The sequence below is a fragment of the Pseudorasbora parva genome, chromosome 1 (genome assembly GCF_024679245.1).
Source record: "Pseudorasbora parva isolate DD20220531a chromosome 1, ASM2467924v1, whole genome shotgun sequence".
NCBI classification, from domain to species: domain Eukaryota; kingdom Metazoa; phylum Chordata; class Actinopteri; order Cypriniformes; family Gobionidae; genus Pseudorasbora; species Pseudorasbora parva.
This window is the reverse complement of record NC_090172.1, coordinates 46,403,668-46,547,846: the sequence shown is the minus strand read 5'-3', so window position 1 is coordinate 46,547,846 and position 144,179 is coordinate 46,403,668. Positions and strand designations below refer to the sequence as shown.

Sequence of the window (144,179 nt, the reverse complement as noted above, 5' to 3'; positions counted from 1 at the left end):
ATGTGTTGTGTGTAATGACCCATATAATTTATTTGTGACTAACTCTGTCAGTCACCTGCATATATTTGAGACTTTGTATCTTTTGTGAAGTTACACCTTTTGACAAAACATGCCAAACAAACAGAAGCTGTCATTTGTTTCAATGCACTGGGTGTGCACTCCTTCATAACTCTTTGCAAATGACCACTCTCTATCTGCTTTTAAGACTTTCAAGGTTTGAAACGTATTTGATTACAATAATGCTGTAGAATCTGTCTGATATATCAGTTCACACCCAGTTTCAGATGAGACTGTATGAAATGTGAGCTGAAACAACCAAGCATGGCTTTATCAAACAATTGTCATTAATGGCTAATATTTTATATTTAGTCCGAGGGCGTATCTAAGTGTAGGCACACTATACTGTTCATGTCCAGAAAGGGAATAAAAGCATCATCAAGTAGTCCATATGTGACATCAGTTAGTTAATTAGAGTCTCTTGAAGCATCAAAAATACATTTTGGTCCAAAAATAACAAAAACTACGACTTTATTCAGCATTGTCTTCTCTTCCGTGTTTGTTTTCAAACCTCAAATAAAGATTAAAACGGTCATGAATCAGCTCATTGATTCATGATTTGGATCGTGTGTCAAACTGCAGAAATCACGTGACATTGGCGAGTCGGATCCGCTGAATATAAAATATCTTAAACTGTGTTCTAAAGATGAACGGAGGTCTTATGGGTGTGGAACGACATTAGGGTGAGTCATTAAATACATAAATTTAATTTTGGGGGGAACTAACCCTTTAAAGTTGCAACTTGATAAAGGTGCAGTGTGTGTAGTATTTATGATGATATGTTGATAGAAATGCAATATAATATAAATAACTATGTTTTCAGTGGTATAGCCTTTAAAGATCTTACATAATGTACCACACATAATGTTTTATTCCATTAGAATGACCCATTTCTATCTCCATACACCGCGCGTCCCCTTACAGTGAAATCGTCATTTTGCGTCATTATGTTTCTACAGTATCCCTAAACGGACAAACTTTACAGAGCGCTAGTCACTCCCTGCTCTCTCAGACGACAAAATGTTTGTCCTATGTCAGCCCCCGTAGCTTCTCTAGGGGTGAGTGGTGGGTTATTGCAATTCACAACCTCACTGCTAGATGCCGCTAAAATTTACACACTTCACCTTTAAATGATAATGAGTTGCGTGATGATCTCTTACTGTCATCTGAAGATCATTTTTCTCTTGTTATTCGGGGTGTGGATTTTGGGTGTAGTTTTCAAATCTTATTTTGACACACTCAGGTTACCTGCTCAGACAAGCCCCCATAGTTTTAGAGCAGTCTCTTCAATCATACTGGCTGATTATTCACTAAAGGTCATGTGTCTGTCTGAGTTAGTCTATGTTGTCATAGTTCTGTAAACATGAGTGCAAAAAAGAGTGCAGAGAGTTTCTAGTTGTCTCTTTGTATGCATGATGATAAGAGTCGGAGGTTCGCATACATGTGAAGGCAACGACAGTGCTTGGCAGGCCAAAATATTTTGGAGGTTTCATTCTATTCTACAGAATCTGCACATAACTTTAAAACAATGCTTTGTGTTTCTTGTGAATACAGTATGAAAGTGTTAGAGGGGATTTCCTTGCCAATACAAACTAGTTAGAATACTTTAGTGAGGTATCCAGTGGCAATTCATAGCATAATTGCTTTATGAGTTTAATTGTTTTGAACAGGTAAATGATTCTCTTTTATGCACACATGCCTGAAGTGGTTGGCCACATGCCTTTCTCCACATTGGCGTCTGCTGAAAAAAAGTGGTTTGTTTGGTTTTTTTGTTTGGTATCTTCTCTGCTTCCTTGATCAGATTGTTTTGTCCCGCCTGTTGCTATGGTTGTATCACTGTCATACATTGCAGTTTCAGATAAAGTTGCAAATCCAGATACTTTGCAGCATGAAAAACAAAACTTTTATTCAAATTGTAAATGGGTTATAAACAGAAAGCGAGCAAAAGCTTTGTTTTTTATGCTGTGTTGAGCGGATTCTTCCTAACTTAAACACCTCTGACTGGCCATTGCATTCACATGCTCAATAGATATATGTCTTGGCTACAATGATCAAGACTTCAAAAACACGGAATATTTGCTACACAGAACACTTAAACAGATACACATGAGAGCGGTCTAAAGCAATATGAAAAACTGTTTTAAAAAATCTATGCATATGCAAAAAAGTTTCTTTTAGTTTCTTGACATCTTAATGTCAACATTTACTAATAGATTATTCAAATCAATAGTTGTATCGGTTAATATTACTTAATTTACCTGAGGCTGAGCTAACATGAACTAACTAGCAGTTATATTTTTATTAAATATTGTTAACAAAGATTTATAAATATTGTAACAAATGCATTGCTGATTGATTATTAAAGTTAGATAATGCATTAACTTATGTTATGACCAGGACATTATTGTAAAGTGTTAACAAAAATATTTTTAAATGTATTTATTTATCTAGTTTATTTAGCTGGTAATCCATACAGCTGAATTACAGTTGAAAATGACCTCCAGCAGCTAAACTGGCAATTTTTCAGATATTATTTATGCGCTCCATCCCTGTAAATAAACCTGAATAAAGTAAAAAAGGATTAGAGCACTGTGCACTTTAAGACTTTCTCAACAAAGCTTTCTCTTGTTTTTTTGGCTCGCTCGAAAAACCCAACTGGCATCCATAGCAAGATATTTGAATATAGAACAGGTGTATAGAGCTAGTTTTTATGAAAATAAATACAAAACTGGAAAGTTCCAGCCAGAAAAAAAAATTAAAGATATAAATAAAGTATGTCTTTCAATCGATTCATCCTCTCCAATTTTTTAGGTTTGTTGTACTTCCTTTTTTTTGATCTCATTGCTCTGTTTGTCTCTCAGAGTTGCTGTGGGACAGTCTAATAATGATGGATCATGACACTCAGTGGCTGTACCACCTTCTCGCTGACGTGCAGCTAGAGAGATTCTACCTAAGGATGCGAGATGGACTCAATATAACACGACTTGAACACCTGAACTACGTTAAAGAAGCAGATCTTGAACAGATTGGAATTAGTAAACCAGGTTTGTCTTGTCAAGCAGTTTTTTATTTATTTGAAGAATCATGTTATCAGAATCAGAATCTGAAAGAGCTTTATTGCCAAGTGTGCTTTCACACACAAGGATTTGTTTTAGTTGCTGAGCTTTCAGTGCAAATAAACAATACAAATACAACACAGTAAAAAAAAAATCTAAGAAGAAAAATATGAAGAAAAATATAAACAGTATAAGGTCACGTTTAGTCAGAAGTACATAGATTATGAGCATTTACAGTATTTGGGTGGAAAGAATAAATTTAAATAATATAAGTAATCACCTGAGTTTAAGAGATTGGATTTCAGTTCTAAATGTATGCCAAATATATGTATGTATGTATGTGTGTATGCATGTATGCATGTATATGCGTGTATGTGTACTGTATACATATACATCTACACACGTGTGTTTGTGTGTTCGAGCATGCATGCGTGCATGTATGTGTGTATTTCTGATTAGTACCTTTACAGTTTGCTAAGATACTTGTCAAAATTGCTAAGATACATTTCTTAAAACCTTCACTATTTTTTCACAATATTAAATACAAAACTACAATCACAAAACACCTAATTCTTCTTGGCAAAATCACAAAATCGGCTATACCATTTAACCTGCACTCAAAATCAAACAAAGCTTTTAGATCATACACACATAAATCAACATATAAACACTACAGATCATTCATTAAACACTACATCAAAAATGGACAACACAGCATTCAGAACATGTAGTTACAGAAATGTTTTTTCTTCCATTTTAATAATAACAATTGTATTAAAATGTTCAGCCATTGCGTGTTAACGTTGACAACTGTGTTGTAGTGGTGTTTAGCTTTTGCCATTTGTGTTTACTGTTTTCCAAAACGTGCATTACAGTGTAAAATGTGTTTTAATGTGTTTTAATCTGTGAGAATGTGTTTAGAGTTCTGCAGAAAGAGTACATGGGAATTACATGGTGTCTAACTACATGGACATATTTAAGGTTTTGCCAAATAAATAAAATATTTGGAAAATATATGTAGGCCAATGATAATTTGGTTGGCTTTAGTGTTTTGGCAAAGTTAGTTTTGTATTTATTGCAGTTTTGTATTTTTTTTCTTTTGTCAAAAGGACAGCGACGATTATGGGAAGCCGTCAAACGTTTCAAAACCAACATTCGACCAAGGTCATGGATGATGAAGGTATAGTATTTCGCATCTTTGCATACCCTCTCTGTTTATTAATTTATTTAGCCTTCCTGTGATCACCACTGTCTGTTTTCTGCTAGCCCTTCAATGGTCGCATCCCTGAGGGAAATGAGCAGTATAATGGTGTTGGGTCAGCCCAGGGGCCAGACACAGGCCGTGTACTTAGCTCTCTTATCCAGGACAGTGAACTGGTCTTTGGCGACAGGCTGGGGTCAGGTTCATTTGGGGTAGTTAGGAAAGCAGAATGGCATACACCAACTGGAAGAGTGGTGAGTACGCTATACCAAATATGAGTTCTATGTACTGTTTTTTTCTATCAAGAAGCTAAAAGGGATAGTTCACCAAAAAATGGGAAAAAAAAAGCCTATAATTTACTCACCCCCAAGTCATCCTATGTGTATATGACATTCAGAGTTATATTAAAAAAGCCATGGCTCTTCCGAGCTTTATAATGACAGTGGACATTTTCGAAGTCCATAAAAGTGCATCTATCCATCATATAACTGCTCCACACGGCTCCAGGGGGTTAATAAAGGCCTTCTAAAGTGAAGTGCGTTTGTGTAAGAGAAATATCCATATTTAAAACTTTATAGACTGAAATTACTAGCTTCTGGCGATCAGCAGTACATAAGTCGACTTACGGAGAAAGAGTAACCCCTGAAGTGATGCATAGGAGCATTGCAAGCTTTGACACCTCTTCTGGATAGGGCCGGGCAACACACTCAAGACTTCTAATTCATGACTGGTGTTTTGTTGTGCTCTATCCTCTGCGGCTCTCTTTTCGTCCTTACTCATGTGTCAAGGGTTGCTCTTTCACCATAAGTTGACTTGATGACTCCTGGAAATTAGTTATTTTAGTCTATAAAGTTTTAAATATGGATATTTTTCTTACACAAACGTGCCACTTTACTTCAGAAGGATGTATTAACCACCCGGAGCCGTGTGGAGCAGTTATATGATGATAGATGCAATTTTATGTAATTATAAAGCCATTGCACTGCCATTATAAAACTTTTTTATATATATCTCAGTTTTTTAGTCTGAAAGAAGAATGTAATATACACCTAGGATGACTTGAAGGTGAGTAAATCATGGGCTAATTTTAATTTTTAAGTAAACTTTTAAAAAAAACCATAGGACTAAATGTCACCCTAACTGTCTTGCTTTCCCTTTTTTAAGTTGCCTGTAGCAGTGAAAACCTTGAGGAGTGGATCATCCAGACAGGATGACATGGTGACTGATTTCCTCCAGGAAGTTACGGTCATGCAGTCTCTTGACCACCCCAACATTGTACACCTCTATGGTGTTGTCCTTACTCGTCCTCTTAAAATGGTAAACATAACTTTTTGTCTAAAATCATAATCTTTACTAATATTTGATTGCTTGAATCCATATACATATCCTATACATTACTTATTCCCGTTTCATATTTGTTTTATTGTAATTTAAGATATATATCAGTCCTGCTGATATTCGTAGTAAAACGCGATTGTGAGTGTAATATTGGGTTTTATATAATTTTAATATTACATTTTATATTGAGTAATTTACAGTTTAGATACAATATTGCCATTTATTACTACTTTTAAATTAAAGATTCATTCCTCAATGAATCCGTGTATTTTGAGTGATACACAATTTGATATCTATTTCAAATAAATGCAGTTCTTTTGAAATTTATATTCATCAAAGAAACTGGAAAAATGTTAAGCATTGATAATCATAATGCTGGTGATGCTAAGAAGGGTGATTATATATATACCTTTTATTTTGTATCAGGTAACAGAGCTGGCTCCTCTCGGTTCTTTATACGACACTCTGCGTCTACGACAGGGAGAATATCCTCTTTTACGGCTATGGCTCTTCAGCACACAAATTGCTGCAGGTATGGAGTACCTAGAGTCCAGACGCTTCATCCACAGAGACCTTGCTGCCCGAAATGTGTTCTTGGCTGCTAGAGAGCAAGTGAAGATCGGAGACTTTGGACTAATGAGAGGCTTGGATCAGAACAAAGACCATTATATCATGGCGGCACACAGACGCATCCCCTTCGCATGGTGAGAAGCTGAATTTAGGCACCAAAAAAAGTTCCACTATTACCCAGTTAGGTCAAGGATAGTAATTCCAGACTCCTTTCTGTAGGTGTGCTCCTGAGAGTTTGCGTGTGGGTTCTTTCTCTCATGCTTCGGATGTCTGGATGTTTGGTGTCACATTGTGGGAAATGTTCACTTACTGTGAGGAGCCCTGGTTGGGACTGTCTGGCAGACAGGTATATAGTTGGTTTGATGCAGTTAAAATGTAAAAAAATATTGTGTTCTGTTTACGAAGTGCAGCTGTAAATACCACTATTTACATTGATGACTAATTGATGTGTGTTGTGTTATAGATTTTGTATCGTGTAGAGCGGGAAGGTGAACGGTTGGAGAGACCTACAGACTGTCCACAGGAGTTGTACTATGTAATGCGTAAATGTTGGGCCTGCAGTCCTGCTGACCGACCAACCTTCTCACAGCTCACCACAATGGTAGCAGATGTAGGTGTTAAAACTCTGCCTCTCATAAAACTTATGAAAAATTCATTAAAGGTGCTGTATGTATGTTTTTGACTGCACTAAGGCAGAAATGCAGATAAATCAACTCATCAACTTACAGTGTTTGAGTCTCCTCGACCCTCCTTTGTCAATTGACTGTTTGCAAAGACCTTCCCCCTTTAGTTACTGTTGCTATGTCCGACAAGCTGCACTCTCACACCACACACACTCACACAATGAACAACACATTACGGCGTAAAGAGGATACTGACATTGGAATGACAGGCAGGACCGAGGAGGCCCCCTTTGGCCCCACTTTATATTAGGTGGCCTAAATAAAAAGGTGACATCAAAAATAAGTACAATGTACTTACTGTGTTCAAATTGTACTGCAAAGCACTTTTGCTGATATTGAGGTGGGAAAGGGGTAGAGTTAGGGCCAGGTGTGGTGGTGTGGGTCAGTTTAAGGGTAGGGTTAGGTGTAAGGGAAGTGCCAACTGTGCAATTACAAATGTAACTACAGAAATTAATTACAGACGTAATTACATGCAGGCATTTATAAAAATGTAAGTACAATGTAAGTACACAATAAGTGCATTGTAGCAAATGATTAATTAAAATGTTAGTACATAGTAGTTAAGGCCATCTAATATAAAGTGGGTCTCTACTTTTAATATGAAACGATGTCTCAACCCTAATTTTTTTTTTTTCAAGAAATGTAAACCATAAATACCGTTTTGTGGCTCTTTAACATGTGGAGACAGATCTCTGTAGCGTTGTAGCTGTTTTGTGAACCAATCATCTCTGCGGATGGTGGATTGTGATTGGTCAATCAAACTGTCTGTGAAGGGTGAATTGCGCCCGTGTCTTCAAATTGGCAACTTGCGCGAGCATTTAGTCTGAGGAGGAGAGGAGGGTGGGGCGGGGCAGACGGGGCAAATATTATTTTGAATTTGGACTGCAGTACCCATTTCAACCACTAGCTACCATGCGTACATACTGCACCCTTTATATACACTACTGTTAAAAAGTTTGGGGTCAGTAAGCGTGTATGTTTTCATCTTATATTTAATCTTACCAACTCCAATATTTTGAACAGTACCGCTTGTGCTATTGATATTACAAAAGATGTATTTAAATTCAGGCTCCTCAGTAGCACTGTTTTCTCCTGGTTTTGGCACTGTGTTAAATGTGTACTATAAATAATAAATGGTACACACAAAATGTATTTTCTCTAATTTATCTTTTTAATGTATTTACAGGCACAGCCAATGGAGATTTGTGCAGTGAAGGATCTCATAGATCCCAGAAAACTCTGTCTACAAGCTAATGATGTAGTGACTGTAATAGACCATGGGTAAGAGCATGGGTATAATTTTAAATCATTTTTTTTCTCTTTTGCTTGATTTTTATTTTTATTTTAATTTAAATTTATTTTTTCTTTCTTTTATTTACCCTTTTCTTTTTGTTTATTTAAAAAAAACCTATTAATTTTCTATATTATCTATTTCCTTTACCTTATGCTCTTTGACAGTATTGTGAACAGTAATGCCAATAAATCTTATAGTTGACGGATGAAGGTTGTGAGTAATTATTAACCCTTCACCCCTCCCTTTGACTTTGAAGCATTCCATTCATAGTTGAACCCCTAATTTCAATCAACATGAGACAGACTGTCATGCAAACCACAAATGGACAGTATAAAAAATTCAATGGGGTGACAACAAATGAATCATTATAACTTTATAATTACACCTTTATACAGTTTACATATGTGTAATTTCATACTATTAATTAGCATGTGCAATATGCACTAACAGATAGATTTTACAATAAATTGAGATATCTGCAAATTAAGAACACAGATGTTAAAGCAGGCAAAGACTTGTCAGTTTCAAGGAAAGGTGCTGTGGATTATTCATCTAAATGCATTTGTAAAAGTAGTCTTAGATGCTATAAAACTGACTGACTGCACTTTGAATTGTGTATTTTCTGTGATCTTCTGTTTCGTCATAGGCTGGAAATGTCTGAGTGGAAGGGGCAAAACCAGAGAACTCTAAGTGTCGGCTTGTTCCCCCCTATGTTAGCTGCCCCTGCTCTCACAGCAGCTTCTCCTGTGCCTGATCTGCCACGCAGCTGGGGCACCCCAGAACGAACAGATGAGTGAGTGACATTTTAAATGATATTGCAAAGTGTTGAATTCACAAAACAGCTGAATGTCACTCTAATGAGACTGTTTATGTGACTTTTGCCATTCTATGTGAACTTTTCAGCACCAGACGTTGGAGGATTCCAATAGCAAGAGAGAAGCCAAGCTCAAACCTGAAGAAAATGTCAGGTTAGAACTTAAAATATACTATAACAAATGTCACACAGGCCACATTTACACTGCAGGTCTTGATGCATAATTCCGATTTGGTGACTATATCCGATTTTTTGGTCGACCCGCTTACATCATCTTTTAAAAGTGACCCATATCCAATATTTGCATTTACACTCTACACTGGTGAAACAGCCCAAGATGTTCTGACTCGGAAAAGAAAGTAAAACGGCGCGATAATGCAATGGACACAGACAAAATGATTATTATTCAATGTTTTGCTTTCCACACATCTCTAAATGTCATCAAAGCATTTCTCTCGTAAGGCGGAGAAAAAGAGGAGAGCCCTTAATCTCGCAGTTCGTGTTCACCTCAGTTGACGTCATTCGCCTCTGTCCCTTTTTCAATGACATACGACTTGCATTTACTGGGGAATATCCGTTTTGACTGCTTACATGGCAGATGCAAATGCACGTATCAGATTCAGATTTATTACCACATTTAAGTGTGGTCTGGATCTGATCTCAGGATATCGGAATCCATGCGTTTTTTTCCTGCAAACACGTTCACATGTCATATCCAAACTGTGCCACATGCGGTGAACCATGAACTATGCAGTGTAAATGGGGCCATATTAACATTTGACTATTGTTTAAGGCCTGAACTTACTACAAAAGAGATTATTGTCTTGTACACATACACTAGCATTGAAAAGGTATCGGTCGGCAAGATATTTTTTGGAAAAAAATTAATTCCTGTATTCTTAAAGGATTAATTTATTTGATCAAAAAGTGCCAATAAAGACTGTTACATTGTTACAAATAAATGCTGTTATTTGAACTTTCTATTTGTAAAATAATTCTGCAAAACATTTCAACCAAAATATTATGCAATATTTAAAAAAAAAAACTAAAAATGTAGCTTTGCCAAATAAATTCAGCTGTGCTGAGCCTAAGAGACAAAATCATTAAAAAATGTTTTACCAACCCTCAAATTTTGAATGATAGTGTATCTAATCCCATTCTGTGTCTTACTCTCAATCCTCAGGCCTATCGATAAGCCTGGAGTCCATCCTTGGTGTTTCACAGGACAAAGTTCATGGTGCTGGTGGGAATACAGCTCTAAGACCCGATCCACGCAGACTCATGCAGAGTAATTTGATGAAAGACCCCCGCAGGTTTAGTGATGCTGTTGTCATCCCACCTCCACGCCCACCACCCCCCAACATCAAATGCATCAGCCCACCTACCACCAGCTTTAAAACCCAGATGATGATCCATGATCGGAGAATAGTAAACTCAGCTCAAACTCATCCACAGCTACAGACACAGTTCCAATTCCATCCACAGCAGCAGTGTTTTGGAACTAACAACCTTGTCAGGATGGCACATCTGGCCAAGTCAAGCCCTCAGTTAGATGATGGCCTTGAGAAAGTGAAGGAGAGAGAAAAGGAGCAAGAGAAAGAAAGAGAGCGGGAGAAGGGAAGGGAGAGGTATCCACCGCAAGTTGACAAGGAAGCAGTCATAGCGCAAGTATGCCTATTTCTTCATGTTCAACAATTTTGCTTTGTTTTATAAATGTGATTTCAGTACTAATATAATTTTTAAATAAAGAACTGACAAATATATTTTTTATATATAACCAGTTTGTGGTCAGTAAGGTTTAAACAACTCCCCCACTCGTTGTTTTGTAGATTTAATCCCGTTATCTCGACAGTAGAACCAGCATACTATTCCACCCCCGTTCTCTACCTCCAAACTCAAGGTGTTCTTTGCCCTTCACCATATTGGTTCTGCCACCACTCATTTAGTTTTATCCATATCCACCACGATGCTAGCTTTAACTGTTCAAAATGTTCTACCAGGCGCCAATCACAAGCAGTACAAGGGTCCTCCACAGCACCGACCCTTTGAAAAACCCCTGCAGCCAACCTCCACCAACAGTTTCCTAGCCCCCTAACCTTTCTGTTGGAACTCGAGAATTGATGCCTCATCTTTTTTAAGATTACACTCATGCGGTTATTCCATCCTTTCTTCTCAGGGTATTGTCAGCTCAAATAAGAAATACCTGCTTCTTCTGGAAATTTGAGCTGCTTCTTAAAGGGTCATGAAACCCTAAAACACTTTTTTTGAGATGTAAACAGATATGAATAGGCTGCACATCATTGAAAACACTAAGGGTACTCATTAATGGTATTCATATGTGAAAAAAGTTATTTTTGCATTTTTCAGAGCGATTTCTGTCTTCCGGTTTGAAAAGTTTAGTCGGAGCAACGTCACAAATGCTGACGTCGGCGCGGCCTTTTCGGCCCCAGTATGGGCTGCTGGGCACATGCTGACGTTGACCGCTCTGAGCAATTCCCGATATATATTCATGACATGAAGCTCATTCAGTCCAATCCCTGCACTGTAGTATGCGTACAAGATAATTTAGTTAATATGCATGAGACAGTCACTTCTGTCAGGTGCCACTCGTATGCCATCTGTCACTCGTATGCCATCATTATTGTTGAGATATGCCACGTCCTCTCCGTTTTATTTGTGGTCACAGCCATGCACTAAACCGCATGTGTTCGGGCTCTTAGTGAAACAGTGTGCATATTTGGACAAATATAGATTTAGCTGCCGAGTGACCGCGCGGATCGTCACGGCAACCCAGCGCGCGTCGCTCTGTGCTTCAGATGCGCGGTCGAGACTAGCCTCAAACCCCTTCGCTTTTACCCCGATCTAGAATTACACATCTCTATCACATCGCATGTTGGGTGGTTCACGTTCTCTTATCACGTCGGCGCGTTGTTCATCTTGCCAAACAGCGTGCATATTTGGACAAATACAGTTTTATCACGTTTGCAAAATATTTCGTCATGCATAACATTTATTTTCATTTCTCACTGAATTATGCTGGTTTGAAAAGCTGAATGATTTGCGATCTCTGCTGCACGCCACTCATAGCTCTCTCATTCGCTGTACTCATCCCTCATTTAATCTCACTGCTGCTGTTGGTATCGCTAATCTTAATGCACCTACTGACACTCCCCTATTTATGCAAACCATTCCCTCTTTCCACACAATACCATCCCACCTTTTCACAGTCGACCACTCCCCTTTTAAGAAGCTTTTTCAAATTGAAGGTGTGAAAAAACACCGCTGCAGCAGGGGGGTTTCATGACCCTTTAAGGTCTGCCCGCATCTCCCAGTTGTTTGCCGTGGCCAGGACTCCTTAATCCTCATCTCTGTTGTTGCTCTCTCCCCAGCTGAATGAAATAAGGCCCCATAAGAAGTTGTTTTGGCTTTCTCCTTCCCTGGTCCATCCCAGCAGCCCACTGAGTTAAAATTTTGTCATGTCGGCAACAACATTTCCCATGCATCAAACTTGACCTGCACGAGGAGAGGACTTGCTCAATTTATAGTGTGCAGTTGTGACCCGTTCTGACATCAATGTCTGCCTGACTTTTGTGTTTTTACTGTCTTGCAGCACCATTGCCTGCCATGTTTTTGTTACCTTATACTCTTCTACCACTGATGTTACTGGCAGCTGCAGCTTCCTGCCTGTACTATACAGGTCTATGGAAGCTTTTTGGAACACCCAACCATCTCCTCAAATAGTTGTTCATCTTTCTATCTAACCTCTCCATAGTAGAGACCGGTATTTCATAAATAAGCAGTGGCCAGAGCACTAGTACTCCATGCTGGTATCCTCGGGTAAGCCACTCTTTTCCAGGGTTGTCTTCCAAGTTTCAACTTCCTTAAACATTTCCATCACATTCTGCTTTTTTTTTTTAAAATGGAGGTCTGCCTGTACCACTTCTCCAAGCTCTTCACTGTTTTTTCTTGAACTGTTTGAATGGTGTCCTGTTTGATCTTAAAGCTAAAAATGTCCTGGACATGACTCCTCCTCAACACCAAACTTCTTGAATTTGCAGGTTTAAATTCAGTACTTGCCAAATTGGCAAGCTCAACCAAGCATCCATCTAGCTTCAGGTACAGATCTTTCCGTAATAGTCAAGTCATCCATGAATGCTCTGATGGGCACCTGTTGGGTGCTATTTACCAGTCCTACATCCTGATGTTAGTAATCGGCTAACTTTCCAAGGAGTTTCCTTGCTGCTGAGAACAAAATGGCTGAGATTGTACACCTTATGACAATACCCACCTCTAGCCTCTGCCAGTCAGTGGTAAATTTCCCACTGGTGAAAAGCGCTGCAGGAGCTTCTGGAAGTGGACTGGGACATGGTTGGACTTCAGTGTTATATTTGGGGTATTGTTTCATATGTAGGTCAAGCCACAGAACTGTCAAGATACCATGGTTTCTATTTGCATCTTAAATGATTTTAGAGATTATGCTGGTGTGCTCTAGCCTGACAAGCCAGACCCACATCAAGATGTTTGGTCTGGAAACTCACCATAGACAGGGCTCAATCCGAGGGGCGGGATAAGCGGTTGTCTTTCCCACTCTCTCTGCACGCGATAGGATAGCGCTACACCAACCAGAGCAACGAAGGTGAAGCAGAGCTCGCTGACAGATTAAACATTCGCCATATCCGGTCGGCTAAACTCCGAACACATCTTCCCTTTTTAAGAATGACTTCAGTGCCGTTCTTTGTTCTTTTCTCAGAGAAAAGCTTAACTCCAAGTCTTCCAGAGTCGCGGTCAAAGCTGATTCAAAAGACCGCCGTTCACCAGTTTTTGTGTTTACTAGAAGCAGCAAACGCAACTCGGCCGTCGTCATTATGGCCCCGCCCGCCGACTCTATACACGACGTGATTGGCCCGTCCAGATTGTGAGGAATACAGCTCAGAAGGGTATTGAGAGTTCCTAGACGACACTTGCGGGCAGATTAAATTTGCTGCCGCTAGGGTGCGTCTAGATTTCTAGGCTAGGTTTGCTCAAGATAACCAGGAACCCCCCTTTTTGAACTAATGTTTCCAAATACTCAGTATCCAACAAATAAAAATCCACAAAAAGATCTTGCCCTCCCCATTGAGTGGTGATATCAGTGGAATTTTCATCCTTAGAGATAAAACATCAATTAGCAACAATGTAATTGGCAGCAAGGAAGATCTTCCACCACTTTCAGTAACCTCCAGAGGGCTACCTGCACCTTTCACATCGGTATACCGTTTGGTCCTGGGGCTGATCTTCATCTGGCTTTCTTAAGGAAGTTGTTTATTTCCTGCCAAGTTGGTTCCTTAAGTCCAAAAGAAACAACTGGTTCCACTGGTTTGATGCGCTTCTTCATCTCCTCCAAGCTCTCCAAGCTGTCACTATAAACTTGACTAAAATGTTACTCCACCTTTTCCTTTGTGCTTCCAAATCTCCTGATCTTTTGCCACCCAGAAGTTTTGACAGATACTTGAATGGATCTCTAATAAAAATCTTCCTTTCCTTCATCTGTTGCCTCCTGTCTCTAAAGCCTAGTTCAGACTGCATGATTTTCAAACTTGTCGGGTCACTGCTCTTTTCACACTAATTTACTACATTGTGTGTATTTACCACAGTATGCAAACAATACATTTCTATAATGAAGCGCAGATGTGAATTGAAAACAACATTCAAATGCACTGCAAACGGTGAGCATGCATCGCTCGTCACTTCAAGTGTTGTGTAATTATTCTTAACTCTGACATGCTCATCTTCCGAAAATATTGCCAACGATCTATCAGGTAATAATGGCATGCACACAATGTCAGTACAGCTAACTACGGCAGCTGGTTTAGTCCAAAAATGATTAGTACTTTTGCATTTGGTTCTGTTCGAGGTCAGATCACGTTCTCACCACAAACAAACCTGTTCCAGAGTTTGTTTGAAAGTGTACTGAGACCACCTCTTCAAGGAGGTCTCGGCACGCTTGTTTGGTCTGCTTTTGGTGCGCACCCGAGTGCAATTTGCTGCTTTCACACCTGACCAAACGAACCGCACTAAAGAGGGAAACGAACTCTAGTACGATTCAACCAAACTAAATGAGGCAGGTGTGAATGCACCCTAAATAGCACTAAGGTCCCCCCACCCACATCTCCTGCAATCAATGCTTCTAGCACCTGGTCATAATCAATCGTAATCAAACATATCCCAGTCCTTTGCTGCTGAGGTGGGTCAGTTCACTGGCTCTTTCCAGGCATCTCCTACACTAGTGTTCTGCAATGCTTGTGCGTCCTGAGTGTCTTCACTCTCCCTCTGGTGTCTTATCCCCGCAGATATTTCGACGATGCCGTTTCTGCCACCCACATCATCACATGCCTAGAGATTCTGGGGACTGTGGTTTTGTCTCCTGCCCTAGACTCCTGCCTCTATCCACATTGCCCCGAGCATTGCACACTAATGGTAGATTTATGAGCACTTCGTCTTTGACTGGAGTGTCTTCAGACATCTTTTTTCATTTCTTCTCACATCTGCAGACTCAGAATGCATTGCTTGGGTCTTCCCGAATGTAATCATTTACCATTTAAATTCTTGCACCCTGAAACTATACAAGTTGATACCATTATGACTAAAAGTTTGCCAAGTGGTATTTCCTACTAAAGCAAGATGGTTTTTGACTTTGGTAAGTTTATCTATAGTAGACTGGTGGGAAGAGGCCTTGGATGGCAACATGCCTATTGCCTAACAGTGTTGGGAAAGCTTTTAAAAGTAATGTATTACAATATTGCATTACTCCCTAAAAAGTAAGCAATCCCATTACTAAGTTACTTTTTATGGGAAGTAATTCATTACATTACTGTTGCTATACTTTTTCACCCCTGGGCTGGGCTTGCTTATTTGTTTTTTATTTTTTATTTAAAAAAAGTTATATCTTTGGTAAAGTAAAGGCCCTTAAGCCAGGGATACATCAAGCCCAACGATCAGGCAGTTTTTAAGTGTTGCCGTTTTTTATTTTTTGGCCAATCCAACATGTAGAATCGATGTTGGGCCACCAATGCGTTAAGCAAGTGCTGGATTGTTTATGGTTTGTATACCCACAATCTTTTGATTTTGCTTTTCCTTTTTGTACAACAAATATATCTGCTTAAATAGACAGTTATCTTCTTTACACGCAGGCACACAACGTGCGTGCTAGTTGACTGTCGCCTGTAGTCCTTTTGGTGTTTTCAGGTGCCGACTTTCACCTGCGCTAGTTCATTGGTGTCGGTTTGGTGTGTCCCTACCTTTTCACAGCAAAACCTAAGGCTGAAAAAAATGCTAATTCTCACCTGTACAGTAGAGGGTGCTGCCAGTTTCAATTCTAGAAGAAGAGGATGCAGGAGAAAATTCAACACTTTTCAGCAATAATATATTTGTTATTTAACTATTTAATTACTGCAGGTTTGCATAATATTAATTTCACTGTTTTTATTCATTTTGAGAAACACTCAATCTGTTATTGTGCAAGTGAGATGAGTAAATGCATACTCACATTTAGTCTAGAACTACAATAATCATCATTTTTACACAGCGCACACAACGCCTCTGCACTTCTGATTTCTGTCGGCATGGGGACGGGAGTGGTGTCAGTCAGTCAAAACAAAGTAATTTGGGTTGCTTTCATGAAAAAAATCATATTTTGTAAATGTATAATGTGTTACTAGATTTACTAGTTACTGGAAAAAGTAATTTGATGAATTAAACTTGCGTTACTCCAACACTAATGCCCAGTGCATTTTGGGTTTTCCATAACAGCCTTTTCCTGTTTTCTCTAGCCAGGTAGCAGTGATTTAAAAAATAAATAAAATAAAAATAAAATTCTGCTAAAAAATAAAAGTTTTATTGAAAACCCATTTTGCCAGTGGTAAAGTCCTTGAAGCACCAAATCATCATATTAAAATGGTTTGTGAAGGATCATGTGACACTGATGACTGAAGTGCATGATGCTGAAAATTCAGCTTTGCCATCACAGGAATAAATTATATTTTAAATAAATTAAAATGGGTTTACTTTTTTGTTTAATTATTATTATTATTTTGTTGTATAACGCCATTCTCTTTTATCATCAGGTTCAGGAGGCAGTACATGGAGTGACTATTGAGGAGGTTCAGAGAGCTCTGCATCGCAATGACTGGAATCCTGTGCGGGCGGAACAGCAGCTTAAGGTAATGGAGAATGAACTCTTGTTCATAGTAAATCATTTTAAACATTGAATACATTACTTTGATATTCAGTGTCATTCACTGTCATTCTTTTGGGTTTTCCATCATCAGACAGACCAGCTGTATCATATGAATCAGTGCTCTCGTGAGGAATGTCAAAAAATCCTTGCCCGCTACAACTGGGACCTGCACGTGGCAAGCCGTTACATCTTCCGACAGATTAAAGACAGAGAAAGAACTGCACCGGATAGACGAGGAGACAGAGCTTAACGCAAGACAATATTAACAGTTAAGATTGTTCATACTTTTTTTGTGATATCACTGAATTGCCAAGAGGTCATACAAAAACCCTGTTTTCCTACCCTGAATGCGTTTCCATTCACTTCCATTGTGAAACATTTAGTGACTGTATTATTTTTGATTGATAAATTGGTGATGTCAGTTGTTATTTTACATCTGTTTGGAAAGACAGCATAATTGTTGGTATTAAATGCAGAATGTTTTTAACAGATGCCATTACAGTTGCCATTGTGACTGCTTATTGTTAATTTACAATTGTTTGTATTCAAATAGTTTTGTTAAATTTTAAATGTGTAAAAATTCAGTGAAACTGTGTAAATGTATATGATGATATATGGAATGTTAGAAATATTTTTATCTGTTTAAGAAATTGCATTTCTTTATTTTCTGATGTTCATACAATTATTAGAAATTAAAACATGCATTGTTTTACAAATTGTTTGAACAAAAATTGTTTCTGCAATTGTAAAGCATGTTAAGCCTGTGCTTGTAACATATTGTGACATTAAAACAAGACCTCAAAGGGTACAAGAATATTCAATAACAAATAAATGTCCTATTAATTTACATAAGCACTTTTAATGGCAAGTGTAATATATGCGCTGAAGAGAACTGAAGAGTTGCTGTACCCAGAACAACCACAATGTGTCATAGTAACACAAATGTTTGAGAGAATAGTCTTTCAAAAGAGTTTTAAATAAAATAAATAATACAAAATATAATAATTATCAACAATAATCTGTAATTAATTTATGTAATTACATTTATAATTACACTGTTGACCCTTAAATCCATACCACCACACCTGTCTATAACCTTACCCTTAAAAATGCAGTTATATTTTAATTTCCATCCATTCACTTTCCTGTTACATGTACCAAAATGGCAAAATTCCAGTGGCTTGATTTACATTTTATTTAATTTATATTAACATTTATAAGTTTAGTTGGTAAAATTTTGTTTAGTAAAAATACAGTAAAACAGTATACTATTGTGAAATATAAAAATTTAAAATAACTATTTCCAATTCCATTATATTCTAAAAAGTAATTTATTCACGTGACATTAGGAATTTAGTACATTCCTTTATTCTTTAAAAAAAAAATGAACTGAAAGTTCAAAAGCGCAGCATAATAAAAATATATAATATAAATTATATATATATATATATATATATATATATATATATATATATATATATATATAAAAGATTAGTACCAACAGTCAGCCAGTTTATTTTCATTGCTATAGAAAATTAATAATCAAGAGAAACAGTATGGTGTTGAAGTACAGTGACTGTAAAGGATTCAATTTTTCCCCCCGTTAATATCATGTATTTCAAAACAGTAAAGAAACGACTAAACTTTGGTCAAATTATTAAGATAAAAAATATATTCAAATAAAATGTTGTCAACAAAAAGATAACAGGAAATAATATACAAGCTTCACAACTCATTTAGAGAAATAACACTGACAGCATATGCATTTAAAGACACCAAGCTTTAATTACTTGCATTACTGTCGCTCCAAGCAAGATGATGCATGGGAAACCTTTTTAATATAATATCAGGTCATTGCATATAGGGTAAATTAAGCTAAATGGGCCATCAGGTAAAGTGGGCTGTTTAAGTTTGATTGTATACTGTGCTCAATCGGTTTGCACTTTCAGAGCATAACAATGGTCTTTACTTAAGAGACACTATGAATTTAAATTATAAAATAGATTTGGTTGATGCAATATGAGATTTGGTGGTGGTAGCGTCAAAGGAAAACTCTCATGGATAAAGGTAGAAAACCTTCTGACATAAGATTTTAATTTCTTATAAGGTTGCTCAGTAAATGTAAACACATTATTGAGACAGTTCCAAGTTTTTGTTACTACAGTTAACAGATTAAAATGCAAAGAATAAATATTTTAAAATATGTGTTTAATATTGTTGGCCCACTTTGTCTGAATGTGTTAGATAAAGTGGGATACAGGTAAAGTGGGTGACCTTTAACCTTCATTAATTAGACTGAAATTATTTAAATAAATTGACATTCACTTGTTATTCTCCATTGCTGTTCTCTGTTGTATAACATTACACTAGTCTGACGTGCAAAACCGTTTTGCTTGCTACCTCTAAGGTCTAGTCGCATACAATAGTCCATAAACCGAATCATGTCCTCATAAAATGCGAGTAAAGACACACAAATGTGGAGAGGCCACTAAATACAGTACATACCACAGAGACTGACGTCCTGATGTTGCTGTTTTTCCTGTTCAATTTATTTCTGCCTCAGATTTGATTCTGGATCATAATCTGTATTAGCTGAGATAGATGGGTTTCTCCACGCTTGAGGACATCACAGCTTTGTTCGCGATCGTCATTCTTTAGCTCCGCCCACACTATACGCCTCCAGGCGCTCGTTTTTTTCCCGGAAAGACTCGGTACAGCCCATTTCTTTTATAAATATAATACAACTAAAGACTTTAGTTGTGAAGTCTTTAGTTGTATTATACGGAGATATGAAGGATGTAATACTACTCTATAGGTACTCAAGATTGACATGAGATTGACTGAAACTGAGACCCCCCCCCTTAAATTTATTGTCAGTTTTGTGCTCTCAGATCACGTGGTAGGGTACTTTTTACTGTGTTGTGTGGGTGTGTGGATGACCATGTCTTTTAGCCACCACTGAAGACCATTCCTGCGTCTCAATCAGCTCCCTAGTTCACTAGTCAGGGCACTGATCAGGACATAAGTCAATGGGCTGACTCCCTGATCAGTGCCCTGACTACTGAACTAGGGAGCTGATTGAGACGAGGCATGTGCCGATATCAATTTTTCATGTTGCGGTTAATTGAAGTTTTATCACAATATTTAAATAAATTGCAAAAAAAAAATGCACCAAAAATATATACAGCTCTGGAAAAAAAAGAGACCACTTAACACTTGCTCCAGGTGTGTTTTTAATTTAGAAATAAGATATTTTTTTATTAAATCAGGTATGGCACACTTAGACCAGCTGGACCACTTTACCTGCACACAATGTTTATTACACATAATATCAACTGTATTCAAATTGAAATATTATAGCTGGACTGTAAAGTTAACAAAGGTAATAAAGAAAAGAAACACAACACAGGTCTCTAAATTGTAAAGTGATGTCAAGTCCGTATGGAAACCCATACTCAGAATTTGTCCTCTGCATTTAACTCAAAGTAAGTGAACACACATTAGGAGCAGTGAGTAGTTAACACACACAAACTGCAAACTGTGGACACACACCTGTAGCCGTGGGCAGCCATTCACTGTGGTGCCAGGGACCAACTAGGGGTTAGGTGCCTAAGTCATTTCCTGTTAACAAAAAGTGGCCCACTTTACCTGCATTCACCCAACTGAAATATTTAATGTATATACAATTTCAATTCTGCTAATAATCCGAGATATATATTCATGCTTATTATTTCCTGAATATAAAGAAATCTACCTTGCGTTAGTTCAGTAACCTATCAAGTCAAGTCAACTTTATTTATATAGCGTGTTTTACAATGACAATTGTTTCAAAGCATCTCCACAGTGTTAAACAGGAAAATATTGCAACAAAATTTGATTCAGCAGTACGGTCGTGCTGGAGAAAACGGTGATGTTATCGGCTTATTTCAAGTTATCATATAGTGACATTGTGGGCAGATCGGTGATATAGCTGATACAGTTAATTTAGTACTTAATTTTATTTGGATATTTAGTTGAAAACTTAGATCTAATTCTTAGTGTCCCCAACTGAGCAAGCCAAAAGGTGACAGTGGCAAGGAACTAAAACTCCATCAGGGCATGATGGAGAAAAATAAACCTTGTGAGAAAGCAGACTCAGTCGGGGTGCCAGTTCTCCTCTGGCCTATTAACAAAGAGGGTATGATTATTATTCTGGCAACCTTACAAGTCAGAAATCATAAAAAAAAGTTCTATATCACGCAAGAGACTGGTTTATTGAGGATGACGCGTCGATTTCACAAAAATATGAATACTTGAAGGATCAGGGTCATCTCGCCGGAGAAGGGTTTATTTAGGATGACGTTGAGTAAACAATTATTAAATATAAATGTTCGATAAATCTAAGTCATCACACCAGAGAATGGCTTATGGCATGACATGTCGGAAAAAACAAAATTATTGAATAGGAATATTTCGAAAGATCGGAGTTGTCAAGCCGGAGACGTGTTTATTGAGGATGACGTGTCGTGGGCAAATTCAGAGGAGACATTAATTGACACTAATCTGCAGACACTCCAGGGATGTGCTGGTCATATCTGTGTCGGCAGTGTGCAGTAGACACCCATCTTTACGATTTCTATATAGCGCTTATTCTGCCTATATGCCATAAACATTACAGATAACATTTTAAGTATCAATTAATGTACATACATATAACTACTCATGTGCGACTGAAACGCTACAAATCAGGTGATTTTAGGTCAACGGTTTGGCTGTAAGTCAATGATGCTCTCTGTCGGTATGGAATAGCATGGCCGCTTGGCTTGAACACTTCCGTGGCTTCCCCGGCTGATGATAGTTTAGAACACAACGAGCAATCCAATCATTATACAGATCTGTGTTTCAAACACAAAATTTTAAAAATGCCTGCGCTTGTTTTTCTGGCGCATAAGGTCTATGGCCCACAAAATGTAATTAAAAAAAAAAAAAGTTTTATGACAGTTGCTAATTGCCTACATATCCACAGGACAGAAGTATATTAGCACTTTGAGATTTTCTTTAAAATGTAAAGTGTTTTATAAATAAAATGTATTATTATTAGCCTGACAAGCCAGACCCACATCAAGATGTTTGGTCTGGAAACTCACCATTGACAGGGCTCAATCCGAGGGGCGGGATAAACGGTTGTCTTTCAAACTCCCTCTGCACACGATAGGATAGCGCTACAACCAACCAGAATAATGTGAAGCGGAGCTCATTGACAGATTAAACATTCGCCGTATTCCGGTCGGCAAAACTCCGAACACATCTTCGCATTTTAAGAATGACTTCAGTGCCGTTCTTTGTTCTTTTCTCAGAGAAAAGCTTAGATCTTCCGGTCTCGGTCAAAACTGATTTAAAAGCCCGCCATTCGCCAGTTTCTGTGTTTAGTAGTATCATGCAAGCGTAACTCTGCCGTCACTATGTTAAGCCCCGCCCACTGACTCTATACACGATGTGATTGGCCTGACCAGAGTTTGGCGTTTACAGCTCAGAAGTGTATTGAGAGTTGCTAGACGACACTCGCGGGCAGATTAAATTTGCTGCCGCTAGGGTGCGTCTAGACTTCTAGGCTATATTATTATTATACTATCATATTATTATGAAAGCTAAATACTAATTATGAAAAAGAGTGACAAAAGAAACTAACACTTTCAAAAAACACAACCGACTGAGATTATATTCAGTAAATGTGGTTAATATCTGTTGTACAAATGAAACTACCAAGTTATGGAAAACACATTTCTTAATTCCCCTATACAATGGATGTGTTTTCACAAAAGTGAAGTGGAAGGCAGGGGGACAGATGACTCAATTTACATACATATGTGGGTTTCAACATTTCAACAAAAGTTTCCTGTCTGCTCTGCATATACATTTTCATGTGCTGTCATATAAACTGTCAGAAAAAAGGCACATTTGCTGTCACTGGGGCGGTACCCTAAGGTACAAAACCGAAAAGGTACCAATACCTTTAAGGTACCACTATGTACCTTTAAGGAATACATTTACACTCTTAAAGTACTGATAATATGTACCATTTAGGGATGAGAAAAGTACAAAGATGAAGCTTTTCACTTTTGTACCTTAGGGTACCGGCCCAGTGACAGCACTGTACATTTTTTTCAGTGTAACGCAACGAGTGTATCGCACTCCCACACAGACCACATCCATATTAGCCTACTATTTCTGCTATTAGGGTGGAGAGAGAAAAGCAGATCTCCAAAAAGCACACTTCCTCAAATGGAAAGCAGAACCATCAAGTCATCTTCAGACATCAAATGTGGAATGGCATCAAGTTCTTTTTTTGATCCTTACAATCTTTAAAGAGTTCACACATGCCTCCTCAGAGATTAAAAAGGAATTATGACAGAAAGTGAATGCGCACAGTTTGGGGTTGATTGAATTCTTATTTGATGCTCAAGAAACATTTGTTTTATTATTATTGTTGTGCTGCTTAACATTTTTTTGGTGGAAACCATACTGCATTTTCCCCACAGGAATCATTGATGAAAAGAAAGTTCAAAAGAATAGCATTTATTTGAAAGAATTATTTTGCAACATTATAAAGTACATTATACATGTATTTATAGTCACTTTAATGTATCCCTTTTAAAAAAACGTAAATCAATGAATAGCTTTGCAAAGTTATACAAACACAATTGTCTCCCCTCTGTGGCTGTCTCCTCTAATGCACTAAAGCAAATATGTACAGTGTTTGTACTATTAAGCTTATATTATTTTCAAAGCAAAATATTAAACAATCAAGAAAGTTAGGTGTTTACATTTAAGGCTTAAAGGTACAGTGTGTAGTTTTTATGAGGATCCATTGACAGAAATGCAATATAATATACATAACTATGTATTCAGTGTTGTATAAAGACCTTACATAATGAACCGTTATGTTGTTTTTGTTTTTTACATTAGAATGAGCCATTTCTATCTACATACACCATGATTCCCTAACAGTGAAGTCACTATTTTGAAAAGACAAACACCAAAAACAACTCACCAACATTATAAAAGTGACCCCCAAAGAAATTAATAGAAATAGAAAAAAAAGTATTTTATGATGACTATATTAATTTTAAAAATAATTGTCCACCTTTATCAAAGAACATGATGTCCTATGAGGAAGGAAGAAAGAAAGAGAATGAAGAGAGATTAGTCCAAATAAAAATCACTACTATAATATGATGGGCCAAATTTAATAAATGCAAAATGGATTAAGAAATGCTTCTCCTCCCATAAATTTAGGGTAATTTCCCAAAAAATGTTTAAAATGCCAGATCTCTGAATGAACTTCTCTAGCTTACAATACATACAGCAAGATGTCAATTGCTGAAATCCTTGACTTAATACTCACAATGAGGAAGCAAGCACCCATAAGTAATGTCTTCATTTTAACATCCATGTCCAGAGGGAATTGGATACAAAAGTTGGTGGCATCAGTGAAGCATTTCTTTAAGAAACCACTTCGTTGCTTAATGATTCGACCAACTGCCTTCCCACCAGCCATGCTTATGACCTAAAAACAGACCTTCTTAGTTGTGCAACACATGCATTGGTGTGCAAAATGCAAAAAGCCATAACTAAAAAATAAAATTGCCTGAATTAAAAGTTACCTCAAAGTTTATGTCACCACAGCATTTGAGTGGAAGGAAGGGCCCTTGGATTTGCAGTAGTATCTCATTGTGGGGGCCCAGGATGGAGAATCTTGGTAAAAAGCAGGACCACTCCTGTTTCACATAGCCTATTGTAACTCCAAGGGGAGCCTGTACCTCAATCTGAGGATGGAAAATTCACATCAATGAAAAAATAAGAAAGGAAAGTATGTGGATGAGTAAGTAAGCAACACATGGACTTGTTTAAAGGTACTTCAAAACATTTACATGCGTTTCAAGAACGCTGAATAGAAATCCAATTGTTTATAACTAAATGTATAGCAATTTCTCAATTTTTTTATATGAATGCCAAATCCATTTATGGTCTAACAGATTTAGGTGAGCATTTAAATACTTAACTGGCGAAGTGACTGTATAGGAGCAACTGGGGAAAGAAAATCAGATTCTACAATACAGAATATTAAATATTGAAATGCCTATAAGAAGCATGTAAACACACAGCTAAAAATAGAACGGCATCCATGTCATGCTAAATATAGTTTAACCCTGGTGCCACTCTTCCATAAAAAGAATTTGGCTCAAATATCTGCACAGCTGCTTGCCAGTTCCACTTGGCAAGCATGTCCCAACAAATAAATCATATCACATCCCCATTTACACCAGGAAAAGTTTTGATGGAAAAACAACTTCAAATTACAATCGGGAGTTGTGACGCATAGGCTAGTGAGACTTTACATCTCCCGTCGTAGTTTATAAAACATTCCTTCACAAAGCAGTTATTCTTGTTAAAAGCTAGACTACAAATTTACAGATTTATTCTGTACAACGTCACAAAAAAATAAGGTTTCACTGATTCTGTGTAATAGTACTATAGATGCCAATGGCGCCTTGTATGTTGGAACTCCTTTCAACATCTCTATTAAGACATTGTATTTAGACAACACAAAACCCTTGATAAGTTTGATCAAGTCTATTCTACCTCTTGTAGGAAGCAGCGCAATGGTCTGTGCAGCCGTATGACTTCTTGGCCCGTGTTGTCTTTAATTCGCATTTGAAAAGGGCGCGCTGAACCAAAGACATTGCGTGTAAAGCAGTCACTTTTTTCTTTGGCATGGTATATCTCTTGCCCAATGCTGTTCTTGATTTCATACTGGTTTTTGGTCTCAAAACTAGTGAACACTGTAGACAAGTATGATCAAAGTGTGCATCACATAGGTAAAAGTATGCATTCTAACAGAAAAGATAAAGGTGTTATCAAAAATGCTTTTAAACATTGGCTGTGCTGTAATATGATTACACAAAAAACATTAACAAGAAAGGGCTAGAAGAAGACTCACTCTCTATACATGATATTTTTTGGTGAATAAGGATCTGGTCAATCTGAAGAAAGAAAAAAAACAGGTAGTAACCATACATCACACTTAAAAGACAAATGGGGTGTGTGTGTGTGTGTGTGTGTGTGTGTGTGTGTGTGTGTGTGTGTGCGCGAGTGTGTGTGTGAGAGTGAGTGAGGCCCACTTGAGTCAAGTACTCGAGACCGGGTGGTACTCCAAAAGGTATAACCAGTGGTGGCGCTGCAGGTGCTAGAGAAGTTTATGAGGAGGATAGACATACATCATCATTAGCCTTGCATTGTTTTTACAGTATTTACAAGCATGTAAATATTATATCACACTCCTATATGCATTTATTCTGGTTACGTGCATATGGTTGAACTTGGTCAGGTGCTGGATTGCTTGGACCAGACGGATTCATGACCGACTGAACAGGGACTGGTTGATTCCCTGGCTGGAGCTCTACAGGTGGAGCCGGTGTAGGACCATGAGGAAGATTTGGAAGATTGTTTTGGGGCGCAGAGCCTAGAGTGAGACAATAATATTTTTTTTGTGTGCCACTATATATTGATGCGCTAAAGATGAACTTTTATTGTATATGGAAAATAGAGCCGTTTTTAGTTGAAAATGTTCACATCTCTATATTACGTAAAACTCAGATCTACATCTATTCAATGTTTACCTGCATATAGTTGAACCTGGTGAGGTGTTGAATTACTTGAAGCAGACGGATTCATGACCGGCTGAACTGGAGCTTCTTGATTAACTGCAGGTTGAGGAGCTTGTCCAGGTACTCCATAACCCCCTTTGGGATAGGGAGATATGTACTGTTCTGGCTGAGGAATTGGGTTTGGAAGGTAGTTTTGGACTGGATAGCCTAGTTTAAACAATATTTGATAAAGAGAGTAAAAACACAAATTACATTAAATAAATACAATTTAAACATCTAAATATAACACTCTAAACCCTAATATTGAAAATAATTAATTGGTTTGATTAGAGCCAACTCAAATTAAACAAATTAGTTCAATCAAATAAACCTTTTATAAGCATTTAGATCTTCTTCTTTTGAGTTCTCAAAACTGACACATTTAAAGTAATCTGAATTGTTTCATTGTTTTGAGTTTTATGAACTTGTTTCTTACCTTAATTTAGGTAAACTTAAATTTAAATGAAACTGGGCTGGGATTTCTATTTCCGAGGATGCTTTGCCATGACACTCAAAAGGGAGGGTAAATACTAAAAAAGGGAGGGTAAATACTAAAAAAGGGAGGGTAAATGCTAAAGTTATGTATCATAATTTTCTTTGTGCACAATTATGTCAAGTAGGAGATTTAGTGTTTAATGTTTTATGCAGGTTTAAGAAGTGTTTCTGTTATGGGTTTTTTTTGTGGGGGGGGGGGGGGGGGGGCTTCATGGTGATGAGTGGAGCATGAGCTTGATTAAGAATAAATATACAGTATGATTCATATTACTCATTCAGCATAACGCTATGCTATCAAGGCATTGTGTTACCAAAAAGCAAGGTTACATTTATTGAACCAGCTAAAGCTAGCCAAGTTTCAACTACTAAAAATACTTGACATTACATTCTTTGAGTTGGGTATGAATATGCAATGGAAATGTAGTTCTGCTTGCTTAAACTTTAAATTTCTTAATTTTGTTTCTCAACTTTGATTACCTCAATTTGTTTTGAGTTTCAGGTTTAGTGTACACTATTAAATAGTGCCTATGTTTCAATGTTTGTAGTAGTCAATGTTTACCTGCATATGGTTGAACCTGGTGAGGTGCTGGATTACTTGGACCAGACGGAATCATGACCGGCTGAACTGGAGCTGGTTGATTCACTGGCTGGAGCTCTACAGGAGGAGCCGGTGCAGATCCTTCAGGCTGTGGCATGGGATTTGGAAGGTAGAATTGGACTGGATAGCCTAGTTTAAGAGAGTGAAAACCTTTAATGTTTTAATAATCTAGTTAGTATAATAATATAAAATTTATGCAGTTTGTTCCCTTTGTTTTGGTTGAACATTTGAAGAATAGTATGTAACACTCAAATATAAATGTATATGTTTACCTCCATACAGCTTAATCTGGCAAGGAGCTGCATTAATTGGATCAGACGGATTCATGACTGTCTGAACTGGAGGTGGTCGGTTCTTGAGCTCTGTCGCTGAGGAAGCCAGTTCAGTTCCTTCTATTTGAGGCATTGGATTTGCAGAGTGGGTTTGGGGTGGACAGCCTATAGTGCAAAAAAGTTAAAATACTGTTTTTTTTTCTCTTCCTGTTTTAGCAGATTTTTTTTAGTCAGATGTACAGTATATTCCTAATTTACCTGGATTACTTGTATCGGATGATTTTAAGGTTGGTTGAATTGGAGGTGGAGGGTTGGCTGCCTGGAGCTCTGCAGCAGGACCTTCAGGGTGAGCCATGGGATTTTGAAGGTCTTTTTGTGGAGAACCTATTTTAAGATTTTGTTTAGCTGAGTTATTTGTCTCATTTACTACAAATTTTTATTTAAGGGTTGTTGAGGTTAATTCCCTTCCCAATTTGAAATGAATGAAAATCTAAATATTATACAACTCAAATAAACATTTACCTCCATGTGACAGAACCTGATGAGGTGCTGGATTATCAGACGGATTCAAGGCTGGCTGAACTGGAGGTGGTTGATTGTCTGGATGAATTTCTGTGGCTGGAGTAGCCAATGTAGAACCTTCAGGCTGATGCTTGGGATTTGGTGGACAACCTAGATTAGGATGATAAATCATCATCTGGGTTTCAGATCACAGACATTCGTCATTACACACCAAAACTGAATCTGAGTGTGAAAGGGATTTGAGAGCTATATGGGGTAAGATTTTCAGAGTATAACTAATTTGGTTTGTTCATCAAATAAAGCTGTCATACTTTCTGGCCCAAGGCTTTTTTTTCTAAACAATGTTGAACTTGATGGTTAGAAAGTGAAATTATAACTATTCAGTTACATACATACAGAAAAGAATGTACTCACGGTTGACAGACAGAATACAAACACAACATGTTGTATGTTTTACATAGAATGTGGCAAAACATGTTATTGTGCATTTCATTCTGCTACTTTTAGACTGACAAAAAAAATGTAATTCAAAGAAGACTAAGCACTACAAGACAAACCACATAGCAGTAACCTGCAAGAGAAACATTAGCACAGTAACACCATGACTTCATTAAATAAAGACATTATTAATATGGTAACACTTTCCAATAAGGTTTCATTAGTTAACCACATTAGTTAACATGAACTATAACAATATTAATCTCAGCATTTATTAATAGAATAAGATCAAAAGTTGTATCTGTTAACATTAGTTAATTCATGAAAATTGAATAACATAAGGATGGTTAATAAATACAGTAAAAACATATTGATCCTTGTTAGTTTACATTATTTAATGTTAACAAATGAGACCTTATTGTAAAGTGTTACCATTATTATTTAAAACGACTAAAACTTCAGTACCTGTTTTTGACATTTTGAAGACAAGTCTGTTTGACTGTACCGTCACCTTTTATTAGAGAACCAGCACGACCTCTATGGTGATGAGGGAAATATAAATTAATACATTCTAACACATAATTCCAATGTCCAAATGAAGGCAGAAACATAGTACGATTTCCAGTACCTAAGACAAATGGTAAATGATCACTTACCTATTAAAACTCTGAACAAAGCCTTAGGATGCTGCACACACAAGCCCCCTCGTAGAGAAGTTCCTTGGTGATGGAATGATTGTTAGGATAAAGGAATTAATGATATTTAGGAATTTCCTTTTGTTTAGCGAATACAGATACTTGTGTTTGTGGCGTTATCCTTTACATGCACTTGTGGTTTCTGTTTTATAGTATCCCCTCCCCTTTTCTTACATATTCAAATTAACAACCTGAGAAAGGTGTGAGTTTTTAATATCCTTTAGCCTCATACGTCACACTACTTAGCAAGTAAAATATAAAATCTATCTTACATAGCATACTTACAAAACACCACAAAACGAATAACTGCCATCTAAAGTGTTATTAATAACTTAAGATCAGACTTCTGTCCATCTATTCATTTATGTTATTTATTATGTAATGCAATGCAAAGTGTTGATCTAATCTGAATCTGGCCCCTGATTTTGTTTAAATTGGATACTCATATCTACAAAAAGAACTACTTAATGATAATTACTCTCGTTTTTGTGCTAATCCTTTAAAATATAAACCTGGGAACGCAGTTGTTGGGAAGGTTGGTGGTGAACCAGGGCCCTCAGTAACCTTTCAAGAGGGTCTCAAGATGACATTATTTAGACAAAACAATTATTTAGACAAAACAAGCATTATAATAAACTAGTTATGCCAAGCTATAACATATATTAATAGGGTAGATATCGTGAGTGTGGTGGATACATTTGTGGACAATGAGGATCCACTGATTTAGGCAAATCAGTTGAACAAAAACAAGAGCATCTTATTGACCTCAAAATTGTACTGGGTGTGGTGACTAACGCCATCATAGATATACATTATGTAGAGGTCTTATTCGACCGATCTGTGCAGGCACTAATGAGGAATCTATGTATACTTCTATGATCGCATCAGTTGGACCTTATCAATCAATCAACTTTATTTATATAGCGCATTTACAATCGCGATTGTGTCAAAGCAGCTTCACAGTGCTTGTCCTTATCAGACGGAAGTTATAGCTGATGGGAAAACTTGATGAGACTCGTCGGGATATGAGGTTAAAAAATAACAAATACTGTTTGGTTTCTCACAACAACCGATTGGTTCGTGTCTTAACAAATCAATGTGTCGTCAGGAGCAGCAGGATTTTTGTGCACATTGTCCAAGCATGTTTTTTATTAGTTTGCTTTGCTCTCAGAATTGTTACCTATTCACACCATTATCTGACTGGCACACGGCAATGGTTGGAGTTAAAAATCTTCATTTGTGTTCTACTGAAGAAACAAAGACACCTACATGTTGGATGCACTAGGTGTAAGCAGATAAACATCTAATTTTAATTTTTGGGTGAACTAAACCTTTAACCACCAAAAATATCAAATATTAAAATATTCAGTGTTAAATGAACACTGCTCCGTGTGCATACTACAGTGTTAAAGTAACACTGATGCAGTGCTGTAATTGAGAAGATTATTAAGAGATTAATTAAAATACCATTAGTTATGAACACATGCTATTAACAGGCATCACTGAAGGACAGGGAAATAACAGAAATAGGAAAACGCTGTTAAACTGCAACAAGAAAATTGTGGATGTATGACAAATGTAATCGCTCATAAAATTTTATCAGATTTAGATAATCGAATTGTGAGATTTAAATGTCTTTTCTCTTCAGTTGATTTCATTTTAAGGCAGTGGCTGAAGTCACTTTTAGTTGTTTCTTGGTCCTTCAGGACTTAACAGCAGGTGTTCATCTTTAATGATACCTAGTATCTAAATTCGCTCTTTTTTATTCACACTTTTATTCACACTACTAAAAGAGTGGACTATACAGTAAATTAATGTATATGGAACAGTGGATGAGGAAAAAGGGTTTAAAAATGTATGTTAAAAAAAAAAAAACTTTATGGTTATACAGGTAGATATATTTTTCATGTTATTTTACATTAGACATGATTTCACAGTATTTTTTTAAATGTATTAATATTTACTGCATTAAAAAAATAGGACAAATCTGTAAAAATGTGGCAAAGCTACTGTAAAATTACTTTTTTATTTTTACAATGAATGCATTTAAAACCTTTTTCTAAATGCAGTCATAAAAACAAAATCACTAACATCATTTTATATACGTTTATTATGTATAATGTTACACTGATATTGCAAATTATAGAAATGAATACAAACACATGCATGCTTGCGTGCATATTATATATATATATATATATATATATATATATATATATATATATATATATATATATATATATATATATACATACATATACATACACACACACAAACTCCCTCGTCTACTCATATAGGTTATGGATAGATAGACGAGGGAAATTGTAACTTTCAGTTTAAACAGTTAGTAATTCGCTACTGTAGTGGTAAATTTGATTAACAAAGAAAATGTGTACAAAAATGTAACTGTCGTCTTTCTGTTAAGGTTACAATTTACCATGTTTGTGGTACTTAATTTAGGGAACAACTTTAATGTATAATGTGAGGAAATATCAATAAGTTTAAGGAACATGTTGACCAAAACACAGATGTTTTAACACTCCCCAGTCTGCATATTTCCTAACAGATAGAGAATCTCATATCAGTGTGAACATTTGTAAGGTTTCCATCCAGTGTGAGTTAACTTGTGTCGCTTAATTTCGGAAAATTAAAAACATCTCTATATAGCAAACCAGGACAAAAGACATTGCCATATGGTATGTAATGACAAAACAGATTAAATTTGCATGACAGGTTACTAATTTATTATTAGATTTAATATACAAGATCATCCTATATAGTCAATAGGTAACTAGTTTTTCTAAGCACCCCCTGTTGGACTCTAGTCAATACAAATTGGCTTTCTACCCGTTTTAAGCAATATGCATACAGTAATACATGCAAATACTTGACCCCCCACCCCCCCACCCAAGTCAGTAACTTGCTTGTGCTGCCCATTTCATCGTGCATTATTTGGCTGTAGGAACATTTGTGTACATTGGCTAAAATGTTTTTCATTTAGCACAATACAATTGGAATTCCTTCCTAAAGACAGAAAAATATTCATGTATGAGAAAAAAAAATTCCATTAAAAGTTAAAAAATGTTAGCTGCATGTACTGTACCAGTAATTTGTAATTATTCCAGGCAATGACTGGACAATGAATGTTTTAAAGGCACCAGTGAATAGCTACTCATGATACCTCGGCTATTATTATTGTAAATATTAAACACTATAAAATGACCATGAACTTATCCCTCGGGTTCACGGCAGTGGCAGCTGTCTACAAGGCTTGGTTACCAATGAAAACACAGGAAATAGGAAATAGAAAGGAAATCCAGACTCCAAGGCCATCCCTTGACTGTGGAAATGTCATCATTTTAACTAAAAGTCCTTAAATGTTTCCAAAGTGATGCAAGTTGACTGAAAATGTATTACTTTAGAAGTGACTCATCAGGAGCTCTAAGAGAACACAGTATTGCGTTGGTTTGTGTCTCCAACTTTTTCAAAGAACATGAAATCCTATGAAAAAAAACAAACAAAAAAAACAGAGTCAGAACAGATATCTAGTAGGGAAGAATGAGTTCTAGCCTACGTGATTTCAGGTTTAATAAAATAGTTTTACATTGATCGTAGTTGCATAATGGTAAACGATCTGTGAAGAATGCATAATGCTCTCAAAAGTCCTTACTGAGCACTTCAGACTATCATTCAATGTGTGGTTTATTAAATGTGTTGTTAGTTTGATACTCACAATAAGAAAGCAAGTGCCCAAAAGTACAGCCTTCATCTTAACATCCATGTCCAGAGGGAACTGAATGCCAAAGTTGTCAGTGTCAGTGAAGACTTCCTTTAACAGGCCGCTCCACTGCTTACTGATTCGACCAATAGGCTTCCCAGCACCGTCTTTGCCGCCTTTGAGCTAAAGAAAGAAATACAATTTTCCACCCGTTCCAAAAGAATTATGCTTGGTATCATAACAGTGCCTGCCTTTGATTTTAAACCCAATTCTAAATAGCTACCTCGAAGTTCACGTCACCACAGCAGTTACATGCCAAGCAGGGCCCTTCGAGCTTCATCACCGTCTCCTTGTTGGCCCCTTGGATGGAGAATTTTGGATAGCAGGGATGCCAATCCTGCTTCACATACCCTATGGTGGTTCCCGGGGGGGCCTGTACCTCCATCTGAAGGTGACATTCAAAAGAAGACTGACTTACAGTACATGCATTAATTATCATAGTCCAAATTGATGTTAAGCTTATAGCCATCCATGCATGCATAAATACACAGTTTAAAAGGTAGGGACAGTAATGTTTTTGAAAGTCCCATGCTCACCAAGGCTGCATTTATTTGATTGAAAATAACGGATAATGCTAAATATTTTTACAATAAAAAATAACTTTCCTATTTTAATACATTTTAAAATATAATTTACTCCTGTGAGTATTTAGTGTCACATGACTCTTCAGAAATCATTCTTGTATGCCAATTTGGAGCTCAATAAACATTTCTTATTATCAATGTTGGAAAGAGTTGTGCAATATAAATTATTATATATTATAGTTTTCTGAAGACTTGGACTCCTTTTTTAGATCCATACTGACTATGCCATTTATAACTCATAAGTAACATGTTCGTGTCAATAGTAGACCACACAACATTAGATGGATTACTAGCTAAAACCAAACACAAAGATCAGGTCCTATACAGTGATTAGATTTAAACATTTAAGGTTTTTGAGACTTTGAATTGAGATTTTTTTTTACCTTTGAATGCAAGAAAAAACTAACAAAAACAAACAAACAAACAAACAAACAGGAGTGCATAAACAGGGTCAAAATGACCCCTACTGGAATGTCTGTCCTTTAAAAAAAAAAAAAAATAAACATTGAAGAGATGGTTCACCCAAAAATGAAAATTATTCCATGACGCTCCCCCAAGTCATCCTAGGTGTATATGATATTCTTCTTTCAGACAAATACAATCAGAGTTTTTGAAGTCCATTATAAAAATGCACCTGTCTTTCAAATAACGTGCTCCACACAGCTCTGGGATGCTAATAAAGCAAATTGTCACGTTTGTGTAAGAAAAATTTCCACACTGTAAATTTTTTTGGCTGGTTTTTGTTGGTTTAACTTAAAAAAGTAAGTAACCTGGTTGCCTTAAACTTGAGTTTATTGAAATTAAAAATTTGAGTTGATAAAATGAAGGAAATTTAGCCTAGATGTCAGCCGAACTTAGCCCCGCCCACAATTTTTTTAGGTCGGGCAATTCGGTCTGGCCTTGCTCCATAGAGGAGTAATTATCCCCGAACAGAAACTGTTCGGACCAATGAAGTCATCAGGGCGGGCTTTAGACGATGACGGACAGATGATCAACAGTAATGTAATCATGCACGTCATCAAAGGTGCTTGGATTATATTTGTTTGAATCCTAAACGGAGAGCTTGTTTGTATATGCATTCACCAGGGCCGGCGTTTGCTATAGGCGAGCTAAGTGGTCGCCTAGGGCGACAATTGTGTTAGGGTGCCGCCCATTACTTCCCATTAAGCAAAGAATCGGAACAAGCGAAATACAACATAATGTTTATAAACATGATCATCATAGGGCGCCCCCTCAGCCACACGTTTAATTACTTATCAACCTATTTATTGGATTGAATTGATGGTGATTATTGATTATTAGTTCAGGCGTTAGGTCAGGCAAGTGCTCATCGTGCATTCATCAAAAATGAGGCGCCTAAACCCGCGGACGCACAGGGACGGAAAAAGAGAAAAAAAGAAAGGAAGAAAATCGAAAGTATAGAGGTTAGTCTTCTAATCTCAGCCAATAAGTTGTCAAACAAAATAAAATTACTTAGTATCAATCTTATCAACTAATATTTATTTTATAAATATTATTAATATTGTCAATAAGCTATCACTTAGTTTTCTACATAATTACTATACGTATTGCAAACATAACTTCACTGACAATAATCTACAATAACCTACATGGATGTCATTTAAATATCAAAAGTCCAGTTCGTTATGAATATGAATAACGCTCTCTACGTGGGCGTCGGAAGGAAATAAATACGGCCTCGTTTTTGTTTTTTTTTTACTGGAGCAGCCTAACGATAGATGCCATATTATTTACGTTAAACAGAAATATGCTGTGTCCACTAAATTCTTCACAGTGGCTGTAGTGTAGTGGTAAGATGCATGGCATCAAGATTTGATGCAGATCGATCAGAGGTTCGATCCTGCCTTTTACCACACTCGCTCTATACCATTTCCCATCACATATCAGATCGGAAAGGCATTCATTTTCAATAAAAAGTGAGAAAATGTTTGAAAAGTGGAAATAAAGCGTCGAACGTGTTTAATAATAAGTGCTTCTCGGTTAGGGGTCGGCCTAGGAAAACAGACATGTGCTGAATTAGAGACGATAAAAGTGAGTGGGGTGGGGTGAGGGGTGGGGGGGCGCTAAACTCCATCTCGCCTAGGGCAACCAAAGAGCTAGAGCCGGCCCTGGCATTCACCATCACAATTTCTCTCAGAAATTATGATCATGTTGGGTAAGTACTCAAAAAATTATTTTATTTTTTTACAACAGCGGCTAAGATCGTTTATTCCAGCGCGTGTGCAGACAGGGTTGCCAAGTTTTTAAAACAAAACGCGCCAACTACTAGCCCTAAACAATAGCTTCTCGAGGGGGTTCTCCGGGGGGAAAAAATGGCGTTTGGGGAGTAAAATGTTTATTTTGGCAAGGTTGCCTGTTAAAATTTGCACTCATGGGTCTATATATCACATAATAGTCGCTTCAACCCACGTAGACATAGAAAACAACTCGCGGAAAAAACGCGGACTTGGCAACACAGTGCAGTTGAACTATGTTGACATTTGACAATGCGTTGCTTCGTTGCTCTGATTGGTTGTTGGTCTATCCAACTAATGTCTTTCCTGGTTTGGTTAAAACACGCCTCATAATCGCAGCCCAATAGAGCAGTTTCAGAATCATATTCTGACTAGAATAGAGTATGACCACGTCAGGCTAAAGGAAATTTGTTTAATAAATAGAAACTCAAAATATTTTTGTATCTGAACCACATAAAAAATTTGATAAATCATGAAAATAGCAATTTGGCATGTTTCACTGCGTCATCACAAATAAAACACACACAATTAGCCAATATGCTTACACAATCGTTTAATATTTTAATAAAGGTTGTCGAATTTCGAAATGTTCATTGTATTAACTAAATTATAATTTCAATGAACTCAATTTTAAGGCAACCAGCTAACCTTTTCTAAATAATTTTTTACAGTGCATATTTAAAAATATAATTAATTAAAGTTCCAGCCGATCGCCTTCTGTGGAAAAGTGTTGAAAGTGCCTCAGAGTTCATGATGCATATGTCTGATGAGCGTAACTGGTTGCATAAGCCTTTGAATCGAGGCAACCTCCTGCGCTCACTTGAAAACAATACAGAAGTAATGTAAACTGCAATTCCTCAATTGGCCACTAGGGACAGGCTCCAGAAGGGAGCAGAATCTTATTGAGCCCCATATTAAAATTCCCAACTTTACAGCCTGGTACAAATTGTGGTTTTGGCCTATACGGCTAATTTTGCCCTTCATGACAACTGTGAGGGGGGTGAATTTTTGAAACTCTTTTGTTTATATCATTTAAAGCCTTCAAGTTCTGCATAATTAAGGCGTGGTTACTTTGAGTGACAGGTGGATGGCCTTTTATCTGCCGTCTATAGTTATTACGTCACCGAAGCTCTGCCCACATTCCGCCCATTTTCTGTTATCCGGGAGTGACACGCGATGACGCGCTAGCAAGATGGCAACGGCCAGCTCGTCTCTACTTTACGCTTTAGAACGGCTCATAGGAATCCTATGGGTGACGTCACGGGCACTACTTCTATATTTATTTTTACAGTCTATGCTTTGATCTGCAGAGGCACTTTCAACACTTTCCATTAATGAATACGGAAGGGGATTGGGCAAAAAATTTCTTTATAACGTTTTAAACATGGATATTTTTCTTACACAAATTCAATTCAAAATCAATTCACTTCTAAAGGCATTTATTAACCTTCAGGAGCCGTGTGGAGCACATTATTTGAAGGACAGATGCATTTTTATGAACTTCAAATACAGAGAAACAATCCCTGCCATTATAAAGCTTGGATTAGCCAGGACTTTAATATAATTTTTATTAATCTGAAAGAAGAATGTCATGTACACCTAGGATGATTTGAGGGTGAGTAAATCATAGGCTAATTTTAATTTTTGGGTGAACTATCCCTTTAATGAAACAATGGAAATAATACACAAATGTTTTAATACAGCAAACATGTTTTTTTTCCTCGAAAGGGAACTCACGCTGCATCCCCTAGAGGGCGGTAAGAGGCTTTCCCCATAGCGCCCTGTAGGGGACGCAGAATCTCGTTACTGTGCATAACCAGAGACCTTATTTATCCACTTTACTTGTTGATACAAATGACAAAAGATTTACTCTTTATAAATGTACTCTTTAAAGTGCAGTTGTACTTTTCCTAAGCAAACTCTAAACTAATTTGGATCTACTTTTTAAAATTATATTGTAGTTTAAACCTCCCCACATTTCTCTCACATACCATGTGAAAACGATCTTTGCAGACAGAACCTTTCACTTTCACATGTTTTGCACCTTTCTAAGCCTAACTTTTGGCCAGTTTTCACCACTTCCTTTGTTCAGCGGTGTCATGAAGTGGCTTTTTTCTTTTTTTAATACTGTTGTCCGAGGTCAACTAATGCTGTTCATGTGGTTTTTACATTCAAAAATAACATAACTAATAAAGTAATAGGTTATTTTCTACACTGGTTTTGAGGCTGTCTTCTGAATGCTGGGTTTTGATGGGCGTGCGGCACTGGAGACTTGGAAGTAAATGCATTGAGAAGGTTTGCATATTTAATGAGCTTCAGCGCCGCCGTCATATCTAAGCCCCTGTCAGTTCAGTTCACATGAGGGAGAGATTATTTTGAAAGTGGCAACTACAACTTGTCTTTATCAAACACAATGATTTATTTGTCATCGGTCGATATCGGACTAGTACTATTACATATAAAAAAGATGTTTTACTCACATAAGTTTGTTGCACCATTCCTGTCAGACCCAATATAGAAGTTTTCTGGGCCTGGTGTCTATAAAAGCTTTTCTTTGACTAACAAGGATGTTTTCAGCTCTGAAACTTACAGGATAATCTTATATTATCATGACCTCTTATATATCAAAAGCTCAGCTGTCTTTAACTGAAGCTTTTTTTTTTTACTATGTTTCTACTGAATAAAGTTACAATCTGAATGTACTAAATTGGTCACCACGTTAGAATTATCATACGATTTAGTGTGTTTTGCGTCATTCCCCTGCCATTCACGACTGCCATCTCATGGTCTATGAACTAAAGAAGGCAGAAGCGTTAAAGGACAACTTTGTCTTAGGACATAAAGGTCAATAACACACTACATGCATCCACTGACACGTATGAATACTTAGTACGTTTAATTATTTTCAAGAATTAAAGCACAATTTGTCACTATATGTTTAACTATGACCGTGATCACGTCCAAAGATTTGTATCAGTGCTCTGCATGGATGTAGTGTTCATGTTTTTTTCCAGTGAAATCCTGACAACAACAAAAAAGCCTTGAAGGGAAAACATATTGCGCATGTTTTATCCATTTGTGCTTGCAGGAGTTGTTTATTATTTTTTTGAGGCATGTGACCACGCCATAGTCCCAAGGAGAGTTTAACCGATGACTCACCTGTGACCTCTACCAAACTTTCTTACGTATATAGAACAAAATGTGCCAAATAATGTCTTTAAATGACCTCATGTGTAAAGAAAAGAATACCTTGCTTGGATGCTGCTAGTACTGTTAAACTATCCGAACCTGTAAAAATGCCTAAATTAAATCTTTTCATCACAAAGCGATCAAGTCTCTTCAGAAAATTTGGACTAAACGTCTCAATTCATATGGATTAGTTTTACAATCTCTTTATGAACTTTTTGATGCCTCAAAGTGGTAATGGTAGACTGCCAATGGAGGGACAGAAAGCTCTAAGATTTCATCAAAAAGATGTTCATTTGTCTTCCAAAGATAAACGACAGTCTTATGTTTTGGATCGACATGAGGGAGAGAAAATATGTTCTATCATTTATTTGGGTGTACTAACTCTTAAAAGGGTTAGTTTGCTTGAAATGACAAGAGTCTGACACCTACTAGAAGAGATTGTTAAATAAAGTTATTTTTCATTTTATTCTTGTCACTTCTTAAAATGAAGGTTGAACCACTGTAGTCACATAGACTATTTTATTGATCGCTTTTCTACCTTTCTGGGCCTTGAAAGTGGTAATTAAATTGCTGGGGCCAGAGAACTCTCCAATTTCATCAAAAATATCTTAATTTGTGTTCCAAAGATGAACAAAGGTCTTACGGGTTTGGCACAACATAAGGGTGAGTAATTAATGACAGGACTTTCATTTTTGGGTGAATAAGGTAATCCTTTAGTTTGAGCTGGGATCTTATTTCTCATTTGTAATGGCCTCTGGAAGTGTGGAGAACTTTGTCTTTAGTAAACTCTCTGTCATCAGACTGAACTTCAACTTTAGCTGCTGGTCTTTATGTGACTTAACTAATTCTTTTACATTATTATTGACAGATGTATCCAAAAATACTGTTTTCAGTCATAATTCCATAGGACCCACTTTATGCAATCTAGGGTTAACCTTACATTAGCTCTGATATGACTTGTCTGTTATACCTCTTGCAGGCAGCAGGGGCACCAACAGGAGACACAACGGTAAGGTCGGATGAGTCGGATGACCTCTCGGTCAGTGTTGTCTTTGATCTTCATGTCAAAGCTGCGCAGGGCACCACAGCAGTTGCGCGTGCAGCAGTCATTTTTTTCTTTGGCAGAGTAGATCTTTTGACCGAGGCTGTTCTTGATCTCATATTGGTTGTTGGTCTCAAAGCCAATGATTGCTATCGAGGACAGAAAAATATGCAGAGAGATTGAAAAATTAGTCTCCGGTTTAAACAAAGTTTAGCAAAAAAGCAACAGTGAATGGAAGGGTTAAAAAAAAAATATATATATATATATTACATACATACATACATACATACATACATACATACAGCTTTAACAACATTTACTACAAAAAAAGGGATTTACCCTCTAACAACTCCACTTTCTGATGAATAAGGACCTGGTCAATCTGAAATGCAGAGAATTTACTATTAACAAGACAGAAACACTTATGGGAAAAAAATATGTCAGAAAGATGTCGATGTACCTTTTCTACAAACAAACAAAACTTTTTTTAACGCACCTATAAAATGATGAATAATGAATGCTCATCAGGTTTGTTTTATGTAGCTTTGTCACTTTTACTTTTAATATAATAGTATTATATTTTGTACAGGCAATGTAGCCAATTTTATTGCAAATAAAACGTAGTCGCCATGTTCTCACAAAGACAGGCCTCCCAACTTAAAGGTAGGGTAGGTAGGAATGATCTAAAACACTTTTGTCCAAATTTGTTTAAACTTTCTTTATATGTCAATACATAATTAAAATGTAAGTACTCTGAAAAGGAGAGTATAAAAATCGAGTGACTCTTTAATCTGCAATAAACACCGCTCATTATTTTTTGTTCGGGACGAAACAAGGGATTGGCTTGGGTGACTCTCTCGCTACCATGGCTACTACTACATTCGCTATATGATCTGCACGAGTGCGCGCACCCGTTTGATTTGAGCAGTTTAAGAGGCACGAAACCAAGGCAAAATAATGGCAGAGAAAGAGCATTCAAAATTCACAGTGCAGGGTTTTGCAGTCAGCGAAGGCAAACGAGGCAAAAAAAAAGGAAGACAGTACAAGAAAAGGCAATGCACAAAAAGTCTTTGGATAAACAAAGAAATCAAAAGGGAGTAAATATCAGCGTGTCTTTTCAACGATGACAAGAACTGAGGAACCTCAAAGGGCTGAAAAACAACTCCTTGATGGCTGTATTTCTGCTGGACAGGTAATCTTTCATTTTGATTATACATTTTTATGGTTTATGTTTTCATGAAGCATGTATCCCTAGCACATGAAGCTGCCTAATATAGCTAACATAACATTACTTAGCATAAAGTTACAATGTAATACACTTAGCCATTAGCAGAGATGATAAATACTCAATATGCTTAACTCAAGTTGATCGCTGTCGTGTTAAATTTCGCAAATTTTAACTTTAGATAACAAAATGCATGTGTAAAAGCTAGTACACCGCATCCAGGATCTTTTTTAGAACTACTAATCAACAATGCTTTCATCATTGAAACTCTTACATGCAAAACACAGTATGTTATGAATCTTACACAGAATACATCTTTATTACAGTATAACTGATGTTATTGGAAAAACATGCATCGATGCTACCAGTTTTCTTTGCCTTATAAATATGACTAGCTTGGAGCCTCTACTTTCTGTAGATATGCATCACTTTGGCATTTGTTTTAGACAAAGTAATGTATTTACACTAAATTACTCTGGTACCATTTCCGCCTGGATTTGGCCTACCCAAATTGAAAACCTTCCCATTAATACAGCTTAGACAACACATAACTTACATGTTTAGCACTTTTAGCAGTGTTTTATGTAACTTCAAAGTGTTTCCTGTAAAATGACACCAGCATTCTGAACTTAGACCACTGTGTGTGTTTGTATGGGAAGCTTTTCAATTTCAGTAGGCCAAATCAGGCAGAAATCCAAAAAAATGGTACCAGATCTTAAGAGGTTAACGGCCTACCTGAGTGAGGTACTCCAGACCAGGTGGTACTCCAGCAGGCACTGACACTGGTGCAGCTACAGGTGCTAGAGAAAGTTGATGGAGGCACATCACCATTAGTCAGCTTGCATAATCAAACAATTGCTATGCATTTTCTTTCCAGTATTAAAGTTCATTAGACTGTGTGGAATGTGTTAATTCAGAATTGTAAATAGCTTTTTTAATATTTAAAATGACTAAATATATATTATTTTATAGTAGCATATATTATATAATAGTACATTCTAATATATTATATACACCAATCAGGCCTATGTGTGCCCCCCTTTGGCTGCCAAAACAGACTGACTTGACTGACACGTCAAGGCTAATGGCAGAAGTTAATTATCAAATGATGAGCATTATTATCCTATAAGACAAGTTTTGACTCAGGTGTCTGGTTGATTCTTAGTGAATCTAAATGAACATCACACCAATAAAGATAATCAAACAGATTTGTCATTTGCGTTTTACTTGCTATCAGCATTGGTTTAGAAGATAACCGGGACAAGATGTTGTAGTGTAGCCGACTTGCACAGGATCATGAAAAGTGAAGAGAAAGATTTTAATCATTGCAGTCATGCTTAGCATTTCAGTTTAATGCATTCTACAGCAAAACACTAGCCTGAATGCCAGCCAAACTTAGCCACGCCCACAACATTTTTAGGTTGGGCAGTTCGTTCTGACCTTGCTCCATAGAGGAATGATTATCTCCGAAGAGAAAATGTTCGGACCAATGAAATCATCAGGGCGGGCTTTAGACGATGACGGACAGATGATCAACAGTAACGTAATCATGCACGTCATCAAAGGGGCTTGGATTATATTTTTTCGAATCCTAAACGGAGAGCTTGTTTGTATATGCATTCACCATTACAATTTCTCTCAGAAATGATCATGTTGGTAAGTACTCTGTGTATACTTTAAATTCTTTTTTTTTTACAACACCGGCAAAGATCGTTTATTTCAGCGCGCGTGCAGACAGGGTTGCCAAATTTTTACAACAAGACCCGCAAACTACTAGCCCAAAACAATAGCTTCTCGAGGGGGTTGTCCGGGAAAAAAAAAAAAAGGCATTTGGGGGGGTAAAACATGTTATTTTGGCAAGGTTGCCTGCTAAAATACACATTCATGGGTCTATATGTCACTTCAACAAGCGGACATGGAAAACAATCTGCGAAAAAAATAAATAAAAAAAACGCGGACTTGGCAACAGACAGTGCAGTTGAGTTCTGTTGACAACTAACTAATTCGTTGCTCTGATTGGTCTATCCAACTGATATCTTTCCTGGTTCGGTTGAAACATGCCCCATAATCACAGCCCAATGGAGCAGTTTCAGACTCATATTCTGACTAGAATTGACTATGACCACGTCAGGCTAGCAAAACACTGTTGTTTAGCATGATTAATTCAGGAAGATCTTAACAATAACAAGACAATGCTGTGGGTAAAGGAGAGACGAATAAATCATGTGTCTCTTAAACAGATAACACTCTAACGCCCAGTTACATTGCTAAGATTTCAAGGATCGCATGTCCCAGAGCAGTAGAGATCTCTGAAGAACAACAAGTGTACAAAGAAAAGGATGTATTTAGGGAGGTGATTTGATACTCATATGTAGCCCTGAGAGCCGTCTAAACACAATCCTAATGTTTAGGCTAAATCCAGGCAGAATTGTATATGTCTAACCAAATAAACAAAACAAAAATAAAACCAAACACCTTATAAATCGCTGTTGACTTTGCTTACATGATAGAATATATCTCAAGTTATTTAGGCAAAAAAATACAACAAAATTCATGGTTATTTTGGCTAAAAGTGGGTTATTCATAGTCAGATACATGTTGGCGCTGTTGGCAGAGGACAGGGGTCAGCATGGGCACCCTGAATGGACTGAGGCTATGCTGCCCTATACGCAACAAACTGTGATGCCTTAACTTCTTGGGCAATTTGAGCTACAGTAGCTCATTTGTTTGATTGGGCCACATGGGCCAGCCTTAGCTTAACTTGCTGCCTAATATATTTCACCCCCTAATATGTGCCGTGATGAAGAGATAATCACTGTTATTCACGTCACATAATGTTATAATGTCATCATTTTATGCTTGATCAGTGCATAATAGGATAACTTACATTTATCTTATACCTACCACAATTTGAGGTTTTTGTAAATCAAGTAGAAATGAGACATTTTTACCTCCATATGGCTGGCCCTGGTGAGATGCTGGACTAACTGGACCAGGCTGATACATGACTGGCTGATCTGGAACTGGCTGGTACCCTACTTGAAATCCTGCAGGTGGGGCAGTATGTCCAGGATCTCCATAACCCCCCACGGGATAGGGGGGCATGGAGTGTCCGCCTGGCTGGGGCATGCCGTATGGAGGCTGGTGTGGAGATGGGTAGCCTGGTATAACACAAATTTTAATGCAAAGAGAGAAAACCATAATGTCAGTATATTGCTTATTTAGCTTTATTCTTATGAGAAATAAGAAGCAAAGATGCGGGGGAATAAATATGGAGGGAACCAAGTATAAATCATAAGATATAGTATCTGGCCTTCACATTTTGTTTAGTTGTTTGAATAACAGTTGGTACATGCAAGTCTGCTACATTTGTACCATGTTGAGTGCCTATGAGAGGCTCAGAGTGACATGACGTCAAGGCCAATTATGGTAACCCAGAAGAATTTGTGCTCTGCATTTAACCCATCCAAGGTAGTAAATGCACACATGCATACAAAAATAATTGGGATGTTTTTGTGCAGATTATGGAGTTATTTGGTTTGTGTACATTTTTGGAAGCTGTGCTTGTATGGGCCTTTCAGATTGTGTCTTGAAGTCAGAAACTCTACATATTGATGTCTGAGCTACTCTGTTGATTACTCCCACCTGTACTTTGTTACTTTACAGAAGCCTGACTCTTTTTAGTCTTAAATCATAGACACATGCCTTAAACGCCCTTAAATACTGTAGAAAGTCCTGATGACTTGGAATGTATTGTTCCATGTATTCTGGATTATGAAATGACTGGAACAACTGACCGATTTATTCCCTTTCAATCGAAGACACAGAATCACATATGCTAGGGAATTCTTATATGATCAGATTTTATTTTTTGCAGGCTTCCCATGTTCTGTGGAATAGATTTATTTTAGACTGCAGCGCCTATGTGAGGCATTCCAATGGAAAAAACTAAAATATCCACCAATAACAAAAAGGGTAATAAATAATTCACTGTACCAATATTGACTATTTGGTGTCATTATCTATAAGAACATCATGAACAATGCATGCAATTGTGGAATAGAGAAGATGGTAAATATTTAATTACATCAGATCTTTTACAACAACAACCTATGTTTTTTCCCCCAGACATATAAAGTAGATTAAAATTGTCCAATTAGGACAAAATATGTAATTTCTGCTGGACTATTTTATTAGGATTTCATTAATCAAAAATCATTAACTCAAAAATTGTTTGAGAAATTAATATTTTTATTTAGAAATGATGTATTCAATTAATCAGTGACACTAAAGACTTTGCATTGTTACAAAACAATTTACATAAAATAAATGCATGTATGAACACCTAAAAAATGCTTCTCCGGAGTGAACACTACAGGTGTAGCTTAATACTTGAGATGTCTAATCCTCTCATTGAACAATAAGCTTCATAATTCATAAGAATAAGCTCAGTTTTTGAAATATTCAAATCTTTCACCAGCCTTAAGAAGACAAAGAGGCCAGGTGAATTTGAAGGGAATGAAGCTCTTTCATCACAAAGGTCTCATCCAGGTGCTGTTGAGGCACCACCCTTAGCATACTAAAGACATTTGAAAGGTGCAGGCTGTGTATTAGATTGCTGACTTCTAAAACCAAAGATCTGCTGTTCTCCACATTATGGAGCCATTGAGAAAAGCATTTAAAAGACCCAACATTAAGGATGTAACTAGTATACCTCCAAAATCATACAGGTATGATCACAAACTATTATATTTCCTACCTAGACACAGCGACAGAAAAAAAGGTTTTTTTTTTACATCTAGCCTGACAGCCATGAGACAAAAAAACAACAGTGCCTTTCACTGCCAGCTGAGAGAAAACCGTGCCAAGCATCAACATGACTGAGGTGCTCAAAACAGGATTGCTGACATGTCGCTAAAGGGGAGAAAGTGAGATTTATTTAAAGTGAATCTAAACTTACTTCAATTTTAATATGCATTTTTACCCTAACAATTCCTGACCACTCGCATAGGGGAAATCACTGAATTAAAGGATTGTTGAACCAGAAGTGGTAAGTTATTGCACGAATATGGTACACATCATTCATGACATTGCTTGTTGGTGAAGTTATGATGCTTACTGATGAATGGCAGTGGCGCTTCCTGGGCCATCTGGCAGACCAACCGAGCTCACATTGAATCTAGGCCCTCAATCGTTGCTAATTTGATTCTCAAGACCTGCCACATGGAATTGCAAACCGCTTCCATCATGCCATCTCACCGTTTACGATCACGTGTCCTTGGCTCAAAGCATTATGTGAAGTGCTGGGAAAAACTTGCAAGTCATTTATCATTTAGACTAGCTCTAAATGTCTTCAAACATCCACTATTACAATTAAGTTAAAAGAGAATCGGAAGAATATCAGCATACATTCTTAAAAATAAAAATGTTCTTTATTGGCATTGATGGTTCCATTAGTACAATTAATGACCATTTTAAAAGGATTGACATTTAGGTTGTGATTGCAATTTTTGAACACTCCCTTCTTGCCATTCTGGTTTTCACTGGCACTTAAAGAAATTCAACAAGACAATGGATGAAGCAAGCCCTTTTGCAACAGAAAGATCCACTTTCTTAACATTGACTAAATAGTGCAAGTCTGCTTGGTGAAGCTAGCTGGAATTCCCCAGATTGTTAAGAAGACAGTTGCTCCAGAGAAAAAACTCCTAATGGAGTTAAAGAATCACTTGACTGTCGATTTAGCAGCAAAATGCAATCTGTTGTAGGTGGGACTCTGACTATTTGATAGCAAGACAGAACACAAATCATCCTCTCGGAGATATGACTTGCTAGAGACCTGATCACAGATTTGCATATATCCTTATTCGGAAAAGTGTTGCACAATAAGAAAATAAATAAATAAATAAAATTTGGTCAAACTAAAGCCACAGACATTTAATGGTTTAAGATCACATACATCCCCAACACAAACCTATCCTGTGGAAACTTATAAATTGGGAACACAGCCACTTTTGTAGGGCTACACTTCCTGCATTCCTTCTCACTGACCTCTAGAGAATTTTTTTAAGCCTTCATTTCAACACCTTCATTGAAACAGCACAAATCACACTTGAGAGGAAAAAAAGAAACATGTAAAGAGACAATATGGATAGTTTTCAGCACAATGATTGTAAACTTCATGAATGAGTTACTGCAGGTTTGTACTGTAGGTCAGCTATTGCAAAACTCACTAGTTGTTTAGATCACTAAGTTACATGCTGCATTTCCTGAACTACAGATCCACAAACATGATACTGCATTTCAAGAGAAATACAAATAGATAATTATCATTACCTGGTCCAGACATGTTGAAGACAGATCAGTGATTTTCAGAGCCAACGCCTGTAGAGCAGCACCACGATCACTATGTGGGCGAAGAAAATGTAGGGAAGTTGTGTTGTGCACAATACAATCGCTGGAAACAAGCAGAACAGGTCCAGAAAACAGAAGATCAACTTGAAATGAAAAGACCCACGTTGAATGGTCAGGCAGAATTTTAAAGGAAATGAAGAAATACGCAAAACCAACCGGATCTTAAAGGAAATCGGATTCGGACAACAAATTAACTCTCGTTTAGGCTGCTGTATGGCGTTTAGTTTCCCCCCCACCTTCTCTTGTCTATGGTAAGAAACACACTGAAGCAATAATACCATGACGTCAGTCAGTGGGTGTGGCGAAGGTTATATATTAGATTGTGTTTATCTTATGAGGTCAAGTAGCTAAACTGTTTCCCTTTAAAGACATAGCCAAGCATTCGCAAAAAGAAAAGAAAAACCTTTTAAAAAGAACAATCCCTTAAAACCCCCTATACCCTAAAACTTCTCTAGAAAAAAAGGCAATTTAATTATTTAAGATTATTTTCTTAATAAATGTATATAGCCTTTTAACACTTAATACTACAAAAGTGTAGCTTATTAAATAGCACTCCGAGGATTCGAAAAGGTTAAAGTGTATCCACCGTTAAAAAAAACTCTCACTTACATCTCCGCTCTACAAACAAGCCTTGAACAAAATATCCACAGAGTAGTTGTTATTGTCAGATATATGAAAAAAATAAAGTTTTAAATAATATCCTTCACTTTCGCTTTACACTTTTGCCTAAAAAGATAGATTCTATCGTTGAAACACAACGCCCAAATATGAAGCATTCGTTTTCATCAATCTCCTCCCCTTTTATGACGCATTAGATTAGAAACCTGAGAAAGCCACAAGACTTCAATTAAGCGAGATTCTTTTTTTTTAAAGAAAGAGGATCATTGCAGTGTTCAATATACGACAAAGAAATTGGAATAATTTGTTCATATATCTAACCCACATATAGTTTAGCACTATTTATTTCCTGACAAACGCGTGAAAACCACATATAACACCCAAAGCCCATTTATCAGCAACAGCCAGTCAGCTGCGAAATTACTCATATCATGATCTTAATAGGTGTTTTGAATAAAGTTTTCCATAACTCGATGAAAAATACAATTGTTCACTAAACAGCACACTGCTGTATCCTGAAGACATAACGAAGCCTAGTATATTGGTCAAAATGGTCAATTATTTGGTCCTGGTAAAAACGTGAGGTTTTAAGTAACAAATATTTGCTTTACCACGTCGTTTACTTCCTCCAACAGGGTGAATGATGTATGTATGTATGTATGTATGTATGTATGTATGTGTGAAAAGTAGCTTATGTCCAGTCATATTTCATTGTAAAATTAAGAAAGAAAGAAAGAAAGAAAGAAAGAAAGAAAGAAAGAAAGAAAGAAAGAAAGAAAGAAAGAAAGAAAAAAAAGAAAGAAAGAAAGAAAGAGCACACAAAAAAAGAGAAAATAATGACAAGTCTGTCTTCAGTTAGGGGAAAAATATTTATTTTTTTGCTTGTTGACGAGATAAATCAAGACATTTAAGCACATTCTAAAGATAATTTCAAATGTTTGTTACAAGAATATTTTTGTTATAGTACCACCTTGTGGAAATCCCTACTATACACATGCATGCCAACCGAAATTACTTTTTTTTTTTTTTTACCTATTTAACTATTTAAAAAAAACATGCAGATGTTTGTACAAATTGAATTAAAAAACAAGAACCATTTTGGAAACATTTATTAAAGCTTCCAAATGGTGGAAAACCAAAGATGGAAATGAATAAGCATGTAAACATTTTATTCATAAGGAGCCTGCTTAAGTAAAAATAGAATCATAGGGAAATTACATTTTATTTTATTTTAGCCTTTACAGTTCCTGAATTATAAGTGATTTTTTACATGCTGAAAATATACTGTGTCAACCCCCAATAAAATTACAATGCAAATAAAAACAATCTAAAGATTGTTCTGTTTTTCAAAACAGAAATTCACCACAAAATACAATTTAAACACAGAAACATTGTCTTTCCAGGCATTACATAGAGCTATGCAGTAAAACAGCTTCAAATCTTCAATCTTGCTCTTATTTGAATTCAAAAGTCTGCATTTTCCACAGAGATATACAATTTAGTTTCTATATGTTATGCCGTCATGACTGTGGTTTAAATTTAATATTTGGTATAATGTTCTGCATTTAGTTTCGCCACTTTACCAGTAATATAACTAGTAGACTGACACTATAGAAAAAAAAAAGAGAGTACACATTTGACTTGCTCAACATCCATAAGACAAAGCTGAGAGCAGGCTGTAAACCAGTAGACAAATATATTTTCAATTTAATTAATTGCAAATGTAGTGAGCAGTATGTAGAAAAACTGATCCATACCTTGGATGAAATCAGCGTAGTGCAATTTGCATTTTGCAAAATACTCAAGATCTTATTTAACGCCAAATGAAGTGCTGAACATGGACCACCCATTCTATCATATGAAAAGAGTTGGAAAAATGTTACTGCATCCTCAGTAATTGTTCTATACAATGAAAATACACAACCTAAATTAAAATTCATAGTAAAAACGTTGTTGATTCTGCAAATAATTTTCACAAAAAGGCTTATATTGGTGCTGGCACTGGACTCTGTAGAATTTTATTGTTCTAAATTTGGAACTCTAGCTACTTATAGGGGAGAAATGAGAAGGCGGGATTGTCAAAAAAATGAACACACACACATTTTACTCTAATTAGAGTAATCAGTGGCAACAATTTGTTCAACAGTCTCTGTTGACAGACATCTTGGCGGATTGCAGTGGCCCTGTTTAGTAAAGGTAGTTTATTTTCACCATGGGTTGTCTGTCAACAGCTAGTCTATGTCTGGTGGCCCCAGTTGCCTGAAATAGCAATAATTAGGATAGGGAGGGAAAAGAGGAAAGGAGAAAACGTGTCAGACTGCTGGTAGGCCATCCACAGAGGCCTCTCCTCCTTTTTTCTACTTGCTTATGTGTGTGTGTGTTTCCTCTGTTAATACTACGACCATCCCTAATGAGACAGAGAGAGAGAGCATTCTGGTGTACGTGGATGAGAATCTAGTGTTTTGAGTCCGTGAAATTGAGCGAGACAAGATTATCTGATACCTGAACAGGCCACACACAGAGACTCTAAATGACTGAACATTCAAAATTTGTACAAATGTCAACTAGCTAAAATGCACAGGGTTGCATGTTGTCTCATAAAATTACTAGAGAAAGATGCATAATATCGAAACCATAACCTTTATTAGCGCATATTAGAGATTCACTACATATGTTCGTTTCTCACATTTTGACATTTGTATTACATTTACTGTAATTTAACACACAATTTTACATTTTAACATGACTAATGACACATTCTTTAAAAACACTAATCAATTAATGACTGTTAAATGTAGCCCTAATATTTGGCAAATCTCAGAATGAATATTCACTTTGCCTAAATTCAGTTGTTGCATATAATTCATTTTAATTTTGAATGTTTCATTTTAAGTCATTTAGAGAATATATTGTAGAGTTGATCAGTTTCTGATCATAGCAAAGAACCCCCAATCAATTTTTATTATGCCAAAAAGCTTCAATGGAGAAATGTGTTGAATGAGTGAATAATTCTTTCATGTTTTAAAAAAAAATTATTTCATAAAATTTAATTAAAATAAAACTGAATAATTAATTAAAACAAATTATTTTACCCTCTTAAAGGTTATATAAAGTGCCTGACAGAACCTTTAAGGTTCTATATAGAATGTTTTCTTTGTCAATCAGATTTTTAAAATCTGTGCAAAAATCACAACATCACATTTACTTACAGAATTGTTTAATTAGGAGTTAAGTACACAATATAGCTGAATTAAAGCCTTACAACGTTCAGGGCAATATGTAAATGAAACATAAGAATACCCCAAATATGTCACCATGAAATACTGACTTATAAGTCTCTTAATATTCTTTGGGCGCCCTTGAAGTAGTTATTGTCTTGTCAACTTGTTAACCTGAGTTTGAACTAGAACATTTTAACAACAACCAAAATGATGCTTTTATCATGTTCTAATCTTTTTGGTGGGTGGGTGAAGTCATGCTCGACACACACACTCCCTTTATCCATAATCTCCTGGTCATCCTATATAAACCCACCCCAGCTTCAGGTCTACAAATACCCAAAACACACATGCCCTTGACAAAGAGGACGGCAAGGCAACACACATACAAGACAGGACAGAGCAGGTTTGTCAAACAGCTCTTGAAGAAACTTCTGAAGGACAGACTAATTCAAGGTAAATATCAGAAACAAAATATACTTTTCTTAAATTCTGAGTTTCATCCTAATAATTATGCTGCATTTTACCACATTTTTTCATAACTAACACATGGCCAGTGAGAGCAAACAGAAATTCTGTGAAGTAGAAGTTTGAAACCATTTCTAATCAGCTTATTGAATGCAAATATGTTAAAGCAAATATATTGAAACACTCTTTTTCTCAATATTATACTCGGTGTGATGTTGTACCCTCAGATGATGTGCTCCAGGTGTTTGCTACTTATTCTGGTTGTCTACTTCTTGATGGACCAGCTTTATGCTTTCCTGATACCAGTCAGACTGCGAATGAAAAGAGTAAATATCACATTAATTATACGCTTCATTTACTCTCTTCTCAACAGAATGTACAGTTTCAATGTGCTTTTTAATACAGCATTGAAATATATCAGCTATATTAAAAAGCATCTGATTCCCCGCAGAGCAATCACAGGTCGGATCAGGAGATGTCACCACACATCTATGAGCTCTCTGATCTGGCAGACTTGTTCCCAGGAAATGAAGGGGAAATGACTCGGGACTGGGATCCCAATCCGGCCAAGTCTCCTGCCTTCTTTTCCCCTTTGGAACATATCAATGTGCAACCGGCAAACAGCAACCGCCGCAAAAACAAGGATAAGAGGTCAGTGGGAATATTTACGCAGATATTTTATTCAATTACAACCTAAGAAATAAAATCTAATTAAATAAAATATTTTGAAATATTTGTTATCTACACTGTAAAAAAATAAAAAATAATCAGGCCCTAATTGAAAAAGTGTATTTATTTTACAGTTTGTAAAGTGATTTGCAAATTAATGTTTTTCTCCATGGCAGCTGATGTATTTTTTTCAAGCCTAAATTCACACATTTCCTACATCTTTACCCCCAATAGAAGGAGGATCACTGCTCCTCTGGACCCCATCGGCAGCTCCCACTTGTCTACTTGGAACAGAAAGGTATTTTCAAAGAAACAACCTTGGTGGCTTGGTTACATATATTTGAAGGCTGCATTTCCTACCAATGTTAACATATATATATTTTTCTTCTTTAGGAGGAACCTGGAGACTTTAAGGAGTATGATGCAAAGTGATCAGGCTGACAGATTGCATATACATTTAAAAATGACAATTTATAACGTTGTGTAGTTTGTCCTTTTTACTCTTTTGTTCTTTTATTAAGTCATTGCATCTCAGGTTTATGAACTGTGACTTATTTATTTGTATTTATGTTTTGCTTATCAGCTCCCTCTAGTGGGGTGCAAACTGACAGACACTGTACTGGTGTTGCTGAAAAATAAAACATACCTGGATAAACCGAGTCTTGTCTAAAATTCTTTCAACTTGTTAAGATGCATCACATCTTTGTGAATTAAAATAAGAGCTAGATAAGGAAAATAAGACATTCGAAGCCCAATAAAGAAAAGTTTTATTTCTTCAGGTAGTTAAAGAAAACGATATCAGATGCAAAAAAATATACCTTTTGCTTTGCTTTTCTCTTCACTTTCACATATTTACACTTCTCAATCTGTGATATTTACAGACTGAAACATGAAACAGAGGTCTGGCTTATGGGGATTCCCCGTACCCCCTGCTTCAGAAAAAAAAAAAAATTCCAAACAATAGTCTCCAAACTAATTCAAATGAAAGAGCTAGCATAGATGAGCCATCTTTACCAGTTCTCAGAGTTTAAAACCCCCAAACAATTACAACCATTCCATTCGAGGACAGCGTCAGCAAAGCTCCTAAATCTAGCCTTCACATCTTATTAAACTGAAATCTCCCAAAATTCAATTTAACACATTGAGAAACAAATAGAACACTATGTTGTGCAAGTAATTAAAGACTGAACAGTTTTGATATTCTTCAACAAAGTACATGGGTTAACATACTGTACATTACCAGTAGAGTTAGAAGAAATGAATGTTTGATATATCACTAATTGCAACTGAAAGGATTTCCTTAAATGACTCATATAGCTCTTTATATTTGATCATCTAATATATGTTAGCCGACTGGCCAAGTTCATTTGGGTGTGACATAAATATCAATTAAAAGGGTGCAATTCAAACTGTTTTTTGTGATCATCTACAGGAAAAGGCATTCAGACTAACACAATTACATTTATTATTCTTCAAAAAAAAGAAAAGAAAAGTCATTTATCCAAATAAAAAGCTATCAACTGGACAATTCACTAAGAAATAATGCATTTTCTAATAGCAATGCCTTCAATCTCTCATAGCATATCTTACATTTATGACAGTATTTTCCTGTAATTTGTATAGTTTTCTTTCTACTGAATTGTAGTATCATTACAACCAATATTGTATGCATTTGTGGAAACTGTAGGGTGGAAACGGTCTAAATTTTCCCACAAAGGAAAATAGTGCCAATAACCAATATGCAAGCCAATCATTTCAAACAAACACCAATTTGATGTGACAAACATTAGTTTAAAAAGTTACAAACGAGCAGTCACATTTGAGCCAAACAGAATTCACACTACTCATGGTCAATTACCAACTCAGAAGGTAAGCGATCAATTCAAACATTATTTCTCAGTGAACTCCATCTCTAATTGAGACCTTTGACAGCAAAACGTAAGGAGTGACTAGTTACTAAAACTAGAACTGCAAAGAAAAAAGGATTTTGAAACTGAAAATTGTGTTGGATACAAAAACTGGAGAACCGGGAACATTCAGAGCTTGGAGGGAATCATCCCCCTCATCTAAGTGTCTTTTTTATGACTTGACCGCCGAGAGTCTCTGCATTTATGGCAGTTAAATATGTCGGGCACGTTAGACTTCTTAATTTTGGCGCAAGAGAGGTGCACCCACACGCTGCACTGATTACATTCAATCATGGGCCGTCCTGCAAAGGGTTTACCGCAGTAACAGGTGATCAAGTCCCACGAATCATCCCCTGTAAGGAAAAGATATATAAAATAAATAAAAAAAGAAATATAAGAAAAAAAAGAAAAAAAAGTTCTATGCATAAAAAAGAAAAAAAGAAAAAAAAAAGCATACATACACAATTTATCTAAATCTTCCTCTGCCCTAACAAACTCACCTGACTCCACCATTATGTCTTCATCCGCAATCCAAGTCTCGCCTTCACTGGAGCTCATATCTGCCTCTCTGGTGGCCTCCTCCTTCTCCTCTTTCACCTGTGCCTGTAGTCTATGCTCAGTCATTGCTCCCCGGTCCGAATGCTCCTCTCCAAGGCCGAGACCGTTCTCAGAGTCTGACTCGCTGTGGGCCGAGCTCTTAAGCTTCTTAAGGGCTTTGGACTGTTTGGGGTTTTTACTGCGCTTGATCCTTGCACGTTTCTCACCACCGCTGCTGCTGCTACTGCCAGCGCCTGAACCAAGAGAAAGACGCTTCAGCTTCTTGTCCTTTTTGCGCTCTGCTTTGCTGGCCACTTGGCCCTCATAGAAAGAATCTTTTAAACACATTTTGTCCATCAGGGGGCTGTCAGATGAGAGCCTCCGCATACTCTTGTTGCTCTTATTGGCACGAGCCTTGCGAACGAAGGTGTGGATGGTGTGCAAGTCCGACGTGCCATGACTCCAGCTGGGAGACATGTTAGAACTGGCTCCACCTAAAACACTGCCTTCTCCTGAACCACCAGAGTTATTTGGAGAACTGGAGGATGCTGCCGACCATGGCCTTTCCTGCCGACAGAAAAAGGCACACAAATCTCAATCTGATAGATCTGACGATATCTGGTAAAAGTTCAAGAGGACATTCAAAGGAAAACGTACATTGACAGCACATGTTAAACCAGGGGTGTCCAATCCTGATCCTGGAAGGCCAATGTCCTGCAGAGTTTAGGAGCAGGAAAAGGACAGGACACCCCTGGGTTACACTTGGTAAATATGCAGAAAATCAAGTATAAGTTGACCTCTACCAAACAAGGGGCCGGATGCACAAGTTACAACCGAGCGTCTGGGCCTAGTTTTGCCAAAGTGGCACTAAGTTTCAACTTGCCCACAACTAAATACTTTTGGGTTGCACCATTAAACTTATTTGAAACGCAACTCTACGCATAAAACAAAATATTTACGGAAACCTCAGACCAGTAGCATCGTTGGAATTAAATTCCAGTTTAATGAACTACACCAAAAAGTTTTTACTTTACCTGAGAGACATATGAATGGCTGGCGCAACCCTAGTTACCACATTAATCACAGGTTCTATTCCCCGAAATGGGTGTCAAAATGTTGCCGCACCAGAAACAGGAACTTTCCATGGGCTTTAAAACATAACACACATACAAGAGAAACAATACTCATTTCTTACCTCCTTTGGAGAAGGGATGTAACCTGCATATGCAAGAACAAAACTGCAAAACTTGTTGAAGTCCTCCACTGTCCTCTTTCTTCTCTCTGATGGCTGGACATAAACATCCATTATTAGCATTGGGACAAGCACTGCCATCTGTAGGATGAACATTTTATTTCCTTGTTTGACTTACCAGAGTCTCTGCTTTGCACTTCAGTAATGAATCTATGTAGAAAACAGAAGGGAAAGAAATAACGTTAATTCGTGGCTAAACATGTTTGACCGAGAGAACGTTGCACTTGGAGTCGATTCGTGCCGTTCTCAGTCGTACAAACCTGTAAAAAATGCGTTATCGACGGAAAGCTAACTGGCTAGCCGTGCTATTTCTCGCGACACCCTGTTGATTGAGGCGTAAAATTCAAGTGCGCAAGGCACCATTTTACATCCAAACATCCACACGGTTTGACGGACGTAAACCGTGGAGAAAACCAGACTAATTTAACGACATACACATTAAGGTAAACCGGAGATCAAGGTAAAAGAACGCAGCAGCATGCATCTTAAGCCTTATTCTCGACGTCGAAACGAGCCAAGGAAACTTCACTGGTTTGGAATCTCTTATAAAACAATATATGGTTGGATATCAAGTATTTACAACAACCAAATCAATAAGAGGAACGTAACAGTTACACCATCGACAATACATTTACCGCGGCAAAACAAAGAGTTACAGTCAGGCAGCGAAATGCTACCACGCTAAGCACAGTACTGTGACCTGTACCAGAAAGGCAACATTTTTGTCTTAAATGGTATAAAATATCAGAGAAAACACAGAACTGTGTATTAAACAAAACTGTTCGACTGGCATCTGGCTAAAAGGATCCACAGCAGCAACTACTTTAAAACAGAGCTGGTTTGCTTGGCGAAGACAAAATGCGCAACAATGCGTAACTGCGGTTTTGTAAACGTGCACATTAAACATATGAAAAGAAAGCAGTGGTTGGCCATTATACGTTATTCTTAATCACATACGAGTCACTGCCAAACGAATAGCTACAATCAACTCGAGTAATTTCACTCCATTGCACAAGATAGCAACTTGGTCAATCCCTGTATGAACCAGCTTGTCCGTCCAAGTAAAATGCCCACTACTACATAACAACGATAAAAAAATACAAAGTGGGTGATAATGAATCAGGTTTACTAGAAAAATATGTCTCTAAACTAAAGAGCATGTTAAGTTACTGCAGTATTAAAGCTGCTAACATGCTAGCTGACTCTGCTAAAACTGATCGTTGATGGGTGTTGCCTATCACAACATCGTTAAAGTTTAAATATTTAAAATCAAAGTCAAGGTTTTTCCTTACCTTGGTGCTCGGACATTATTTCAAGCATTGTCGCCTAATAAGCTCGATCCTCTTCAGTTGGATGACACCGAGCAGCGTCAATCTTCGCCCGGCTAGGGCGCAGCAAGCCCCGGCTGACCAGCTATGGTGTAGTTAGCTGGGCATCAGAATGACTTAAACGACGATTTTACTTCGTTTTACAAACGGATCCAAGGAAATATCGATGGATCTTGATTCCCTGGAAGGATTAATTAACTTAATTTTGGTCAGCAAGTAGCGTTGCAAAAACAATCCAGCTGGCAGTTCAATTACCTAACGGACCACCAAGTGAAAAAGAACCAATAATAAAACCAAGGATCCGGCATGTTTTTTTGTTTTGTTTTTTGTTTTTTTGCAAACGAACGTTAGTAATATAAACTACGCTATTATCCTTTTTGACGAAAGGGGAAAACGACCAAAGTTCTCCAAAAATTACGTCTGCGTTCCGCCTCCGCCTCGCCTCACCAAAGTCGACGATGTCAACTGACTCAAGAAACCCCTTGCGGTGAAATTGTTGCCGTTGCGATGTATAATTTGCCCTCCAAGGGGTAATGGGAAATGTAGTTCAACCAAATGAGATATGCCGACAGGTTCCACTAAATGCAACGACGAATAAACAACAATACCCATGATTCATTGCGCTGGTCGTTGGCCTTACTGTGTTCATGGGAAATTGAGTACATCTGTTTTCAAATCTTATGATTTGTGTTTGCATTGTGCACATAATTAAATAAATAGTGATAGATTTATAAACTTTAATGCTTCTATGCAGATTTTTTTGACACTTCAAACAATATGTAACTGTAAGATCAGTAGTTAGACAGGCTTTACTTTCCTGTTCATGTCGGTTGCCAGTGACGTTTACCGTTGAACTTGATCCAGTAGAATGGCTAAGAAGCTATGCTATGCAATTACCAATTTACAATTGAGGGGGGCGCTAGGGGGCTCAGAAAGGGGTTCCCAAGCGGTCTCAAGATACGCTTGTTGTTTAAATGACGGTTGCACATACGCTGGTAAATAAAATTATTTAAATTTAGGAAACAGATGGTAGTGTCCGCGGGCATATTGGCAATAAAAAATATGTAAAACTTAATAATGTAAAAATTCCATAAAGCATCTAAAATATATGAAATAGCACAAAAAGTCTCAAATGCTATAATGTGGTGAGCCCTTAAATGTAAGAATAGAAAGAGTGACAATTCAATAAACAAATATTCCTAATTTATTGGAAGGCTAATACCTCGACTCGTGTTTTGCTGTAGTGTTTATTAGTACTATAAAATATAATCAAAAGTCTGAAAAACATAGTTTTGTTTTATTTTTAAGTATATCACCAGCCCTAATAACTATACATTTCAGCTCATCAGATTTTTGTTACACGTTTATGTAGTATAATGTTCTTTTTAATCATTTGCTTTGCTGCAAAATGGCCTTTTCTGATTTTCGGAGCCACCGAGCGCCACCTGTAGGGAATAACAAATATTGCAACTAAAAATGCATAAAACGCTCTATTGATTTTAGTTCACTGACCAAACCCCTTAACGAGATCAGCAGCTACCGCTTTCCACGGCAGTTTCCACCTTGAATGCATCACACAGTACTGTACTGTCTTGAACGGGGTATCTTGATCACACAAGCAGTAAGAAAACGCGAAGGCACGTATAATTGTTAAAGAAGATAATGTCCGAGAAGGACCTTAAACCATCGCAGGACCTGACTGTTGTTGTGAGTATTTGATTTTCACCGAGGTAATGTAATGTTACAATGCTGGGTCGTCCACTTACAGTCGCCTAGTATTAGTCACGCTCACTTCCTTAGCACAAGTGAATTAGTGTATAATAATGAGAAGTGTAAAATGCTGTGATTTGCCTTCATTAATCGTTGCGTCTTGAAATCGTACTGACAGACCACTCTTACGAGTTCCTAAAGCGAATGTTTTCTTTTTTCATCAATCTATAGTTAAACTAAATAAGAATGTAGATAATAATGTATTTCCCGTATGGTTATAAAACGAGAGTTTTCTTTATTTCAGAGTTAGGTATCGTGTGTGATTACACGATGATGTTGAGAGGTTTCCCTTGTTACTATGGTTTCGGTTCCAAGCGTGGGCGGAGAGCATGCCCCTAAACTGCTGTTTTTACTCCTGTGTGGGAAGCCCACGCAAAACCCACACGATTCTAGATATTTCATTTATGCTAGTTCTTCATTCACAATTTTTTATAAAACTCTTCAGGTTTAATCTGAATACTTGTTACGTTTTTAATTTAATATTTATTTTATATTTTATCCAATTCAGGTACAGACATTGCTGCAGCAGATGCAGGACAAGTTCCAGACCATGTCAGACCAGATTATTGGGAGAAATATCCTTACCCGTGTAATAATTGCAATAATTGCTTGGACCTAGTAGTTGAATTGAGTTGAATACACTAGATATGTTTTGTACACAGCTTGATTATGAGATATGTTATTCAAAATCTATATTTTGTCTTAATTCTAATACTTGATGAGATGAGTACACGAATCGATGACCTGGAGAAGAACATCTCTGATCTCATGACTCAGGCAGGTGTGGAGGAGTTAGAGGAGGAGATAAAAGTCACGGAGACCTCTGGAACCGCTTGAAGGCAATGACCAACACCATCTTAGTAAGCGGTGCCACTTTGAAGATGCCTTTTTTAATTTAGAGAACACTTCCATTCCATTAATTGCAGTAGAACATGTTTGAAACTACATTTGGATATAGTATATAAAGAAAGTTACATTCATAGTCATCTTTTTTTAAACAGTCACTTGTAGATTTAAGTTACTTGTAGTTTGTTTTTGTTTATGTTTAGTATCTTTTCTCTTTCAGACCGCCAAGGAACACAGTGAGGACCTTCTACTGCAGTATCAGAATTTTTAAACGAAATGTGAATGAATCCTTTTTTAAGTAATTAATTAAAAATGGTGCTTGCCTAATTGTATTACACATTATATTACATATTGTAAGGTTAATTAAACTACTGGCCAGAAGATTAAGATATTAAAACCTTCTTTTGTATTTATTTGTTGTAATGACAAGGGGGAAATCATGTGGTTCCTGCATGTTTTGCTGATTAATAAAAACACCATGAAATAACTTGATGATTGCGGTTTTCTTTCCTTAGTCGGGTGTATTGAAGGACTTGTCTCTTTTTACATAACCAATGGTATGTAATTTAATTAATGCCATGCAGTGTAAATATTGTTTTTACAGATTTGCATTTCATAGACAAAGTATTTAATCAGAATACATGGATACTTTTAAATGACCTTAAATTAAAAGTTTATGCAGCCAGATGGTGTGTGGTTATGACATCTACCAGCAGGGTTTAACTGTACCAAACCAGAGTCCCTTTAGTTTTTGGCCAATCCTTCAATAGTGACCAAAGCAGCAGATCAGTCAAACCCCTGTAGGGGAAGTGAATTTACCAAAATTATAACTCTGTTACTGGCATAAAGTCTTATCAACAACGAGGTCTATTAGGTTTGCCAATTAAATTGGGCAAAACAACGCCCAGTTTGAAAGATGAATCAAAGGAAGAATGGAATGTTAAAAAAAATTAATGGAAATATATTAATGTATTAAAATAATAGATTTTATTACTTGCTGTTTACAGATTATTTTGTTGTAAATAAAAAGTCTGAACGCCACGTTTCTGCACGGACACGCCTCCAATTCGTAAACGCGGCGTTCTTGTGCGTTCAACTCGTATCCGAGCTTTCCGACATGACGTTAAATACACCTTTAGCATGCTAGTGTGTAGCCTGCTAACGCTAACCCTTTCAGTGTCAGAAATCACGGACGTTATCTCCCTGGCTAAAAAAATACTAGTAACTCACTGACTTCCTCCTGCTCACAACATTCGTGTTTAAGCACATTTACATTAATTACGCAGGTAAAAGCCTCATACAATAAGTTATTCATGATTCAACTTTTATTGACGGCCACACTGCAAGCACGATCGATAAAAGCCGTACAAATTTTACCGAGGCAAAGCTGGCACCGTCTGGGTTTAATATTTGGAATGTTCCTGCGATAAAAGCACGACCTTGCTAACAGCAAAATATTAGTCATCAGGTATGTATCATGCAATTATAGATGATGTGCTAACGCGAAAGTATTCTTGCATGGATAACTTTTTTAGTTCAATAAAAAATAAAGTCTAGATAACTTTTTCAAACCTTCAAATTAGAATATTAGGCTAGAAGTAACAACAAGTGAATTGTGAATGATTGTCAAAACATTCGAGGCTAACTGAACAGAATTTCATTAGGTTTCAATTAAATATTTTTTTTTAATCCTAAACAATGATATCAATAGTTAGCACTGTGTTTTGTCAGAAACAATTATTACAAAATGTCTGATGCGTTTGAGAAAGTCTTGTGGGCCAGTAGTTTTTGTAATGTCAGCTGGATTTGCCTCAAACACATGTGGTGGCTGTGAAAAAATAAAACCACTATTATGAGAGAAAATAATGATGTCACACGAAGGCTTCTCACCTTTGGAAAGAAGCAGATTGGCCTTGGAAAATGTTATATCTTGCCTCTAAAAAGGTTTGACCATCAATTGGCTGGCTTTCACAATTAGAGAGAAAGGCAAGAAAGACTTAATCACGTGAAAGACGAGGAGTGAATCTTGCCAAAAATGTAATTTGCTTGTTATTATGAAATAACAGATAAGAAAAGGGTATAAGTTATACTGGCCAGAGACAAACTTGGAGGTTCTGCAGGCATCTTGGGTTTGTTGCTTTGTACAACAAAGTCTTATTTTGACTTCTGTAACTCTGGCTCTTGAGCTTTATTTGCAAGGAAGAGATTACTTTTCTCCACAACAATTTACTGTCAACATGTTACAATGTGTTTTTTATTCTTTGTTGGTACTCTGTTTTTTTTAGGGCTGGGTATTGACACAAATTTCATGATTTAAGCTGATTTTGATGCATAAGTCAGTGATTCTGATTCAATATTGATTAATTTGGATATCAGGTAGTGCATAGCAGGTCTCATTTAAGTTCTCATTCAGTTCACTGTCCTGGAAATTAATTAAACACCTTTTCCGAGAATAAGTTGTGTTTGTGGTTTGTCAATTTATTATTGTAATAGAGGAATTATTTCATATAGAGTACAATGTTCATTATTATCTAGAGGTCATTTAAATTTGTCTATTTATTTTATGTCTTTTGGAGACTTTCTTGTATATCTTTTATATGAAATTTACCTGGCTATACTGTCAGGTTAACAATACTGGGTAAGATGGCAAGATGGCATGTCTTCGCAAATAATAGTTATCAGTAATTTCCACTTGGTGGAGCTATTTTGTTATTTTCTTTTAACATTCTACCGTTATATCGCTTTGAAATCTTGTACAAGATTTATTCAGGGCCATTATTGTTAGACTTGACCAGACAAAATCATTTAGCTGTCAATAAATGTTCACATCAAAGCCTAAATGGCAAGCTTATGTCTAAATTATTCATCTACGAGTTAGTCCTAAATGTTTTTCTTTCTTTCAGAAAATGAGGGAGGTAAATCCATGGTGTTTTGTCTTGCTGATACTAATTGTAAAAATAAATAAATTAAAGGTGTTATGATGTTTATGCACCTCTGTGATAGTATATTTGCGTTTGTGCAACAATGTTTTTTCAAGAGTTGGAAATTAGATACCCGTCTGAAAGTCTCAACACACTCGATAGAGGTAACATTATACCTCAGCTGGGAGCACACTTTCCCTCTGGAGTCTGGAATGTAACATGAAATGGACCATTTTCTCTCTCTCTTTCTCTCTCTCTCTCTCTCTCTCTCTCTCTCTCTCTCTCTCTCTCTCTCTCTCTTATAATGACAATAAATGAAAACAAATATTCAAATATTCAGTCTCTGTTTGAGAAAGATCCTCTGCCATCCCATCTCCCCACAACTGCACAGCAAGAGTTTCTGTTGCCATGGTGATGCCTTTGGTTTCTTATGACCACTGCACTTAAATACATCAAACTGAACCCATCTGTCCTCAAAAACAGGAAAGTCACATAGGCAAAGGCCGTGTCAAAAGCCAAAATACATATGCAGTTTTAATCAATTTAGATCATTTACTGTTCCATCTATAAATTAGAAAATTCTGAAATGTTAAAGTAACAAGATGGGTCAGTAGCCTTTGTGAATTTTAAAACTGGTGGATTTAAAATCCTGCATTTGCTTGGATGTTGCAATAATCCTTTTTCACAAGTTTTCAATTTTTAAAAGGTCTAAAGTGTTCTTTCAATACTTTCGAGGAAGGTTTCTTGTTGTAAGTGACACATATTGTGGGCTTACAACTGCTTAAATGACCGATTTGGTTTTTCGGTGATATTTCCCTGAAATGTCTCGGATAAGCAATAGAGCAGGTGTTGTACAAATTAATTTTAATATATATTTTAGATAGGAAAAAAAAAGATTGAAATAGAAAGTAAATATTTTTCATTTAAAACTTGTCGTAACATATTCTTATTATATTGGTTTCTAGATTTTCCAGCAGTGAAAAAACGAACATTTTAAACAAATACGCATCAAAGAAAGAATTTTTATTAATTTGTTGAAAAAATGTAAAAAAACAAACAAAAAAACATTCAAAACAAAATGACAAAGCAGAGGAAATCAAACCAACACTTAAAGCCTGTTATATATATATATATATATATCCTATCTAAAGTGCCGTTATTTGCATTTGTTGGTACATAAGTATTTAATTGTATTTGCTTTCTTTTCCTTCCGGCCATTTCTTCTTTGCTCTCATCTTTGCTATCTTATCTACTCATGATTTGCAATTTAACTAACTGCTGTTATAAACTGTGGTTCTCTTTTCCCTTCTGTGGCAGGATGTTTCTTCTCTTCTGATCACTTTTACATCTCACGTCGTCATCGTGATCCATTAGAAGTGCCATGGGAAGCACAGAGTAAAAGTGGAGTGGTGGAGGATTTTGCTCTTTGGGATGGCACTCTATCATTACTAGAATTTAACTGAGCCAAAACAGTGATATACTTTTGGTAGTATTTTATATTTTACGTAAACAGATTAAACATTAGTTCAGGCATATTCACATGTCATTCATGTTATCTTTAAAATAATAATTCTAGGCCAGGCAGGCATGCTCTAATGCCCAAGACTGACTGTATGATTACAGACTGCACGTTGATGAGGGTCAGAGGTAATCAGGAGTGTGGTCAAAGCCATTCTGTTTCAGAGCATGTGAAGAGCCTTTTATCAGAGGTGCATGTGATGCGATTCATGTTGTAGTCTGCATGACAAGTCTACATGCTTTTATGGTCTTGTGCACTGTTATACTGTTCATTGGAAATTGGAGATTTAAGGAATAAATGGAAGAACTTAGCCTAGAAATCTAGACGCACCATATATAGCAGCAGCAAATCTAATCTGCTGCGAGTATCATCTAGCAACTCTCAATACCTTCTGAGCTGTAAAAACCAAACTCTGGTCGGGCCAATCACATAGTGTATAGAGTCGGTGGGTGGGGCTTAACATAATGACGGCCGAGTTGCGTTTGCGTGCTACTTGTACACAAAGAGGCTGGCGAAAGACGGTCTTTTGAATCAGCTTTGACCACGACTCTGGAAGACTTTGAGTTAAGCTTTTCTCTGAAAAAAGAACAAAGAACAGCACTGAAGTCATTCTTAAAAAGGGAAGATGTGTTCGGAGTTTTGCCGACCGGATATGGCGAAAGTTTAAACTCTCAACTTCGATTTACCTTCTGCAGTGCTCTGGTTGGTGGTAGCGCTATCCTATTGCATGCGGAGGGAGTTTGAAAGACAACCGTTTATCACGCCCCTCCGATTGAGCCCTGTCAATGGTGAGTTTCCAGACCAAACATCTTGATGTGGGTCTGGCTTGGCAGGCTAGGAAGAACTAAGATTCAGTATATGAAATGGACTTTCACTGGGGTCCTGGACATACAAAGATATTACCAGGAATCGAGTGACAATGCAAGTCATCCATTCATGAGAATGTGATCACCTCTAGTTCAACACCATGGGAGAAATTTTGTTTTGGGCTCATCTTTTCATTGAGCTCTGCTGTAAAATCATAGCAACGGGCTATTGCATGAGTTTAAAGGGATCCCCTGGTGTTGAGACTTGTATGGCTTAATGTAACATAAATGATGTCTCTTACTGAATTATGTAGTAGAAAACCCATGAAAGATCTACGTTATTTTAAAAATCGATTTTATATTTGGACCATGGGCGGACATTTTGTTTGCGTTCTAGGTTGATGACGTAGAGTGGTTGAACTCCTCAATCAGCTGGCATTACCCGTAGCTATTTTTACCACAACGCAACTCGAAAATTGTTTCAGAGTTAAACAAAACCAATGAATTCCTTTGTAATTATACTTAAAACACACTCAAACATACATGTGCACACAAACTCACCTACACAAGTCACAAACAGATCGGCGGGCGCGCACACGACAGGCTCTGTTTCAATCGAGATGTTGGGCTGCTCAGTCTCCACGACAGGGGCTGAATCTGAAATCGACCCTATACCCTTAAATAGGGCATTATTTGAAGGGACGGACATTTGTAGTGTTGTCCGACACCATAGTGGACATGTTCGAGTGCAGTCATTCAGTCTCACGTTCACCGCAATAACGAGTGTACAGCCGATTTACACACAGCTGTCCGACTTCACGGACTCAAACATACATGTGCACACAAACTCTCTCTCTCACACAGACTCACACACACCCCAACAGATCGGCGCGAACACACACACACACACACACACACCCCAACAGATCGGCGCGAACACACACACACACACACACACACGCACGCACTGCGTGCGCGCATACATAACTCTATTCCCTGTGTTGATATCCTAGATAGACTGTTGATAGTAGATTAACTGTAATGCCTATGTGACCAGCAGAGGGAAATATCTAGGTAGGACGATGGGATAAAGTAACGTGAGGAAGAGAGGCAGGATGTTTTGGTGATGATGCATGCGATTGAGACAGAGCAGTCTGTCGCTGACCTAGGTGTGTGCGCGCCCGCCGATCTGTTTGTGACTTGTGTAGGTGAGTTTGTGTGCACATGTATGTTTGAGTGTGTTTTAAGTACAATTACAAAGCAATTCATTTGTTTTGTTTAACTCTGAAACAATTTTCGAGTTGCGTTGTGGTAAAAATAGCAACGGGTAACGCCAGCTGATTGAGGAGTTCAACCACTCTACGTCATCAACCTAGAACGCAAACAAAATGGCGCCGCCCATGGTCCAAATATAAAATCGATTTTTTAAATAACGTAGATCTTTCATGGGTTTTCTACCACATAATTCAGTAAGAGACATAATTTATGTTATATTAAGCCATACAAGTCTCAACACCATGGGATCCCTTTAAAGACTCAGCATCTGGTTTGCTTTGTTGTTGTTTTTGGCTCAGAATGTAACGAATGGCAGGACTCCCTGTTGTCAAGAATTAATTAGGTACCCTGTGATCAGCTATATCTAGTCTTCTCGCCTGTCTGGGTCTAGACAATTTTCTATCTTTTTCTTTTTTTGTGGAATGATACATTTTCTAAATTAATTTATGCATATGTTCTTGACCTTGCAGTATATTTAACTTTAAAAACGATATATTATATATTTTTCCATTAGGTTTAACTATGTTTATAAATCGCAAGCACTAACAAGTAAGCAATTTAAAACATGCACAACCTTATTTGGATCTATTATGACTTTGTTCATTGCCTTTTCTTGTTTGACCTGAGGGGTTGTCTTTTCTTTTTATTCCTTAAAGGTGTCATGAACTGGCTTTTTAATTTTTTTATACTGTGGTTTTTACATTAAAAAAACATCATAACCAATAAGTAATAGGCTATTTTCTAAACTGGTTTTGAGGCTCTCTCCAAAACGCTGGGTTTGGGTGTGCCGCACTGGAGACTTGGAAGTAAACGCCCACGGCTAGGATTGGATAAGATTTGAATATTTAAAGAGCTTAAGTTCCCCTGTCAGTTCACATGAGAGAGTCAGGGAGAGGAGAGATTGAGGGAAAAGCGGCAACCGGAATGATTTTCTCGGATAATAAATCACCACCCGCGATTGATTGGGCTATTATTTTTATATTATTATTTATATATTATTATTTAAATTATTAAATAATGCGTAGAATGCGTATAGGGGCAGAAAATAGAATTAGATTCTGCTTTGAGAATTGTCCAGTGCTGATCAGTCTGGTGATATGTTTAGCTTACTACGTCTGCATTAATCAATAGCTTCTCCTGAGGCACTCAGATTTTCAAAAATCTCTGATTTGTTTCCATGAAAAAGATTAAAGCACCCTTAATCATTTTACATAAATCAATTTTGACAGATATTAATAAAGTGATTCCGTTTACCACTTCACAAACAGATATACATAATAAAATAAAGTAACCCAACAGCTATACTTGCAATTAATAGCATGTTGTTCACCAATCTAAATGTTCTGCTTTATAATCCCAATTTTTTGTCTTTAATAATGAACATTCTGTCAGGTCAGATGGGCTAAATCTCATTAACTGAGACATTTTGAGTAAAATATACAATTAGCTAACACAGTGAACATGACTAACATGAGTCAGACTCCAAAACCCCAGGCTCCAAAAAACAGTTTAAAGGGATAGTTCATCCAAAAATGATCATAAAATAAAGTTATCATTTACTTACCCTCTGGGTGTCATTTTCTGTGCTCTGCAGAAGAAAGACATGCATGTTTGGAATAATAGACTGTAACATAATCTTTTCGATTTTTGGGTGAACTATTCCTTTAAGGTGATTTTTTAGAGCAAAGAAGTGCTCTAAAATGTGCAAATTTAGACTTCTTGCTATATACATTTAAAATCAGCGGCATATTTTTTTACTTTACATGTGCAATGTAGTGCCAAATAGTATAATTTATATTTAAGAAGATTGTGTCATCAATCTCAAAGGCACACTTTGACTCATATTGACACCCTCAACTTCATATGAGGACCAAGACACAAGGATATCCTTTTAAAGTGATGAAGAAAACGATGATGTTTAGTCAACTACATTCTTTACGGTAGTTTCCCGCTGCTGCGCGCGGACTCTCTTCTGTTCCTTACGGTAAGTGCGTGTGGCTTGTGTTGGTTTTGCGATGGTCACAACTGTAGCACGCGAGAGCAGTGCGCACTACATTCAAGGCAGCAAACAACAGATTGTCTGGGAGAAAAGGTAATTAATTATTATTTCTTTGTCTTATGAAATGTTAGCTGCAATTTAAATTGTTTTACATTTAAACTCAAGCATTAAACATCGCAGTTGGTTTTATTCAATGAGAGCAAAAGTGTTATTAGGACGATTTTCTTTTTGAAGGCAGGGAGTGTGTTAGTCACATTCTCTATGTTTGATCCGATTGATAAAACCGTGAAAACAACTTACTGCAATTACACACTTGCCATATTAAAGTGTTTATCTGCTTTAAGTCTACATAAAATAGAACAAATAAGGGGCATTGAAAAGTTAGCGAATAAATCAACTTTCTTCCACACTCGGCGTGCTCCGTCCGTGCCATCCGACACAATACATAATGTGTAGCCTACTGTCTTTGGACAGTTTGTCTGTCTTAGGGGCGAACATTTTGCGTTTGTGTAATACATGAAATAGTAATATTTGAATAGTAAAGGTGTAAGTATACATTAATATTTAGGTACATTGTACCAGGCATCAAAGAGACACTTGCAGTTGCCACTCCCCCTTCGAGAGATGTCAAATCTTTACTAAAAAATATATTAAAAATCGTCATGCGATACATATACATACCTAAAGTGCCTTTGAAATCTTCCATTAAAAATAAGCACATTTTTTTGTGATTTAGGCTACTATCTTTTTTTATATACAATTCCAATCTGTCAACCTTAATTTGCAGTTCACTGAATTTCCTTTTGTTTGATGTATTGTGCGGGGTGTTTTAGGTTGAGTGTTTATATATTTCTGCAGGCAGAATTACTTTTATGATTTGCAATTGACTTTGATTACAATAATGCTATACTTAATTTCAACAGTAACTTACTATTAATCTTTAAGATAGTGTTTGGGACTGTTATTGAGATGGACAGTAATGTTATTTTGAAATCCCTTTCGTTACTCTTTATCTTTTAGTCAGCTGTTGATGCAGTTCTCTTCATTCATTTGACTAAAATTGAAATCCAGTCTTATTGTTACACTTGTACATGGCAACAGAAATCAGTGTTAACAGTCTTATCTATTTTTCATTAGCACAGAATCATATTAAAAGCACTTAATGCATCAGAGGTTAGGGACAATGTTTCGGAGGGTAAGCATAACAGTTGGTCACAAGGTCTTATTTAGCTTGCAGTGGTTTGGAATAATTGTGTAGTTATGTTTAAATGGACAGGGAATGTGTGTGTGTACAGTCTTGATGCACAGTCAAAAGTGCATATCCCTTGCAGAATCTGAAAATCTAAATCATTTTAACAAAATATAGGGATCATACAAAAGAATAGGGGGAAGGGGGGGGGGGCACTCAGTTTCAGTCAATCTCATGTCAATCTTGAGCACCTAGAGATAGTATTGCATCCTTCATATCTCCGAAAAGTCTTTAGTTTTATTATATTTATAAAAGAAAGATAGGCTGTACCGAGTCTTTCCGGAAAAAAAAACGAGCGCCTGGAGGTGTATTGTGTGGGCGGAGCTAAAGAATGACGAGCGCGCAGCTACTGCACGAGAGATTGCTAAAAGCTGTCATCCTCAAGCGTGGAAAAGAAAATGCTACTCTAATAAACAATGGCTATCAATCAGATTCAACTAATACATATATGATCCAGATTCAGATCTGGAGGATGAAATAAATTGAACAGGAGAAACAGCAGCAGCAGGACGTCCTTCTCTGTGGTATGTACTGTATTTAGTGGCCTGACAACATTTGTGTGCGTTTACTCGTGGTTTATGATGATATGATTTGGTTTATGGACTATTGTATGCGACTAAACCTTAGCAGTAGCAAGCAAAACGGTTTTGCACGTCAGATAGTGTATAAAAAAACAATGAAGTAACGTTAGCGCATTTGAATGAAGAAGCACACTTTGTGAGAACGTCCCTAGCTTAGCTTTATGTTTGGGTGGTTTTACAATAAACAAACTGACAAATTAGTCGGCTAAACAAATGTATTTAAACACACGCCATACATCGCATGCTCCATTGATAAATTAACTAACGTATACACGATCGTGTTGTTTACTGATGTTTACTCACGCGACGATAGCCAACAGCACAGACATTTGAAGCAGTTTTACTCACCGCCTGCTTCCAAAGCAGGACCGTGAACCTTTATCGCTGGGACCGCTCCGTCAAAAACACACTTCTTGTTGATTTGGTGAAGTCCTGTGACAGCAGAGACTGTGGAGATCCACTATTGCGGCACGACCGAAGCGTGATGTGATGCTTCTCGTCATTTTTGCGTTCAAATCTGTTCAAATGCAGCGCTGCCTTCCCGGAATGCTGTGTGGGCGCATTAAAGTCGTTTGATGTCACCCATAGGAATGAAGTGGAGCATGGCGCGACATAAGTGTTGCACGGACGAGTGAATCTGCACCTTGAGAGCAGTGTTTATGGCCGTGCATTTGCTCTTTCGCCTCAGTCACGCGCGCGCACCCTTCCGGGAGAAAAGCCCGTACGGCCCATACAAGGACCTTCCGCTCTGCCGACGTCAAGCGGACCCATACTCGAAAAAAACTCTCCGAAACTTGTGAGAAATCGGAAGGAGTATTTTTGACACAGAAATACTCCATCAAACGTCCAACTTAGTGTTTGAAACTTTGTCTATGTTTAGGATGGGAATCCAAGTCTTTAACAGTGTAAAAAGCTCAGTATGCATGAAACAGCATTTCACCCCCCCGTAAAGTGTTTTCTTCTGGAGCATTAGTGACTGTTTTCACTTTTTCTTAATAGTTGTGTTTGAGTCCCTCAATTGTCTGCAAATATGGATTATACAGTCACTGCTGGAAAGGGTTTAAATATGCAAAAGATGCTGGAAACTGAAGAATTTGCAGGACCTGAAGAATTTTTCTGAAGAATGTTGGGCAGTTTAACTGCTCAGGACAAACAAGGGACTTAAGAACACAGTATTAAGAATCAAATAAACTTTTGAACATTCATTGGTCATTTTTTAAGTCACCAATTTTTTTTGTCTTGTGAACTATATGTAAAAAATTGTATGTAAAATATCTTATTCAGGACAGTACTAAATAAATATATCATGCATTTTTTAAAATCCCTTTTACTTTTTTGAAATTATTCACATTTTCGGCTGTGTAAACCCAAGCAAGACTTTATTATAACTCTCACGCTCTGTTTCTTACATTATAAGTATAATATACATTTCTGATCATAGTGATAAAACAAAGCTTACTGTGTTGCAGTCAAGAATTATACATGGACAAAATAGAAATAGCTCATTTGATTACCTTTTCTTTACCTTTAACAGTTTTACAGTTTTTTTCTAAATGAAATTGGCACATAATGTGACGGTCCTCACCATATAGAATGGAAATAATAAAAACACTCTTAATTAGGTCAGTCCCCATTGATCTTTCTGACTTCTTTAACCTGCTTCACATTAATTTATAATTTTCTCTGTTCTTCAGATCTCTAGATGCATGGTGGAATGCCTATCTGAGTATTTACCATAAGACGCTGGACCATATGTTCAGAGAGTGGGATTTTGAATTCTGCGTCCATCTCATTTGACTAGAAGTAAGTTGTTTACATCTGTGTTTGTTTCATATTTCTATATAAAATTTGTAAAATAACAGCACGTTTATAATCAGGAAAATAATTTGACTGCATATTTTAAGTTTTTAAGTTTCTAAATTGTATTCCTTTACCATTAATGTTCTTCTATATAAGATCCAATGTGTAACACAAAACACGCAACACATGAAGGTGGTACTTCAAGCTTGAATTGCTCTGATGGAAAATTCCTTTTTAAGGAATGTGCATGCACAGGTCAGGGGCCTGATTGATTGTGGCAATTGTTTTAGTTCACTAATTTCATTATAATTAATTATAGAGTGTTAACACATTACATTGCATACAGCCATAATTTTGGTCACATCATGGATCAATAAAATCAGGAACCTTTAGACAGTATTGGATGAAATGCTTCCTAAAACCTCTTAGACACTGTGTGCTTTTGCTGTAGGAAAGCGCTTATGTGAGTCACTGAGGAAGATGCATCATGAAGTGAAACATTAACAGCTCTGATTGAGGTAATGGCTGTGTGCTTAGTCAAATGACCAATCATCAGTAACCCAAGGCCAGAAAAGGGCCAGAAGGAAACTTTGTTCCCATCACCGGTGATTTCAATTGTAAATTTGTAGGTATAAGGCTAGGAAGTGTGAGGGCTGTGTATTTCTATTAAAGTAGACAGAGCACATTTCCGTTTCATTCCGTTTCAAGTTGTTCTATATGCTAACAGCCTGTCATTTGATTTCGAGGTTGCTGCTGGTGAAGGAAGTATGCAGCAGGTTTTCAGGGCTATTAAGCACTATGTATCTGAAGCTGCAAATAAAAAGCCCTTTTTAGCTTCCTATTGCTTACAAAATCAGATTAAAGTTTAAAGTCTTATCTTCTTTACAACCAACCAACCACCCATCCCACCAAGCCACTTAGCTGCATCTGGCTGATTAACACGCCTATCTTTTCAGAAGCCCTCGTCTGTCGCAATCCATAAATTACTCCCTTTTTGTTCAATCCTTGTACTTGAAATCATCATATGATACTACATGACCTTTCTAATAAAACTATTTGGTATGAAGACATATTTTATTATTGTATTATGTATTATTGTACATACATACATAATTGCCTATAAGTATAACCAAAAACAGAAATGCACCTGAGCTTGTCCAAGCTTGTTTATTGAACATGCTTTAAAAAAATGTTGTTAGTGGTGGGTGATCTTCACAAAGGTTCATATTACGTTCTTATAACAATCACAATCCACGATCTGTATCTCAAGCTTCCTAATTTTGAGATGTGCTATTTAGAATATCCAGACTAGAACAAGCCTATGGACTCTATTTGCACAATTTAAAACACAGTATTGCATTAAACATTCTTTGCGCTTTGTCTCGTGGCGGAGCTCGGACGTCCACGGAAGTTTATGCTTGAGAGGGCTCGTCCACTCCTGACAGCAAAATGGAAATATTTGCTTGGCTTTCTAACATTTAAAGATGGAGAATATGTTATTGAAATATAAGTCATGCACTGAGGAAATTATTACTTTACTATTTAAATTAGAGGTACTTCAGTGCTGGGAAGATGAATGAGCATTTAAACTGGGTAATTTATGTAGTAGAAATGTGATTGTTTTTTTTTTAATTCTACACTGAAAAGCTAGGAAATGTATTTGTGGCTCATGTGGCTGGAAGAAAACAATGCCCAGAATGCACTTGCTTCGCTGCCTTACGAGGCCACTCCCAAAGCCACCGCTACTGGATCACTGGATCACTGGATCACTTGCCCACCGCGGCACCGCTCCTACCATTGTGTTCAGCTAGAGAACAAACACTGAACGAGTGTCACAGCACAAACACAGCAGGAGTCGGATAACATTCATAAAAAGTGCGAAGAGCTGATGTAAGCGTGGGCACGGCATACATTCACGCTGCGTGTTCAGTCTTGCACGTTTTGAGTTCATGCCTTCGGAAGCTTAACTTTCATAGGAATTTATTTGAAAAGTTGAAACCCTCATTTTGCTCTCCGCTGCTCCGTTTACTTGAATGCCCGCGGCTGCCCGAGCCAAGTTTTATTCTGTTTATTCTGTTTTATTCAATTATTCTGTTAAGGCACGATCATTCGAATATACTACCAGATTTCTACTGATACAAAGCTTAAAGAAGTACTTCAGCGCTGGGAAGATGAATCTGTATTTAAACTGGGTCATTAATGTAGTAGAAATGTGAAATTATTTTTTAATTTGGTGTTTTAATTAAGGTTATGCATGATAACGAAAGCACGTTAGTGCTAACCCTTCCGGAACCAATGGAGAATGCATTGCAGTGCCTGCAGTTTGAAAAAAAAAAACCTTTGTATGGAGGTCTATAAGAACGGTCTCGGACAGAGTGAAATTGGCCACAAAGAGGTAGTACTCTCCATAACTAGACTGGGTAAACCCAGCCTGATCTGCAGGCGACTTGTTTTCGCCCTGCAACTCAGCCTGGAAACCTGTACATTAATTTGTACTGCTTCTGATACACTTTTGTGGGAACAAATCACAGATTGGGTTATCCACCTGGTGTGCTATTGGCATGTTTAAAGCAATGACGGATAGAGAAACGAAGGGAAACAATCTCTTGTGGTCTGATTGGTTGAAGGACTATCCAATTGCATACAGAGTCATTTTGAATTATGCTCGTCGATCACACCTCTTGTGCAGTAGAAAATTCAGAGCAGACTCACCAGACCAATGTTCAATCTTAAATTGAGCTTGGTCTGGTGATAGCCAGACAACCACAGAATGGAACTTGACACTGATTGGAATATATATCCAGAGGCAGAATGGTTTAGAATAGTGACAGCTAGCGTAACTCTGTGCTGAATGTGACAGAAAAATCGCCCTTTTTGCACTTTGGTGGTGCGTTGCCCTATCGCCCTAATGATGAAAGTGTTATATCATAAATTTGGTTTAAATTTGGATTGCTGGGTTGGGCATCGAGAACCGGTTCTAACTTCTATTGGAATCGTTTAGAACTTTAGAAAATTTGTTTTCGGTTCCAAACATCAGTTCCAAACGCACAAGTTTTGGTTTCCATGGCCACCTGATTGCGCGCCCGCTTGTTCTTTTAGCCATGGGAGCCCAGTAAGCGGAGCTCTGAAGTGTGGATTTCATTTGTAAAAAGCCTGGGTCGGCACAGTGCAACTAGTGTTGTCAAAAATAACGATAGGCTACTGAAATATCTGAAAAGATACGATAGCCTGCTCAGTTTCTACAGTATCTATCCCAGCTGCGCTCTCCTCTCATATTCTCATTCAGCCCGGTTAACCCTCTGAACACGACGGACGCTCGTTCTGCTGGACTTTTCATTACGACAGCGTGTTAGTGTTTGTGATCGGTCTGAATTTTGCACGGGATTGCACATAATTCTACGAATCCCTGCAGATTTCGCGTTCACATCTGAAGCGCACACACACATATCGTAATAAAGCCCACTCTGACATACAAGTGCAAATATTTGCTTCTTTTTCCAGCTTATTATTGGTCAAATACACTCAAACAAATTCTCAGTGCACATTTTGAAGAGTATTAATGTGTAAACAGTCTTAAACAATTCAGGAAGAAATGAAGAATGAGTAACAGGAACAGTGTTCAGGATCCATGAGTGCGGCAGTTCTTAAAGGGACAGCAGTCATTTGTTATACAAAGTCAAACTACAAAAAGACAAACGATCACACTGCTCTTGACTGATCAACTTGTGTAACTTTAATGGTTTTATATGAAATATAATAAAAAAATAATTATATAAAAAATATCTAATTGACAGTATATGCAGCGTTTTTCCCCCCGTAGTATTGAAAATAGCATTGAATATCGATGTGACATGTTTTGACTCCACCCCTCAAAGAATCGGAATCAAGAATCGAAAAGAACCGGAATCGAAAGTAAGAATTGAAATCGGAATCGGAATCGTTCAAATCAAAACGATGCCGAAGCTATGGTTAGTATTGTAACGTAGAGGTACAGATGGTGGATAGATTATGGTTAATGATAAATAATGGTTTTATGTGATGCTTATTTTCTAATGTTTCCAGTTATTTGGCCAGTGTTTACTTTTTTTTATTTTTTACTTATCAAAGGCTTTTGATGAGGCAGATGATGTGTTTTCATTTAAAGGAGCACAGTGAAGCATTTCCCTCAATATCGGCTAATCCGATATAATCAGTCTGTCAGATATTTTGAAGGACATTAATTTGACTTAATACATTTTAAAATATTAATAGATTAAAATAATATTTCTATAAATAGCCAATTGACCCTCCACACTATTCTCTAGTGTATATGACAGGAAGATTCCTTTGGCAAGGAAAGTTTTATGCCACTTAACCATGTGAAATTGGATTCAAAGCAGTCCTTTGTGAAACAAAGTGCAAAATGGCTGTAGCCTTTAAATATAAACCAAATTGATTTTTCCCCACACATGGCCATGGAAAGAACATCCTCAACCCTTTCACTGTCAGACACAGATGACTGCACAACAGCAAAGAGGGTTTTTCATCTTCCAGGCTAATTAGCTTTGGGGGTCTTTGTCAGGAACCTCTTTAACCAGATCATTTAAATATTTTGCTGTACTAATTTCTTTTTAGAACAAAAGGCTGTCTGAATGTGCAGATTTGGCTAAATACTGAGCATTCTTTTACAGCTGCAAGTACATATCAAATGTGTATCTTCTCCCACAAGGACTTCAGTCAGTTAGGAACATAGACTGTAAAAAAATATGGACGTAGTCTCTGTGACGTCACCCATAGGATTCCGATAAGCCGTTCTGAAGCTTAAAGTAGAGACAAGCTGGGCGTTGCCATCTTGCGAGCATGTCATCGCGTGTCACTCCCGGATAACAGAAAATGGGCAAAAAGGCGGGATGTGGGCGGAGCTTAGGTGTCGCAATGACTATTGATTGCGGATAAATGGCTATCCACCTGTCACTCAAAGTAACCACGCCCTTAATTATGCAGAAATTTAAGGGTTTATATAACGTAAACAAATGAGTTATAAAATATTCACCCCCTCACAGTTGTCATGAAGGGCAAAATTAGCCGTATAGGCCAAAACCACAATTTGTAATTTTAAGATTATGAATGCATAATGATTAGTTGCTTGTTGGCTGTGTGCATAAAGGGCAGTGCTTTAGAAATGCGAGTACTTGAATGGGCATTTACCTAGTTCTGGCCTTGGAGACTTTAGACTTGACGTGTTGAATACGGCAGGATGATTTGCTTTGAAGTCACCACTGAAAAATTGTTAAACAGACTATGATTTAAACAGACACTGATTTGATGCTGTTAAATTTTGATTGAGAAATGGGCTTGTAATTTAATGGTTGAACAGTTTCTTTTGTTAACTTGGTGTTCAGTTTAAGAGAGTAAGCAAACGGCAAAGTTTGTTATTGCTCTGAGCCATCAGGGAGGAAGAGTGTGGGCAACAAATTTGTTGTGGGCGAATCAAATTATTGCTGCAATAACTGAACATTTTTGTTTGGTCAGCGTTTTTGCCAATATCATGAGGCGTTACTCAATGTTCTTATTTTTTTCATGCCATGCGTCATTAAACTCACATCACAGCTTTTGTATGTCTTACATATTTGATGTTTCATGAATGTTGTTACTCCACAATAATATCCACCATCTGACTTGCTGGAGGCTTTGTTGATTACAATGGGAACAATCTAATTTGGCCATGCCACATTGTACTGCTCGCTTGTGTTGTAGATATAACATTCTTCAGAAAATGCTATAAATAAAACTTTTTAATATTACATTTTTAAGTGAAGTACTTAATTTCAATATAATACCTCAAATCAATATAAATATTAAAAGGATCAAGACGCACGCACGCACGCACGCACGCACGCACGCACACACACACACACATATACTATTTTTTATTAATATGTTGTTTATATTATAGTACTGTCAAAATCAACACTTTAAATGAGGACTGTAAAGTGTTTGATCCATTTCTGTATATTTCAATTTCACTGTTTACAAGGTTACATAGGTCAAAAACAACGAAAAATAATAACTTTTTTGAGCATTTTAGCAGGGCAGGTAAAAATCCCCCCATTCCCCCACCCCCTTCTCGTCAACTAATGTTTAGTTGAATATTAGGGGGCAGCCCCATTACCATGTTGTAAAGTTTTAGTCCACTGAAGGCAATTTGCAGAACTCAAGTTCAGTTTATTCACAAAATCCAAAACATAAAACAAGGGTGTGGCATGGCTAAACATAAAACTTACCAACAATACTAGACAAGGACACATGAAAAACATGAGGGCTTAAATACACAAGGACTAATGACTAGACAAGGGACACATGTAAATAATGATTAAACCAGGAACCAGAGGTGGACAGTAGTGAAGTATTTTTACTTTCCAAGTAATTTTAGTTTTCAAGTATATCTACCAGTGTTCTTCTTCGGAAAATTCTTACTTCACAACATTCCAAAACATAATATTCAACTTTTTACTGCAATACATTTTATATTTAATATCATTAATACTCAATTATGTAAGTTTTACTTGAGTACAAGTAAGAAAGTACAACATTTTTACTTTAATTAAGTATTAAAAGTAAGAAAACCTTCATGAAAAATAAATATTTATGAAATATAGTGCAGTAAAAAGTATGACATTATATATTATGCTTTGGAATGTAGTGAAGAAAAACACTGGTGAATTATACATGTGCTGGTCATATAATTCGAATATCATCAAAACGTTTATTTATTTCACTAATTCAATTCGAAAAGTGAAACTTGTATATTATATTATTCATTACACACAGACTGATATATTGAAAATGTTTTCATGTTTTATTTTTATTTTGATGATTATAAGTGACAACTAAGGAAAATCCCAAATTGAGTATATGGCTCAACTCATTGAGACTTTTTTCCAAGATGGCTCCTGTCTGTATACGTGTAATGGACTTTCTTATTAAGTATTAAGTATCTTCTTATTAAACTGTTTGTACACTTACAAAGTTATCAATGCTTCGGTTTGCATATAGGGACTAGAGTGCGGATCGGGCTGCATTTTTCTGTCCGAGCCCGACCCGCGTCCGACAGAGCAGTAACCGAACCCGACCCGAGCCCGACAGGCATTCAAATATTTATGTCCGAGCCCGACCCGAGCCCGACAGTTAAAATCTATTTTTTCCCCTCATATACTAATGACACGCACGTTTGTTTGTGTGGAAATCCCGCTTTTATTAAGCAACTGTAAGGAAGGCATTCTGAAGTGTTTACAGACGAGCGCATCAGCGCGCACACGGGGCATCAAACGTTACACAGAGCCCAATCAAAGAGCCAACTGAAATTAAATGAACAAAGGTCTGCTAAAAATGGCCCAAGCTAACAGAACAAAACATTAACGTAACACAATTTAAATGCTTATTGAAATGAAAGTCATCTTCCCAATTTTCTCAAACTGTGGTTCCTAAACTGCAACATGGCATGGGATCTATTTACATAATCTATCCATCAAAGTTTAGGCTAATCGAGGTTTTATGTAGAAAAAGGATTGCATCAACTGCGGATGGCTTCAAGGCTGTCCTGCTGCCAGCAGCGCTGAAGTTGCGCTCACTGGAATGACAAGGATGCCGCGGGCAATGTGCACGCACGTGTTGCGAGTTGTTGTCACGGCGACATAAACAAATTTCCGCATGCAGGAAGACGGATGTTAGGGTTATATAATGCATGTATTTTAATCACAAAAACAAACCATTGCATCAAGTTAAACAGGCCCATTGGCTACTTGCATAATAAGCAGTTTTAAATTTAAAAGGTTCAATGCCTTTTCGCGCTGACGTGACCGAGCCCGACCCGAACCCGAACGTCATTTCTAAATATCTGTCCGAACCCGGCCCGACCCGTCGGGTACCGTCGGAACCCGTCGGGCTCGGGTCGGGTATCCATCCTCTAATAGGGACCCTTAGAGGTTTTTAGAAATAAAACTCTTTACATTCGATTTTCATAAAAACGCATCCCAGAGAACGATCAACTCGGTAACCATGTGTTAGGTTCATTTTTCATGTTTTCATGTTGTCCTTTAAATGTAATTAGTCAAATAAATCAACATTTAATGATATTCTAATTATATGACCAGCATCTGTATACTTTAAAAATAGACTTGAGTAGAAACTCAAAATACTCCACTACTGCAATGAACCAATGAGAACATGACAACACATGGCAGGATACCATAAGGGCAAGGGAATCACATGGCAAACCAGGAAACGAGACCGTGAACAGGGCAAGCTAAGAAACATGATGGTGAACATGACAAAATAAGAACATGAAACCAAGACACATGTGACACATGATATTTCTGTATCTAAAATTACTGAATTGTTTTAATACAATTTAAGCGATAAATAAATACATTGCAGTGCCGTGTTATTTTGAGGACTAACTGTGGTTTGTGCCGTTTGTGCTCCAATAATACAGAATAAAGAAAATGCCATCAGCTTAAAATGGTTAATTTCAAAGTTTGCTATTAACGGTGCTTAAACTTTTATACTGAAAGTGTCTTGTAGACATAATGCAGCTACTTTCAGAGGTAGTTCTGAAGAAGGTGTCATGAAAAGCTCTTCAAATCAGTATAACAGGCTTGACAGTTTAAAGCATCAGACTCTCAGATTCTCTCTAAAAGAGTAGGTTCTGCTCACAGCTAATGACTCTATGCTGAAGGCATTGCATCATAATAATGTAATACAACTGCTTTCTTTGACAACTTAAATGGAACCTACATAATATAGTGCAGTGAAACATTGACTAACATATTGATTAGATATTTAACAAACCTTCACCTCCATCTCATCATTTTCTGTGAGCTAGATGCAATTGTATCATTTTAAGGAAGACTCTGTACTTCAAATTTGTGCTTGGGGTGAAATGTTTAATCTGTCAGATCCCAATTCATGTAATATGCATGACTATAAATCCCACCCAGATCTGCACTGACCTTTCTTTTCTGCTGAGTACGAGAGTGTGTTGTCATGGCGAAAGCTTGACTGATGTGTAGACATGAGATCAAGATGTTCATCTCTGCTGTTGGGGATCTGAAATGTTTGCCGTAAAAGGTTCTCCACATTCAAACTGTGCTATTTTCGCAAACCTCTTCATAATTTGCAATGGATGCAATGTTTTCTTAAGCAGCAGGAAGCAGTTAATGACTAGATTACTGCCAAACTGTTTGTTTAGGGTCAAGACGACTGTCACAAGAAGGTTACCAAGCAACAGGCAAAAAAGCTACATGTTTTGCCATTGCTGGGTAGTATGTGCATGTAAAATCTATTTGAATTAAGTTATTGAGAAATTAGGTATTGTTGGCCTGTTGAAGTTATTTTTAGCCTAATTTAGTTTGGGCGAGGTAGTCGAGTGAGAGAAGTGGGAGGAGCGAGTGAGCGAGACCAGTATGTGATTGAAGATGAGCGTCGCCTGTGAGGCACATCGGTCTCAAATCCTCTCATGAGGGAGCTCGGAGGCATATAAGGACAAGCGATACCAGAGAACGTCGAGAAAGGACCACGCCTGGACTTTATGTCATGGTTTTGTTTATGTTTTATTATGTGTGCAGGCAGTCGTCAGTGAGGGGCTGTCTGCGTTACTTTTGTTTATTTATTTATTAAAGTTGTTTGCCGGTTCCCGCCTCCTCCTTCCCTGAACATACAAACACATACAGTAGTATAATAAATATACCATTAACAAAACTCAACGATAAACCACTTTATATGTCTAATGTTAAATATTCTTAATTTTTGGTATACTTTAAATAATGAATACTATTATGTCTATGATATTTGAAAACTCTTCCTTTAAATTTGATTATTTGCTTTTTTTCTTCGTGATGTTTCAAACCCATAGGTCTTATGCACTAAGGTGATTTTTGCCCAGATTTTTCCCCAAGAGTCACCAAGAGTCAGGACTAGCCTGCAGATTTTGGTTAGTCTTATTTGACAGATTTCACTGAAAAATCGCTTAGTGCATGATGGGCAAATGTGTTTTTTAGCTTTAGACTATGACACCGTTCAGTTGAAGGATATCAATTATGTTTTAGATTTTGAGCCGATTTTAAAACTATTATTATTATTATTATTATTATTTCTGGTTTCACAGAGAGGGTTTATTTTAGTTAAATTACACAGCAAAAATCCCAGTGTTAAATTAACACTTCACACTCAAGTGTTAAAAGTAACTCTGAAGAAGTGTTAAAGTTAACAGTGTTAAAGTGAGATAATTAAGAGATTAATTAAGTGATAATTGACCATTAGTGATGACATATGATGTTAACAAGCAGAATCACTGAAGGAAAGAGTCACAATTTTTAAGTCACCATTATGGTCACCAGCTTTAGTTGGGCTCTTGACCCTTGACTTTTTAATATAAATTTTTGTCTGCCTGCTATAACTGTGTTCAGGACACACATTTTGTTATGGCAAAGAAAGCACAGAGAAATCTGTTCAAGAGTTAAATTGGTTTTGATTAACATTATTAACATTATCAGCTGGTGTGTGGTGAGAGTTCTGGCACAATATGGCTGCCGTCGCATCATCCAGGTCGGTGCTGCACATTGGTGGTGATTCCCCCTTCTATATGTAAAGCGCTTTGGGTGTAAAAAAGCGCTATATAAATGTGATGAATTATTATTATTATTAACATAGTCATCATTTTAGTGACCTGATAAACTAATATCATTCTGAAACCAATCTTCAATTGTATGGGGCATGTGTTGATTTTACATTATTGATTACAACAGCTCTGTGAAGTTAAAAGGATGAGATTCTGCACAAAAAAGTTTGCAACTACTTTGTTGCTACACACACACACACACACACACACACACACACACACACACACACACACACACACACACACACACACACACACACACACACAGACAGAGAGAGAGAGAGAGAGAGAGACAACAATAATCAGCGTATGAATCACAAAAATGGTGACAAACAGCATATCAGATACAAAGATTAACTCTGAACATTTTATAAAGTGTTTTATAAATGATTGCTTCTGTTATAATTACAGAAAATGGTAATTAAATTAATTAAAAATATATTTACAAAGGACATGAATTTATATTTAATATAAGTATGTACTATGTAGCTAAGTAAAATACCTTTGCTCATGCAGCAATATAGAGTACATTGTTGCTGAGTTGTGCAGTAGCGATGTATGTGGGCAGGTTATAGTGCAGATGGAGTCTCAATTATTCCAGAGAGACTAGTAATGAAAGCGGGTGAATGCTTCTTGATAATGGTAGTAAAGTTAAGAAGCCGCACATTGTATTGGTCATGAGGGAAAGTGGAGGATGAGGGCTGAGATGGAGAGTTATTCAGTGATGTCATGCAGCATCTTGTCTTACAAATTTCCTGCAGTGCAAAGGCTAGTTCACAGACGCCTGCCAAAACTACAAAACTTCAAACTTCTGGGATCATTGCATTTATACGAGTTGCCATTTCTTGGTGTTTTGCATAAAATTTTCAATCGCCATTTATCGAGTCATGTTTAAACAGTCCGATATGATTTTCCATGTTACATGGAACAATTGCACACCTGCATTTATTTGTATATAAAAGACAGTAAAACAGTAATTTTGTGAAATATTTTTGCACAGTTTTATAATTACTTTATTCTTTTTAAATCTCCTGTGATTGCATTGGAGTCATTACTTTAGTCTTCAGTGTCACATGATCATGATTCAGAAATCATATGCTGCTCAAGAAACATTTCTTATTTTTTGTCAATGCTGAATGCAGAAAAACATTTGATAAAAAAAAGAAGGAAACCGTGATCTATTTTTTGCATTTATTAAAAATAGAATTCTTTTGTAAAATTATAAATGTCTTTACTTCACTTTTGAGCAATTGCATACTTACTAAATATTTCAAACAAAACAAAGTCCAAATTTGTGAATGATTGTTTGAAGCAATATGTTTATTGAGGAAAAAGCATGGGAAATTAGCGCTGTCATAAAAAAAAAAAAAAAAAAAAATCTAATTCAAACAGTTTTATAAAAGCTATTTATTTGTTGTAAAGTGTAATAATCATCTCAGAAAAAACTAATTCTTCTGTCAGGCGCAGTTGAAGTAACTGGGACAAATGCTGTCAATGAGTATGTAGATGATGTTTTTTAATGAAAATGTAAAAATGCAGATTGTTTCTGTCATGGGTAGGTTTAAGGACAGTGTCATTATGCCAACATTATCTTCATAACTTCTTATGAAATAAAAAGTTTATCCCCTTTACAAAAATGTACTTTCCTCTCTTGTCAACATTATAGCTTAGTGCATGTGAGTGCGGCGAGCGCTCTTCAGTGGTGAAGGCACACGTTGTGTACGTCATATAAGGACGCACACTCAAAAGTAATCCGGTCAGGTCGTTTACATGGTGAAATTTTTCGTTTGATTGATTCATGAAAAGGTTTATTCCACCCCATTTTTTTCGGTTTGGGCATTATTATTCCGATTGAGGTGTTTATATGGAGCATTTTCATTCTGATTGGACTTTTAAACCGATTACAGCGCTCCATGTAAATGCACCCGACTGTAAAAAAATGCGCTATGGGGCACAGGAGCCAAAGGAGGCCTAGAGTGAGACAGTCTGAAGAAGAAAGGACACGTTTAAACTTATAACCTCTGCTTTATCAACGTTTCCTTTATTTGTGGTTCTGCCTTCCCCCTTCAAGGTGGCCTAGTGTTCAAGCAGACGAGATGAACGCGGCTGTTCAGGGGCGTAGCACCAAATTTTGGGCCCTGGGTACAAACCATCTTGCTGGGCCCCCGTACCATGTATGTGTATGTATAGAAAACGGACTTCCCTGCCTTGGGCCCTGGTTACTCAGTACCCTTTATCCCCCCAGTCCCACGCCCCTGCGGCTGTTACATATACCCCAGACCGGGAAGAACCTAAGTTCCAGTTTAGATTCCTTTTTGCCGTCATCAGTTCTTGGTTGAATAAAAATGTATGTTAATCCGGCCTCTGCCTCTCTTGTGGTTGTGTTTTGTGGTAGCTTAAACCTCTCCTTACACTGGGGACGTGTCACAATACCCATATTGTAAAAGTGAGAAAAGTCAAAATACCTGGGCCCTCATTTATCAACAGTTCTGTGCGTAGTGAGTGCGTAAGAACAGTTTCACGCAAAGTGTGGGATTTACCAACTTGTACTTATACGTAGAAATGTGTGTAAATATAAGCACACATCTGAACATGCTTACTCAGAGAATCTAGTGGTAGAATAGTGATACTACACATAAAACAGCATGTAAAGGGTTACTTCAGCAATTAACATATGGCTTTGTATCAGTAGAAACCTGGGAGTATATTCGAATGATTGTGCTAAATTTATTTGACACTAAATTTATATAATTACGCATTGTGTTTAAAATGACTATATCTTTATCTATAGATTATTTATAGATAGATAGATAGATAGATAGATAGATAGATAGATAGATAGATAGATAGATAGATAGATAGATAGATAGATAGATGATATATGGATATATACCCTTACGAAACAAAAATATATTGCAATATATTTGAAAATATCATGCAATATATTCACATATATGGGATTTAATATTTATATTTTCCAATATATTGCAATAAGCGGCAATCATTTTTTTTGGTGCAATATATTGCATGAATATATAATATATTTTATAATGCCATCAATATATTATTCCATATATTAAAATATATTTCAAGAAAATATATTGGTAAATATATTTTCCTTTCGTAAGGGTATAAATAGATATAAAGTCATTTTAAACACAATGCGTAATTGGTTTCAAACCCTAACAAAGACAGTTGTGACAAATGTTGGATGCAATTATTTCCTTGGACCCAACCCACAGTTCCCTTACTGAAATCCTCAACAAGCCAAAATAAAATTGGGCTTGCATGCTATCGCTAGTTTTCTAAACAGAATTGGAGCCAAAGAGTGCACCCACATCGCCATAAAAGCACCATCATAAACCAACAAATTTAATTATGTAAATAGAAAAATGCTTCATTTTGTTCTCTGCTAGACAAATAATCATTTGTGTTGCAAATGTTGTTGTTGTTAAATGTCATTGTCGTCATTGTCATTGACATCAACGTCAAAATGATTGACTCATTTTGTGTTTGTGAAGTTCATCTTTTTGCCATAATTGCGGTGAGGGAAAAAAAAAAAAATCTTGTGATTTTTTTTTTTTTAAAGGGGTGTGTTGTCACCATATATGGTTCATTGGAGGCGTTTCTGAATGCTAATGACTGTGAACGTGAACGAGCATGGCACTTACGCACATGTGGGATTTATCAACAGCGATTGCATACTCATGTGCGTAAGAACTGTGTACGCACGTTTGATAAATACGGATTTTCTTGTACTTAGACAAATTCTAAATTTCAGTCATACGACGAAATATAGAACCTTTTCTACGCACTTTTGATAAATGAGGGCCCTGAATAATTCAACCAATATTTATGAATTGGCATTTGGCAATCTGATGTAAAATTCTAGTGCATTTTTTTCAGTTGTCAGTTCACAGAGTTTAAATGTGTTGGCAAACTGCTGTGATTAAGCAACATGTTGTAAGCGGATGGCTAATGGAGAATTAAAATGTTTGCCCTCTGTGCGCTTCATAAAACCCTCTTTGAACGTAAAGACAATGACATAGAGGAAATGAGATGCTTAACATTTCAATAGAGGACACATCATTATTAACAGCCAGCCTCAAATAGCTGATTAATGATTAGAGAGGCATGATCCCTGAATATATTTATAATCATATGAAAGGCACAAAGTTCATACCATTTGTGTTACTAGGCAACTGAAGCAACTTAATGTTTGCTGTATAGATAATGATATGAGATTGAAGAACAATTGGATGAGCTGTCATGGATGGCAGACTGTGAATAAAAACGGATGGAGCAGACAGTTTATGTTTTGCATTCATAATCATGCTGTATTGTATATCCTGGAGGGATTTTGAGTTTCCCTCTGCCCAAATATCAAAATAATAACAGATGTGAAATTAGCAGGTGGTGATAGGTGTAATTTCTGGTTTTCCTTTGTAGCTGCACTGTAATGCATACAGATTTATTGAGTACAGGAAACTGATAGAAAGGAAGAATATATCAAATAAATATTGTTTGTCGCTCTTTTGTATTTTTTGTGTAATTTTTCATGTAAGATGCATGATGACAGTTAAAACAGATATTAAACTGCATAGTGTCTAGCTATATTTTGGTGAATTGATTTAGCTTTGTCTCTCCATACTGGCATGATAAATCCGATCTTCAAGCTAAAGGTACTGGATGAAATATTTGAATGCTACAGAGGATCCAAAATCTGATTTCTGAATTATGCAGCCTGAATCATAATCATAATCAGAGGAGAACTGGCCCCCTGACTGAGCTTGGGTTCTCCTAAGGTTTTTGCCCCTACATTCTGTCACCGGATGATGTTTGGGTTCCAAACAAGTCGTTTGCTTGTTTCTTTTGGTCCGGACCCAAAAATGTTTTTTTTTGTCATGGTCCACTTAGCAGTCTCATTGGAATTTTAACACAGAGCCTAAAGATACTGAACCTAAAAGCATAGGGATATGTTCTAAATGCACTTGTTGTATGTGTGTTTAGCTACATATATTGGTATATTGACCAGCTGAGAACTTGTAAAGAGCTTATAAAATGTATAAGGGAGTCAAAACAACAGCAGGAATCCCTCTGTCACACACACAAACAAAGATTTGCTTTGTGTTGACGCAGTTTGATGCCTGTACCGAACTGTAATGGGGATCATTTCATCTATGAAGAGAAAAAGACAGCTGTGCTTGAGCATTCTGTCCCTTTTAGGGTCACATCTTGTGACATTGCTTTAAAGCAGCACTTGGCTACTTTTGCTCTCGGGGTCCCCCTACAGTTGGGAAAAAATAATGTCCTCAACTACTGTCGTAAGCTCTGTCATCCTACAACAGGGGATGCCATCGCGCGTGCATTTGTTGACATGACAACCCTGATAGCCCTGAACTAGTAATGCGCGGGTCATCTCATAACCCGTGGACCCCGAATGTCTATTGAATGGTTGCAGGTTCGGGGCGGGTTGTAAAAATATATACAGTGGTGCGGGGCGGGCCAAATAACTTCATAAAAGCGTCCCCGTGGGGTTGGGGCAGCACTAATAGTTACCCTGAACACTGCAGGAGGAGTTCACATGCAGGTGTTCTTCTGGCGTCGCATGTGAAATGTCTTCATTCCAGGTACAGTCAGTGGCATATGTTTCAGCATGTCATATGAATATAATTTAATGGGTTTTATTTTTTTCAAACGCCAAATAATCGCGATGCTCACGTTTACAAGCCAGCGTCATTATAGTAGTCTATTGGTTACCATTTTACAGAATCTATATGATACTTCAATTCAATGTTTGAGTGGTAGGTAATCACCATAACAAGCAGGACAGCATCGGTCGGGCACGCCTCCTCCTCCTTCAGTTCACGCCAACGAGCAAACGCTGGACCAATGTTGATCCTCGTCCTGCCTTTAATCCCATCACTTTTTCGTTTCCTCTTATTGCTTTCCTCCAACAAAACCTTTTCTTTCTTATTTGTCTGTGCTGCTTCGGACATGACTATATTATCCGACGAACAAAGTTGGGCTCGCACGTCCGAATTTAAGGAAGTGTGGGTGTTGGTGGAAGTGACGTATATGCTGTAAAGCAGTCAAATTTTGTGGTTCTTTTTGTTCTCGGGTTACTACCCGAAACCCGAAGTTTAAAAGTACGATTAAAAACCATACAGACCCCATCAGGCTATGGCAGACGTGTCATTCAACCTATTGTAAGTCGATTTATCATCACAAGAGTCTTAAAAAATATATTATGAAGGTTGAAAAGTTACCTAGTGCTGCTTTAATATCTCTCTGTTCTTTTCTGATTATGTCCCATTTTGGATTTGCTTACATGTCTTTGGTCTGTGGTCTGTGAAAAGCACAACTTTTCAGTGGTGTTGTGCGCTTGTTTGGTGCCCGCCAGGGTTCGGATGGCAACCTTGACAATCAAATGAGTCACACTAGGGTGCTTTCCCACTAGCACTTTTAGAGTGCACCCAGGTTTAATTGACGTCAGAGTTCGGTTTGTTTGGATGATGTGAACGCGGTCTTCTGAACTAGGGTGCACAGTCCACTTAAAAATGTGGTCTGGGGTTCGGTTCATGTGAACTCCGGTACGGTTCGCTGCTGATGTGAATGTAATCGTACAACATTGCGGAAGTGACCCACTATAAATGTTGTGTGATTTGAAGAAAAAAAAATGTGTTTCACTCATTTTCCTGATGAGCGTGACTAACGTACTGCAACCAGAGAGCTGTAGATCTCATTTTTGCTCGTCTTCAGCATTCTTTAGAGCATTTGCACTACATTTGTGCCAGAAGCTTTGGTAACAAAACCAACGGTTAAAGTGAGGTGAGCAACACTATGCACTTTGCCACCTTCTGTCTTGCAGTCGTTACTAACCAACATAGGGGGTAAATATCTGCTGCTATGGTGACGCAAACGGACACCTGTTCGGACCCAAATAATATAATATGAAACTTGGTTTCTGTCCAGTCAATTGAACCAAGTGTGCCAAGTAATATTCAACAATATTATTGATTTGACTGCAATGACACTATTGGATAAGAACTGTACTGGACGACAGCATCATTGTTTTTTCTGTAGAACTGCTTTAAAGATGAAATTGCCTATTTTAATTATTGAGGATCTTTACAACAGAACTGAATCAACACTGAACTAACTTTTACTATACATAATATTATCGCATCATAATGCAACTTTGCTTTTACTATATAGGCCTACACTGAAAATACTGATTCAGTCACATCCGCATTCTTTCCAGCTTGCACTGGGACATTAATTTTTAATATGCTTGCATTTATGTGGACTGAACATGATTTAATATTTCAGGTTTATGAGTGTTGCTTGATGACTTTTTGTTGTCACTGTGCTCTATTGTTTATTATTAGCATACTGTCCTGGAACATTGCGGAGTTGTAATTCTATGTAAAAGACCATAACAGACTTATACTAGAGCTGTTTAAGTGAAAGTATAAATGTTCTCATAGAGTTAAAGCCAAAAGCCTGTTTAACTTTTATGATGTCATTGGATTGTAAAGGGTTTATATCTCTTTAGAGACAATAATAGCAGTAAAAATGCATTAATATAATGTTTATATTTCAGCATTTAGCTTTTTTATTTATTAAAAAAAAGACATTTAGTACTAACAGCTGTTGTTTAAATGCCTTAATAAAGTAAATTTGTGGTCCATTTTGGCAAGTGGCTGCTGTTTTTCTCTCTTTTTTTTTATTAGCTGCCTTGCTCAGTTGTCTAATGGGAATGAGGTGAGTAATGGAATAGAACATAAGTCTAACCCTACAGACACTTTGCGGCTGCTCTCCTTCAGTAAAATCAGTTAATCTTTTAGCAGTAAGCTGCGTGTAGTGTCTCACAATAAGCTGAGCACTCAGCCTTAGTTTGTGCTTTCTGTCCTCATTATATCGAGGCTAAAGAACTAGGATCAAATTGAGGCAGCTGCTGCAATGAATCAAGCCCTATTGATTAACACCAAGCTAATAAATTAGATTGGGTTGTTCAATAAGCGTTCTAACTCTGCACAAGGTATCAGAGAAACATGTCTTGGTCCCTTTCGTGCAGAAGAAAGTTGCTGTCTTTGAACCGCTTTAAAAGTGTATTCTGTGCCCCAAGGCATGTCAGGTCATTTCGAGTCAAAATTATACTCACAGAAGGATAATAGCATATACATAATAACATCCTCTTCCTGATGAGACATTATGTGTTGTTCTTCCCACCTAAAAATGTAATTCCTTGAAGCTGTTCAAAGCTCATTGACAGTAGACATTCATGTGTTCATGTCACAAGGTCGTCGCTGGCTACTTTTGTGTTTTGCTTCTTAAAAATAACCCAAAAATTATGGCCATTGTTTGAATATTATCATTTTTATGTGATACACTTGTGTTAAATTGAGTTTGATTTATTCAGGATGCATTAAAATGACACTTTAAAGACATTTATATATATATTTTTGTTTTGTAAATAAATGAATTTCTTTGTTTTAAATTTTGTATTAATCAAAGAATCCTAAAAATGTATGACACTTTTAACAAAAATATTAAGCAGCACAACTGTTTTTAACATTGATAATAATAATAAATGTTTCTTGAGCACCAAATCAGCATATCATCATGATTTCTGAACGATCGTGTAACACTGAAGACTGGAGTAATGATCCTAAAAAATTTGCTTTGCATCATAGGAATAAATAATATATATTAAATATATTAAAAGTAGTTTTTAGTTTTTATCAAATTGATGTAGCCTTGTGAGCATAAGAATATATTTGAAAAACGTTGTAACAATGCAATAGACAGGGAATATTATATGTAGATTTTGAGAATGAAGGGCATTGGAAGGAAAATCTATGGAGTGCTACACATTTTCTTTTCATGATAACTGGAATTCTTGGCACAAACAATTCTGAGAAAGTGCTTCTGCTGATGTGTTATCGTTTTCTTAGTCCCTCAGACAGCTCATTGAAGTGCCTGCTTTCCTCTGCTGCAATGGCCTCCACACCGCCACCCCTTATGAAGAAGCACAGTCAGACTGATCTTGTGAGTCGCCTCAAGTCCCGCAAGGTTCTGGGTGTTGGCGGGGAGGATGATGACGGCGAGGTGCATAGGTCAAAGGTAATGTCCCATTTGCCCTCATCAGTCTTTTCCATAATTTACCTCAATAGTGGCTAATCATGCAAGACAGTTTATATATTATGTGATCTCTTGGTAGTTTCCCCAGATTTTTTGTTGTTGTTTTTTAATGTTGTCTAAGTTTAATGCCTCTATTTTCAAATTAACCATAATCTAACCTTTCATTGAAGTAAAAGAATGGAAATTCAAGGGAAAATCATTTTTCTCCAAATAATGTTGGGCACAATTTTGGCACCCCTAGAATTTTTTGTAAAACATCTCTGAAGTATATTCCTATTAATATTTATTTTTTGTAGCACACCAGGTTGAATAGGAACATGAAATTGTCTAGCTATGACGTCTTGTTCCACAGGAGTATAAATAAGAGGAAACGCAAAGGCCAAATTCCCTTAATCATTCATTACAATGAGTAAAACCAAAGAATATAGTTCTGATGTGCAGCAAAAGATTGTTAACCTTCACAACATAGAAAGTGGCTGAAGGAAAATAGCTAAAGCATTGAAAATCCCCATTTCCACCATCAGGGCAATAATTAAGAAGCTCCAATCAACTAAAGATGTTACGAATCTGCCTGAAAGAGGACGTGTTTGTATATCGTCCTAATGCACGCCCGGTGAGGAGGAATGTTTGAGAGCACAAAGACTCTCCAAGAATCACAGATGGAGAATTGCAGAGATTAGTTAGTCTTAGGGTCAGAAAGCCTAAAAAAAATGTTGTTTGGGAGGGATTTAAGAAAAATCCTCCTCATTCATCCAGAAACAAACTCCAGCATATTCAGTGGTCAAACACAACTCACAATTCAAAAGGAACCAGGTTCTGTGTGGTCAGTCGAAACTATAAAATTAACTTTTGGCTGCAAGGCAAGGCAAGGCATTCTAGATTCTGTATGGAGGAATGGTTTCTCATGTCAGGTGTTCTAATGTGATATACTTTTAATCATTTTACTCCAATGAAAGTTTAGGTTTTTGCTATTTTTTTGAATGATAGATCAAAAGGATAAATGATGCAGATTTACACACACACACACACACACACACACACACACACACACACACACACACACACACACACACACACACACACACACACACACACACACACACACACACACACACACACACACACACACACACATTAATATGAATCAAGATTGTATTCCTTCAACAGCAACCACAATTAAAAAAGTATTTGATCTATTTATTGGTTTTATTCATAATAATAATGATATATTATTATTAATAATAATATCTCTAATTAATATAATATTTTATTAAATCAAATATTAGTTTATTATTATTTAAATCCTATATTAATTATTAATGATAAAAATATATATAATTTTTGGGTTGTTGGATTATAGCTGACTGTGTTTTTCTGATCATCGAAAAGAGAAGCGGTTGTTTATCATTCATATATTTAGCGTCACATGATCCTCCAAATATATATATATATATATATATATATATATATATATATATATATATTTAGGATTCTTCGATAAATAGAAAGTTCAAAAGAACAGTATTTATCTGAAATAGGGGTCAGTAAGAATTAAACGTTTTTTGGGAAAGAACTTAAAGAAATAAATACATTTATTCAGCAAGGATGTACAGTAAAGACATTTATAATGTTACAAAAATGATATTTAAAATAAATAATGTTCTTTTGAACTTTATATTAATCATAGAATCCTGATATTCAAATAGAATTTTAGATTTTAATAATATTTCACAATATTGCTGTTTTTATTTATATTTTTTGTATTTTTAACTAAATAAATGCTGCCTTGGTGAGCAAATAAGAGACTTCTTCTAAAAACATAAAAAATCTTACAGATCAAAAACTTTTGAATGTTGGTGTATAATGATAGAAAATATCACATACAGAGCTCTCTTGATTTATGGGAGGTAGGAATACATCACACACAAACCACACATTTATTGCGCATTAGAAACACACCTGCTATGGGGAAGATGGCTGACTAAATGAGTTGTGGCACAGTGTGGAATGGCAGCTCAGCATAGGGCACTAATTGGCACCACACGCTCATCCTGAAGCCAGTGTGCAGTCATATTGCGCCACTATGAATTAGGGATGTGTGCAACAATCAATTTCGTTAACTTCATTAAAGTGAAATTTTGCAACATAAATTTCAGCATATTCTCTTCCTTATGATACTGACATAACAACTGTTTAGTTGTCAAATAAGTTTCACTCATAACGTTTCTCCTTCAATCCAATTAAAAATGTTAAAATATCATTTCATATTTAATTTCTCATTCATATTTAATTTCTCTGAAAGTGAAAGCACCACAGAGACAATCAACGCATGCCAAATCTATGGTAAAATGAAAAGATTTTTCGCCCCTTCCGAAATAATAATAATACATTTTAAAACGTAACATTAACATGATGGTAATTTAAACTTAGCTTTAGAACAAATATAAAGCAAAAAAATTAAATACAAATTAAAATTGTATTTTGTAAGTTGACTAGCAGCAGCAGTATAATTTAATTGACTAGTTAACTAGTCACGGACCTCCCTACTATGAATAACCCACAATGAGAGCTTAATGGCACGACTACCCATCCCAGCACTACTAAAACTCATGGGGCTTTGAGGTAGTCCACATGAAACATGGGCAGCACTCAGACACAGCTGCCCTTTCCGCCCCTGCAATGCGCATCAAACCTTGGGTAGGGTCACAGAGAAAGATCTAAGAGAACATCCATTAAGGGGCAGTCGCCCATCACCCCCTCTTTCAACAGAGATGGCTCAGCTAGCACCATAATGGCTGGAGATATATGCATGAATCCAGCTCCATATGAGCTTTCAAGTGATGCTATATTAATACATCAGCTGTTTCACCAGTCAAACAAGCTCTTTAGAGTGCAAAATTTGTTTGAGCAACTTAAAAAATTCATTTGTGGTACAAAATGATTTTGCTCTTCCATTACTATTTGAAGACTTGCACTCATGACGCACTCATGATAATGGTCTTGCTGTTTATCATAGAACCTAATTGGAGGCGTGATGTATTCGAACTTTAGATAGTTCCATTAGTTTGTCACTCAAACAAGCAGTTGCTGCGATCCTGTGGTCAGATGAACATACTGCGTTGAAGGAGTGCAATGGATCACAGCACTCATGGGTCAGATCATATTACAGTTTTCGAGTCATGGAGTCATCAGGGAGAGGCATTCGGGGTGTTTTCCGATCACTCGTTTTTTGATTTACACAGTTTATCGCCATTGCTTAAACACTAAACTCTGTTCTCTGAACCAAATTCTAAATGGCCTAAACCAATTTGTAGTATAGAAGTTCAGCCAAAACCAAACCGTCTCACTCAATAAAACACATTTTGGCTTTGATACACAAGTGGCAAAAGTTTAACACAACTGCAACACAGTTGTCATCGTTTACACACAACGCCTCAAAATTGTGTCTAATAATGTGATCAAACCAACTGTACAACATATGAGCCAGTTCAGATTGCACAGGTGATTAGTGTGACCAACAATGAATGGAAGCAATATGGGAGAGGAGGAAGAGGATGTGTAAGTGGTCTTGGATGAGGACGAGGAAGAGCAAGGTGTTAAAACAAGACTGAATCTGGCACACTAGAGGGTTTTTCCCTTTTTTCTGGCTACTACATAAGTTACTTTTCTTTTCTTTAACTATATGCTCTGGATGCTGTCAGCCATTTTCTTCTTAATGTAGTATCTAATAAATAGCCTGTGTTTATAAATTTGCTAATGTGTGTATGATCTTAAAGCTTTGTTTGATTTTAAGTACAGTTTAAATCTGGTGTTTTGAGTCTGTTGTTTGATTTTACCAGAAGAGTTAATGGTTTTGAGTGGTTTGGATTTGTGTTTAATGTTGTGGGGAATGGGGGAAGGTTTTAAGACTTTTCGTATTATTATTAAATGTTTTTTTCCTCTAATTTTAAAACAAGAAACTAGACTGGGTAAACCCAGCCTGATCTGCCAGCGACTTGATTTTTTTTCGCCCTCTGCAACTCTGTCTGGAAACCTGCACATTTATTTCTACTGCTTCTGTTACACTTTTGTGAGAACCAATCACAGACTGGCTTATCCACTTGGCGTGCTATTGCTGGGTTTAACACAATGACAGATAGAGAAGCGATGGGGCATTGCTCGTTGATTACGTCTCTTGTGGTCTGATCGGTTGAAGACTATCCAATTCGAGTCATTTGAATAATGCTCGTCGATCACACCTCTTGTGCAGTAGAAAATACAGTGCAGACTCACCACGCCAATGTTCAATTTTAAATTGAGCTTGTTCTGGTGATAGCCAGACAAATAAAAAACATGAATACGTCTTGATTTTTAGTTTTTACATTCAGGTGTAGAAAATGCATAAACAGCTTGAATATTCAATCTCCACATGTGGGTGGGAATGAAATGCCTCTTTCCACTGATTGGTCAACCAAACCGTGCCGTCATCAGTTATTCCTCTGTTCTGTGTAACAGAATAATAGTCACATGCAGCCAGTGGCGTAGCACCAAATTTTGGGCCCTGGGTGCAAACCATCTTGCTGGGCCCCCGTACCATGTATGTGTATGTATAGAAAACGGACTTCCCTGCCTCGGGCCCTGGTTACTCAGTACCCTTTATCCCCCCAGTCCCACGCCCCTGCATGCAGCTAGGGTTGTATAATTCTTTATGGATTTATTGCAACTACATTTATTCATATATATCTCACTCATCAAACAACTGGACAAACACTTGAATGGTTTAAATCATTTGAATTTTTAATTTGACAAGAGTTCAAATGTAAAAAGGATACATGTTCAATCTATGATGGCTAAACTTTTAACCCACAAGTCAGATGCATGCCAAACCATGTTACCAAATCTGGATCAATACGACCTGTTACACCCCTACTGTTGTATCATCTGCCTTTACAGGTCTTATGAGAAAACCAAGTACTCCCTGTTCCCAGCAGATGTCAAGATGTGTTAATCCCCATAGAAACAACAAGAGCGAGGTGTCGATTGAGTGGTGGGCTCCACTGAACATGACATGCTCTTGCTTCTCTGTGTTACATGCTTTCTGAACACTATAGTTCTGTGAGCACTTTTCTCCTGAGAGTAGTCAATGACCTGCCATACTACCTACTGCTGCTTTCTGGGTAAATACAGCAGCATTTGTTCATTGTATACAATTCTGGTAATAAGCTCTATACTTTGAATACATTGCAGTAAATATTCATGGTCTAAATATATTAGAATAAGCAAAACCTATAAAGTAGAACCTTTTCAAAACAAAAACGTCTGTGACATTACTTTTACTCTAAGCCGTTTCTATCTGTGTGCTCTGAGAGGCTAAAACAGTCGCTGTGACACGCCGCTATACAAATGCACACCATGTAGGGCGCACAAATATGTTTCTTTTTTTTTTCCTTAAAGGGGCCTACCTCCAGAGGTGGAAAGAGTAACAAAATATTCTACTCAAGTAAAAGTACTATTACTTCAATGAAATTTTTGAAGTACAAGTAAAATTACTGGTCTAAAAATGTACTCAAGTAAAAGTAAAAAGTAGCTCATTTAAAATGTACTCAGAGTAAAGTTACTTAGTTACTTTTTTAACACTTAGTTACTTTTGTTAACCCCTGTAGGGTTGTGATAGAATGAGATTTTCACGATATGACAACTATCTCAGAAAACATCAGTTAAACATTTACTGTACCTATTATTAAAAGATGGTTATTATCACTAGTTAAAATGATGTTAAAAGAATGAAGAAGATTGGTCTTTTTTTTTAATTTGGTTGAACAAATGCTTTATTATAACAAACTTAAAACCATTTGTTTATTTTGTTTATTAAAATTTCAATAAAACATGTCTAATAAACTAAATTCAATAAATCATTATGAATTAGATTAACAACTTATTTTTATCATTAATTCGTTTTTTTTTTTAAAGAATAATAGAGTCAATATGTAGTAGACGGAGCAGCTCATTCACAGACAGAGAACAAGCAGATCATATATTCATATAGCAATGTTTTGTGCTTTAATGTTCACAGACCATGTCGCGATTTGATTTATTTCTAAGGCCTACAGCTCTACATTTGAGTTTTTCGTTCATCCACCAGTTTGCGTGTATTACGCCAATTCTACGTTATAATGTAAAGTTAAGGTTCATGACTGGATTCCGGGATTCCCTCTGCGTCACAGAAATCAATCGGCCTTAAGTTATAAACATACCTTTATTTGCACAGAGGGATGTGTTCCCGAACATGTTCTATGTGTTTCTTCATTTGCATCCACATTTTGTGCACATTTGATATCCACCAGGACAACAACACATTATTTTTTTCTATATCCAAAGTATTTCCATACTAGCCAGGGGTTCACGACGGCGTTTTGCTTTCACCTGGGTCCGCATCACTGACGTCTGTCTTGTTCGTCTCCATCTGATATTTGCGTGCATGTTCTCTCCCGCGGCCTCTATTCAATATTAGTCATTTCCGGATCGTTTTTTTTTTTCTCCCCTCTTTGCATAATGCATTAATTATTTATTTTTACTCAGTAACGGATGTGGTTTAAAATGTAGCGAAGTACAATACTTTAATCAAAATGTACTTAAGTAAAAGTAAAATTACAGATTTTTAAAACTACTTAAAAAAGTAGAAGTACACAGAAAAGCTACTCAATTACAGTAACGTGAGTAAATGTAATTCGTTACTTTCCACCTCTGCCTACCTCAACAAGAAACTTGCATTAGGAATAAAAAGAAAATAGAATTATATTCAGTCCACTTGCATTTTGCACTGATCAGGACCGTGTTCTGTAGGCCACAGCAGTCACTTTCCATCACTCCCACTCACCTGCCATCTTGCTTGCCCCTGTAAAATGACATTTTGCCAAGAGTTCAGTTTCCCATCAGAAGCAGATCGGGTTTTCATCAACACTAAATTACCCACGCTGCGGAGGCTTTTAGTGGAGCATGGCAGAGAGGGAGATGGATAGATCCCTATCTTTTAGGGTGTGAGAACAAAGAGAGAGCCTGCATGTTTAATGACCATTAGGGTCTGTGGTACTTTTTAGGCCTAAAAGCCACGTACATCATTTTGAGATGCAAATGGAAAGGAGCAAGGTAACATCATTGTGCTAATTTCTTATAGAGCACATCAAAGTAAGGGAAATGACTGTTTATGTATTTTAGAGACATTGCTACTGTAAAATGTGCTTGCTTTTTTCCTACTGCACATTTGACCCTTTGATAAGCCCACATCCATGGTTAGTATTCCTGGAAATTACGAGCTTTCAATGCTGCTGATAATATCTAACTATTTACCAAAAAGGTTTTCAGTATGCTTTCGGGTTTCATCATAAGGCATATGCTGCTAACTATACAGATACACAGAACTAATGTTAGATGAGCACAAGTTTGTTAAAAAAAAAGGCAGATGGCAACAGTTCAGGGGTAGGATTAATGTTTTTAATGCTAGCTAATGTTTTTAAGACAAGGCTTAGCGAAAGGTCCATTGCTCTTCTTATCTTAACCACCTGTTGCCTGTTCCAAAATTGTACACTGCCATTGGGGTCAGGGAGTACTTTTATTAAGTAAGGATGCATTCAACTGATCAAAAGTTACAGTAAAGCGACATTTTGTGATGTTCCCCCTGATATGTTTGTAAAGCGCTTACAGTTGTACATATGAAAGCACTTTACAAATGCTTCATTCATTCATTCATTCATTCATTCATTCATTCATTCATTCATTCATTCATTCATTCATTCATTCATTCATTCATTCATTCATTCATTCATTCATTCATTCATTCAATTCAATTCATATTTTAAAAGCTGTTCTTATAAACTTTTTATTCAAAGAATTTTCCACAAGCATATTAAGCATCACAACGTTTTTAAAATTGATAATAATTCCAATGTTTTTAGAGCACCAAATCCGAATACTAAAATGATGGATCATGTGACACTGAAGACTGGAGTAATGACTGCTGAAAATCCAGCATTGCCATCAGAGTAAATTACATTTTTAAATATATTAAAATAGAAAACTGTTATTTTAAATCCTATTATTTCACAAATTTGCTTTTTTTGTTTTGTTTTTACCATAACTTTCAAGTAAATGCAGATTTGGTGAGAATAACTTTGAATTGGTTCATCTAGAACTTTATAGAGAACTCTTAAACAGAGAGTTCTTCTGCAAATTCCCCCGTCACTTACAGAATGATGAGAGTTGGGCTACCTATGCAAAGCATAATATTGTACCCCCTTTCACATTCTTATCTGTATTCTTATTCTGATTCTGTCTGAAGGAGCTGTGCTCCCCTGTGGCCCACAGCCTGGATTACGAACACAAAGCCATCATTGTGAAACCACCTAGCCTGCTGTCAAAATACACCTATTATATCAAAAACAAAACTCAAACTTTCCTATCAGTCCCTCCAAATGCTACACCAAAGTTTCCATTTTCACATCCCTCTGCATTGACCATTCAGTCTTGGCAGGCTTGTGCTATCAGTAAATCTGATAATCCCTCTTTTTTAGTCGGGCCTGGTTTCCTAAATTTGACATTTTCCTTCCGCTTTGCTCTGCTTATAGAGAGATTTTACAATCTTGATAAGTAGTATGTGAATGTGTTCTATTAATTATTACATTTATAAAAAGCTGTTAGATAATTGACTATATGTTGCATCCTGATGATAATTGCTCATTTTGCAGATCAGCCAGATGTTGGGTAATGAGATGAAGTTTGCTGTACGTGAGCCCATTGGTCTCCGGTAAGACTGTGACACCTTACTAATTTAATTACTCCAATGTTCATTGCATGTTTCGTTTTTTTGTGTGTGAGTAAATCCTTAAATGTTTTATTGTGGCTCAGTTGTATCATATAAGAGGCAAGTTTGTTTTGATGTGCATTGTCCTTCATTCTCTCATTGCAGGATTTGGCTCCTCATCTCTGCAGTGCTGTTCACATCGACATCCTTAATGGTAAGCAGTTACCTCAAAATAGTTCATGCTCCATAATCAAGTAATGCTCATTGTGTTTTGTTTAATTATTTACAGTGAACTCTACAGAAGTAAAAAAAAAAAAAAAAAGATATTAATACTTTTATTCAGCAAGGATGCATTAAATTGATTATAAGTGACAGTTAATATATTTATGATGTTACAAACTAATTAAAAAAATTGTACTGACCCCAAACTTTTGAAATGCTTTACATTTTTGAATTTATTATTGACATTTCTTGTGACCATCTTATCTGTGTCGTAGGCCCTGGCTTTTCCCAACCAGCTCTACGAGATAATATTTGAGCTCACCACCACCAGGATCTCCATCAGACTCTTTGGCGGAGCCCTTTTATGTATGTGCTGGGTTTTTTTTTGTGGTTGTTTTTTATTACATTTTAACTATACACATATGAAAAATGTTTCTCAGTATTTTACATTGATATTCAAGAACAACATCTTCTCTTAGTCTTCTCTTAGCACTTTTTTTTTAGCACAAAAACTCTATCAAAACCTGTATATTTATATCTTAAAAGTTATCTTTTCCATTGACATTTGTTTCTTTTAGCTAACTTCTTATATTGGTGCACAAATACTTTGCAATTTTAAAGAAGTCGTTTTATTTTAAGAATACATATATTTATAAATATATACTCTCACTTTTTTAGTGTGATCTCCTTAGGATATGAATTAAATAAAAAAGCAAAGGCGACAGTGGAAAGTTAAAATCAAGGATAATTTCTTTCATTTCATCTATCATTTCTTTCACACCTTTCCAAAAATTCTTGAATTCTTCACACTCTCCTATGCAATAACACACAGGTCCTTCTCAAAAAAAAAAAGCATATGTGATTGAAGTTCATTATTTTCCATAATGTAATGATAAAAATTAAACTTTCATATATTTTAGATTCATTGCACACCAACTGAAATATTTCAGGTCTTTTATTGTTTTAATACTGATGATTTTGGCATACAGCTCATGAAAACCCAAAATTCCTATCTAAAAAAATTAGCATATTTCATCCGAAAAATAAAATAAAAGTGTTTTTAATACAAAGAAGTCAACCTTCAAATAATTATGTTCAGTAATGCACTCAATACTTGGTCGAAATCCTTTTGCAGAAATGACTGCTTCAATGCGGCGTGCCATGGAGGCAATCAGCCTGTGGCACTGCTGAGGTGTTATGGAGGCCCAAGGATGCTTCGATAGCGGCCTTAAGCTCATCCAGAGTGTTGGGTCTTGCGTCTCCCAACTTTCTCTTCACAATATCCCACAGATTCTCTATGGGGTTCAGGTCAGGAGAGTTGGCAGGCTAATTGAGCACAGTAATACCATGGTCAGTAAACCATTTACCAGTGGGTTTGGCACTGTGAGCAGGTGCCAGATTGTGCTGAAAAACGAAATCTTCATCTCCATAAAGCTTTTCAGCAGATGGAAGCATGAAGTGCTCCAAAATCTCCTGATAGCTAGCTGCATTGACCCTGCCCTTGATAAAACACAGTGGACCAACACCAGCAGCTGACATGGCACCCCAGACCATCACTGACTGTGGGTACTTGACACTGGACTTCAGGCATTTTGGCATTTCCTTCTGCCCAGTCTTCCTCCAGACTCTGGCACCTTGATTTCCGAATGACATGCAAAATTTGCTTTCATCCGAAAAAAGTACTTTGGACCACTGAGCAACAGTCCAGTGCTGCTTCTCTGTAGCCCAAAGTGGCCTGACCTGGGGAATGCGGCACCTGTAGCCCATTTCCTGCACACACACGGTGGCTCTGGATGTTTCTACTCCAGACTCAGTCCACTGCTTCCGCAGGTCCCCCAAGGTCTGGAATCGGTCCTTCTCCACAATCTTCCTCAGGGTCTGGTCACCTCTTCTCGTTGTGCAGCATTTTTTGCCACACTTTTTCCTTCCCAAAGACTTCCCACTGAGGTGCCTTGATACAGCACTCTGGGAACAGCCTATTCGTTCAGAAATGTCTTTCTGTGTCTTACCCTCTCACTTGATGGTGTCAATGATGGCCTTCTGGACAGCAGTCAGGTCGGCAGTCTTACCCATGATTGCGGGTTTGAGTAATGAACCAGGCTGGGAGTTTTTAAAAGCCTCAGGAATCTCTTTCAGGTGTTTAGAGTTAATTTGTTGATTCAGATGATTAGGTTAATAGCTCGTTTTGAGAACCTTTTCATGATAAGCTAATTTTTTGAGATTGGAATTTTGGGTAGTCATTAGTTTGTTGGGTAGCCAAAAATCATCAGTATTAAAACAATAAAAGACCTGAAATATTTCAGTTGGTGTGTAATGAATCTAAAATAAATGAAAGTTTAATTTTTATCATTACATTATGGAAAATAATGAACTTTTATCACATTTGCTAATTTTTTGAGAAGGACCTGTAGTGTACCTTTAAACTCACTGCATCTTAAGCAAGTGTAAGGGACATTTTTATTATATTTATGCAATACAACTTGCAAGTTATGTAAATCTGCTTGTATGTTAAAGGATTAGTTTACCCAAAAATTCTGTCAATAATTACTTTTTTTACTGACACATAAATTGATACGCTGATTCATAACCGTTTTAATCTTTGTTTTGAAATCAGCCCATCTCTATATAAGATGTTATTTCGTTTTTTGTTCACAAAAACTATTCTCGTCGCTTCATACATTTATTGTAGAACCACTGTAGTGAGATGGGCTTTGTAACAACGTTTTTAATACCTTTTATGGGTCTTAAGAGAGGAAATGACATTGGTGTCAATGAAGGCCTGTCTGAGCCATCGAATTTCAATAATAATATCTTCATTTGTGTTCCGAAAATGGGTGTCTTATGGGTGTCAAACGACATGAGGGTAAGTAATTAATGAGAGAATTTTCATTTTTGGGTGAACTAACCCTTTATGGTTTAATGGAAAAAGGTTAAAGACTATAACTACAAAGTGGCCTGTTCTGACTTGCACATATTTTACATGGAAATGTAGCGTATATGTGCACTTCTTTACACTTGAGCATTTTCCACTCTCAATTTATGCATAGCAAATGCATAATGTAAACACATTTGTGCAATTCTGTCTCCCACTCACAGGAAATATTCATGACTAGATGAGCTTTTCAATGCCAGATTAGTATGATTTGAAGAGGTATGAATATTTTACGCCATGGTTTTAAAAAATGGATGAGTCCATACAATTCCATTTAGCCACATATAGGGCAGGGCTTTCAGAGTGCTGGGTAGTGCTGCTGTACTAGAGCTAGTAATGACCCCCTGCTGGTCCCAGGACGCTTCACAACAACAGCACATGCCAGGCACACCCCGTGCTTGAGCTTACAGTCAGCCCTAGGAGGTCCTGTATTATAAAAGATTGCAGGGGTGGCTTATGGGTGTGTGAAAGAGACTGTTTTGTGGAAATAAAATCCCTTCCCCTATGCTCTTATTTCATTATGAACAGCAGCCTATTTGTCACCATAACACAGCCCCTAATTCAGCATAAAGAAGTTTCCCTCCCCAATTTGTTTAGATTTCAGCTCTAACCAGTGGATAATATAGACTATTATGCTAATGCGATTAGATACATTATCTATCTCCGAATGCTCAGGAGTAGGGTGCAGCAGCAGAGCTCTGGAGGCTTTACTGTATGTACACATGATATTAGTATCCAAATATCAGAAGGGCTGTATTTTGCACCCCTCACTGAGCTCCAGTGGTCTTTATACAGTGTGGCACCTGGTTTAGCTCAAAAACAATTCATACCCCTGCGGCGCTGCAAGGTGTGAGTGCTCTTCTGTCAGATCAATGGCCAGTTCAGTGGTGGGAATTACTCAAGCAAGGCTGGAAAAATAGTGCTGGCAGATGGCACTTGGCAGGGTTGAAGAAACAGCTACCCTCCTTGTTATCCATATCCGCAATGTGGGAGGAGATCTGAAGAGCTCTCTGCGCTTTTCCCTGAACAGAATCAGAACCCACGGCAACATTGGTCCTCTGATCTTGGGCCAGATTTCAAGCTTTTTAATTCCGAGCCTAAGTGCTTGGTTTTTTCTTCTTCAGGAGATTCCGCATTATATTTAATTAGTGAGCCCCCTTTATTGTTTCTACCTGACTTAGGATGATGTGTTTCCTCTTCCCAACAGGTATCTCATTAATCCTGTGGAATGGCTTGTACACAGCGGAAAAGGTCATCATTCAGTGGACGCTACTTACGGAAGCTTGTTACTTCGGGGTACAATTTCTAGGTGAGAGAGGGTTTGTTTTCTGAGAACAGTGGGCAGACAGTACTGAGACGTGAGAATGGAAACTGACTTTTAATCTTTATTCTGCCCATAATTAAGGGACATTTAGGCTGGAGGAAAATTGATTTATGCCACTTCAGAATGGTTAGCGGGGCTCAAATACTTTTTTTTTATTTTTTTATTTTTTACATAGTGTATTTTATTTAATATTGATTTAAAAATATTATTAAACATAATATATGTTTTATTTATTTGTCTTTATATTATATATACTAGCAAAGACTTTCATTAGCATTATTAATATTAAATTATACAGCAATAATGTGGTTGCGTAATAGCTGTAAATTGATTAAACACTTGCAGGAAAAAAATGCAAAGCATTACAGATTGGTGTATAATTAAAACACATTCTCCAGATGCTTCCAAGCCTATCAGAAGTTGATAAAAAAAATGGCTTGAAACACTCTTACATTGGCCCTGGACCATTACGCCATTCTTATTGTTGAGTACTGGTTAGCAGAGAAGGTCTGAAATACTGAAAGCCTGTACTGCCCTCTTATGGCAACCAGCTTTCTTAAAATTATACTTCAAGCATATAGGTTTTAAATTAACCAATAAACTCATCACCTTGTGCTAAATGTAAAGTTGAGAAAAGGGATTACGCTTAATGTATTTAAGACACATAATATCAACAGGGTGTCAGTTTTGGTCATTTTTTGACCTGAAGCTATAATTACATTTGACTTTCATTCATTTCATGACTTCCCTGTAGATGACTAGCTACCAATTTTGTTAGTTTGTTGCGTTATATTTTCATATGTGTTTTTACATTTTTGTTTCACGCTTATTATTATTTTTATGCGTGACCGCAATACATTTGGCGGGAATCTGATCCCAAAGTATGAATTTACATAAGAGTGCAGTTTATCATTGTCTCAGTACATATATTTACAAGTTAAATAGGTTTGTGAAGTATGCTGCACAAGACTACTTCTTTGTCTGAATTTTTTTTCCAGTAACGTCCATCACCCTCTTGGAGATGGGCACATTGTGCAACGGTGAAATCGTTCTTCTTGTTATTGAAGTCTTCTTCCTCTTCGTCACCTTGAGTTACTATCATTACCTTGGCCGGCGCTCCAAAAAGATGTGAGGGAGGCCAGCTACCATGTCTTCACCAATCTGACAAAATCCTGTTAGATGGGTGGGTTTGCACCAGATAATGCTTTGAATACATTAGCACTACTGCCTGGACCAAATGAATTTACACTTGACTGAAAATCAACCTCTGTTTGTGGGCAATTTCTGTTTTATGTAAGCACAGGATATGGGTATTTATTTACTCTCATTAGATCCAGAGCACCTCAGATCACTACTTTTGTTACATAAAGTTCACTACAGTGGCTTTAATGAACTGACAGCTTACATGTTTGTAAAAGCTTTTTCTGAGAGTATCTATTGTGGAGGGTAGATTTATGGCACACACACACATCAGGGAATTTAGTCTCCCAAATGTTAAAATTGTTTTGGGATGGTGCCCAGAATTCAGGTCTTGTTATGTAAGAGTTTAATGAAATTCCTGTGTGGTGTGTTATTCTACGCTAAAAAATGCGTACAACAACACCACAGCTACCACAAATAATGTAAGACAAATGGTATAACAAGGAATAATACATACAAAGTTAAAATAGGCCTATATTTAAATCTGAATGTTTTGCTGAAGAACTAGAATTATTACAGTTACATATAGTTATTAACATTTCTAATGAATTTACTTCCATAATTCATATAAATTTGGAAGTTAAAATTCCAATGGGAGGACTTTACTCAATTTACACTTCCAATAATACATTTTGTGATATGGTAAAATAAAGGATGTAGTATTGTAGTATTTAAAGTGTATATTTAAGAAAATACCTTTTTAAATTTGTAGTTGTACATTTATTACTGTCTTTGACAAATCCAGCTATTTATGGCTTCAAACAAAGAAATTCTACCCCTGCTAATTCAGGCATTATATATATATATATATATATTAGTGGTGGGCCGTTATCAGCGTTAATGTGCTGCGTTAATGTGAGACTCTTATCGGGCGATAAACAAAATAACGCCGATAATCTATTCTCAAATTTGGGTTGGGAGCTGGGTCTACACCAGCGTTTCCCAACCGAGGTGCTGTCTGACGTGAGCAGGGTGCCGTGTAAAAGCACTTGCACCGTGGTTCATCTCACATCTGATGACGCATCTTTAATATGGGTTGTAACTTGAAAATAATGCTTTATGTATGTTTCTGTCGATGGATGCACGTGCTGGCCTCTCAGTGATATACTAAAACAACAGCGATAATAAAAGAAAAACGTGGGCAAAACGGTCCCTCTTTGTAAACTGTTCATTGCATGCGAGTGCTGCCATATGTCCGAATATGACCAGTCATTTTCTCCATCATCACCTGCGTGTAGAGCCAGAAGACACGAATGAAAACTTGAGAGAAGATTTATCTCTGTGCACTTATCCGAGAGTAATGTATATTCTATTGGCTAAGTGCCAAGCACAGGTTGTCCTGCATATTACGGTCACATCTGCGGAGACTAGCAAGGGTTTATGATGTCACCAACCCAGGAAGAAGCTTGTTGTAGTCTAAACCGGCCGTTTTTGTAGGCATTAAACTACCATAACTTTAAAAGACAATATCTCAGATTCTCCGTTTGCGTTGAACTTTCAGCGCTGTAACTTTGCAGATACTGTTTATGCTCAAGCAGCAACATTACACACTAACTAAAGTTGAAAAAGTGAAATCGCAGGCAACCACCCCTTTAAACAGGGAAATATGTAATTATTTTACATGTGATTACTTTATTCAATTTCTCTACCTAAAAACTAATGTTAGACTTACCTGAAAAACCTAAAAAGCAATGTTTATTTTATTAGTATCTTTGCGCAATAGTATTTATTTGTGCTGCTGCTTGTATTTAAGTTATTTGTTCTTATTTTCTTTATTTTTATTTGACAGTAGTACTTTTTTCCCTGAACATGGTAAATACAGAACCGCACCGAAACCATGAACCTAAAACTGTGATACAAACCGAACCATGAGCAGTTTGTACCGTTGCATCCCTAGCATAACGTTTGTGAGAGGGTAGCACACACATTCTAAAAGCCTTTGGCAGAATTCAGATAAGCTATTTTAAACTAGATTAATTTCAAAACGAATCTAGATTCATCTAGATTAATTTTTTTTATCAATGCCCACCTCTAATATATATATATATATATATATATATATATATATATATATATATATATATATATATATATATATATATCTTTTTTTTTTTTTTCTATTTTCCTATTTTTCTTATGTTCGGACTCAGTATATGGTCCACATGTTACTCATCGTTTAACTTTTACAAATTGAACTATATGTATTAAAGGGACAGTTCACCCACATATTTAATTGCACCGTATCTACTTTCGTTTTGTTTCCCCAAAACATATGATTGTCTATCTTCTGTGGTGCAAAAAAGAGTACTTTTTAAAATAGTCCATATGACTTGTGCCCTGTATTCCAAGTCTGAATTCATACGAATCTATGAATTAATTCCTATGTTCCTGTATGTCTCGTTATCGACAGCAAGCTTCAGAGAATTTACGCTTCCGTGTGAACTCTTCTTTAAAAACTACCATTATGCACAACAACAGTACATGTTAGAACTGTATTTAGTAAGATATCATTTATGCCTTTAGTGATCCTTGCATGAAGTCAACAATGCAGATCAGCAGTAGCTTTAAAATGTAGCACTTTTATAAATTTAAAATATGTCAGTAAAAGATATAGTCAGTGAATTAAACTTCTGTTCAACTTCCACATAAAGTGTTTATTTAAAAAAAAAGCATGTCGAACTTCTCATAATCACTATAATGTAGCCATAATTGAAAATGTTGCAGCTCTTTTACCGTACCGCTAACATTTGGGCCAACATCAGCTAAATGTATCTGCGGTAGTTAATAGTATAAATGATTATTCTACAATTAGATATAGCAGGTGTCATTTCTAATAGTATGCTTCCAACACTGTACTGTCATTTTGAGATGTCAACAGTCACGTTGCCTTTCCATAGATCTCAGATACTTCTTCCAAATAAAACACAAATGGCTTTGTTCCAAAGGGAAATCAACGGATTATATAAATAAATGCTTTGGAAATAGCAAGTTAGATAGATGTCTGTTAAGAGGTGGTCTGATTAAAGGGTTAGTTCACCCAAAAAATTCTGTCATTAATTACTCACCCGCATGCCGTTCCAAACCCGTAAGACCTTGGTTCATCTTCGGAACACTTTTTGATGAAATCGGAGAGCTCTATGAACCAACCATAGGCAGCTACGTCAATGCAACCTTCAAGGTCCAGAAAGGTAGTAAAGACATTGTTAAAATAGTCCATGTGACTACAGTTGCCCCCCCCCCCCCCCCCAAATTACTTTATTCAATCATTTCTTGTTGCCTGTGTAAGTGTCCTACACTGTTGATGTAGTAAATACAGTCCAGTATTCCGAGATCTACGCCAGAATACCAGCTCACCATTGGCTGACGCTGTTCACGTGAACACCACCAAGCATACACGTGATGCTGACGTAGGAGCTAGCCAATGGTGAGCTGCTGTTTTGCCATAGAACATGGAAGAGCTGCACTGTATTTACTACATCAACAGTGTAGGAGACTGTCACAGACAACAAGAAATTGAGAAATTGTTAAATAAATACATTTTTTGGGAGGAGGGGGGTTTGCGCACAAAAAGTATTTTCGATGCTTCATAAAATTAAGGTTGAATGACTAGTGACATGGACTATTTTAACAATGTCTTTACTACCTTTCAGGACCTTGAAAGTTGCAATGACATTACTACATATGGGCGGTTCAGAAACCTCTCAGATTTCATAAAACATAATTTCTGTTCCGAAGAGGAACGAAGGTCTTGCGAATTTGGAGGGTGAGTAATTTTAGGTGAACTTATCCTTTAACATATTTAATAATTTGATATTAACTGCATTACTTCAGAACGAATATGCTATTTGTTTATTTATACTGTATATATCTATTAATGAACTGTAGAAATACTCTGTTTACTAGCAAGACAATGAACCATGATTGTCAAGTCAAAGCACGGTTAATAATTATACAGTAGACTCAGTATATTTTTAGGTCACTTTTTGCTGTGTAAATAATTAAATGATTCAGGAATGTGTAACACTTATTAAACGTCTGTAAATGTGCAACTTTTATTTGTATTTTGTTTTGGACGAAGATGATTACCATGTAAGTTTTAGAATCTTTGCTTATTTCTTATACACACATTTGACAGTTATGGATCTACTTTTTGTACAGTGAATGTGCTTAATTAATAAATCTGTAAAGTTTTTAAAATGCAAAAAGTACTTTTGAATCCTTGTCTGCTTTCTACACACTGGAGCATTTCTTCTGTTCCATAGCTAAAGTTGTTGAGAGCTGCTGTCAGAAGCAGTTTGAATATTTTGGGTTGAAAGATTTCTTTCACAGGTCTTTTACAGGTCTAGTACGTATTAACAAGTGCACACACACGTTAGGTTTTTGTGAATTGTGGGGACTTTCCATAGGCGTAATGGATTTTACACTTTACAAACTGTATATTCCATCCCCGTACACTGCCCCTGCCCTAAACCTACCTATCACAGGAAACATTCTGCATTTTCCAAAAAACATAATTTAGTATGTTTATGAATCCATTTGCATGTAGCTGATCTCAGGTTTATTGAGGCTTCTGAACTTTTTTCAGAACATGCGGAACGGTAGGCTAAAATGATTCATAGGCTATGAATCATGTTCACTGAATTAACCGATGCCTTCATTGGATTCTGAGGCATCAATGATGCAGTCCAAGGACAAGGGGATTTTCATAAGACTCTTGCTCTTCAATATTTAGTGTCATAATGACTGCGTGAGGAGCAGGTTTGTTAGGTAAGTGTTGTGGGCTTCCCCTTGTCGGTGCTTTCACTTTTCTTTTAAGTACATGCAGTTATTTATGCCTCTAGTCTACATGCAGCCAAACTGTATCCCATTTCAGCAGATGACATTCCTGCTTTCACTTTCTCATTGACGATTGGTGCTGACTTAGATTTAGGAGCAGATTTGGTCATTGTAGGTATTTTTGCGGCTTAAAGATACAGTAAGCGATTTTTGAAAAACGTTGAAAATTGGTTGGACTGCGCACCTAAGCACACATGTAGCCAATCAGCAGTAAAGGGCGTATACACTCATGATAGGGGAGGAGAGAGAGCTCAATGCAAAAGACAGACAGACATTAGCAGAACAACTGTAGAAAGAGAAAATACAAAGAGGAAAAGGCCAGGGGAATTTAACTTTAAAAACAAGGGTTATGATCAGGCATGAGGTAGGGCTCTCATTAATATTGGAGAAGCTTCCCAGCACTGTAGAGACCTTAAGGAGCAGGAAGGCTTGAAAAAATCGGTTCCCAAAGTGTCTGAAAACACTTAATCCTGGGATACACCAAGCCAGTTTCAGAACTAGCAGCAACGGAAGCTGACTGCTGTCGCCTCTCGATGGCTGTGTATCGCCCAAAAAGCTGAACTTCAACACATGTAAACTAAAGGTGATTATCAACTACAATGTGCGTTCTACATCTGCGTTTAAGTAAATATCTGTCTATTTTAGCAAGAAGCGTCTCGCTGCCTTAAATGCAGTGACTCTGCACTCTGACGCTCTGCTGCGTTTGTGCATAAAGGCACCTTACGAAACTGATTTCAGACAGACTTCTGAGGCAGCGTAACAGTTGAATGATTACAGCAAAATAGAACAAGATTTGGTCATAACTAATGTATTTAGCCCACTACAGTAATATTTTCTCATGAGAAATTATGTCAGAAGTGGAAAACATTGATCAAAAATGTACATTTACACACAAACTGACCAGCAAACTTTGCTAAACATTTACACGCAAACTGATGCCATCTTTCTTTTTCTAACTCAACTGTCACAGAATGGATAGGAATGGATAAGATATCTCAGAAGACAGGAAGTAAAGCTATAATGCTGGATTCAGACATGCATCAATGCCTTCCTTTCTTTGGAATGCTTCCTCCGATGGCAGCATTTTTAAGTTTTGGATGTTGCCCATACACTTCAGACATAGAAGACAATGCACTATGATTGTAACGTCACAGGAGAGCGTGCTTAAAGGGATATAGTTTGCCCAAAAATGAAAAAAAATTATCCCATGATTTACTCACCCTTAATCATCCTTGGTGTATATGACATTTTTCTTTCAGACAAAAAAAAGTTGAGTTATATTAAAAATGTCCTGGCTCTTGATTATGGCAGGGATTGTTGTTCTGATTTTGTAGTCTATAAAAATACATCTGTCTGTCAAATCACGTGCTCCAAAAGGCTCCGGGAGGTTAATAAAGGCCCTCTGAATCAAATTGTTGCATTTGTGTAAGAAAAATATCCATATTGAAAACTTTTTGAATTAAAGTTTCGGCCGATCGCCATCTAAAGTGTTGAAAGTGCCTTCTCAGAGTTCAAGATGCGTACGCAAAGTTTGACGGTGATCGGCCGAAACGTTACTTTATAAAGTTTTAATTATGGATATTTTTCTTACACAAACACATCAATTAACTTCCAAATGTGTTTAACCTCCCAGAGGCATGTGGAGCATGTTATTTGATGGACAGATGCATTTTTATGAACTTCAAATACAGAACAACAATCACTGCCATTATAAAGCTTGGATTAGCCCGGACTTTTTTAATACTCAACATTTACTTGTCTGGAAAAAGAATGTCATACACCTAGGATGACTTGAGGGTGAGTAAATCATGGGATCATTTTCATTTTGGGGTAATTTAATTTACTCCCACACACACAACTATGATATTAGAGTTATTTTGACATTTATCTGCATTTAAATGCTACATTAAGCTAACTGTTGTTGATCACAGAACTTGTTTTTAGCAATAATCCAAAAGTTTATGGGAAAATCCTATTGTTTTGGGTTTTTTTCCTGAGGGAACATGATGCTAAAACTAGTTGGCCTACAAAGTGACATCATGTGAATTTGGGGGTGGAGACATCAAGATAGGGTATGTGTTTGTTTTGGTTATTTTAAATCAACATTTACCAGAAATTGCTTACTGTCCTGAAAGTACTGCTTGTTTCTGGCTCAAGTTACTGCAGGTTTCCCCTGGTCAGTGGTTTCACATTTCTTTTGCCTTAATGCCATCATTTTTTTTGTATCCAAACCATTTCTACTCACACTTTAGCAGATGGCATTACTCAGATTGAATGCATCTTTTACTTTCAGTATTTGTTGCTGATGACAGCTCTGAGTGAGGCCAGATTTATTATTTGTGCTGAATGTACTGCTTGCTTCTATCTCAAGTAGTCTGTGGATTTTCCCTCGTTGGGATTTTGGGATCCCCCCCCCACCCCCATGCTGTCAATGCTTCTACATGCAACAAGTTTGTCCCCATTTCAGCAGCTTTCTCATTGACTTCAAGTGAGATGCAGGTTTACAATTAGGTAGATAACAGCTTTTGTATTTTTTTTCTCTCTCTTAAACGTATGTTGAATAAAGATACAAAGTTTGTAAAAGCTTTTTTAATGGATCATCATTTACTGATCCACTGTCAGAAAAAAAGGTACATTTCTGTCACTGGGGCATACACCTAAGGTACAAAACCGAAAAGGTACTAATATGTACCTTTAAGGTTCTACTATGTACCTTTAAGGTACTAATTTGCACTCTTAAAGTACTGATATGTACCTTTTAAGGTACTGATATGTACCATTTAGGGGTGAGTAAGGTACAAAGATGTACCTTTTCACTTTTGTACCTTAGAGTACCACCCCAGTGACAGAACTGTACCTTTTTTTCCCTGAGAGTGTAACAGTAACTGCTCAAGCAGCTTAGTAGGGTTTTTGTTGTTGTTGTGGTTACTAAAACATTTAGAAATGCTGTCATATAATGTACATGCCTGTATACTTACTTTAAATGGGATCTTAATATATAGGCTATTTGCATAGGATCAGCTGACTTTTTTAATGGGTCAAATAAAAACAACTGTCAATTTAAATATAGTAAATGTATTTTAAAGAATAGTTCATCAAAAAAGTTTGCGGAAAAAGTGTAACTCGTGCAACGTGTGACATCAGATGTAGCCTATATGCTTTTTGAACTGCGAGATACATTATACTTTATTTGTAAGTTGAATACAGAAGGTGGTTTGGCAGAAGTTAGACATTTTAGTTTATAAAGTTGAAAAAAATATGGATATTTTTCTTAGAATCTATTGACAGAAATGCAATATAATAAACATAACTATGTTTTCAGTGTCGTATAAAGACCTTACAATATGCTTTTATGTTTGTATTACAGTGGAATGAGCCATTTCTAACCCCAAACACTGTGGGTCCCCCTCCCTTTACAGAAAATCGGCATTTTGCATCATGTTTCTACAGTAACCCTAAACGATCTACAAACTTCTCTACAGAGCGCTAGTCACTCCCTGCTCTCTCAGACGACATTTTTGTCCTTTGTCAGCCTCCATAGCTTCTCTATTTGCTTCAAAAGGGAGGGGCCAGTAGCCTAGAAATCTAGACGCACCCTAGCGGCAGCAAATCGAATATGTCGCGAGTGTCCTCTAGCAACTCTCAATAGACTTAGGCCTAGTCCACACGTACACGGGTATTTTTATTACCGGAGTTTTTCCTCCTCCGTTTTAAAAAACAATCGCGTCCACACAAGCACGGTTTTAAAAAAAAATCTGTCCACATGAGAACGCAAAACTACGCTATGATTGGCTGCCTGATTTTCACATGGGTCCCATTCACTGCACCGATGCACATTGCACTGACTGAGCGATGCTATGGGCTCAAGTGAAACCCTTCTACAAGTTCCTTTACTTTGGACTCAGTGACAGGTAACTGTATACAGGTGCAGGGCCGAAGTGGACTGTAAGCTTCACACACTTGCTTTACTATTTTGTATTAATTGCATTCTGGCGCCTTTGTTCAATACAATGAAATAACTGAACATGTATCTGTAGGATATACATGTGATAAGCGCTGTTAGTGGAGTCCACCGCATAGACTCGATTCACGTAATTTAAAAGGAGATGTGGAAAATCTGACGTCAAACAAAGGAGAGAACGGCGCGCACTTCAATTTAAAAAACCGAAATCTCCGGTTTCACCATCTCCACGACAACGCTGTAACCGGAGTTTCTAAAAATCTTCACCCTGGCCGGAGTTTTCAAAAAAGTCCGGTTTTAGTAACCGGATACAGCGTTTGCGTGTGGACGAACAGCCAAACCGCGTAGAAAAAGCTGCGGTTTTGAAAATACCCGTGTTCGTGTGGACAGGGCCTTAATCCTGTTGATTAAAAACCAGACTCTGGTTGGGCCAATCACATCGTGTATAGAGTCGGAGGGCGGGGCTTAACATAATGACGGCAGAGTTGCGCTTGCGTGCTACTAGTAAACACAGAAGCTGGCGAACGTCGGTCTTTCGAATGACTCTGAGAAAAGAACAAAGAACGGCACTGAAGTCATTCTTAAAAAGAGAAGATGTGTTCTGAGTTTTGCCGACCAGATACGGCAAAAGTTTAATCTATCAACTAGCTCCTTTTGATGTTGCTCTGGTTGGTGGTAGCGCTATCCTATCGCGTGCAGAGGGAGTTTGAAAGACAACCGTTTATCCTCCCCCTCGGATTGAGCCCTGCCAATGGTGAGTTTCCAGACCAAACATCTTGATGTGGGTCTGGCTTGTCAGGCTAAGGGGTCAGCATTGTGTAATTGCATTTATAACCTCACCCCCCAGAGCCATGTGGATTACTTTTTATAATGGATGGATACACTTTTTTGGACTGCCATTAAAATGCTTGGACTAGCCAGGATTACCAACTCTGATTGTATTAGTCTGAAAGAAGAATGTCAAACATAGGGGGGCTTGAAGGTGAGTAAATTAAGGGATAATTTTAATTTCCTAATCAATCCCAAGACATTTTGTGTATTTCTTAGCAGTTCACTGAGGCCCCCAAGTGGACAACGTCTCGCTGGATAAGAAGATATGGTCTGTAACATCCACGTGGGGGAGACTGTGAGCAGTTTATATTCTACCACTCCAGCCTGCTCAGTCACTCTAGACTCATTAACGCTGGAGGAGACGCGCAGCTGACATCTATTGTACTTTTCTCATTTTCCCATCCCGACACAACACGTGAGTATGCTTTCAGAACTCGACATTTAATGTAATACATGTGTTTATACCTCATACTAAATAGTTATTTACATCTCAAACAACTGAGACTGGAAACACTTACGAATGAAATGAAAAGTTTAAATTGAAAGTGGTCATGAGTTAGTAGCCTAGATTATATTTATTTAAAAATGTTTTAATAGCACATGGAGTTTTAATTTGTTGGTGTGCCATGTTTAACATATATTTGTTTGTGTCAGTAGTTTGTGTATTAACCTACTATAGTAATAACATGAACGAGTTAACAATCGCCCGTTCATATTGTTTTGTCCTATAACTCCATTCAGCGTTCTAGTTTGTTATTAATTTTTCTTCACACTTACAGTTAACTTCTATAAAACATTATACAAAGTGGATTTATCACACATATTGTCATGCTTTCGCTTTCAGTTTATAATAATTTGATTCGTCTGGGAAGATATGTTATTATCAGTAAAGAAAAACCAATGCAGGCTATTCTTCAGCCTAATAATTAGCTTGTGTTATTTTTGTTCAGGGTTATTAAAAGTCGGTTTTCTTTGACTGCACAAAGTCTTTATTTTTTCCACTTAAGTCTTTTTATGGAGCTCTCTTTGAGAGGATGTTTAATGCTCTGGTTATGAACTGTAATATGAGATCTGTCGTATGTAGGTCAGGTCGGTTTACAACTGTAAGTGTTTTGGCACGTCAATTAAAATAGACTTTATCTGTTTTTTTATTGGCGAATAGTCATTTGATTGACATTAGGTGAACGAAGTAAACTGTAAAATGTTTATGGGTGAATTGAATTAAGGAAGAACTAGTCTAACTTAGCAAATAGTGCATTAATAGCCTAGTACATTAATATGAATACATTATACTAATAATACTTTACTGATTAATTTATTCAGTAGCTCAAGTTTTATTTATAATCAATAGTTTTTTTGTGTGTGTACAAGCAAAGTGTGTACATCCATTACATTGTTGTTTATTTATTTTACTCTTTTTATTAGAATCAGCTGATTGCAAACATAGTAGGAAAGAAAATCTCAGTTTTATCTCCTAGACAACAATGACAATATATGGATCTCAAATGGAGACTTTTAATTTCTCTGATTTTTTTAATTCAGACAGTTTAATTGATACAATAAAACAAAACAAATCTGAGCTTTGTGAATAAAACTCAAAACAATAACACTGTCTTTTAAATAACACTTCTAGTTTGTCTGCATTCCTGATAGGTGATGTTTCAGACAGAAACATCTGTCACTCCCTGTTGTTTAAATGTTCTTGTTTTATTAAAGCATAGTCATCCTTCATTATTCATCATAAAACTTTTAATAACTTCTCTGGGCAATTTTAGTAACTACTTGCTAGTCTACTTTAACATGAATGGCAGCATCAAGTTGGTCTTTGTGTTCAGGTGGAGAGAGATTAACCGTCGTAATGAATGTACGCCTTGTTTCTGGCTGAAGCAACTGTGGAGAGACAAGACCATTGGCCCCTGTGGGCTTCCCCTTATTTGAGGTTTCACTTTTTTTCTGCTTGCTGTAAGGATTGTGAGACTGTTTAGTCTCTCAAGAGGGGATTCTCTGCACCCCTTTATGCCAGCCTGTATCATGGTTGCAGTAGAAACAAGTTTGGCATGTGCAAGTTCAAATGAAGTTTTCATGGAAATGACAGCCTGGAAGGCCTTCAGATAGTGGTTAAATTATCAGCTTTAATTTTCATTTTGTTGCTTAGTCACTTGCAAATATTCTCAGTCACATTAAACAAAGCACACTTGCTCTATCAGCAGAGATGTTTGTGCATTTGTTAATAGATTCCATAACAGTTGTGCACTGTAAGTTTTTGTTGGATGTTAAAGTTGAGGATGTCATCTGTTTGGTTGTAGCTTTAAGGCTACAGTGGGCTCCTGAGTGTGTGGAGTTTCTCCTTTTGTTCCGTTTGAAAAGCGTGGCTGAAAGCTGCCATTGTGGCGGTGGGAAATCAAAGCTGGTCCTATCTCTGTAAGTGTGGGGGAGGGTGGTTGGAGAGCGGGGTGTGAATTAGACTAGAGTCTCAGTGTACCCTACGTAGATGAGCTGAATGCTGATGAACTTCAGAATGAGGGCTAAGCCTGACTATTTGCAAAGGATACTTACTCACAGTGGCTGTACTCATTTTGCAAGCATTGCGTTGCTTTTCAGCTGATTGAAGGTTATTTTACAATGAGAGCGATAAGATAAAATTCTACTGATAATCCGTTTCCTGTAAAGGAATAGTTCACCCCAAAATGAACATTTTGTCATTAATTACTCACCCTGATGTTGTTCCCAACCTGTAAGACTTTTTCATCTTTAGAAAATCTTTTTGATTAAAATCTCAGTGTTTGTATGTGAATAGAAGCCTTTTAATTGTTCATCATATAAAGTGGTCATGTCTCTTCTGAAAAATTGGACTAAACCGCTCAATTAATATGGATTAGATTTATAATCTCTTTATGAACTTTTCAAAGCATCAAACTGGCAGTTGCATAGACTGTCAATGGAGGCATAAAAAAGCCCTCAGATTTCATCAAAAAAGATCTTTATGTGTGGTCTGAAGATGACCGACATAAGGGTAAAGGATGATTTTTGGGTGAACTAACCCTCTAATATAATATGGTCAACTTTCTCCCTGTGGTGGTGTACTGGCCTGATTCAGATGTTAGTGCATTGTGACACACTTTTTATCTGTCTGACTGAGGTTGGATAAGTCACATGTGTTGCCACTCTTTTAAGCAGACAAAATAGCTCTGTGACCTTCATATTTGGTATATCAATTCAATGCTGACCTTGATCAAAAGCACAACAGCGCTCTTATCAAGGCTGAATTTGTCCACAGCCGCACTTGTTTATGTCTTGTGTAAGACGTGGTACATACATTAGGAAACTCACGGTAAACATAAGGCCTTGTTTCACTCTGCCGAGCGAGGAGGAAGTGCAGGTAATTTGATTTTGTCGCACGGGACATATCAGTGTCAGAAAAATATATGTATTACGATCTCTCCTGTGGTGAGAAAATATGAGAATTTTTTAATTGAGCTGGTTGGCCTCAGCTCGGCAGCACAGTGATTCCTCTCTTCAAAACTAAAACAAGCATGTTAAACAAATGTTCAAGTATATTCCTTATTATCCCCCACAGGGTTAGTTCTTCATGAACTGATTAAAAACTAGAAGTTTATGTTTACTTGTGAAGTGTACAAAACACATATTTATACATATTTAATTATCTAATTTATTCCTGTGATGACTCAGCTGAATTTTTAGCATTATTACTCTAGTCTTCAGTGTCACATGATCATTCAGAAATCACCCTAATATGATAATTTGCTGTGCAAGAAGCATTTCCGATGCTAACAGTTGTGCTGCTAAATTTATTTGATGGATATAAAGATAAAAAACAACATTTAATTGAAGTCTTTACTTTAATACAAAATAAAAGTATCAAAAGTATTAAATCTATATTTTAAAAAAATCTCACTGTCCCCAAACTTGTATCCATAAAGTGCTCTGCTGCTAATATATTGACACTCCCAGTCAAAGGTGATTTGCATCACTGTAAAACAACAAGGGCTGAAGTGGTTCTTGAAATGTAGTATCTCAGAGTGGTGGGATGAAAGTCCATTCATTCATCTCCTTGATAAGAATGCTTTGTTTGTCTGTAAATGGCTCCAGCAATACTGTTTTCATCATCTGTGGCCTGATCTGCTTTGTGTTGTTGCTCTAAATGGGATTATCAATACTCACAATTCTGTCGCCCTCTTTGAGGTAATAGGACCAGCCAAAGTGTGCCATGCAGCAAACCAACAGGCCCACAAATAGCGCAAGAAGCCTGTGTAATACTAACCTATTAATGATAGCCAGAATGTGGGTCGTTATCAAAAGTGTGGCAACAGCCATCACGCAGTCCAGAGGAGAGTATTGACCTGTCCTGTGGATTTTAGTTGTGTGTGCTCCATCGATTGATCTGATGATGACAGCATGCTGTGTCTGGAAGCAAGGGGATGCTGAATTGAATATTTAAACTCTAGCAAGCTAACTGTGTGCATGATGAAAGTGAACATTTACTTACAGATTCTATATTAAATTTAAGTCACACCACTAGTCCTGCAAAAAAAAGTTATTGTAATCCTTACAGCCATTTGTTCGTCAGTTGACCTGTTGCTCATTTGGCATTTTTCTTAATCTCTGCCATGTATCATATAAACTGATCGTTAATTTACTTCTATTTCTCTGTTTTGGGTATTTGCAGGTCAGCAAAATGGGGAAAGGATGCATAGCTGCCACAAAGTACATCCTGTTTTTCTTCAACTTAATATTTTTTGTAAGTATCACTTTCTAGTATTTAAAGAGGAAGTAAAATTTCAGTTAGCTGAATCATTTGATCATTTGATAATAGCTTTTTGCTTTGTTATTAAAATCAATCATGTTTAATAATATTAGCATAGATGTAAAACTTTTTAACAATTTATTAACGTTATTTAATGCATTATGTATCATGAACTAACAATGTACAGTCACATTAGCAGTAGGTTAATGATAATTTCTAAATTTAGCCTACCATTATTCATTTGTTAGTTTCTAACACACTAATATGTAAAAAATAAACATTGCCGAAGATTAATAAATGCTGTAAAATGATGGTTCATTTTTAAATTCCGAATTCCTAATGGATTAACGAAAGTAATCAAATTGAACCTTATTATTAAGTGTTACCGCATTAGGCATGGGTGAACTGTTCTGGGCAGGTTTTTCCAAATGTTCTGAGGACTACTTTTCCCCAGCCTGTTTCTTTTTTAGCTCACTCATTGCTGATGTCCCAGTTTTCTTAACATTATTGTTTGACACTGACAGTTTGACACTGACAGCCACTGAACCAGTGATATCTTCGCTGTATTATAAATCAAAAAGTCATTACTGTTTAAGGTCTTCCAGTTCATGGAAAAATCTGCATGTTTATTTGTTGTAGGTGCATCATAGCAGTCTTGCATCTTGCAGGAATGCACCCTAGTTAACATCCAGATGAAGTGTTTGCCATTTGTTACCCAGACCGTTTACTCTTCTTGATCTTGAGAGAGCCTGCTCTCCCTTGTCATCCTTGGGCTTGTTCCATGTAGGAAAAAAAAAGAAATCTCTGATCCAAGTTTATTCTATTCAGGCCAGGGTGCTCAGTCTTAAAGAGTACAGGAAAAGTCACATGATTAATTCCCACCATTTGGAACACAACCAGTACACTTTAATGCATGTCTAAATTAGTCAAGCCAAGCAAAATGTTTTAAGAAAGTCAAAAATATGACAACATTATGAGAGGATTATTGGTGTTGTTTTCTTAAAATGTATTATTTACAAGATGCTTTTATCCAAAAGTTTTATCCAAGTTTATCCAAAGTAATAATTAAAACATCACAAGCCATTTATTATAAGAGCCAACAGTATTTGCCATACACAGCTTTAAAGTCCCCCTGAAGTTAATAGTTTTATCCCTAATAGTTTTATCACATGGCAGTTGCATGTAGGGGTGTGGTCCTGGTCAAGACAATCTCCTGAACTCCAAACTGAATGTCAGAATGGGAAAGAAAGGTGATTTAAGCAATTTTGAGCATGGCATGGTTGTTGGTGCCAGACGGCCGGTCTGAGTATTTCACAATCGGCGTAAACAGAATGAGAGCATGGATCCATCATGCCTTATTACCACTGTGCAGGCTGGTGGTGGTGGTGTAATGGTGTGGGGGATGTTTTCTTGGCACACTTTAGGCCCCTTAGTGCCAATTGGGCATCGTTTAAATGCCACGGTCTGCCTGAGCATTGTTTCTGACCATGTCCATCCCTTTATGACCACCATGTACCCATCCTACTTCCAGCAGGATAATGCACCATGTCAAAAAAGCTTGAATCATTTCAAATTGGTTTCTTGAACATGATAGTGAGTTCACTGTACTAAAATGGCCCCCACAGTCACCAGATCTCAACCCAATAGAGCATCTTTGGGATGTGGTGGAACGGGAGCTTCGTGCCCTGGATGTGCATCCCACAAATCTCCATCAACTGCAAGATGCTATCCTATCGATATGGGCCAACATTTGTAAAGAATGCTTTCAGCACCTTGTTGAATCAATACCATGTAGAATTAAGGCAGTTCTGAAGGCGAAAGGGGGTCAAGCACAGTATTAGTATGGTTTTAATCCTTTAGGTGTGTGCATAAACATAATTAAAAACTTGATTTTCACCACAGGAAATATTTACATATATGCTAGATTAGATTTAAAATAAATGAAATGCGGAAAAAAGAGAAGGAAAACAATATTTTTTTATTTAGTTTTTATACATTTTTAAAATAAAATGTGTATGTATATGAAGATCTGGTTGCTGAAATGCATTGATTTGATTTGAATAAAATTGTCCGTTAATAAGCATTGCTGGATTTGTCTTTGTCGCTTCCCATTCCCACTCCTTATTTGTAAAGTTGCACTAGAGTAACTAAAGGATCTGCGCGCAGAAGGAATAAACCTTTCTCAAAAAAATAAATGCTTTTTTAAAACCGATTTTGACTAATTATAGCGCACTAGCATGTGCCCTGGTGTTAGAAATGAGGATAGTAGCTGGAACGATTGTTGGCGAAGGCTGTGGTGCTGCTGAACTCCTGCAACATCCGCTGCGCTCCCCCTCCCCTCCAGCCACTGCCACGCAGAAGCACAGCCCAATCAGTCCCAGATGTGAACTGAGGGGAAAAGAGAAAAACCTGGAACCCCACAGTTAGAGATCAGGGAACGGTTCATAGCTTCCTACGGGCCAGGATTAGTGTGTTTGTTACATACTCTCACACACAAGCACACAACCTTCCTGTCTTGCAGGGAACACATTAATACTAGAGTTTCCATCCTTAGCTCTGTCCAAGAGATTTGGAGTGAACAAGTTGCAGCTTGTAAACTAAAAATGTGGGGCCCCTCGTTCCCCTCCTGTCCTGCACTATGTGATTGATTCTCTCGTTCATTTTTTCTTTCCTCTCTCTTCCTCTGCCCCCTGTCTTTTCTTTTTTGTCTCTACAGATCTTCGGAGCTACGATTATGGGATTTGGACTGTGGATCCTCCTAGACAATCAGAGCCTCATTGCAGTGTTGCGTAAGTGTCTGCATAAAATGTATGCAATGAAGACAAAAACCATAAAATGTCATATGGTTGAAGCAGGAAAATTATGCTCCTGATAACCTACATCTACTCTCGCAGCAATTTTCTCTTGGATGGTTAACGTAAATCTAAAAGGCTATTTAATGCCCCATGGGAGAGTTCTTTTGCTGTTAGTTGGTTGTAGTAAAATCCAGAGGAAGTGGTGAGAAGAGTTGGTCGTTGATCTTGTCTTTTTATGCTCTCATTAGTGAAGTTTTATCCCGGTGTACCTTTGAATGAAACCTTCTGGGCTTGTGACTCAGACCCACTTTTACAGGGGCCATCTGTCTCTTGTTTTGCGCTTTTTGATGATAACATTAGTCTCATCTTAAAGCACATGATTCAGGCTTTTGGACTGATTGTCCAGGATGGACTCTGTATTTTTCATCACCCTTCCCCCCTGCACACTTCTGATCTATTTTCCATCCTAGAGGCCATTGAAGAGAGCTCTGGGTCACTTAGTCTGGGTCTTACAGACACTGCCAAGCGGGCTGGAGCTACATGTTCACAGCTGGCTCCGGATCAGCTATTGAGTTCACGGCTCTGTGCGCGAGCCAGGCAGGGCCTGTGTGTGACATAGCACGTCTGAGGCAGTCTGCAGGTGCTCCCTCGATGCCACACAGGGCTCTTTTAGCGGCTGCCTCATTAGCATGCATCACGTCAATGCTCAGATCAGGCCTCTTGTTGCATTAGTCATTGGAAAGAACAAATTAACACTGGTGAGCAAGTATATCCAAGGAGGGAGAAGAATAAGCCTCTATCTGCCTCCAGTGTTAATCTACACTTCAGTTCAAAAGTTTGGCGTTGGTAAGATTTTTTTTCAAAAGAAGACACTTACACTCACCAAGGTGGCATTTATCTAATCTTAATATATTTAAAAATGTAAATTATTCCTGTGATGGTCTTCAGTGTCACATGATCATTCAGAAATGTGTCAAAAATAAATGACTGAAATATTAAAGTGGTCAATAAGAAAGGGTTTTTATTTTATCAACCAAAAATGCACATCACAAAGATCAATAAATGCTTGCAGTTTGATAGTAGTAATAGTAATTGATTATAGTAGTAATAGATAATAGTACATTGGCAATGTTTTGAAAAGGACAAATCTGGAAAGAATATGAATGTTTTCAAAAACCCTTAGTCTGGGATTAAATAAGGATTGACTTGCTTAAGTGTCGTAAGGTGAAATGGAACAGCAAATTTATAGTTATAAAGAATTTATACAATATTTATCTTAGTTTTGCTCTCTCGTAGAGGCCATTTTAGTCGAAGTAAAATTGACTGAAACAAATGAATATGACGTGACAAAATCTTAATTGAAATTTGGTAACACTTTATTTTACAGTGTCTTATGTCTGGTTTTTAAACCTGTCCTGGAGGCACCCAGCCCTGCACATTTTGTGTGTCTCCCTCTGATTCAGCTCATCAGCTCATTAGTAGAGACTGCAAGAACTAAATTTGGTGTGTCTGATAAGGAAGACATACAAAATGTGCAGGGAAGGGGTGCCTCCAGGACAGGTTTGAAAACCACTGGTCTATGTTACATGTAGTTACTATAGTAATTACTACAAATTGTGCTTAATTATATGCAACTAACCTAAACCACACCCTAATAAGTAAATGCAATAAATTATTATTATTACTCAGTACTTAAATGTATAATTAAACTGTAACAAGAACACCCTAAAATACAAATAATTTTATTTTAACCTACAACAAAAGACTGTGAAAATGAACAATGCTCAAAGCACATTGCCAGTCCCTGAATTTACCAAATGACTACAGTAGTTGACCTGGGAAAAGTTTTCAAAGCTTGTCTTGTAAAATATAGTGTGCCTGACCCAAGACTTGAACCCAGTCTGAGTGGCTGTGCTATAAAAAGGTTTTTGTTTGATTGATTGTTCAGAGCAGAAAACTGATTTTAAGAAAGCCCAGGCTCACGCCATTGCATGATACCAACAGCAGTGAATCTGTCAACCTTTCGTACTCTTTCTTTTCATGTCATAATTCATCTGACAGACACATTCCTGCAGTGCACAGCGGTCGCTGGCTGTTTGTTGGGACTCCCAGCCATGCATGCAAACAGTGAGCCCTTTTACCCATCGTAAAAAAAAAAAAAAGTTTTCTGACCATCATTGTTTTTCTAATCCAGATGCCAATGGCCTTCACTTGCTCACTGATCCCTAGAGGATTTTCCTGTTTCCGTTAGACACCATTAGGCACTTCAACAGCATGGGGTGGTTCGAGATTTACAGTACTGAAGTTTAGAAAGCCCCACACATTTGAAGCTGAAGTACAGACACACATTTTTAATATTTTTATTTGTAATGTCAGTGCCCATTCTTGCGGTTTTGGAATTGGATGGAATAGCTGAAACCGAATCGTTGCATTCATTGCAACTGGTTTCCTCAGCCAAATGTTTTGAACTTTGTTTCTGCTGAGCAAAGACTTCGAACTTACAAAGGCATTTGGTTTGTTTAAGGAAAAAGGTCTCGTTCTTTATTCTTTTATTGTTTGTGGTATTGTTATGGCGACAGATCATTTTGATAATATTTACCACATGGCACAAAAGAGCCTTCTCGCACTGTTTCCAATTTAAAACACTCCGCCCCTTTTAATATTAACAGCTGTTTACCAATTGTTCTGAAAGTCAAAAGATTTCAGAACAACCAACTCCTGTGAATCTTATGAGAATTTCTTCACAATGAACTGATTCCAAATAAGATAACTTGCTCCACATTGTTCCTTAGGAGGCTAGATTTGTTAGCTTACTTGCCACTAATTGCAATCCGCTGGTTATCAGTTTCCAGCTTCTAGGTTTCCCAGTATTCAGTTCTCTCTTAAAAATTAATTATTAAATAGCCTAAATTATGCAAGATGTACACCGTGCCTTCTCAACCGTGTGAAAAGATTAACTCCTTCTGTTATTTGTGCTTTGACGCATGCTGTAATCATCAGGCTTGAGCTGGTCATCTCATCTAAGTGTTTGGTTTCGTAATGATGATTACATCAGGTCACATGATAGGCCATTGTATCCTCTGCACCCACAGTCACACAGCGCTCTGAACCACACTGTGGTATTGTTTGTAAAGCTGTCTGTGGTAATGTTGTTTTTGCTGGGGAGTCATTGAGGTATTTTGAGGCTGGATGATATGACAGAGGCTTCATAGTATAGCGTTCTGACAATACGCATGAATGCCTGACTAACGCAGGACCAGAATACAGTTGGAGAATGTGCTGCTTCTTTGAGGTCAAGCCACAGAATATCTCACCCAACTGTTCGACGGCGTACAGAGAGCATCGCACGGTACTAGAGGACGTCATGACTTAGTCAGGATTTTACAGGGGAGACCTACCAAACCCATCACGACATTACACAATGCATATTCATGAGGACAACCCGAGACTGTATTTACTGGCTTGGAGTATTTGACACCGAAATTAGTTTGTGACGTGCAATTTTAACAGCAGTAGCGCATTCTATTAGGAAGAACCGAAGTGGTTGCACTAAATGGACGCCTCAACAAACCATATAAAAAGTGCTGATGACACTTTACCATAAGGTTTAATAAGGATAAAGCATTTACTAATTGAAATTAATGCTAATTTATTTTTAATTCCTACAACTTGAAATGTTAAAAATGTAAACTACTTTTAAAGTTTAAGGTGGGTAACATTTTTGTTTTTGCTTTATGCTCACCAAGGCCTGATTTATTTGATCATAAACGCAGACAAAACAGTAATATTGTGAACTACCAGTCTGGGGGAAAATGATTAAAATGTAATTTACTCTTGTTGTGCAATAATGAATTTTCAGCAGCCATCACTCTTCAGGCTTCAGAGTCACACGATCCTTTAGAAATCATCTGTTTTGGTGCTCATGGTGCAATGTTGAAAACATTAATAAAAGTATTTTTGTGGAAAAAGTGATACTTTTTTCATGATTATTTAATGAATGGAATGTTCAAAAGAACGGCATTTATTTGAAATAGATTTAAATTATGAAAAGTGATGGTAAAGATTTTACAGTCTTACAAAACACTCTACGAAACAAGTATAGTGACCCCAAACTGCTTAATATGCAAAAATTAGCATTAACCATGTATAATAAATGCCATTTCATTGCTATTTCATGTTTGCATATATTTATGCATTTACCAATGTTAACCAAAAAAGAGGAAACAGCCCTTATTTTCTAAACTTTGGTAACATTCACTGCTCATCAACACAGTTCTGAAAGGATTAGTTTGTAACTAGGATTATGTTTGTTTTTCTCACTAACAGAGGATTCATCCATGGTCCTGAAAGTGGTCTCCTATATTCTGATTGGCGTGGGCTCATTCTCCATGGTTCTGGGATTTCTGGGCTGTCTTGGGGCCATATATGAGATCCGCTGTTTGCTCGGATTGGTAAGACACAAAAATGAACCTGCACTAAATGTTTAGCACTATTTTTACCATCTATCCTAATTAAGTTTTTTTGTTTTCGTTGTAAATCATCTTTTTTTATGTAAACTTAAATGGAAATTTGCCATGCTTAGCAGTGTACTGTCACACGACCCGAGTGGACTGGACAAAACCAGCTGTTGTGTTTCTGTTGCACATATGTGCAGTACATATGCGAGGCTGAAATGTGGTGGGGGTGCACATGGATCTGTGATGTGTTTTTTTTTTTTCTCCACAGTACTTCACCTGTCTATTGCTCATCCTCCTTGGTCAAGTGGCTGCTGCCATTCTCATCTATGTCCAGCGTGATTCGGTGAGTCAGTGAACACGAGGGAAAGCTCACGTAAAAATTAAAATGATCCGTCATCATTTACTCACCCTTATGTCATTCCAAGCCTGTATGATGATATTTCTTCTTTGGAATGCCAAAGAAGATATTTTGAAGACAGTTTTGGTTCCCATTGACTTCCAGTGATTGGTCAGAAAATATAATGAAAAACAAAGGGAACAAAAAAGTTGTTACCGGCTTTCCTTAAAGGGGGGGTGAAATGCTGTTTCATGCATACTGATCTTTTTACACTGTTAAAGACTTGGAATCCCATACTAAACATAGACAAAGTTTCAAAAGTTAAGGTGGACGTTTGATGGGAGTATTTCTTTGTCAAAAATACTACTTCCGGTTAGTCATAAGTTTCGGCAAGTTTTTTGAGATCATGCGTCCCCTTTGACGTTAATGGGGGCGGAATTTCCTTGTATGGGCCTTACGGACAATTCTACTGGAAGTGCGTGAGAGAGAGAGAGGGAGAGAGCGAAAGTAACAGGCTACGCCCATCAAAGCGCTGGCTCGTAGGCTGCGCTGCACAGGTGATGTGCACATAACAATGTCACCAAAAAAGTGCGTTTTTGGTTGCCAGACCAAGACAGTCCTGCACAGATTCCCCAAAAACCCCGCGTTAAGGCAACAGTGGATGTAATTTGCTTTTCCGGATCAGCAACTGAGTTGCGCGAATGTTTATATCTGTTCGCTGCATTTCGGTGCCGACTGTTTCATAAACAAGGCCCAGCTCGACACAGGATTTTCCGATCGCCTAATGCTGAAGGATGGAGCAGTCCCAACGATAAATCTCCCAACGTTAGTACCGCAGGCTGTGAGTGAGACTGCTTCAAATGTCTGTGTTTTTGCCTATGCTCATCAAGTAGCCCAAACATGATCACGTATAGTTAATTGATCAATGGAGCATGCGATGTGTAGTGCGTGTACATTTGTTTAGCTGGCCACTATATGTGTAACTTTATGTTTGTGTATTGTAAAAGCACTCCAAACAACAATACACAAAGAGTGGGGAAATATGTTGAACTAAATAAGCACGCTTCTTCATTCAAATGCGCTACTATTCCGTGTCTTTCTATGTAAACACTAACTTAGCCTGCCGTGCAAAACCAGTCCGCTTACTAACGTCTACACAAACCACGCGTAAACACACAAACACACGTGCACAACTGCACTTCCCACATGTACACCTTCAAAGACAAAAATACGACGATATAATTCAAGTATAAATATGTAAATAACACAAGCCGCTAAGCATATTATATAGTTAGTGTATAACTTGTACCACATAGAGACGTCCTGCTCTAGTCGTTTTTGCTGCTGCTCCTGTTCAACTGCAGCCTCTGGGTCTGATTCCGGATCATAGATGTATGGCTGTATCTGATTAAAAGCCATATTTTTATTTTGAATAAAGTTTTTTTCCCGCTGTTAGGGATGACACAGCTTTACGACGCACTCGACTCAACACAATAGCAGCGGCGCACACACGTCATTATTTAGCTCCGCTCACACGACACGCCCCCACCCACTCGGCTTTTTTCGGAAAGACTCGGAACAGCGCATCTTTCTTATATAATTATAAAAAAAATAAAGACTTTTCGGAGATATGCAGGATGCAATGCTACTCTATAGGTACTCAAGATTGACATGACACTGACTGAAACTGAGTGTTTCACCCCCCCTTTAAAGTATCTTCTTTTGTGCTCCATAGAAGATAAAAAGTCATACAGGTTGTGAACGAGACAAGTGAGATTTTCATTTTTGGGTGCTCTTAAAGCCTGTCATCAAAATGTTTTTGAGTGCAAGACACTGGCTTGAATGTGGTGTACTGTTAAAACACTTCGGAATAGTTGAGACCAAAACTCCATGTGTTCCATTTGCCAGCTACATTTCATTATGAAGGTTTTGTTTAGTTTTCTGGAACAGCTGGAAAAGAGGTCAAGAGAATCAGTGGTTGAAAATGAAAAGATACCGCCCCCTGTCGCACATACCAAAAAGACACCTAGAGTCTTTTCAGGGCATTTGAGGATCGCTGTTGTTGAACAGACCTTCACCATGGTGACCCATGAGAGAAAAAAAAAATCACAGGATGAAGACGAGCAAAGAGTTGACCACACACACAAACACTTCACTCACACCTCCACATAGGTCAGTGTCTCTCAAGTGTCTCTGAGGAGACTATAGGAAGCATCTGAGCAGGATGTGCAGTAAATCAGACAGTATTTTGATTGTCGTTTTTTTCCTTATCTTTCATTTTGGACATAAATGCAAACCCGGTTTGGAGGCTAGATGAGTATATATCATACAGAAATCTTCACATGCTTTTCTCATGGGAAAAAGAGTTTCACTCGGTTCCATTTTAGTAGCTTAGTAACATTTTCGTCAGTCAGCAATGTGATGCTAATGTCAGATACCTGGGGCTAGAAAAATAAATGACTGACCCTTTTAACTTTCATTGCAGCTGAGGAAGACAAGCGAAATTGTGTCCCAAGTCGTGGCTAACTACACCGGACAGAACAAAACCGGAGAGCAGGCCTGGGACTACATCCAGAGAACAGTGAGTTGAGAATGGTTGAAACTCATGTGTTGTCTTTAGTTCAAGCTTGAGACGTGTATTAAATATCACTTAAATGTTTTGTCATGAAAAACACTTTGTTTCTCTGGGAGGTTAAAGCTCTGGAATGTTGAAATGCTTGTTGGGTTGTCTAAGTTTTACCTTTCACAACATTGACAGTTCACTGTTCATTTTCTTGTATGATGGAGATTTCAGTGGATTAAAGAATCCTGGTTTTATCATTAAGCCAACATTATAAAATGCTTCATGCCCTGTTGTTTCTTGTTTGTGTGTCTCAGATGCAGTGTTGTGGCTGGCTTGGAAGTGAGGACTGGGAGGCAAACCCTTTGATAAAGAACAGTTCACTGAATTTGTACTCATGCTCCTGCCACAATGCTTCCCTCCATCAGTTTAATGTTGCAGACAGTGGCTTCTGTCAGGCCACATCTAATGACTTGCCCATCTATGAGACGGTATGGGAAATATTGGTGCATCTCTCCATGTCGCCATATTTTTTTCGGTGTATTCTGGGATAGTCCACCCAAACAAGAAAATGTGGTTCCAAAGCTGTGTGACATTTTCTTCTGTGGAACACAAAAGAGGATGTTTTGAAGAATATTGGTAACCGGTTTCCGGGCCCCATTTACATTCTTCCAAATAAGTTTTATTGTGTTCCACAAAAGAATGGAAATCATACAGGTTTGGAACTTGGAACTTTGGAATTTTTGGGTGGACTATCCCTTTAAGGTTGTTTGAAATGGTGGATAAATAAAAAATACTTTTGTTAAGCTTCGAGGGCAAAGTTATTACACGTACCTAGGAGGGTTACCGGTTAACCAATTGCATCTCAAATACTTGTTTCTATCATAATTTTATGAATTTTCAATAACAGATCTAATTCAGGTGAATGTTATGACCGAGTGTTTTTTTCTGTCTTCAGGGCTGCCTGGATAATGTGGGGAGCTGGCTCTTCACAAATTATGGCATTATTTTGGGAATCTGCCTTGGGGTGGCTGTCATTGAGGTATGTTCTACGTCCTCCAGCCCAGGTGGAATAAACAATACGCCTTTCTATTACTAAGAAACAGTTGGGTGTTTATCATCTTTGAAGCTACATTGTGCAATAAAATGTAACATGACAATTTTCTGTAGAACAGATTACACATTTCCATTTTGATCGCAGTATAGTGACTTTTTTTCTCTCCCCTACAGCTCCTTGGTATGATACTTTCTATGGGCCTTTGCAAGAGTGTACACCAAGAAGAGTACACCAAAGTGCCAAAGTACTGAGGAGGAAACACACAAATGTATTCAGACCTTCCTTATTTACTTGGAACAACAGATCTCCCACTTTTTTCTACAAGTATATGCAGTGTTTCCAAAAGCTAAACTTTAGGGTTGTTTAGTCATGAGATCTTTGTCAGTAACACTATCCCATGTGATATATAATCAAATCTTTTTTTGTCCAGGTTGAATAGCCCATTGTATGACAGTCTGAAGTGTAGAACATAAAAACTGCCCACATAAATCAATGAAATGCATAAGAGGTGCTCCTCAATTGTCTATTTATTCAACAACACTCTTTAACACACAGGCTGGTCTACAACACATTTGGTTTGATATTTCTTCATTATATTGACCCAAACTATGAGTTAACCGCCTGTAAAACTTCGGTTTATGCTTTATAGACAACGGAAAAACTACAAAGGCCTGATTTTGTTAAAACAAGAGACTTTTTCGATATTTAGCATGTTTTTGTTTCATGGTATACATAGACTGACACAATCTCCACCCTGCCTTAGTGGCATGTCCCAAAAAAGAAAGTTTGTCTGTTTTATAGTCTGTCATTTTGTGTTTGAACATCAGTGTTGTTTCAGGTTGCCTTTGTTTATTTTTGTTTTTTTTTAGTGTGTATATATTTTTAGCTTTCATTTGCATGTTGATTTCGACAAGTCTTGGGAGTCAAAATGTTCCCTTTTTGTACAGATTATAGATTTTATGTCTTTTTCTACATGCTTAATTTGAGCATATTTGTATGAGCATATTTTTTAAGGAAGTACAATATGAAGCTATTCCTTAATGTGAACCAAAATGAAGATTAGCCCCCAAAGTTGACTGCAGACTTGATTTATTATTTTTATTGCATTTAACCTAATTTAACTGATTTACTGTAGCACGCACCGCTATGAACTTAATTGTATACTTGTTAAGACAAATTTAAATGTAAAAATGCTAACAGTGTTTTCTTTGTCATCTGTAATAGTTATTTTGATTACATACAACTTTGAGTTCTTAATAAAAGGTACAAACTTATTTGACTGATTTAATGTTCCAGAAATATTTTTTAATACAGGGAATACAGTGTAATTATAAAATGATAAAATCATTGTAACTACATGTACCTTTCTTAAGACGAATGTGCTACAATAAATGACTCATCACACCTATTTGTGCTCAGTTTTTATCCACCATGTGCTTTTGCCAGATCTTCACTAGGTGGCAGTAGCACATCTGTTCTAGTTGATGTGAACTGGGAAGTGGTGGTGGTCAACTCTATACACCCTTACATTTAAAACGATAGGCAGGTTAGTACAAATATACCCTGTATTAAATCACTATAAGAAAAAGTTAAGTAAGCTGCATTATAAAAGTATCTGAAAATTGCTTGTACTTTTTGTTCGCTTCTGCAGCAGATGGTGGTCTTCCTCAATGTTCATGGTGGTCTGTGTTACTCCTGTGTTTATGTGAGGTGTTAAATGACATGGCCCACCCTTCTTTCTCCCTCAACAATAGAGGGTTCATTGCCACCTGCTCGCCCCTTCATATCCGGCCTGCCCACCGAGCCCCATCCTGTTTTCATGACTTTCCAGTGTCTTGCCCAGGCACACACATAGGCTACTCACGATCAACGTTTTTTTTTAGATACACATGTCAAATGCTCTCAATGTAAAACAATAATAATCAGCATAAATGAAGCATACTATTGATTTTCACGCTTAAAACCTTTACAGCGTGTTATTCTTTATTCTTTTTTTTTTACCTGCAGCATTGGGTCTGCATTGATTAATGGTAATGCGGTTTAAAGAGGATGTTGGTCTCCTCTCCTATCCTTCCGGTAATGCTCTGTTCCAGGTCTCCAGAGCTACACTTGTAATTATAATGCTGAAGGGATCACATTGAAGCTGAGCTGTCTTTTGTCAGAAAGCAGTCTGGAATATCGCTCTGATCATGTACGGCCAGTCCGCCAAACAACAACAGCTGTTGCTCTTTGCTGTAATAGCTTTCGTAGACAGCAGAATGATTTCATCATGTAGCTGTATACAGCTGTAGCATGCTGACGTTTTTATGAAGTAGTTTTGAAACTGCATTTTATAAACAATATTTACAGTCAAACATGGTTACTATGAGAAAGAGCAGCTGACAGGAAGCTACAGAGACACACACGGGACAGAGCTGTCATTCAGACGCGCGGACACACACACACACACACACGTGACCGAGTCTGCTCACCCTCATTGAATTTAATCTAATTTCACTTCACAGAGATGGCAAATGAAGGGGAGGAAGTCCACCAATACGAGAATCAAGGGGAAGTTCAAAAAGTCAAATCAGCTCTGATTTAGGCTACTACTTAATTGTAATTATGACCGTAAAAATGTATTTTTGTATTTTTTAATATTGATTTTTGTATGTGCATGTTGTTTGTATAGAAACGGAATGTTTCAATGATGTTTATCGCACCAAACCCCAGCCAAAAAACAAACAAACAAAAAAACTGTTGAAGGGTTAGTTCACCCAAAAATAAAAATTAGATTTTATCTGCTTACCCCCAGTGCATCCAACTTGTAGGTGTGTTTGCTTCTTCAGTAGAACACAAATGAAGATTTTTAACTCCAACCCTTGCTGTGTGCCAGTCATATAATGGGGTGAATAGGTAAGTCTATGAGAGCAAAACAAACAAACAAAAAAACATGCTAGGCAACCTGCACAAAAACCCTGCTGCTCCTGATGAAACATTGATTTGTTGAGACAGGAACCGACCCGTTTCTGTGAGAAACCGAACAGTATTTATGTTTTTTTCCCCCTCATATCCCTACGAGTCTCATCAAGTTTTCCCATCAGCAGTAACTTCCGTTGGGTGAGGTCAAGCGCATGCGATCATATATATAATTGTGTTAAAGGTGCCCTATGAGTTGAAACAATATTTTAAATTGTTCTCTGATATCTAGGTACACATATATTTAAGGTCAAAAATTGTCCAGATACAGTTTTACAGGGCCATTTACAACCCCAGAAATTGTCCCTAGAATGTAATGCTCTGTTTTCCCCTTATTTGAAAGAGTCAATATGAATATTATTGTGGAGTTCGGCTCGGATTGGCTGTTTCACTGCGCGGCTCCTTTCAGAGAAAGAAACACACACATCTACCATATACTGTCAATCATGGAGAGATTATGCATCCAACCTAATGTTTGATCCTGTTTCTGACGAAGATAAAGATTTTGAGGAACAATAAATTGTTTTGAGATGGGAAATGGACGCTTTTGAGTGGTATGTTCAGTCTTTATTTTCAGTAAGACCTGCAAAAAGGTAACGTCAGTAGGCTACTACAACTTCAGCCTACATGTGAACTTTACCTTTGACTCATATTGTTTTTCACTTTTTTAAAACATTTTAATCACTGTAATGCGTCACCGTTTGATTTTACAATGATAGCTTCTTCACTTTGAATCACAAACTCCTAACAGCGAACTGGGTTGTTAGCACACAAATATGTTGTTTGTACAATACAGTAGCCTACAGTTCTTTTTTGTTTATTTAAACAAATTGACAATGCCTTGCCAAATTACTAGCGTTTCAAATTAAGTGATGGGGATGACTTTAGCTTGAAGAATCGAGTGAGCGATCTATAAGCAACTACATAGTTAGCTCCTGAGTTATGTGTTGTTGATGAAAATAGCCTGTAGGCTAAATTATAATTTTATCCGACAAAAGGGATTGCCATATGTATCTACGGTTGTATTTTGTAGATTTGTATGACAAAACTGGCAGGAAATAATAGTATACTGGAGTTTCCTATTGTTACTGTACTAGCATCTTGCGTTGGATCTAGACAACACAGGGGATATTATCGTTAAAGTTGTCTCACTAAGAAACTTCCAGTTTAATCAGAAATTGTTTAGACAGTCAATAAGTAGATAAAATCACTACTATAGTTTATATTTAGTTTAGATATAGTATATAGGGGATATTGTGTGAATTGCCGCTTCAGTATCAGACGCTGAGTGAAGCCTGCTATTGTCCAGGTTAGAAAAACTGTCCGTGGTGAAATGGGCAGAGCATATATTATAGATAAACATGCCTGTTGACAGTTTTGTTTAGTGGGAAGGGTATGAAAAGTCCCCACGTCCCCTGCATAGCCTGGAACATAACATTTATTTCCATGATCTGCCATTTTCGCTATCCTCGCGGGACGCATTCGCTGCCGTATACAAATTTTGGGGGCATATTAAAGGGGGGGGGGGGGGGGTGAAATGCTGTTTCATGCATACTGAGCTTTTTACACTGTTAAAGACTTGGATTCCCATCCTAAACATAGACAAAGTTTCAAAAACTAATGTTGGACGTTTGATGGAGTATTTTGTGTCAAAAATGCTCCTTCCGGTTTCTCACAAGTTTCGGAGAGTTTTTTTTATGTAAAATGTATGGGTCCGCTTGATGTGAACAGAGCGGAAGGTCCTTGTATGGGCCGTACGGGCTCTTCTCCCGGTAGGGTGCGCGAGCGCGTGACCAGAGCGAGAGAGGAAATGCACGCCCATAAACACTCTCTCAGGTGCAGATCCACTCGTCGTTATAGTCCGCGCCGCGCTCCGTTTTATTCCTATGGGTGACATCAAGCGACTTCAACGCTTCAGCACAGCATTCCGGGAAGGCAGCGCTGCATTTGAACCGATTTGAACGCAGAAATGACGGGAAGTTTCACAACATCGTTTCAGTCGCGTCACAAAGTGGATTTCCACGGTCACTGCTGTCACAGGACTTCACCAAATCATACCAAAGAAGTGTGTTTTTGACGGAGCGGTCCCAGCGATAAAGGTTCGGTCCTGCTGTGGAAGCAGCCGGTGAGTAAAACTGCTTCAAATGTCTATGCTGTTGGCTATCGTCGCGTGAGTAAACATCAGTAAACGACACGATCGCGTGCTTCGTCATTCAAATGCGCTAACGGTTACTCCATTGTTGTTCTATGTATAACGTTTCACTAGTCTGACGTGCAAAACCGTTTTGCTTGCTACTGTTAAGGTTTAGTCGCATACAATAGTCCATAAACCGAATCATGTCCTCATAAACTGCGAGTAAACACACACAAATGTTGACTAAATAAAGTACATACCACAGAGACGGACGTCCTGCTGTTGCTGTTTCTCCTGTTCAATTTATTTCAACCTCCGAAATTTGATTCTGGATCATATATCTTTAGCTGAGATCGATAGCCATGGGTTTTTCCACGCTTGAGGACGTCACCGTTTTGTTCGCGATCGTCATTCTTTAGCTCCGCCCACTCGATACGCCTCCAGGCGCTCTGTTTTTTCCGGAAAGACTCGGTACAGCCTATATTTCTTTTATAAATATAATAAAACTAAAGACTTTTCAGAGATATGAAGGATGCAATACTACTCTATAGGTACTCAAGATACCCTTTAATGATCTCCGGCGATTGCGTCACAGTTGGCGTTTGCCTGAAAATTGCCTTTTTTTCCTTGGTTTTTTCACAAACAATATTTACATATGAAGGAGGAAATAATGGTGTTTGAGACTCACTGTATGTGATATCCATGTACTGAACTCTTGTTATTCAACAATGCCTTGGTTAATTAAATTTTTCATTCTAGGGCACCTTTAAACAGCGGAATTCCTGGAGAAAAACTAAATTACCCATGATGCTATACAGAATTTAAACCAATCAGACAAAATACACAAAATAGCTCTTTAGCTCCGTCCACTCCCATGAAGCACTGCGAATGACAGAATTGAGTCAATCTCTCTCAAAATACAAAATGTCTTTCAAAACATCCCTCGTGAAAGCTGTTAAGTCTTGTACCTTTGTCTTTTTGTCTGATTTTCAAAAAATGTTATGCTTCAAATTAAATGTTGTAGTGTTGTGATTGACCTTGTAGCCGATTAGCCAATTGGATCCATAGACTATAACTGCTGAAAAAGGGGGCGGGTACTGTTGCAGTTTATATGGCGGAATAGTCCGCAGAAGAACAATCTTCTTACAGGAACTACAGTTGTTTTCATGGAAGGACAAGGTGAAATGTGCAGGTGAACATGAACAGTGAGTGAGAAAGGCTGACCTGGGAACAGGTGTGGCTGAATCGAGGATCTGAAGGACCGCTCATTGCAGGTCTGGAACACTCATCTAGGTGGACATGTAATAAAGCTGGGCTGGCCCATGGCCAGTGGGTTCCCCTCCTCCAGGCCAGATGGACCCTTTTCCCTTGTTAACATTTTCAGGAATCTTGTCTTTAGCTGGACATACACAAGAGCAAAGAAACATTGCTGAGGTGTCTAGTCAAATGCTCTCTATATACTGTAGTCAGTAAGACGGAGCCATGATCCATAAAGCGAACTTGATCATCATTGTTTTTGTTAATCAATAAGGAATGTTACATTCTGAAACATACAAACATCCAACTAATGTTTATTTGTTTTTGTTTTTTTATGGTTCGAGAACATTATGAAAGACTAATTTTGAACAAACATTTCATTAACATTACTGCAAGAATATGTTCCCTGTTATACCCTTGAAGAGTAATAAATATACCATATGTGCTTATTGCTTTGTTTATGTAATGAAAAAAATTCAATACATTTCACACATGGCTCTTTTTTCCGGGTTATGCTCTGTAACACAATTCTCATGGTATGTTTTTACTAACAGACACCATAGAGAAAATGTGTGGAAGCTTGAGGAAACTAAATGGTCTGTGGAAAGGGAATGTAGTAGTTTCGAGGTGTTTTTCCCCCTCTCATTGCCAGAGCACAGCAAGTGTTTATGCTTGGTATTCATACTCTACCAAAAGTTCCTTATTTCTAAACATTTTACCTACCAGTTTGATAGTGAGTTACTTTGACAGTGCAGCTTCCTTCAAAGAATGGAAAACAGAACCTGTGAGATAGGCCACCAACCACTTATAATCACCCCCTCCACTCCAACGCATGTATGGAATAAGAATAATATCCTTTATTTGATCAAAGATTTATGTTATTGGTAGATGAATCGGTCCTCCAACTTGATCAAAGGAAGAATTTACGTTTTGTTAAGATGTCTCTGATAGCAGCAAATAAATGTATAGCTATACAATGGAAATCAGAAGAATCTCCCAGTCATGTTGTATGGCTTAGAGAACTTTCGTCCTTTGTTCCTGTTGAAAAAATAATGTTTAATCTGAGGAGAAAACCAGTGATGCTCGAAAAGATTTGGGGCAAATTTATTGAATATATCCATAATTTGGGTGTTACATTAATTGAAAATGCTGACGTAACAAAGTAACCCTTTTTTACTTGAACCTATATTTTTTTCCCTTTCCTCTCTTTCTACAAAAATGGCTCCAATTGAAAAATTTTCAGTTGGCCGAATTGAAATTCTGTGAATCGATGCAATTTAATTCACAGAAATTCAGTTCGGCCAACTGAAAAATTTAGATGTGATCAGTCACTAGAACATTTTCAGTGTTGCCAAGATGATTTTGTTTTTTTTTTACAGTGTATTTCTTTTATTATATTTATTTATTTATTTATTTTTTCTTGTTTTTTTTTCTTGAACAGCAGTCTTGTAATAATATCTTTTTGAGTGTTCTGTCTACTATGGGGTGGGACAGGGATGGTAGGGTGATTAGAAAAGATTGTCTACTTGTATACTGAACATATTCTGTAAATTGTGAAAATAAAAAAGAATAATATCCTGTCTAGAAATAATTTGGTCCTAGTAAAGCAGCATAACATATCCGGCAATGAGATGAGCACCAAAGATTCCCGGCCACTCCTTTGTACTCTGGATGAGGTCACTATAGGCCATGACCCTTTTCCCTGTTGGCAGCTGGATACTGACAGACTGCTCACTTATACATATTGGGATCATTCTGCTGTATACTACTGGGTTTGCTATTTTACACAACAAACTGATTAATCACAATATCTGTGTAAATCATTATTTGAACATGAATATGATATGATGATTTTCAGTTTACTTTTGCTGTGATATCTCTCAGTTCGGCAGGTATTTGTGGGTTTATGAGGCCTGTATGATTATAGAACTTTTCATGATTGTCAGTATGCTGGGCCCTTTTCCAGAATTTTCCAGAGATTCCAATATTCTAGGGAATTCTGTTGCCCAGTTAAAAGCCAGATGTTTCGGTTTCTGATTTCTTAGATGAATGTCCAGGATCTTAACAAGCCAAAGACTTCCTGGAACTTTTTGGACATTTATGGAGAAAAAGACACTGGTCCAGTTAAAGTTATCTTACATCATTTACATACTCAAAGATCTAAAGAGATCTGTATTTATAATGTATTTCAACATTATAAGTGCTGTTTGGATTTTTAAAATTGTATTAAGAAAATGAATACATATAGTATAACACACACATAAGAAAATTATAACATAGATTGAACTTGATGCATTAGGCTACTCAATACCCAGCTACCAACGAATGTTCTCCAAACGTAGGCTATGTTTTTACCTTTATTTCAGATACTCATATCCATCAAACAAGGCATAGAGAAGTAAATCTTGTTTTACCGTTCGCTAGAAATTTAGGTCATAAAACTGACCTCAGTTTTAGGGGTCCTCAACTATGGAGTAAATTAAATTTGTCCCTAAGATCTATGTCGTCTTTATTCGTCTTTAAAAAACAGTTGAAAGATCTTTTGACTTTACTATGACAGCCTTTATGTTATAGTTTCCTGCAGTATATTTCATATGCTGCTCTTCTCCTTTGATCCTCCTTTACTATTACCCTTTAACATCGGTAACTTTAAGTTAAAAGGATAATCAGGCTTCTGAAAATGTGTTTTTGTCCTGAAAATGTCCTTTTTTATTTTTATTATTCAACTTATTTGTCTGTGTGTCTTTTTGTTTTTTCATGTAAGTGGAGTGGAACTCTGTATAAACCAAATTGGGTTTCGTTCCACCCCTTGTACTGTATCCATGTGATATCTGTGCAGAAATAAATCATTTATATATATATATATATATATATATATATATATATATATATATATATATATATATATATATATACTCACTCACTCACTCACCTAAATGATTATTAGGAGCACACACTAATACTGTGTTTGACCTATTTTTGCCTTCAGAACTGCCTTAATTCTACATGGCATTGATTCAACAAGGTGCTGAAAGCATTCTTTACAAATGTTGGCCCATATTGATAGGATAGCATCTTGCAGTTGATGGAGATTTGTGGGATACACATCCAGGGCACGAAGCTCCCGTTCCACCACATCCCAAAGATGCTCCATTGGGTTGAGATCTGGTGACTGTGGGGGCCATTTTAGTACAGTGAACTCATTGTCATGTTCAAGAAACCAATTTAAAATGATTCAAGCTTTGTGACATGGTGCATTATCCTGCTGGAAGTAGCCATCAGAGGATGGGTACATGGTGGTCCTAAAGGGATGGACATGGTCAGAAACAATGCTCAGGCAGACCATGGCATTTAAATGATGCCCAATTGGTACTAAGGGGCCTAAAGTGTGCCAAGAAAACATCCCCCACACCATTACACCACCACCACCAGCCTGCACAGTGGTAACAAAGCATGATGGATCCATGTTCTCATTCTGTTTACGCCAAACTCGGACTCTACTATCTGAATGTCTCAACAGAAATCGAGACTTATCAGACCAGGCACCATTTTTCCAGTCTTCAATTGTCCAATTTTGGTGAGCTCTTGCAAATCGTAGCCTCTTTTTCCTATTTGTAGTGGAGATGAGTGGTACCCGGTGGGGTCTTCTGCTGTTGTAGCCCAGCCGCCTCAAGGTTGTGCGTGTTGTGGCTTCACAAATGCTTTGCTGCATACCTCTGTTGTAATGAGTGGTTATTTCAGTCAAAGTTGCTCTTCTATCAGCTTGAATCAGTCGCCCCATTCTCCTCTGACCTCTAACATCAACAAGGCATTTTCGCCCACAGGACTGCCCCATACTGAATGTTTTTCCCTTTTCAAACCATTCTTTGTAAAACCTAGAAATAGTTGTGCGTGAAAATCCCAGTAACTAAGCAGATTGTTAATATACTAAAACCGGCCGTCTGGCACCAACAACCATGCCACGCTCAAAATGGCTTAAATCACCTTTCTTTGCCATTCTGACATTCAGTTTGGAGTTCAGGAGATTGTCTTGACCAGGACCACACCCCTAAATGCATTTAAGCAACTGCCATGTGATTGGTTGATTAGATAATTGCATTAATGAGAAATTGAACAGGTGTTCCTAATCCTTTAGGTGTATATATATTGTTTTTTGTTTTTTGGGGGTTGGCTTGGCACCTAAGTATGCTAATTTAAAGAGTTTTAAGTCATTATTTTTTCAGTTTCTTAAAGGATTTAAATAAATTTTTATGAAATGCCACAAAACAACAGTTAGCAATCTGGGCGTTTTCATGCGTTTGTACAATTTTCCATCTCCCATCTGTAAACAATGTGCTAAAAGGAACAGAAAAACAGAGACCAAAAGTACACAGGACCAAATAAGAATGAAAGACTATAGAGTGAACATTGGTAAAGCTTTTGATCGCTGGAGGGGCTGAAATTTTCAAAATACGGATGCCGTGTTTGCTTTGTTCAACAGGTAAAATACCATGTTTACTCAAATGCTGCGTAATTGTAAAAAGAGGTGGTGTGTCTTTGCATTTTTAGACTGACAACGCTAACAGCACTACCATTTTGTTTAAAGCAACGATATAGACTGTTATAGTATCAATAATTCATGTACCAAATATGTTTTAAGATAATTCAATGTCTGCTGGTTTTGATTTGACAAATATGTTGATCTAATTACCCTGTTAAAATGTGTTTTGAAGCAAGGCAGCTGGTTTGAGCTGGTTTATGTTGGTCCTGAGATGGAGCTTCTTAGGACCAACACTTGACCAACCTAAACCAT

The 144,179-nt window shown here is 37.2% G+C and overlaps 7 protein-coding genes across 12 annotated transcripts in view; 4 read left to right on the top strand and 3 right to left on the bottom strand.

The window, feature by feature from the left end:
- The window catches only part of tnk1 (tyrosine kinase, non-receptor, 1), an 18,882-nt gene extending 838 nt beyond the window's left edge, over positions 1-18,044 (top strand). Inside the window, exons 2-14 of the mRNA XM_067442953.1 lie at positions 2,919-3,101; positions 4,223-4,293; positions 4,380-4,568; positions 5,479-5,631; positions 6,079-6,356; positions 6,442-6,568; positions 6,686-6,832; positions 8,092-8,186; positions 8,846-8,992; positions 9,103-9,167; positions 10,197-10,681; positions 17,116-17,211; positions 17,320-18,044. Of these exons, the coding sequence (XP_067299054.1) occupies positions 2,942-3,101; positions 4,223-4,293; positions 4,380-4,568; positions 5,479-5,631; positions 6,079-6,356; positions 6,442-6,568; positions 6,686-6,832; positions 8,092-8,186; positions 8,846-8,992; positions 9,103-9,167; positions 10,197-10,681; positions 17,116-17,211; positions 17,320-17,478 (2,172 nt within the window). The 5' untranslated portion in view covers positions 2,919-2,941 and the 3' untranslated portion in view covers positions 17,479-18,044. The remainder of the gene's footprint in view (positions 1-2,918; positions 3,102-4,222; positions 4,294-4,379; positions 4,569-5,478; positions 5,632-6,078; positions 6,357-6,441; positions 6,569-6,685; positions 6,833-8,091; positions 8,187-8,845; positions 8,993-9,102; positions 9,168-10,196; positions 10,682-17,115; positions 17,212-17,319) is intronic.
- A 5,880-nt stretch (positions 18,045-23,924) lies between these two features.
- On the bottom strand, positions 23,925-30,060 carry si:dkey-62k3.6 (phospholipid scramblase 1). Its single transcript, XM_067451307.1, has 14 exons — positions 29,896-30,060; positions 29,705-29,776; positions 28,802-28,951; positions 28,538-28,663; positions 28,280-28,444; positions 27,969-28,136; positions 26,888-27,082; positions 26,572-26,730; positions 26,390-26,454; positions 26,209-26,251; positions 25,851-26,050; positions 24,872-25,033; positions 24,613-24,774; positions 23,925-24,373 (listed from the first exon to the last, which is right to left on the bottom strand). Exons 2-14 carry the CDS (start codon positions 29,715-29,717, stop codon positions 24,323-24,325), a joined length of 1,659 nt encoding a protein of 552 aa, XP_067307408.1. The 5' UTR covers positions 29,718-29,776; positions 29,896-30,060; the 3' UTR covers positions 23,925-24,322.
- A 2,128-nt stretch (positions 30,061-32,188) lies between these two features.
- Positions 32,189-49,224, bottom strand: plscr3b (phospholipid scramblase 3b). Of its 5 annotated transcripts, none has more exons than XM_067442951.1 (9): positions 49,028-49,224; positions 48,341-48,410; positions 44,959-45,168; positions 42,743-42,807; positions 41,122-41,164; positions 40,711-40,931; positions 33,936-34,097; positions 33,668-33,835; positions 32,189-33,435 (listed from the first exon to the last, which is right to left on the bottom strand). In XM_067442951.1, exons 2-9 carry the CDS (start codon positions 48,351-48,353, stop codon positions 33,376-33,378), a joined length of 942 nt encoding a protein of 313 aa, XP_067299052.1. In that variant the 5' UTR covers positions 48,354-48,410; positions 49,028-49,224; the 3' UTR covers positions 32,189-33,375. The 5 variants fall into 5 exon arrangements, with proteins under 5 accessions (XP_067299052.1, XP_067299050.1, XP_067299049.1 ...); XM_067442949.1 differs by having other exon boundaries at positions 48,341-48,501; positions 49,028-49,223; XM_067442948.1 differs by having other exon boundaries at positions 48,341-48,461; positions 49,028-49,223.
- Positions 49,225-52,900: 3,676 nt separating this feature from the next.
- On the bottom strand, positions 52,901-58,899 carry phf23b (PHD finger protein 23b). Of its 2 annotated transcripts, none has more exons than XM_067442946.1 (5): positions 58,380-58,899; positions 57,206-57,237; positions 57,031-57,123; positions 55,799-56,402; positions 52,901-53,033 (listed from the first exon to the last, which is right to left on the bottom strand). In XM_067442946.1, exons 1-5 carry the CDS (start codon positions 58,405-58,407, stop codon positions 53,029-53,031), a joined length of 762 nt encoding a protein of 253 aa, XP_067299047.1. In that variant the 5' UTR covers positions 58,408-58,899; the 3' UTR covers positions 52,901-53,028. The 2 variants fall into 2 exon arrangements, with proteins under 2 accessions (XP_067299047.1, XP_067299046.1); XM_067442945.1 differs by lacking the exon at positions 52,901-53,033 and adding an exon at positions 54,142-55,651 and having other exon boundaries at positions 58,380-58,896.
- A 1,019-nt stretch (positions 58,900-59,918) lies between these two features.
- Positions 59,919-61,523, top strand: hsbp1a (heat shock factor binding protein 1a). The gene is made up of 4 exons (XM_067442947.1): positions 59,919-60,122; positions 60,694-60,760; positions 60,901-61,045; positions 61,252-61,523. Exons 1-3 carry the CDS (start codon positions 60,078-60,080, stop codon positions 61,020-61,022), a joined length of 234 nt encoding a protein of 77 aa, XP_067299048.1. The 5' UTR covers positions 59,919-60,077; the 3' UTR covers positions 61,023-61,045; positions 61,252-61,523.
- An 8,036-nt stretch (positions 61,524-69,559) lies between these two features.
- Positions 69,560-108,168, top strand: tp53i11a (tumor protein p53 inducible protein 11a). The gene is made up of 8 exons (XM_067451295.1): positions 69,560-69,644; positions 73,076-73,184; positions 92,799-92,967; positions 101,706-101,764; positions 101,927-101,975; positions 102,259-102,349; positions 106,123-106,224; positions 107,238-108,168. The coding sequence occupies exons 3-8, from the start codon at positions 92,842-92,844 to the stop codon at positions 107,369-107,371; spliced, it is 561 nt and encodes a 186-aa protein (XP_067307396.1). The 5' UTR covers positions 69,560-69,644; positions 73,076-73,184; positions 92,799-92,841; the 3' UTR covers positions 107,372-108,168.
- A 9,184-nt stretch (positions 108,169-117,352) lies between these two features.
- On the top strand, positions 117,353-134,442 carry cd82a (CD82 molecule a). The gene is made up of 9 exons (XM_067442944.1): positions 117,353-117,482; positions 121,755-121,826; positions 124,549-124,621; positions 128,954-129,078; positions 129,353-129,427; positions 131,907-132,002; positions 132,299-132,472; positions 132,940-133,023; positions 133,212-134,442. The coding sequence occupies exons 2-9, from the start codon at positions 121,764-121,766 to the stop codon at positions 133,287-133,289; spliced, it is 768 nt and encodes a 255-aa protein (XP_067299045.1). The 5' UTR covers positions 117,353-117,482; positions 121,755-121,763; the 3' UTR covers positions 133,290-134,442.
- The last annotated feature ends 9,737 nt before the right edge of the window (positions 134,443-144,179 follow it).

What these genes read in the sequence shown, in the direction of transcription:
- tp53i11a (XM_067451295.1), top strand. Translation starts at nt 92,842, where the DNA reads ATGGCCTCCACACCGCCACCCCTTATGAAGAAGCACAGTCAGACTGAT. An exon ending in TCACATCGACATCCTTAATG is followed by an intron (nt 101,976 to 102,258) that starts GTAAGCAGTTAC and finishes TCTGTGTCGTAG; the next exon opens with GCCCTGGCTTTTCCCAACCA. An exon ending in CTTTGGCGGAGCCCTTTTAT is followed by an intron (nt 102,350 to 106,122) that starts GTATGTGCTGGG and finishes TCTTCCCAACAG; the next exon opens with GTATCTCATTAATCCTGTGG.
- phf23b (XM_067442945.1), bottom strand. Translation starts at nt 58,407, where the DNA reads ATGCTTGAAATAATGTCCGAGCACCAAG. An exon ending in AGTGCAAAGCAGAGACTCTG is followed by an intron (nt 57,124 to 57,205) that starts GTAAGTCAAACA and finishes GTTTATGTCCAG; the next exon opens with CCATCAGAGAGAAGAAAGAG. An exon ending in ACATCCCTTCTCCAAAGGAG is followed by an intron (nt 56,403 to 57,030) that starts GTAAGAAATGAG and finishes TTCTGTCGGCAG; the next exon opens with GAAAGGCCATGGTCGGCAGC.
- plscr3b (XM_067442951.1), bottom strand. An exon ending in GTCTGGAGTACCTCACTCAG is followed by an intron (nt 41,165 to 42,742) that starts GTAGGCCGTTAA and finishes TCTGCATTTCAG; the next exon opens with ATTGACCAGGTCCTTATTCA. An exon ending in GCCCCTGCTGCCTGCAAGAG is followed by an intron (nt 34,098 to 40,710) that starts GTATAACAGACA and finishes TGTCACCTTCAG; the next exon opens with ATGGAGGTACAGGCCCCCCC.
- cd82a (XM_067442944.1), top strand. Translation starts at nt 121,764, where the DNA reads ATGGGGAAAGGATGCATAGCTGCCACAAAGTACATCCTGTTTTTCTTC. An exon ending in TCCGCTGTTTGCTCGGATTG is followed by an intron (nt 129,079 to 129,352) that starts GTAAGACACAAA and finishes TTTTCTCCACAG; the next exon opens with TACTTCACCTGTCTATTGCT. An exon ending in TTGGGGTGGCTGTCATTGAG is followed by an intron (nt 133,024 to 133,211) that starts GTATGTTCTACG and finishes TCTCCCCTACAG; the next exon opens with CTCCTTGGTATGATACTTTC.
- si:dkey-62k3.6 (XM_067451307.1), bottom strand. An exon ending in ATCCGATACAAGTAATCCAG is followed by an intron (nt 28,445 to 28,537) that starts GTAAATTAGGAA and finishes TTTGCACTATAG; the next exon opens with GCTGTCCACCCCAAACCCAC. An exon ending in GTGGTGACATAAACTTTGAG is followed by an intron (nt 24,775 to 24,871) that starts GTAACTTTTAAT and finishes GTCTGTTTTTAG; the next exon opens with GTCATAAGCATGGCTGGTGG.
- hsbp1a (XM_067442947.1), top strand. Translation starts at nt 60,078, where the DNA reads ATGTCCGAGAAGGACCTTAAACCATCGCAGGACCTGACTGTTGTT. An exon ending in CGCAGGACCTGACTGTTGTT is followed by an intron (nt 60,123 to 60,693) that starts GTGAGTATTTGA and finishes TATCCAATTCAG; the next exon opens with GTACAGACATTGCTGCAGCA. An exon ending in AGACCAGATTATTGGGAGAA is followed by an intron (nt 60,761 to 60,900) that starts ATATCCTTACCC and finishes TAATTCTAATAC; the next exon opens with TTGATGAGATGAGTACACGA.